This window comes from Sturnus vulgaris, chromosome 7 (genome assembly GCF_052056855.1).
Source record: "Sturnus vulgaris isolate bStuVul1 chromosome 7, bStuVul1.hap1, whole genome shotgun sequence".
NCBI lineage: Eukaryota > Metazoa > Chordata > Aves > Passeriformes > Sturnidae > Sturnus > Sturnus vulgaris.
Window position 1 is genome coordinate 2352350 of NC_142249.1, and position 144179 is coordinate 2496528.

The window sequence follows — 144179 nt, forward strand, 5'->3', positions numbered from 1 at the left end:
TGAGCATCCTCCACTTCCCCTTCGAATTTCCCATGGAATCATGACATTCTGGCTGTTGGCACTTTAGAATCTCCCATGCACCCTCCCAAATACCCAAAAATTCACAAGGAATAACAGAATTCCAGATATCAGGAATGTATTATCCGCCAGCTCTCCACGCAATTTCCCTTGGAATCATGGCATTCCTGGTTCAGGGAATCTTGACTCCTCCAGTTATCCTCCCAAATCGCCATAGAAAAATGGCATTCTGCGTGTTGGGAATTAACAATCCCCCAGAAACCCACCCCAAATCCCACCACATTCCCAAAGAAAAGCAACTTTCCAGATGTCTGCAATTTGAAATATTCCAGTTCCCCACTCAAATTCCGATGGAACAACAGCATCCCAAGTGTCAGGAATTGGGAATCCTCCAGCTCCCTGAAAAAAATTCCCATGGAATCATGGGATTCCAGGTGTGAGCAATTGAGAATGCCCCGTACAGCCTCCCAGATTCCCACCACATTCCCATGGAATAACAACATTCCAGATTTCACGAACTGAGAATCATCCTCTTCCCCTCCCAAATTCCCATGGAAACATTGCATTCGGTTTTTCCACAATTTGGAACCCCCCAGAAGCTGTCCCAAAATCCCACCAAATTCCCATGCAATAGCGGCATTCCAAGTGTCAGGAATTTAGGATACCCCATTTCCGCATCCAAATTCCCATAGAATAACGGCCTTCCGGCTATCAGGAATTTTGAATCGTCCATACGGTCTCCCATATTCCCATGGAATAACGCATACCCAAGCATGGGGAATTGAGTTTCATCTAGTTCCATACCCCAATTCCCATGGAATAACAGCATTCTGGGAGCTGAGGACTTGGAATCTGCCTATTTCCCTCGAAAATGTTTACGGAATAATGGCATTCTGGGCATTGGGAACGTTGAATCCTCATGTTCCCCTTGCAAATTCCCATGAAATAACCAATTTAATGTGTTGGGAATTTCGAATGCTCCAGTTCCTCGCCCAAATTCCAATCAACCTGTAACGAAATCATGACACTATGTGTGTGCGAAATTTAGAATCCTCCACTTCCCCTTCCAAATTCCCAACAAAACCATGGAATAAGAGCAGTTCACTCATTGCTAATTTCAACTCCTCCTCTTCCTCTCCCAAATTTCCACCAAACTCGAATGGAAGAACGGCATTTTGTGTGTGCAAAATTTAGAATCCTCCACTTCCCCTTCCAAATTCCCATAGAATAGCTGCATTCCGGGTATGGGGATTTCCAAAACATCCATATGCCCACTTAAATTCCCATGACAACCTCGGAAAAACAGCATTCATGGTGTTGGGAATATGGTATCCGCCATTTGCACTATCCAATTCCCAGCAAAACCATGCAATTACAGCACTCTGGGCATTGGGAATTTGGAATCCTCCGGTTCCACTCCCAAATTCCAATAGAATAACAGCCTTGCAGGCATGGGGATATTGGAATCCTCGAGTTCCCTTCCAAAAAGCCCATGGAATAACGACATTCTGGGTATTGAGAATTGAGAAGTTGCCCATTTCCCTCCCAGATCCCTAGGGAATAAGACAATTCCGGGTGTCAGGCATTTGGAATACTTCAGCTCCGCAGCATAACTGGCATGGAATAACAGAATTCCAGGTGTCAGGAATTGAGCATCCTCCACTTCCCCTTCGAATTTCCCATGGAATCATGGCATTCTGGCTGTTGGCACTTTAGAATCTCCCATACACCCTCCCAAATAACCACGAAATTCACAAGGAATAACAGAATTCCAGATATCAGGAATGTATTATCCGCCAGCTCTCCACGCAATTTCCCTTGGAATCATGGCATTCCTGGTGCAGGGAATCTTGACTCCTCCAGTTATCCTCCCAAATCGCCATAGAAAAATGGCATTCTGCGTGTTGGGAATTAACAATCCCCCAGAAACCCACCCCAAATCCCACCACATTCCCAAAGAAAAGCAACTTTCCAGATGTCTGCAATTTGAAATATTCCAGTTCCCCACTCAAATTCCGATGGAACAACAGCATCCCAAGTGTCAGGAATTGGGAATCCTCCAGCTCCCTGAAAAAAATTCCCATGGAATCATGGGATTCCAGGTGTGAGCAATTGAGAATGCCCCGTACAGCCTCCCAGATTCCCACCACATTCCCATGGAATAACAACATTCCAGATTTCAGGAACTGAGAATCATCCTCTTCCCCTCCCAAATTCCCATGGAAACATTGCATTCGGTTTTTCCACAATTTGGAACCCCCCAGAAGCTGTCCCAAAATCCCACCAAATTCCCATGCAATAGCGGCATTCCAAGTGTCAGGAATTTAGGATACCCCATTTCCGCATCCAAATTCCCATAGAATAACGGCCTTCCGGCTATCAGGAATTTCAAATCGTCCGTACGGTCTCCCATATTCCCATGGAATAACGCATACCCAAGCATGGGGAATTGAGTTTCATCTAGTTCCATACCCCAATTCCCATGGAATAACAGCATTCTGGGAGCTGTGTACTTGGAATCTGCCTATTTCCCTCCCAAATGTTTACGGAATAATGGCATTCTGGGCATTGGGAACGTTGAATCCTCATGTTCCCCTTGCAAATTCCCATGAAATAACCAATTTAATGTGTTGGGAATTTCGAATGCTCCAGTTCCTCGCCCAAATTCCAATCAACCTGTAACGAAATCATGACACTATGTGTGTGCGAAATTTAGAATCCTCCACTTCCCCTTCCAAATTCCCAACAAAACCATGGAATAAGAGCAGTTCACTCATTGCTAATTTCAACTCCTCCTCTTCCTCTCCCAAATTTCCACCAAACTCGAATGGAAGAACGGCATTTTGTGTGTGCAAAATTTAGAATCCTCCACTTCCCCTTCCAAATTCCCATAGAATAGCTGCATTCCCGGTATGGGGATTTTCAAAACATCCATATGCTCACTTAAATTCCCACGACAACCTTGGAAAAACAGCATTCATGGTGTTGGGAATATGGTATCCGCCATTTGCACTATCCAATTCCCAGCAAAACCATGCAATTACAGCACTCTGGGCATTGGGAATTTGGAATCCTCCGGTTCCACTCCCAAATTCCAATAGAATAACAGCCTTGCAGGCATGGGGATATTGGAATCCTCGAGTTCCCTTCCAAAAAGCCCATGGAATAACGACATTCTGGGTATTGAGAATTGAGAATTTGCCCATTTCCCTCCCAGATCCCTAGGGAATAAGACAATTCCGGGTGTCAGGCATTTGGAATACTTCAGCTCTGCACCATAACTGGCATGGAATAACAGAATTCCAGGTGTCAGGAATTGAGCATCCTCCACTTCCCCTTCGAATTTCCCATGGAATCATGGCATTCTGGGTGTTGGCACTTTAGAATCTCCCATACACCCTCCCAAATACCCAAAAATTCACAAGGAATAACAGAATTCCAGATATCAGGAATGTATTATCCGCCAGCTCTCCACGCAATTTCCCTTGGAATCATGGCATTCCTGGTGCAGGGAATCTTGACTCCTCCAGTTATCCTCCCAAATCGCCATAGAAAAATGGCATTCTGCGTGTTGGGAATTAACAATCCCCCAGAAACCCACCCCAAATTCCACCACATTCCCAAAGAAAAGCAACTTTCCAGATGTCTGCAATTTGAAATATTCCAGTTCCCCACTCAAATTCCGATGGAACAACAGCATCCCAAGTGTCAGGAATTGGGAATCCTCCAGCTCCCTGAAAAAAATTCCCATGGAATCATGGGATTCCAGGTGTGAGCAATTGAGAATGCCCCGTACAGCCTCCCAGATTCCCACCACATTCCCATGGAATAACAACATTCCAGATTTCACGAACTGAGAATCATCCTCTTCCCCTCCCAAATTCCCATGGAAACATTGCATTCGGTTTTTCCGCAATTTGGAACCCCCCAGAAGCTGTCCCAAAATCCCACCAAATTCCCATGCAATAGCGGCATTCCAAGTGTCAGGAATTTAGGATACCCCATTTCCGCATCCAAATTCCCATAGAATAACGGCCTTCCGGCTATCAGGAATTTCAAATCGTCCGTACGGTCTCCCATATTCCCATGGAATAAAGCATACCCAAGCATGGGGAATTGAGTTTCATCTAGTTCCATACCCCAATTCCCATGGAATAACAGCATTCTGGGAGCTGAGGACTTGGAAGCTGCCTGTTTCCCTCCCAAAAGCTTAGGGAATAATGGCATTCTGGGTATTGGGAACGTTGAATCCTCATGTTCCCCTTGCAAATTCCCATGAAATAACCAATTTAATGTGTCGGGAATTTCGAATGCTCCAGTTCCTCGCCCAAATTCCAATCAACCTGTAACGAAATCATGACACTATGTGTGTTGAGAATTTAGAATCCTCCACTACCCCTTCCAAATTCCCAACAAAACCATGGAATAAGAGCAGTTCACTCATTGCTAATTTCAACTCCTCCTCTTCCTCTCCCAAATTTCCACCAAACTCGAATGGAAGAACGGCATTTTGTGTGTGCAAAATTTAGAATCCTCCACTTCCCCTTCCAAATTCCCATAGAATAGCTGCATTCCCGGTATGGGGATTTTCAAAACATCCATATGCTCACTTAAATTCCCACGACAACCTCGGAAAAACAGCATTCATGGTGTTGGGAATATGGTATCCGCCATTTGTACTATCCAATTCCCAGCAAAACCATGCAATTACAGCACTCTGGGCATTGGGAATTTGGAATCCTCCGGTTCCACTCCCAAATTCCAATAGAATAACAGCCTTGCAGGCATGGGGATATTGGAATCCTCGAGTTCCCTTCCAAAAAGCCCATGGAATAACGACATTCTGGGTATTGAGAATTGAGAATTTGCCCATTTCCCTCCCAGATCCCTAGGGAATAAGACAATTCCGGGTGTCAGGCATTTGGAATATTTTAGCTCCGCACCATAACTGGCATGGAATAACAGAATTCAAGGTGTCAGGAATTGAGCATCCTCCACTTCCCCTTCGAATTTCCCATGGAATCATGACATTCTGGCTGTTGGCACTTTAGAATCTCCCATGCACCCTCCCAAATACCCAAAAATTCACAAGGAATAACAGAATTCCAGATATCAGGAATGTATTATCCGCCAGCTCTCCACGCAATTTCCCTTGGAATCATGGCATTCCTGGTGCAGGGAATCTTGACTCCTCCACTTATCCTCCCAAATCGCCATAGAAAAATGGCATTCTGCGTGTTGGGAATTAACAATCCCCCAGAAACCCACCCCAAATCCCACCACATTCCCAAAGAAAAGCAACTTTCCAGATGTCTGCAATTTGAAATATTCCAGTTCCCCACTCAAATTCCGATGGAACAACAGCATCCCAAGTGTCAGGAATTGGGAATCCTCCAGCTCCCTGAAAAAAATTCCCATGGAATCATGGGATTCCAGGTGTGAGCAATTGAGAATGCCCCGTACAGCCTCCCAGATTCCCACCACATTCCCATGGAATAACAACATTCCAGATTTCAGGAACTGAGAATCATCCTCTTCCCCTCCCAAATTCCCATGGAAACATTGCATTCGGTTTTTCCACAATTTGGAACCCCCCAGAAGCTGTCCCAAAATCCCACCAAATTCCCATGCAATAGCGGCATTCCAAGTGTCAGGAATTTAGGATACCCCATTTCCGCATCCAAATTCCCATAGAATAACGGCCTTCCGGCTATCAGGAATTTCAAATCGTCCGTACGGTCTCCCATATTCCCATGGAATAAAGCATACCCAAGCATGGGGAATTGAGTTTCATCTAGTTCCATACCCCAATTCCCATGGAATAACAGCATTCTGGGAGCTGAGGACTTGGAAGCTGCCTGTTTCCCTCCCAAAAGCTTAGGGAATAATGGCATTCTGGGCATTGGGAACGTTGAATCCTCATGTTCCCCTTGCAAATTCCTTGAAATAACCAATTTAATGTGTCGGGAATTTCGAATGCTCCAGTTCCTCGCCCAAATTCCAATCAACCTGTAACGAAATCATGACACTATGTGTGTTGAGAATTTAGAATCCTCCACTACCCCTTCCAAATTCCCAACAAAACCATGGAATAAGAGCAGTTCACTCATTGCTAATTTCAACTCCTCCTCTTCCTCTCCCAAATTTCCACCAAACTCGAATGGAAGAACGGCATTTTGTGTGTGCAAAATTTAGAATCCTCCACTTCCCCTTCCAAATTCCCATAGAATAGCTGCATTCCCGGTATGGGGATTTTCAAAACATCCATATGCTCACTTAAATTCCCACGACAACCTCGGAAAAACAGCATTCATGGTGTTGGGAATATGGTATCCGCCATTTGTACTATCCAATTCCCAGCAAAACCATGCAATTACAGCACTCTGGGCATTGGGAATTTGGAATCCTCCGGTTCCACTCCCAAATTCCAATAGAATAACAGCCTTGCAGGCATGGGGATATTGGAATCCTCGAGTTCCCTTCCAAAAAGCCCATGGAATAACGACATTCTGGGTATTGAGAATTGAGAAGTTGCCCATTTCCCTCCCAGATCCCTAGGGAATAAGACAATTCCGGGTGTCAGGCATTTGGAATATTTTAGCTCCGCACCATAACTGGCATGGAATAACAGAATTCAAGGTGTCAGGAATTGAGCATCCTCCACTTCCCCTTCGAATTTCCCATGGAATCATGACATTCTGGCTGTTGGCACTTTAGAATCTCCCATGCACCCTCCCAAATACCCAAAAATTCACAAGGAATAACAGAATTCCAGATATCAGGAATGTATTATCCGCCAGCTCTCCACGCAATTTCCCTTGGAATCATGGCATTCCTGGTTCAGGGAATCTTGACTCCTCCAGTTATCCTCCCAAATCGCCATAGAAAAATGGCATTCTGCGTGTTGGGAATTAACAATCCCCCAGAAACCCACCCCAAATCCCACCACATTCCCAAAGAAAAGCAACTTTCCAGATGTCTGCAATTTGAAATATTCCAGTTCCCCACTCAAATTCCGATGGAACAACAGCATCCCAAGTGTCAGGAATTGGGAATCCTCCAGCTCCCTGAAAAAAATTCCCATGGAATCATGGGATTCCAGGTGTGAGCAATTGAGAATGCCCCGTACAGCCTCCCAGATTCCCACCACATTCCCATGGAATAACAACATTCCAGATTTCAGGAACTGAGAATCATCCTCTTCCCCTCCCAAATTCCCATGGAAACATTGCATTCGGTTTTTCCACAATTTGGAACCCCCCAGAAGCTGTCCCAAAATCCCACCAAATTCCCATGCAATAGCGGCATTCCAAGTGTCAGGAATTTAGGATACCCCATTTCCGCATCCAAATTCCCATAGAATAACGGCCTTCCGGCTATCAGGAATTTCAAATCGTCCGTACGGTCTCCCATATTCCCATGGAATAAAGCATACCCAAGCATGGGGAATTGAGTTTCATCTAGTTCCATACCCCAATTCCCATGGAATAACAGCATTCTGGGAGCTGAGGACTTGGAAGCTGCCTGTTTCCCTCCCAAAAGCTTAGGGAATAATGGCATTCTGGGCATTGGGAACGTTGAATCCTCATGTTCCCCTTGCAAATTCCTTGAAATAACCAATTTAATGTGTCGGGAATTTCGAATGCTCCAGTTCCTCGCCCAAATTCCAATCAACCTGTAACGAAATCATGACACTATGTGTGTTGAGAATTTAGAATCCTCCACTACCCCTTCCAAATTCCCAACAAAACCATGGAATAAGAGCAGTTCACTCATTGCTAATTTCAACTCCTCCTCTTCCTCTCCCAAATTTCCACCAAACTCGAATGGAAGAACGGCATTTTGTGTGTGCAAAATTTAGAATCCTCCACTTCCCCTTCCAAATTCCCATAGAATAGCTGCATTCCCGGTATGGGGATTTTCAAAACATCCATATGCTCACTTAAATTCCCACGACAACCTCGGAAAAACAGCATTCATGGTGTTGGGAATATGGTATCCGCCATTTGTACTATCCAATTCCCAGCAAAACCATGCAATTACAGCACTCTGGGCATTGGGAATTTGGAATCCTCCGGTTCCACTCCCAAATTCCAATAGAATAACAGCCTTGCAGGCATGGGGATATTGGAATCCTCGAGTTCCCTTCCAAAAAGCCCATGGAATAACGACATTCTGGGTATTGAGAATTGAGAATTTGCCCATTTCCCTCCCAGATCCCTAGGGAATAAGACAATTCCGGGTGTCAGGCATTTGGAATATTTTAGCTCCGCACCATAACTGGCATGGAATAACAGAATTCAAGGTGTCAGGAATTGAGCATCCTCCACTTCCCCTTCGAATTTCCCATGGAATCATGACATTCTGGCTGTTGGCACTTTAGAATCTCCCATGCACCCTCCCAAATACCCAAAAATTCACAAGGAATAACAGAATTCCAGATATCAGGAATGTATTATCCGCCAGCTCTCCACGCAATTTCCCTTGGAATCATGGCATTCCTGGTTCAGGGAATCTTGACTCCTCCAGTTATCCTCCCAAATCGCCATAGAAAAATGGCATTCTGCGTGTTGGGAATTAACAATCCCCCAGAAACCCACCCCAAATCCCACCACATTCCCAAAGAAAAGCAACTTTCCAGATGTCTGCAATTTGAAATATTCCAGTTCCCCACTCAAATTCCGATGGAACAACAGCATCCCAAGTGTCAGGAATTGGGAATCCTCCAGCTCCCTGAAAAAAATTCCCATGGAATCATGGGATTCCAGGTGTGAGGAATTGAGAATGCCCCGTACAGCCTCCCAGATTCCCACCACATTCCCATGGAATAACAACATTCCAGATTTCAGGAACTGAGAATCATCCTCTTCCCCTCCCAAATTCCCATGGAAACATTGCATTCGGTTTTTCCACAATTTGGAACCCCCCAGAAGCTGTCCCAAAATCCCACCAAATTCCCATGCAATAGCGGCATTCCAAGTGTCAGGAATTTAGGATACCCCATTTCCGCATCCAAATTCCCATAGAATAACGGCCTTCCGGCTATCAGGAATTTTGAATCATCCATACGGTCTCCCATATTCCCATGGAATAAAGCATACCCAAGCATGGGGAATTGAGTTTCATCTAGTTCCATACCCCAATTCCCATGGAATAACAGCATTCTGGGAGCTGAGTATTTGGAATCTGCCTGTTTCCCTCCCAAAAGCTTAGGGAATAATGGCATTCTGGGCATTGGGAACGTTGAATCCTCATGTTCCCCTTGCAAATTCCCATGAAATAACCAATTTAATGTGTTGGGAATTTCGAATGCTCCAGTTCCTCGCCCAAATTCCAATCAACCTGTAACGAAATCATGACAGTATGTGTGTTGAGAATTTAGAATCCTCCACTACCCCTTCCAAATTCCCAACAAAACCATGGAATAAGAGCAGTTCACTCATTGCTAATTTCAACTCCTCCTCTTCCTCTCCCAAATTTCCACCAAACTCGAATGGAAGAACGGCATTTTGTGTGTGCAAAATTTAGAATCCTCCACTTCCCCTTCCAAATTCCCATAGAATAGCTGCATTCCCGGTATGGGGATTTTCAAAACATCCATATGCTCACTTAAATTCCCACGACAACCTCGGAAAAACAGCATTCATGGTGTTGGGAATATGGTATCCGCCATTTGCACTATCCAATTCCCAGCAAAACCATGCAATTACAGCACTCTGGGCATTGGGAATTTGGAATCCTCCAGTTCCACTCCCAAATTCCAATAGAATAACAGCCTTGCAGGCATGGGGATATTGGAATCCTCGAGTTCCCTTCCAAAAAGCCCATGGAATAACGACATTCTGGGTATTGAGAATTGAGAAGTTGCCCATTTCCCTCCCAGATCCCTAGGGAATAAGACAATTCCGGGTGTCAGGCATTTGGAATACTTCAGCTCTGCACCATAACTGGCATGGAATAACAGAATTCCAGGTGTCAGGAATTGAGCATCCTCCACTTCCCCTTCGAATTTCCCATGGAATCATGGCATTCTGGCTGTTGGCACTTTAGAATCTCCCATGCACCCTCCCAAATACCCAAAAATTCACAAGGAATAACAGAATTCCAGATATCAGGAATGTATTATCCGCCAGCTCTCCACGCAATTTCCCTTGGAATCATGGCATTCCTGGTTCAGGGAATCTTGACTCCTCCAGTTATCCTCCCAAATCGCCATAGAAAAATGGCATTCTGCGTGTTGGGAATTAACAATCCCCCAGAAACCCACCCCAAATCCCACCACATTCCCAAAGAAAAGCAACTTTCCAGATGTCTGCAATTTGAAATATTCCAGTTCCCCACTCAAATTCCGATGGAACAACAGCATCCCAAGTGTCAGGAATTGGGAATCCTCCAGCTCCCTGAAAAAAATTCCCATGGAATCATGGGATTCCAGGTGTGAGCAATTGAGAATGCCCCGTACAGCCTCCCAGATTCCCACCACATTCCCATGGAATAACAACATTCCAGATTTCAGGAACTGAGAATCATCCTCTTCCCCTCCCAAATTCCCATGGAAACATTGCATTCGGTTTTTCCACAATTTGGAACCCCCCAGAAGCTGTCCCAAAATCCCACCAAATTCCCATGCAATAGCGGCATTCCAAGTGTCAGGAATTTAGGATACCCCATTTCCGCATCCAAATTCCCATAGAATAACGGCCTTCCGGCTATCAGGAATTTCAAATCGTCCGTACGGTCTCCCATATTCCCATGGAATAAAGCATACCCAAGCATGGGGAATTGAGTTTCATCTAGTTCCATACCCCAATTCCCATGGAATAACAGCATTCTGGGAGCTGAGGACTTGGAAGCTGCCTGTTTCCCTCCCAAAAGCTTAGGGAATAATGGCATTCTGGGCATTGGGAACGTTGAATCCTCATGTTCCCCTTGCAAATTCCCATGAAATAACCAATTTAATGTGTCGGGAATTTCGAATGCTCCAGTTCCTCGCCCAAATTCCAATCAACCTGTAACGAAATCATGACACTATGTGTGTTGAGAATTTAGAATCCTCCACTACCCCTTCCAAATTCCCAACAAAACCATGGAATAAGAGCAGTTCACTCATTGCTAATTTCAACTCCTCCTCTTCCTCTCCCAAATTTCCACCAAACTCGAATGGAAGAACGGCATTTTGTGTGTGCAAAATTTAGAATCCTCCACTTCCCCTTCCAAATTCCCATAGAATAGCTGCATTCCCGGTATGGGGATTTTCAAAACATCCATATGCTCACTTAAATTCCCACAACAACCTCGGAAAAACAGCATTCATGGTGTTGGGAATATGGTATCCGCCATTTGTACTATCCAATTCCCAGCAAAACCATGCAATTACAGCACTCTGGGCATTGGGAATTTGGAATCCTCCGGTTCCACTCCCAAATTCCAATAGAATAACAGCCTTGCAGGCATGGGGATATTGGAATCCTCGAGTTCCCTTCCAAAAAGCCCATGGAATAACGACATTCTGGGTATTGAGAATTGAGAATTTGCCCATTTCCCTCCCAGATCCCTAGGGAATAAGACAATTCCGGGTGTCCGGCATTTGGAATACTTCAGCTCTGCACCATAACTGGCATTGAATAACAGAATTCCAGGTGTCAGGAATTGAGCATCCTCCACTTCCCCTTCGAATTTCCCATGGAATCATGGCATTCTGGCTGTTGGCACTTTAGAATCTCCCATACACCCTCCCAAATACCCAAAAATTCACAAGGAATAACAGAATTCCAGATATCAGGAATGTATTATCCGCCAGCTCTCCACGCAATTTCCCTTGGAATCATGGCATTCCTGGTGCAGGGAATCTTGACTCCTCCAGTTATCCTCCCAAATCGCCATAGAAAAATGGCATTCTGCGTGTTGGGAATTAACAATCCCCCAGAAACCCACCCCAAATCCCACCACATTCCCAAAGAAAAGCAACTTTCCAGATGTCTGCAATTTGAAATATTCCAGTTCCCCACTCAAATTCCGATGGAACAACAGCATCCCAAGTGTCAGGAATTGGGAATCCTCCAGCTCCCTGAAAAAAATTCCCATGGAATCATGGGATTCCAGGTGTGAGCAATTGAGAATGCCCCGTACAGCCTCCCAGATTCCCACCACATTCCCATGGAATAACAACATTCCAGATTTCAGGAACTGAGAATCATCCTCTTCCCCTCCCAAATTCCCATGGAAACATTGCATTCGGTTTTTCCACAATTTGGAACCCCCCAGAAGCTGTCCCAAAATCCCACCAAATTCCCATGCAATAGCGGCATTCCAAGTGTCAGGAATTTAGGATACCCCATTTCCGCATCCAAATTCCCATAGAATAACGGCCTTCCGGCTATCAGGAATTTCGAATCATCCATACGGTCTCCCATATTCCCATGGAATAAAGCATACCCAAGCATGGGGAATTGAGTTTCATCTAGTTCCATACCCCAATTCCCATGGAATAACAGCATTCTGGGAGCTGAGTATTTGGAATCTGCCTGTTTCCCTCCCAAAAGCTTAGGGAATAATGGCATTCTGGGCATTGGGAACGTTGAATCCTCATGTTCCCCTTGCAAATTCCCATGAAATAACCAATTTAATGTGTTGGGAATTTCGAATGCTCCAGTTCCTCGCCCAAATTCCAATCAACCTGTAACGAAATCATGACACTATGTGTGTTGAGAATTTGGAATCCTCCACTACCCCTTTCAAATTCCCAACAAAACCATGGAATAAGAGCAGTTCACTCATTGCTAATTTCAACTCCTCCTCTTCCTCTCCCAAATTTCCACCAAACTCGAATGGAAGAACGGCATTTTGTGTGTGCAAAATTTAGAATCCTCCACTTCCCCTTCCAAATTCCCATAGAATAGCTGCATTCCGGGTATGGGGATTTTCAAAACATCCATATGCTCACTTAAATTCCCACGACAACCTTGGAAAAACAGCATTCATGGTGTTGGGAATATGGTATCCGCCATTTGCACTATCCAATTCCCAGCAAAACCATGCAATTACAGCACTCTGGGCATTGGGAATTTGGAATCCTCCGGTTCCACTCCCAAATTCCAATAGAATAACAGCCTTGCAGGCATGGGGATATTGGAATCCTCGAGTTCCCTTCCAAAAAGCCCATGGAATAACGACATTCTGGGTATTGAGAATTGAGAATTTGCCCATTTCCCTCCCAGATCCCTAGGGAATAAGACAATTCCGGGTGTCAGGCATTTGGAATACTTCAGCTCTGCACCATAACTGGCATGGAATAACAGAATTCCAGGTGTCAGGAATTGAGCATCCTCCACTTCCCCTTCGAATTTCCCATGGAATCATGGCATTCTGGGTGTTGGCACTTTAGAATCTCCCATACACCCTCCCAAATACCCAAAAATTCACAAGGAATAACAGAATTCCAGATATCAGGAATGTATTATCCGCCAGCTCTCCACGCAATTTCCCTTGGAATCATGGCATTCCTGGTTCAGGGAATCTTGACTCCTCCAGTTATCCTCCCAAATCGCCATAGAAAAATGGCATTCTGCGTGTTGGGAATTAACAATCCCCCAGAAACCCACCCCAAATCCCACCACATTCCCAAAGAAAAGCAACTTTCCAGATGTCTGCAATTTGAAATATTTCAGTTCCCCACTCAAATTCCGATGGAACAACAGCATCCCAAGTGTCAGGAATTGGGAATCCTCCAGCTCCCTGAAAAAAATTCCCATGGAATCATGGGATTCCAGGTGTGAGGAATTGAGAATGCCCCGTACAGCCTCCCAGATTCCCACCACATTCCCATGGAATAACAACATTCCAGATTTCAGGAACTGAGAATCATCCTCTTCCCCTCCCAAATTCCCATGGAAACATTGCATTCGGTTTTTCCGCAATTTGGAACCCCCCAGAAGCTGTCCCAAAATCCCACCAAATTCCCATGCAATAGCGGCATTCCAAGTGTCAGGAATTTAGGATACCCCATTTCCGCATCCAAATTCCCATAGAATAACGGCCTTCCGGCTATCAGGAATTTCAAATCGTCCGTACGGTCTCCCATATTCCCATGGAATAAAGCATACCCAAGCATGGGGAATTGAGTTTCATCTAGTTCCATACCCCAATTCCCATGGAATAACAGCATTCTGGGAGCTGAGTACTTGGAAGCTGCCTGTTTCCCTCCCAAAAGCTTAGGGAATAATGGCATTCTGGGCATTGGGAACGTTGAATCCTCATGTTCCCCTTGCAAATTCCCATGAAATAACCAATTTAATGTGTCGGGAATTTCGAATGCTCCAGTTCCTCGCCCAAATTCCAATCAACCTGTAACGAAATCATGACAGTATGTGTGTTGAGAATTTAGAATCCTCCACTACCCCTTCCAAATTCCCAACAAAACCATGGAATAAGAGCAGTTCACTCATTGCTAATTTCAACTCCTCCTCTTCCTCTCCCAAATTTCCACCAAACTCGAATGGAAGAACGGCATTTTGTGTGTGCAAAATTTAGAATCCTCCACTTCCCCTTCCAAATTCCCATAGAATAGCTGCATTCCCGGTATGGGGATTTTCAAAACATCCATATGCTCACTTAAATTCCCACGACAACCTCGGAAAAACAGCATTCATGGTGTTGGGAATATGGTATCCGCCATTTGTACTATCCAATTCCCAGCAAAACCATGCAATTACAGCACTCTGGGCATTGGGAATTTGGAATCCTCCGGTTCCACTCCCAAATTCCAATAGAATAACAGCCTTGCAGGCATGGGGATATTGGAATCCTCGAGTTCCCTTCCAAAAAGCCCATGGAATAACGACATTCTGGGTATTGAGAATTGAGAAGTTGCCCATTTCCCTCCCAGATCCCTAGGGAATAAGACAATTCCGGGTGTCAGGCATTTGGAATATTTTAGCTCCGCACCATAACTGGCATGGAATAACAGAATTCAAGGTGTCAGGAATTGAGCATCCTCCACTTCCCCTTCGAATTTCCCATGGAATCATGACATTCTGGCTGTTGGCACTTTAGAATCTCCCATGCACCCTCCCAAATACCCAAAAATTCACAAGGAATAACAGAATTCCAGATATCAGGAATGTATTATCCGCCAGCTCTCCACGCAATTTCCCTTGGAATCATGGCATTCCTGGTTCAGGGAATCTTGACTCCTCCAGTTATCCTCCCAAATCGCCATAGAAAAATGGCATTCTGCGTGTTGGGAATTAACAATCCCCCAGAAACCCACCCCAAATCCCACCACATTCCCAAAGAAAAGCAACTTTCCAGATGTCTGCAATTTGAAATATTCCAGTTCCCCACTCAAATTCCGATGGAACAACAGCATCCCAAGTGTCAGGAATTGGGAATCCTCCAGCTCCCTGAAAAAAATTCCCATGGAATCATGGGATTCCAGGTGTGAGCAATTGAGAATGCCCCGTACAGCCTCCCAGATTCCCACCACATTCCCATGGAATAACAACATTCCAGATTTCAGGAACTGAGAATCATCCTCTTCCCCTCCCAAATTCCCATGGAAACATTGCATTCGGTTTTTCCACAATTTGGAACCCCCCAGAAGCTGTCCCAAAATCCCACCAAATTCCCATGCAATAGCGGCATTCCAAGTGTCAGGAATTTAGGATACCCCATTTCCGCATCCAAATTCCCATAGAATAACGGCCTTCCGGCTATCAGGAATTTCAAATCGTCCGTACGGTCTCCCATATTCCCATGGAATAAAGCATACCCAAGCATGGGGAATTGAGTTTCATCTAGTTCCATACCCCAATTCCCATGGAATAACAGCATTCTGGGAGCTGAGTATTTGGAAGCTGCCTGTTTCCCTCCCAAAAGCTTAGGGAATAATGGCATTCTGGGCATTGGGAACGTTGAATCCTCATGTTCCCCTTGCAAATTCCCATGAAATAACCAATTTAATGTGTCGGGAATTTCGAATGCTCCAGTTCCTCGCCCAAATTCCAATCAACCTGTAACGAAATCATGACACTATGTGTGTTGAGAATTTAGAATCCTCCACTACCCCTTCCAAATTCCCAACAAAACCATGGAATAAGAGCAGTTCACTCATTGCTAATTTCAACTCCTCCTCTTCCTCTCCCAAATTTCCACCAAACTCGAATGGAAGAACGGCATTTTGTGTGTGCAAAATTTAGAATCCTCCACTTCCCCTTCCAAATTCCCATAGAATAGCTGCATTCCCGGTATGGGGATTTTCAAAACATCCATATGCTCACTTAAATTCCCACAACAACCTCGGAAAAACAGCATTCATGGTGTTGGGAATATGGTATCCGCCATTTGCACTATCCAATTCCCAGCAAAACCATGCAATTACAGCACTCTGGGCATTGGGAATTTGGAATCCTCCGGTTCCACTCCCAAATTCCAATAGAATAACAGCCTTGCAGGCATGGGGATATTGGAATCCTCGAGTTCCCTTCCAAAAAGCCCATGGAATAACGACATTCTGGGTATTGAGAATTGAGAAGTTGCCCATTTCCCTCCCAGATCCCTAGGGAATAAGACAATTCCGGGTGTCAGGCATTTGGAATATTTTAGCTCCGCACCATAACTGGCATGGAATAACAGAATTCAAGGTGTCAGGAATTGAGCATCCTCCACTTCCCCTTCGAATTTCCCATGGAATCATGACATTCTGGCTGTTGGCACTTTAGAATCTCCCATGCACCCTCCCAAATACCCAAAAATTCACAAGGAATAACAGAATTCCAGATATCAGGAATGTATTATCCGCCAGCTCTCCACGCAATTTCCCTTGGAATCATGGCATTCCTGGTGCAGGGAATCTTGACTCCTCCAGTTATCCTCCCAAATCGCCATAGAAAAATGGCATTCTGCGTGTTGGGAATTAACAATCCCCCAGAAACCCACCCCAAATCCCACCACATTCCCAAAGAAAAGCAACTTTCCAGATGTCTGCAATTTGAAATATTCCAGTTCCCCACTCAAATTCAGATGGAACAACAGCATCCCAAGTGTCAGGAATTGGGAATCCTCCAGCTCCCTGAAAAAAATTCCCATGGAATCATGGGATTCCAGGTGTGAGGAATTGAGAATGCCCCGTACAGCCTCCCAGATTCCCACCACATTCCCATGGAATAACAACATTCCAGATTTCAGGAACTGAGAATCATCCTCTTCCCCTCCCAAATTCCCATGGAAACATTGCATTCGGTTTTTCCACAATTTGGAACCCCCCAGAAGCTGTCCCAAAATCCCACCAAATTCCCATGCAATAGCGGCATTCCAAGTGTCAGGAATTTAGGATACCCCATTTCCGCATCCAAATTCCCATAGAATAACGGCCTTCCGGCTATCAGGAATTTCAAATCGTCCGTACGGTCTCCCATATTCCCATGGAATAAAGCATACCCAAGCATGGGGAATTGAGTTTCATCTAGTTCCATACCCCAATTCCCATGGAATAACAGCATTCTGGGAGCTGAGGACTTGGAAGCTGCCTGTTTCCCTCCCAAAAGCTTAGGGAATAATGGCATTCTGGGCATTGGGAACGTTGAATCCTCATGTTCCCCTTGCAAATTCCCATGAAATAACCAATTTAATGTGTCGGGAATTTCGAATGCTCCAGTTCCTCGCCCAAATTCCAATCAACCTGTAACGAAATCATGACACTATGTGTGTTGAGAATTTAGAATCCTCCACTACCCCTTCCAAATTCCCAACAAAACCATGGAATAAGAGCAGTTCACTCATTGCTAATTTCAACTCCTCCTCTTCCTCTCCCAAATTTCCACCAAACTCGAATGGAAGAACGGCATTTTGTGTGTGCAAAATTTAGAATCCTCCACTTCCCCTTCCAAATTCCCATAGAATAGCTGCATTCCCGGTATGGGGATTTTCAAAACATCCATATGCTCACTTAAATTCCCACAACAACCTCGGAAAAACAGCATTCATGGTGTTGGGAATATGGTATCCGCCATTTGCACTATCCAATTCCCAGCAAAACCATGCAATTACAGCACTCTGGGCATTGGGAATTTGGAATCCTCCGGTTCCACTCCCAAATTCCAATAGAATAACAGCCTTGCAGGCATGGGGATATTGGAATCCTCGAGTTCCCTTCCAAAAAGCCCATGGAATAACGACATTCTGGGTATTGAGAATTGAGAAGTTGCCCATTTCCCTCCCAGATCCCTAGGGAATAAGACAATTCCGGGTGTCAGGCATTTGGAATATTTTAGCTCCGCACCATAACTGGCATGGAATAACAGAATTCAAGGTGTCAGGAATTGAGCATCCTCCACTTCCCCTTCGAATTTCCCATGGAATCATGACATTCTGGCTGTTGGCACTTTAGAATCTCCCATGCACCCTCCCAAATACCCAAAAATTCACAAGGAATAACAGAATTCCAGATATCAGGAATGTATTATCCGCCAGCTCTCCACGCAATTTCCCTTGGAATCATGGCATTCCTGGTGCAGGGAATCTTGACTCCTCCAGTTATCCTCCCAAATCGCCATAGAAAAATGGCATTCTGCGTGTTGGGAATTAACAATCCCCCAGAAACCCACCCCAAATCCCACCACATTCCCAAAGAAAAGCAACTTTCCAGATGTCTGCAATTTGAAATATTCCAGTTCCCCACTCAAATTCAGATGGAACAACAGCATCCCAAGTGTCAGGAATTGGGAATCCTCCAGCTCCCTGAAAAAAATTCCCATGGAATCATGGGATTCCAGGTGTGAGGAATTGAGAATGCCCCGTACAGCCTCCCAGATTCCCACCACATTCCCATGGAATAACAACATTCCAGATTTCAGGAACTGAGAATCATCCTCTTCCCCTCCCAAATTCCCATGGAAACATTGCATTCGGTTTTTCCACAATTTGGAACCCCCCAGAAGCTGTCCCAAAATCCCACCAAATTCCCATGCAATAGCGGCATTCCAAGTGTCAGGAATTTAGGATACCCCATTTCCGCATCCAAATTCCCATAGAATAACGGCCTTCCGGCTATCAGGAATTTCAAATCGTCCGTACGGTCTCCCATATTCCCATGGAATAAAGCATACCCAAGCATGGGGAATTGAGTTTCATCTAGTTCCATACCCCAATTCCCATGGAATAACAGCATTCTGGGAGCTGAGGACTTGGAAGCTGCCTGTTTCCCTCCCAAAAGCTTAGGGAATAATGGCATTCTGGGCATTGGGAACGTTGAATCCTCATGTTCCCCTTGCAAATTCCCATGAAATAACCAATTTAATGTGTCGGGAATTTCGAATGCTCCAGTTCCTCGCCCAAATTCCAATCAACCTGTAACGAAATCATGACACTATGTGTGTTGAGAATTTAGAATCCTCCACTACCCCTTCCAAATTCCCAACAAAACCATGGAATAAGAGCAGTTCACTCATTGCTAATTTCAACTCCTCCTCTTCCTCTCCCAAATTTCCACCAAACTCGAATGGAAGAACGGCATTTTGTGTGTGCAAAATTTAGAATCCTCCACTTCCCCTTCCAAATTCCCATAGAATAGCTGCATTCCCGGTATGGGGATTTTCAAAACATCCATATGCTCACTTAAATTCCCACAACAACCTCGGAAAAACAGCATTCATGGTGTTGGGAATATGGTATCCGCCATTTGCACTATCCAATTCCCAGCAAAACCATGCAATTACAGCACTCTGGGCATTGGGAATTTGGAATCCTCCGGTTCCACTCCCAAATTCCAATAGAATAACAGCCTTGCAGGCATGGGGATATTGGAATCCTCGAGTTCCCTTCCAAAAAGCCCATGGAATAACGACATTCTGGGTATTGAGAATTGAGAAGTTGCCCATTTCCCTCCCAGATCCCTAGGGAATAAGACAATTCCGGGTGTCAGGCATTTGGAATATTTTAGCTCCGCACCATAACTGGCATGGAATAACAGAATTCAAGGTGTCAGGAATTGAGCATCCTCCACTTCCCCTTCGAATTTCCCATGGAATCATGACATTCTGGCTGTTGGCACTTTAGAATCTCCCATGCACCCTCCCAAATACCCAAAAATTCACAAGGAATAACAGAATTCCAGATATCAGGAATGTATTATCCGCCAGCTCTCCACGCAATTTCCCTTGGAATCATGGCATTCCTGGTTCAGGGAATCTTGACTCCTCCAGTTATCCTCCCAAATCGCCATAGAAAAATGGCATTCTGCGTGTTGGGAATTAACAATCCCCCAGAAACCCACCCCAAATCCCACCACATTCCCAAAGAAAAGCAACTTTCCAGATGTCTGCAATTTGAAATATTCCAGTTCCCCACTCAAATTCCGATGGAACAACAGCATCCCAAGTGTCAGGAATTGGGAATCCTCCAGCTCCCTGAAAAAAATTCCCATGGAATCATGGGATTCCAGGTGTGAGCAATTGAGAATGCCCCGTACAGCCTCCCAGATTCCCACCACATTCCCATGGAATAACAACATTCCAGATTTCAGGAACTGAGAATCATCCTCTTCCCCTCCCAAATTCCCATGGAAACATTGCATTCGGTTTTTCCACAATTTGGAACCCCCCAGAAGCTGTCCCAAAATCCCACCAAATTCCCATGCAATAGCGGCATTCCAAGTGTCAGGAATTTAGGATACCCCATTTCCGCATCCAAATTCCCATAGAATAACGGCCTTCCGGCTATCAGGAATTTCAAATCGTCCGTACGGTCTCCCATATTCCCATGGAATAAAGCATACCCAAGCATGGGGAATTGAGTTTCATCTAGTTCCATACCCCAATTCCCATGGAATAACAGCATTCTGGGAGCTGAGGACTTGGAAGCTGCCTGTTTCCCTCCCAAAAGCTTAGGGAATAATGGCATTCTGGGCATTGGGAACGTTGAATCCTCATGTTCCCCTTGCAAATTCCCATGAAATAACCAATTTAATGTGTTGGGAATTTCGAATGCTCCAGTTCCTCGCCCAAATTCCAATCAACCTGTAACGAAATCATGACAGTATGTGTGTTGAGAATTTAGAATCCTCCACTACCCCTTCCAAATTCCCAACAAAACCATGGAATAAGAGCAGTTCACTCATTGCTAATTTCAACTCCTCCTCTTCCTCTCCCAAATTTCCACCAAACTCGAATGGAAGAACGGCATTTTGTGTGTGCAAAATTTAGAATCCTCCACTTCCCCTTCCAAATTCCCATAGAATAGCTGCATTCCCGGTATGGGGATTTTCAAAACATCCATATGCTCACTTAAATTCCCACGACAACCTCGGAAAAACAGCATTCATGGTGTTGGGAATATGGTATCCGCCATTTGCACTATCCAATTCCCAGCAAAACCATGCAATTACAGCACTCTGGGCATTGGGAATTTGGAATCCTCCGGTTCCACTCCCAAATTCCAATAGAATAACAGCCTTGCAGGCATGGGGATATTGGAATCCTCGAGTTCCCTTCCAAAAAGCCCATGGAATAACGACATTCTGGGTATTGAGAATTGAGAAGTTGCCCATTTCCCTCCCAGATCCCTAGGGAATAAGACAATTCCGGGTGTCAGGCATTTGGAATACTTCAGCTCTGCACCATAACTGGCATGGAATAACAGAATTCCAGGTGTCAGGAATTGAGCATCCTCCACTTCCCCTTCGAATTTCCCATGGAATCATGGCATTCTGGCTGTTGGCACTTTAGAATCTCCCATGCACCCTCCCAAATACCCAAAAATTCACAAGGAATAACAGAATTCCAGATATCAGGAATGTATTATCCGCCAGCTCTCCACGCAATTTCCCTTGGAATCATGGCATTCCTGGTTCAGGGAATCTTGACTCCTCCAGTTATCCTCCCAAATCGCCATAGAAAAATGGCATTCTGCGTGTTGGGAATTAACAATCCCCCAGAAACCCACCCCAAATCCCACCACATTCCCAAAGAAAAGCAACTTTCCAGATGTCTGCAATTTGAAATATTCCAGTTCCCCACTCAAATTCCGATGGAACAACAGCATCCCAAGTGTCAGGAATTGGGAATCCTCCAGCTCCCTGAAAAAAATTCCCATGGAATCATGGGATTCCAGGTGTGAGCAATTGAGAATGCCCCGTACAGCCTCCCAGATTCCCACCACATTCCCATGGAATAACAACATTCCAGATTTCAGGAACTGAGAATCATCCTCTTCCCCTCCCAAATTCCCATGGAAACATTGCATTCGGTTTTTCCACAATTTGGAACCCCCCAGAAGCTGTCCCAAAATCCCACCAAATTCCCATGCAATAGCGGCATTCCAAGTGTCAGGAATTTAGGATACCCCATTTCCGCATCCAAATTCCCATAGAATAACGGCCTTCCGGCTATCAGGAATTTCAAATCGTCCGTACGGTCTCCCATATTCCCATGGAATAAAGCATACCCAAGCATGGGGAATTGAGTTTCATCTAGTTCCATACCCCAATTCCCATGGAATAACAGCATTCTGGGAGCTGAGGACTTGGAAGCTGCCTGTTTCCCTCCCAAAAGCTTAGGGAATAATGGCATTCTGGGCATTGGGAACGTTGAATCCTCATGTTCCCCTTGCAAATTCCCATGAAATAACCAATTTAATGTGTCGGGAATTTCGAATGCTCCAGTTCCTCGCCCAAATTCCAATCAACCTGTAACGAAATCATGACACTATGTGTGTTGAGAATTTAGAATCCTCCACTACCCCTTCCAAATTCCCAACAAAACCATGGAATAAGAGCAGTTCACTCATTGCTAATTTCAACTCCTCCTCTTCCTCTCCCAAATTTCCACCAAACTCGAATGGAAGAACGGCATTTTGTGTGTGCAAAATTTAGAATCCTCCACTTCCCCTTCCAAATTCCCATAGAATAGCTGCATTCCCGGTATGGGGATTTTCAAAACATCCATATGCTCACTTAAATTCCCACAACAACCTCGGAAAAACAGCATTCATGGTGTTGGGAATATGGTATCCGCCATTTGTACTATCCAATTCCCAGCAAAACCATGCAATTACAGCACTCTGGGCATTGGGAATTTGGAATCCTCCGGTTCCACTCCCAAATTCCAATAGAATAACAGCCTTGCAGGCATGGGGATATTGGAATCCTCGAGTTCCCTTCCAAAAAGCCCATGGAATAACGACATTCTGGGTATTGAGAATTGAGAATTTGCCCATTTCCCTCCCAGATCCCTAGGGAATAAGACAATTCCGGGTGTCCGGCATTTGGAATACTTCAGCTCTGCACCATAACTGGCATTGAATAACAGAATTCCAGGTGTCAGGAATTGAGCATCCTCCACTTCCCCTTCGAATTTCCCATGGAATCATGGCATTCTGGCTGTTGGCACTTTAGAATCTCCCATACACCCTCCCAAATACCCAAAAATTCACAAGGAATAACAGAATTCCAGATATCAGGAATGTATTATCCGCCAGCTCTCCACGCAATTTCCCTTGGAATCATGGCATTCCTGGTGCAGGGAATCTTGACTCCTCCAGTTATCCTCCCAAATCGCCATAGAAAAATGGCATTCTGCGTGTTGGGAATTAACAATCCCCCAGAAACCCACCCCAAATCCCACCACATTCCCAAAGAAAAGCAACTTTCCAGATGTCTGCAATTTGAAATATTCCAGTTCCCCACTCAAATTCCGATGGAACAACAGCATCCCAAGTGTCAGGAATTGGGAATCCTCCAGCTCCCTGAAAAAAATTCCCATGGAATCATGGGATTCCAGGTGTGAGCAATTGAGAATGCCCCGTACAGCCTCCCAGATTCCCACCACATTCCCATGGAATAACAACATTCCAGATTTCAGGAACTGAGAATCATCCTCTTCCCCTCCCAAATTCCCATGGAAACATTGCATTCGGTTTTTCCACAATTTGGAACCCCCCAGAAGCTGTCCCAAAATCCCACCAAATTCCCATGCAATAGCGGCATTCCAAGTGTCAGGAATTTAGGATACCCCATTTCCGCATCCAAATTCCCATAGAATAACGGCCTTCCGGCTATCAGGAATTTCGAATCATCCATACGGTCTCCCATATTCCCATGGAATAAAGCATACCCAAGCATGGGGAATTGAGTTTCATCTAGTTCCATACCCCAATTCCCATGGAATAACAGCATTCTGGGAGCTGAGTATTTGGAATCTGCCTGTTTCCCTCCCAAAAGCTTAGGGAATAATGGCATTCTGGGCATTGGGAACGTTGAATCCTCATGTTCCCCTTGCAAATTCCCATGAAATAACCAATTTAATGTGTTGGGAATTTCGAATGCTCCAGTTCCTCGCCCAAATTCCAATCAACCTGTAACGAAATCATGACACTATGTGTGTTGAGAATTTGGAATCCTCCACTACCCCTTTCAAATTCCCAACAAAACCATGGAATAAGAGCAGTTCACTCATTGCTAATTTCAACTCCTCCTCTTCCTCTCCCAAATTTCCACCAAACTCGAATGGAAGAACGGCATTTTGTGTGTGCAAAATTTAGAATCCTCCACTTCCCCTTCCAAATTCCCATAGAATAGCTGCATTCCGGGTATGGGGATTTTCAAAACATCCATATGCTCACTTAAATTCCCACGACAACCTTGGAAAAACAGCATTCATGGTGTTGGGAATATGGTATCCGCCATTTGCACTATCCAATTCCCAGCAAAACCATGCAATTACAGCACTCTGGGCATTGGGAATTTGGAATCCTCCGGTTCCACTCCCAAATTCCAATAGAATAACAGCCTTGCAGGCATGGGGATATTGGAATCCTCGAGTTCCCTTCCAAAAAGCCCATGGAATAACGACATTCTGGGTATTGAGAATTGAGAATTTGCCCATTTCCCTCCCAGATCCCTAGGGAATAAGACAATTCCGGGTGTCAGGCATTTGGAATACTTCAGCTCTGCACCATAACTGGCATGGAATAACAGAATTCCAGGTGTCAGGAATTGAGCATCCTCCACTTCCCCTTCGAATTTCCCATGGAATCATGGCATTCTGGGTGTTGGCACTTTAGAATCTCCCATACACCCTCCCAAATACCCAAAAATTCACAAGGAATAACAGAATTCCAGATATCAGGAATGTATTATCCGCCAGCTCTCCACGCAATTTCCCTTGGAATCATGGCATTCCTGGTTCAGGGAATCTTGACTCCTCCAGTTATCCTCCCAAATCGCCATAGAAAAATGGCATTCTGCGTGTTGGGAATTAACAATCCCCCAGAAACCCACCCCAAATCCCACCACATTCCCAAAGAAAAGCAACTTTCCAGATGTCTGCAATTTGAAATATTTCAGTTCCCCACTCAAATTCCGATGGAACAACAGCATCCCAAGTGTCAGGAATTGGGAATCCTCCAGCTCCCTGAAAAAAATTCCCATGGAATCATGGGATTCCAGGTGTGAGCAATTGAGAATGCCCCGTACAGCCTCCCAGATTCCCACCACATTCCCATGGAATAACAACATTCCAGATTTCAGGAACTGAGAATCATCCTCTTCCCCTCCCAAATTCCCATGGAAACATTGCATTCGGTTTTTCCACAATTTGGAACCCCCCAGAAGCTGTCCCAAAATCCCACCAAATTCCCATGCAATAGCGGCATTCCAAGTGTCAGGAATTTAGGATACCCCATTTCCGCATCCAAATTCCCATAGAATAACGGCCTTCCGGCTATCAGGAATTTCAAATCGTCCGTACGGTCTCCCATATTCCCATGGAATAAAGCATACCCAAGCATGGGGAATTGAGTTTCATCTAGTTCCATACCCCAATTCCCATGGAATAACAGCATTCTGGGAGCTGAGGACTTGGAAGCTGCCTGTTTCCCTCCCAAAAGCTTAGGGAATAATGGCATTCTGGGCATTGGGAACGTTGAATCCTCATGTTCCCCTTGCAAATTCCCATGAAATAACCAATTTAATGTGTCGGGAATTTCGAATGCTCCAGTTCCTCGCCCAAATTCCAATCAACCTGTAACGAAATCATGACACTATGTGTGTTGAGAATTTAGAATCCTCCACTACCCCTTCCAAATTCCCAACAAAACCATGGAATAAGAGCAGTTCACTCATTGCTAATTTCAACTCCTCCTCTTCCTCTCCCAAATTTCCACCAAACTCGAATGGAAGAACGGCATTTTGTGTGTGCAAAATTTAGAATCCTCCACTTCCCCTTCCAAATTCCCATAGAATAGCTGCATTCCCGGTATGGGGATTTTCAAAACATCCATATGCTCACTTAAATTCCCACAACAACCTCGGAAAAACAGCATTCATGGTGTTGGGAATATGGTATCCGCCATTTGCACTATCCAATTCCCAGCAAAACCATGCAATTACAGCACTCTGGGCATTGGGAATTTGGAATCCTCCGGTTCCACTCCCAAATTCCAATAGAATAACAGCCTTGCAGGCATGGGGATATTGGAATCCTCGAGTTCCCTTCCAAAAAGCCCATGGAATAACGACATTCTGGGTATTGAGAATTGAGAAGTTGCCCATTTCCCTCCCAGATCCCTAGGGAATAAGACAATTCCGGGTGTCAGGCATTTGGAATATTTTAGCTCCGCACCATAACTGGCATGGAATAACAGAATTCAAGGTGTCAGGAATTGAGCATCCTCCACTTCCCCTTCGAATTTCCCATGGAATCATGACATTCTGGCTGTTGGCACTTTAGAATCTCCCATGCACCCTCCCAAATACCCAAAAATTCACAAGGAATAACAGAATTCCAGATATCAGGAATGTATTATCCGCCAGCTCTCCACGCAATTTCCCTTGGAATCATGGCATTCCTGGTGCAGGGAATCTTGACTCCTCCAGTTATCCTCCCAAATCGCCATAGAAAAATGGCATTCTGCGTGTTGGGAATTAACAATCCCCCAGAAACCCACCCCAAATCCCACCACATTCCCAAAGAAAAGCAACTTTCCAGATGTCTGCAATTTGAAATATTCCAGTTCCCCACTCAAATTCAGATGGAACAACAGCATCCCAAGTGTCAGGAATTGGGAATCCTCCAGCTCCCTGAAAAAAATTCCCATGGAATCATGGGATTCCAGGTGTGAGGAATTGAGAATGCCCCGTACAGCCTCCCAGATTCCCACCACATTCCCATGGAATAACAACATTCCAGATTTCAGGAACTGAGAATCATCCTCTTCCCCTCCCAAATTCCCATGGAAACATTGCATTCGGTTTTTCCACAATTTGGAACCCCCCAGAAGCTGTCCCAAAATCCCACCAAATTCCCATGCAATAGCGGCATTCCAAGTGTCAGGAATTTAGGATACCCCATTTCCGCATCCAAATTCCCATAGAATAACGGCCTTCCGGCTATCAGGAATTTCAAATCGTCCGTACGGTCTCCCATATTCCCATGGAATAAAGCATACCCAAGCATGGGGAATTGAGTTTCATCTAGTTCCATACCCCAATTCCCATGGAATAACAGCATTCTGGGAGCTGAGGACTTGGAAGCTGCCTGTTTCCCTCCCAAAAGCTTAGGGAATAATGGCATTCTGGGCATTGGGAACGTTGAATCCTCATGTTCCCCTTGCAAATTCCCATGAAATAACCAATTTAATGTGTCGGGAATTTCGAATGCTCCAGTTCCTCGCCCAAATTCCAATCAACCTGTAACGAAATCATGACACTATGTGTGTTGAGAATTTAGAATCCTCCAGTACCCCTTCCAAATTCCCAACAAAACCATGGAATAAGAGCAGTTCACTCATTGCTAATTTCAACTCCTCCTCTTCCTCTCCCAAATTTCCACCAAACTCGAATGGAAGAACGGCATTTTGTGTGTGCAAAATTTAGAATCCTCCACTTCCCCTTCCAAATTCCCATAGAATAGCTGCATTCCCGGTATGGGGATTTTCAAAACATCCATATGCTCACTTAAATTCCCACGACAACCTCGGAAAAACAGCATTCATGGTGTTGGGAATATGGTATCCGCCATTTGCACTATCCAATTCCCAGCAAAACCATGCAATTACAGCACTCTGGGCATTGGGAATTTGGAATCCTCCGGTTCCACTCCCAAATTCCAATAGAATAACAGCCTTGCAGGCATGGGGATATTGGAATCCTCGAGTTCCCTTCCAAAAAGCCCATGGAATAACGACATTCTGGGTATTGAGAATTGAGAAGTTGCCCATTTCCCTCCCAGATCCCTAGGGAATAAGACAATTCCGGGTGTCAGGCATTTGGAATATTTTAGCTCCGCACCATAACTGGCATGGAATAACAGAATTCAAGGTGTCAGGAATTGAGCATCCTCCACTTCCCCTTCGAATTTCCCATGGAATCATGACATTCTGGCTGTTGGCACTTTAGAATCTCCCATGCACCCTCCCAAATACCCAAAAATTCACAAGGAATAACAGAATTCCAGATATCAGGAATGTATTATCCGCCAGCTCTCCACGCAATTTCCCTTGGAATCATGGCATTCCTGGTGCAGGGAATCTTGACTCCTCCAGTTATCCTCCCAAATCGCCATAGAAAAATGGCATTCTGCGTGTTGGGAATTAACAATCCCCCAGAAACCCACCCCAAATCCCACCACATTCCCAAAGAAAAGCAACTTTCCAGATGTCTGCAATTTGAAATATTCCAGTTCCCCACTCAAATTCAGATGGAACAACAGCATCCCAAGTGTCAGGAATTGGGAATCCTCCAGCTCCCTGAAAAAAATTCCCATGGAATCATGGGATTCCAGGTGTGAGCAATTGAGAATGCCCCGTACAGCCTCCCAGATTCCCACCACATTCCCATGGAATAACAACATTCCAGATTTCAGGAACTGAGAATCATCCTCTTCCCCTCCCAAATTCCCATGGAAACATTGCATTCGGTTTTTCCACAATTTGGAACCCCCCAGAAGCTGTCCCAAAATCCCACCAAATTCCCATGCAATAGCGGCATTCCAAGTGTCAGGAATTTAGGATACCCCATTTCCGCATCCAAATTCCCATAGAATAACGGCCTTCCGGCTATCAGGAATTTTGAATCATCCATACGGTCTCCCATATTCCCATGGAATAAAGCATACCCAAGCATGGGGAATTGAGTTTCATCTAGTTCCATACCCCAATTCCCATGGAATAACAGCATTCTGGGAGCTGAGTATTTGGAATCTGCCTGTTTCCCTCCCAAAAGCTTAGGGAATAATGGCATTCTGGGCATTGGGAACGTTGAATCCTCATGTTCCCCTTGCAAATTCCCATGAAATAACCAATTTAATGTGTTGGGAATTTCGAATGCTCCAGTTCCTCGCCCAAATTCCAATCAACCTGTAACGAAATCATGACAGTATGTGTGTTGAGAATTTAGAATCCTCCACTACCCCTTCCAAATTCCCAACAAAACCATGGAATAAGAGCAGTTCACTCATTGCTAATTTCAACTCCTCCTCTTCCTCTCCCAAATTTCCACCAAACTCGAATGGAAGAACGGCATTTTGTGTGTGCAAAATTTAGAATCCTCCACTTCCCCTTCCAAATTCCCATAGAATAGCTGCATTCCCGGTATGGGGATTTTCAAAACATCCATATGCTCACTTAAATTCCCACGACAACCTCGGAAAAACAGCATTCATGGTGTTGGGAATATGGTATCCGCCATTTGCACTATCCAATTCCCAGCAAAACCATGCAATTACAGCACTCTGGGCATTGGGAATTTGGAATCCTCCGGTTCCACTCCCAAATTCCAATAGAATAACAGCCTTGCAGGCATGGGGATATTGGAATCCTCGAGTTCCCTTCCAAAAAGCCCATGGAATAACGACATTCTGGGTATTGAGAATTGAGAAGTTGCCCATTTCCCTCCCAGATCCCTAGGGAATAAGACAATTCCGGGTGTCAGGCATTTGGAATACTTCAGCTCTGCACCATAACTGGCATGGAATAACAGAATTCCAGGTGTCAGGAATTGAGCATCCTCCACTTCCCCTTCGAATTTCCCATGGAATCATGGCATTCTGGCTGTTGGCACTTTAGAATCTCCCATGCACCCTCCCAAATACCCAAAAATTCACAAGGAATAACAGAATTCCAGATATCAGGAATGTATTATCCGCCAGCTCTCCACGCAATTTCCCTTGGAATCATGGCATTCCTGGTTCAGGGAATCTTGACTCCTCCAGTTATCCTCCCAAATCGCCATAGAAAAATGGCATTCTGCGTGTTGGGAATTAACAATCCCCCAGAAACCCACCCCAAATCCCACCACATTCCCAAAGAAAAGCAACTTTCCAGATGTCTGCAATTTGAAATATTCCAGTTCCCCACTCAAATTCCGATGGAACAACAGCATCCCAAGTGTCAGGAATTGGGAATCCTCCAGCTCCCTGAAAAAAATTCCCATGGAATCATGGGATTCCAGGTGTGAGCAATTGAGAATGCCCCGTACAGCCTCCCAGATTCCCACCACATTCCCATGGAATAACAACATTCCAGATTTCAGGAACTGAGAATCATCCTCTTCCCCTCCCAAATTCCCATGGAAACATTGCATTCGGTTTTTCCACAATTTGGAACCCCCCAGAAGCTGTCCCAAAATCCCACCAAATTCCCATGCAATAGCGGCATTCCAAGTGTCAGGAATTTAGGATACCCCATTTCCGCATCCAAATTCCCATAGAATAACGGCCTTCCGGCTATCAGGAATTTCAAATCGTCCGTACGGTCTCCCATATTCCCATGGAATAAAGCATACCCAAGCATGGGGAATTGAGTTTCATCTAGTTCCATACCCCAATTCCCATGGAATAACAGCATTCTGGGAGCTGAGGACTTGGAAGCTGCCTGTTTCCCTCCCAAAAGCTTAGGGAATAATGGCATTCTGGGCATTGGGAACGTTGAATCCTCATGTTCCCCTTGCAAATTCCCATGAAATAACCAATTTAATGTGTCGGGAATTTCGAATGCTCCAGTTCCTCGCCCAAATTCCAATCAACCTGTAACGAAATCATGACACTATGTGTGTTGAGAATTTAGAATCCTCCACTACCCCTTCCAAATTCCCAACAAAACCATGGAATAAGAGCAGTTCACTCATTGCTAATTTCAACTCCTCCTCTTCCTCTCCCAAATTTCCACCAAACTCGAATGGAAGAACGGCATTTTGTGTGTGCAAAATTTAGAATCCTCCACTTCCCCTTCCAAATTCCCATAGAATAGCTGCATTCCCGGTATGGGGATTTTCAAAACATCCATATGCTCACTTAAATTCCCACGACAACCTCGGAAAAACAGCATTCATGGTGTTGGGAATATGGTATCCGCCATTTGCACTATCCAATTCGCAGCAAAACCATGCAATTACAGCACGCTGGGCATTGGGAATTTGGAATCCTCCGGTTCCACTCCCAAATTCCAATAGAATAACAGCCTTGCAGGCATGGGGATATTGGAATCCTCGAGTTCCCTTCCAAAAAGCCCATGGAATAACGACATTCTGGGTATTGAGAATTGAGAATTTGCCCATTTCCCTCCCAGATCCCTAGGGAATAAGACAATTCCGGGTGTCAGGCATTTGGAATATTTTAGCTCCGCACCATAACTGGCATGGAATAACAGAATTCAAGGTGTCAGGAATTGAGCATCCTCCACTTCCCCTTCGAATTTCCCATGGAATCATGACATTCTGGCTGTTGGCACTTTAGAATCTCCCATGCACCCTCCCAAATACCCAAAAATTCACAAGGAATAACAGAATTCCAGATATCAGGAATGTATTATCCGCCAGCTCTCCACGCAATTTCCCTTGGAATCATGGCATTCCTGGTTCAGGGAATCTTGACTCCTCCAGTTATCCTCCCAAATCGCCATAGAAAAATGGCATTCTGCGTGTTGGGAATTAACAATCCCCCAGAAACCCACCCCAAATCCCACCACATTCCCAAAGAAAAGCAACTTTCCAGATGTCTGCAATTTGAAATATTCCAGTTCCCCACTCAAATTCCGATGGAACAACAGCATCCCAAGTGTCAGGAATTGGGAATCCTCCAGCTCCCTGAAAAAAATTCCCATGGAATCATGGGATTCCAGGTGTGAGCAATTGAGAATGCCCCGTACAGCCTCCCAGATTCCCACCACATTCCCATGGAATAACAACATTCCAGATTTCACGAACTGAGAATCATCCTCTTCCCCTCCCAAATTCCCATGGAAACATTGCATTCGGTTTTTCCACAATTTGGAACCCCCCAGAAGCTGTCCCAAAATCCCACCAAATTCCCATGCAATAGCGGCATTCCAAGTGTCAGGAATTTAGGATACCCCATTTCCGCATCCAAATTCCCATAGAATAACGGCCTTCCGGCTATCAGGAATTTCGAATCATCCATACGGTCTCCCATATTCCCATGGAATAAAGCATACCCAAGCATGGGGAATTGAGTTTCATCTAGTTCCATACCCCAATTCCCATGGAATAACAGCATTCTGGGAGCTGAGTATTTGGAATCTGCCTGTTTCCCTCCCAAAAGCTTAGGGAATAATGGCATTCTGGGCATTGGGAACGTTGAATCCTCATGTTCCCCTTGCAAATTCCCATGAAATAACCAATTTAATGTGTCGGGAATTTCGAATGCTCCAGTTCCTCGCCCAAATTCCAATCAACCTGTAACGAAATCATGACAGTATGTGTGTTGAGAATTTAGAATCCTCCACTTCCCCTTCCAAATTCCCAACAAAACCATGGAATAAGAGCAGTTCACTCATTGCTAATTTCAACTCCTCCTCTTCCTCTCCCAAATTTCCACCAAACTCGAATGGAAGAACGGCATTTTGTGTGTGCAAAATTTAGAATCCTCCACTTCCCCTTCCAAATTCCCATAGAATAGCTGCATTCCCGGTATGGGGATTTTCAAAACATCCATATGCTCACTTAAATTCCCACGACAACCTTGGAAAAACAGCATTCATGGTGTTGGGAATATGGTATCCGCCATTTGCACTATCCAATTCCCAGCAAAACCATGCAATTACAGCACTCTGGGCATTGGGAATTTGGAATCCTCCGGTTCCACTCCCAAATTCCAATAGAATAACAGCCTTGCAGGCATGGGGATATTGGAATCCTCGAGTTCCCTTCCAAAAAGCCCATGGAATAACGACATTCTGGGTATTGAGAATTGAGAAGTTGCCCATTTCCCTCCCAGATCCCTAGGGAATAAGACAATTCCGGGTGTCAGGCATTTGGAATACTTCAGCTCTGCACCATAACTGGCATGGAATAACAGAATTCCAGGTGTCAGGAATTGAGCATCCTCCACTTCCCCTTCGAATTTCCCATGGAATCATGGCATTCTGGCTGTTGGCACTTTAGAATCTCCCATACACCCTCCCAAATAACCACGAAATTCACAAGGAATAACAGAATTCCAGATATCAGGAATGTATTATCCGCCAGCTCTCCACGCAATTTCCCTTGGAATCATGGCATTCCTGGTGCAGGGAATCTTGACTCCTCCAGTTATCCTCCCAAATCGCCATAGAAAAATGGCATTCTGCGTGTTGGGAATTAACAATCCCCCAGAAACCCACCCCAAATCCCACCACATTCCCAAAGAAAAGCAACTTTCCAGATGTCTGCAATTTGAAATATTCCAGTTCCCCACTCAAATTCCGATGGAACAACAGCATCCCAAGTGTCAGGAATTGGGAATCCTCCAGCTCCCTGAAAAAAATTCCCATGGAATCATGGGATTCCAGGTGTGAGCAATTGAGAATGCCCCGTACAGCCTCCCAGATTCCCACCACATTCCCATGGAATAACAACATTCCAGATTTCACGAACTGAGAATCATCCTCTTCCCCTCCCAAATTCCCATGGAAACATTGCATTCGGTTTTTCCACAATTTGGAACCCCCCAGAAGCTGTCCCAAAATCCCACCAAATTCCCATGCAATAGCGGCATTCCAAGTGTCAGGAATTTAGGATACCCCATTTCCGCATCCAAATTCCCATAGAATAACGGCCTTCCGGCTATCAGGAATTTCGAATCATCCATACGGTCTCCCATATTCCCATGGAATAAAGCATACCCAAGCATGGGGAATTGAGTTTCATCTAGTTCCATACCCCAATTCCCATGGAATAACAGCATTCTGGGAGCTGAGTATTTGGAATCTGCCTGTTTCCCTCCCAAAAGCTTAGGGAATAATGGCATTCTGGGCATTGGGAATGTTGAATCCTCATGTTCCCCTTGCAAATTCCTTGAAATAACCAATTTAATGTGTCGGGAATTTCGAATGCTCCAGTTCCTCGCCCAAATTCCAATCAACCTGTAACAAAATCATGACAGTATGTGTGTTGAGAATTTAGAATCCTCCACTTCCCCTTCCAAATTCCCAACAAAACCATGGAATAAGAGCAGTTCACTCATTGCTAATTTCAACTCCTCCTCTTCCTCTCCCAAATTTCCACCAAACTCGAATGGAAGAACGGCATTTTGTGTGTGCAAAATTTAGAATCCTCCACTTCCCCTTCCAAATTCCCATAGAATAGCTGCATTCCCGGTATGGGGATTTTCAAAACATCCATATGCTCACTTAAATTCCCACGACAACCTCGGAAAAACAGCATTCATGGTGTTGGGAATATGGTATCCGCCATTTGCACTATCCAATTCCCAGCAAAACCATGCAATTACAGCACTCTGGGCATTGGGAATTTGGAATCCTCCGGTTCCACTCCCAAATTCCAATAGAATAACAGCCTTGCAGGCATGGGGATATTGGAATCCTCGAGTTCCCTTCCAAAAAGCCCATGGAATAACGACATTCTGGGTATTGAGAATTGAGAAGTTGCCCATTTCCCTCCCAGATCCCTAGGGAATAAGACAATTCCGGGTGTCAGGCATTTGGAATACTTCAGCTCTGCACCATAACTGGCATGGAATAACAGAATTCCAGGTGTCAGGAATTGAGCACCCTCCACTTCCCCTTCGAATTTCCCATGGAATCATGGCATTCTGGCTGTTGGCACTTTAGAATCTCCCATACACCCTCCCAAATACCCAAAAATTCACAAGGAATAACAGAATTCCAGATATCAGGAATGTATTATCCGCCAGCTCTCCACGCAATTTCCCTTGGAATCATGGCATTCCTGGTGCAGGGAATCTTGACTCCTCCAGTTATCTTCCCAAATCGCCATAGAAAAATGGCATTCTGCGTGTTGGGAATTAACAATCCCCCAGAAACCCACCCCAAATCCCACCACATTCCCAAAGAAAAGCAACTTTCCAGATGTCTGCAATTTGAAATATTCCAGTTCCCCACTCAAATTCCGATGGAACAACAGCATCCCAAGTGTCAGGAATTGGGAATCCTCCAGCTCCCTGAAAAAAATTCCCATGGAATCATGGGATTCCAGGTGTGAGCAATTGAGAATGCCCCGTACAGCCTCCCAGATTCCCACCACATTCCCATGGAATAACAACATTCCAGATTTCAGGAACTGAGAATCATCCTCTTCCCCTCCCAAATTCCCATGGAAACATTGCATTCGGTTTTTCCGCAATTTGGAACCCCCCAGAAGCTGTCCCAAAATCCCACCAATTTCCCATGCAATAGCGGCATTCCAAGTGTCAGGAATTTAGGATACCCCATTTCCGCATCCAAATTCCCATAGAATAACGGCCTTCCGGCTATCAGGAATTTCGAATCATCCATACGGTCTCCCATATTCCCATGGAATAAAGCATACCCAAGCATGGGGAATTGAGTTTCATCTAGTTCCATACCGCAATTCCCATGGAATAACAGCATTCTGGGAGCTGAGTATTTGGAAGCTGCCTGTTTCCCTCCCAAATGCTTAGGGAATAATGGCATTCTGGGCATTGGGAACGTTGAATCCTCATGTTCCCCTTGCAAATTCCCATGAAATAACCAATTTAATGTGTCGGGAATTTCGAATGCTCCAGTTCCTCGCCCAAATTCCAATCAACCTGTAACGAAATCATGACAGTATGTGTGTTGAGAATTTAGAATCCTCCACTACCCCTTCCAAATTCCCAACAAAACCATGGAATAAGAGCAGTTCACTCATTGCTAATTTCAACTCCTCCTCTTCCTCTCCCAAATTTCCACCAAACTCGAATGGAAGAACGGCATTTTGTGTGTGCAAAATTTAGAATCCTCCACTTCCCCTTCCAAATTCCCATAGAATAGCTGCATTCCGGGTATGGGGATTTTCAAAACATCCATATGCTCACTTAAATTCCCACAACAACCTCGGAAAAACAGCATTCATGGTGTTGGGAATATGGTATCCGCCATTTGCACTATCCAATTCCCAGCAAAACCATGCAATTACAGCACTCTGGGCATTGGGAATTTGGAATCCTCCGGTTCCACTCCCAAATTCCAATAGAATAACAGCCTTGCAGGCATGGGGATATTGGAATCCTCGAGTTCCCTTCCAAAAAGCCCATGGAATAACGACATTCTGGGTATTGAGAATTGAGAAGTTGCCCATTTCCCTCCCAGATCCCTAGGGAATAAGACAATTCCGGGTGTCAGGCATTTGGAATACTTCAGCTCTGCACCATAACTGGCATGGAATAACAGAATTCCAGGTGTCAGGAATTGAGCATCCTCCACTTCCCCTTCGAATTTCCCATGGAATCATGGCATTCTGGCTGTTGGCACTTTAGAATCTCCCATACACCCTCCCAAATAACCACGAAATTCACAAGGAATAACAGAATTCCAGATATCAGGAATGTATTATCCGCCAGCTCTCCACGCAATTTCCCTTGGAATCATGGCATTCCTGGTGCAGGGAATCTTGACTCCTCCACTTATCCTCCCAAATCGCCATAGAAAAATGGCATTCTGCGTGTTGGGAATTAACAATCCCCCAGAAACCCACCCCAAATCCCACCACATTCCCAAAGAAAAGCAACTTTCCAGATGTCTGCAATTTGAAATATTCCAGTTCCCCACTCAAATTCCGATGGAACAACAGCATCCCAAGTGTCAGGAATTGGGAATGCTCCAGCTCCCTGAAAAAAATTCCCATGGAATCATGGGATTCCAGGTGTGAGCAATTGAGAATGCCCCGTACAGCCTCCCAGATTCCCACCACATTCCCATGGAATAACAACATTCCAGATTTCAGGAACTGAGAATCATCCTCTTCCCCTCCCAAATTCCCATGGAAACATTGCATTCGGTTTTTCCACAATTTGGAACCCCCCAGAAGCTGTCCCAAAATCCCACCAAATTCCCATGCAATAGCGGCATTCCAAGTGTCAGGAATTTAGGATACCCCATTTCCGCATCCAAATTCCCATAGAATAACGGCCTTCCGGCTATCAGGAATTTTGAATCGTCCATACGGTCTCCCATATTCCCATGGAATAACGCATACCCAAGCATGGGGAATTGAGTTTCATCTAGTTCCATACCCCAATTCCCATGGAATAACAGCATTCTGGGAGCTGAGTATTTGGAATCTGCCTATTTCCCTCCCAAATGCTTAGGGAATAATGGCATTCTGGGCATTGGGAACGTTGAATCCTCATGTTCCCCTTGCAAATTCCCATGAAATAACCAATTTAATGTGTTGGGAATTTCGAATGCTCCAGTTCCTCGCCCAAATTCCAATCGACCTGTAACGAAATCATGACAGTATGTGTGTTGAGAATTTAGAATCCTCCACTACCCCTTCCAAATTCCCAACAAAACCATGGAATAAGAGCAGTTCACTCATTGCTAATTTCAACTCCTCCTCTTCCTCTCCCAAATTTCCACCAAACTCGAATGGAAGAACGGCATTTTGTGTGTGCGAAATTTAGAATCCTCCACTTCCCCTTCCAAATTCCCATAGAATAGCTGCATTCCGGGTATGGGGATTTTCAAAACATCCATATGCCCACTTAAATTCCCACGACAACCTCGGAAAAACAGCATTCATGGTGTTGGGAATATGGTATCCGCCATTTGCACTATCCAATTCCCAGCAAAACCATGCAATGACAGCACTCTGGGCATTGGGAATTTGGAATCCTCCGGTTCCACTCCCAAAATTCCAATAGAATAACAGCCTTGCAGGCATGGGGATATTGGAATCCTCGAGTTCCCTTCCAAAAAGCCCATGGAATAACGACATTCTGGGTATTGAGAATTGAGAATTTGCCCATTTCCCTCCCAGATCCCTAGGGAATAAGACACTTCCGGGTGTCACGTATTTCGAATCCTTCAAATCCGCACCATAACTGGCATGGAATAACAGAATTCCAGGTGTCAGGAATTGAGCATCCTCCACTTCCCCTTCGAATTTCCCATGGAATCATGGCATTCTGGCTGTTGGCACTTTACAATCTCCCATACAGCCTCCCAAATAACCACGAAATTCACAAGGAATAACAGAATTCCAGATATCAGGAATCTATTATCCGCCAGCTCTCCACGCAATTTCCCATGGAATCATGGCATTCCTGGTGCAGGGAATCTTGACTCCTCCACTTATCCTCCCAAATCGCCATAGAAAAATGGCATTCTGCGTGTTGGGAATTAACAATCCCCCAGAAACCCACCCCAAATCCCACCACATTCCCAAAGAAAAGCAACTTTCCAGATGTCTGCAATTTGAAATATTCCAGTTCCCCACTCAAATTCCGATGGAACAACAGCATCCCAAGTGTCAGGAATTGGGAATGCTCCAGCTCCCTGAAAAAAATTCCCATGGAATCATGGGATTCCAGGTGTGAGCAATTGAGAATGCCCCGTACAGCCTCCCAGATTCCCACCACATTCCCATGGAATAACAACATTCCAGATTTCACGAACTGAGAATCATCCTCTTCCCCTCCCAAATTCCCATGGAAACATTGCATTCGGTTTTTCTGCAATTTGGAACCCCCCAGAAGCTGTCCCAAAATCCCACCAAATTCCCATGCAATAGCGGCATTCCAAGTGTCAGGAATTTAGGATACCCCATTTCCGCATCCAAATTCCCATAGAATAACGGCCTTCCGACTATCAGGAATTTCGAATCGTCCATACGGTCTCCCATATTCCCATGGAATAACGCATACCCAAGCATGGGGAATTGAGTTTCATCTAGTTCCATACCCCAATTCCCATGGAATAACAGCATTCTGGGAGCTGTGTACTTGGAATCTGCCTGTTTCCCTCCCAAATGCTTAGGGAATAATGGCATTCTGGGTATTGGGAACGTTGAATCCTCATGTTCCCCTTGCAAATTCCCATGAAATAACCAATTTAATGTGTTGGGAATTTCGAATGCTCCAGTTCCTCGCCCAAATTCCAATCAACCTGTAACGAAATCATGACACTATGTGTGTGCCAAATTTAGAATCCTCCACTTCCCCTTCCAAATTCCCAACAAAACCATGGAATAAGAGCAGTTCACTCATTGCTAATTTCAACACCTCCTCTTCCTCTCCCAAATTTCCACCAAACTCGAATGGAAGAACGGCATTTTGTGTGTGCGAAATTTAGAATCCTCCACTTCCCCTTCCAAATTCCCATAGAATAGCTGCATTCCGGGTATGGGGATTTCCAAAACATCCATATGCCCACTTAAATTCCCACGACAACCTTGGAAAAACAGCATTCATGGTGTTGGGAATATGGTATCCGCCATTTGCACTATCCAATTCCCAGCAAAACCATGCAATTACAGCACTCTGGGCATTGGGAATTTGGAATCCTCCGGTTCCACTCCCAAATTCCAATAGAATAACAGCCTTGCAGGCATGGGGATATTGGAATCCTCGAGTTCCCTTCCAAAAAGCCCATGGAATAATGACATTCTGGGTATTGAGAATTGAGAATTTGCCCATTTCCCTCCCAGATCCCTAGGGAATAAGACAATTCCGGGTGTCAGGCATTTGGAATCCTTCAGCTCCGCACCATAACAACCATGGAATAACAGAATTCCAGGTGTCAGGAATTGAGCATCCTCCACTTCCCCTTCGAATTTCCCATGGAATCATGACATTCTGGCTGTTGGCACTTTAGAATCTCCCATGCACCCTCCCAAATACCCAAAAATTCACAAGGAATAACAGAATTCCAGATATCAGGAATGTATTATCCGCCAGCTCTCCACGCAATTTCCCTTGGAATCATGGCATTCCTGGTTCAGGGAATCTTGACTCCTCCAGTTATCCTCCCAAATCGCCATAGAAAAATGGCATTCTGCGTGTTGGGAATTAACAATCCCCCAGAAACCCACCCCAAATCCCACCACATTCCCAAAGAAAAGCAACTTTCCAGATGTCTGCAATTTGAAATATTCCAGTTCCCCACTCAAATTCCGATGGAACAACAGCATCCCAAGTGTCAGGAATTGGGAATCCTCCAGCTCCCTGAAAAAAATTCCCATGGAATCATGGGATTCCAGGTGTGAGCAATTGAGAATGCCCCGTACAGCCTCCCAGATTCCCACCACATTCCCATGGAATAACAACATTCCAGATTTCACGAACTGAGAATCATCCTCTTCCCCTCCCAAATTCCCATGGAAACATTGCATTCGGTTTTTCCACAATTTGGAACCCCCCAGAAGCTGTCCCAAAATCCCACCAAATTCCCATGCAATAGCGGCATTCCAAGTGTCAGGAATTTAGGATACCCCATTTCCGCATCCAAATTCCCATAGAATAACGGCCTTCCGGCTATCAGGAATTTTGAATCATCCATACAGTCTCCCATATTCCCATGGAATAACGCATACCCAAGCATGGGGAATTGAGTTTCATCTAGTTCCATACCCCAATTCCCATGGAATAACAGCATTCTGGGAGCTGAGTATTTGGAATCTGCCTATTTCCCTCCCAAATGCTTAGGGAATAATGGCATTCTGGGCATTGGGAACGTTGAATCCTCATGTTCCCCTTGCAAATTCCCATGAAATAACCAATTTAATGTGTTGGGAATTTCGAATGCTCCAGTTCCTCGCCCAAATTCCAATCGACCTGTAACGAAATCATGACAGTATGTGTGTTGAGAATTTAGAATCCTCCACTACCCCTTCCAAATTCCCAACAAAACCATGGAATAAGAGCAGTTCACTCATTGCTAATTTCAACTCCTCCTCTTCCTCTCCCAAATTTCCACCAAACTCGAATGGAAGAACGGCATTTTGTGTGTGCGAAATTTAGAATCCTCCACTTCCCCTTCCAAATTCCCATAGAATAGCTGCATTCCGGGTATGGGGATTTTCAAAACATCCATATGCCCACTTAAATTCCCACGACAACCTCGGAAAAACAGCATTCATGGTGTTGGGAATATGGTATCCGCCATTTGCACTATCCAATTCCCAGCAAAACCATGCAATGACAGCACTCTGGGCATTGGGAATTTGGAATCCTCCGGTTCCACTCCCAAAATTCCAATAGAATAACAGCCTTGCAGGCATGGGGATATTGGAATCCTCGAGTTCCCTTCCAAAAAGCCCATGGAATAACGACATTCTGGGTATTGAGAATTGAGAATTTGCCCATTTCCCTCCCAGATCCCTAGGGAATAAGACACTTCCGGGTGTCACGTATTTCGAATCCTTCAAATCCGCACCATAACTGGCATGGAATAACAGAATTCCAGGTGTCAGGAATTGAGCATCCTCCACTTCCCCTTCGAATTTCCCATGGAATCATGGCATTCTGGCTGTTGGCACTTTACAATCTCCCATACAGCCTCCCAAATAACCACGAAATTCACAAGGAATAACAGAATTCCAGATATCAGGAATCTATTATCCGCCAGCTCTCCACGCAATTTCCCATGGAATCATGGCATTCCTGGTGCAGGGAATCTTGACTCCTCCACTTATCCTCCCAAATCGCCATAGAAAAATGGCATTCTGCGTGTTGGGAATTAACAATCCCCCAGAAACCCACCCCAAATCCCACCACATTCCCAAAGAAAAGCAACTTTCCAGATGTCTGCAATTTGAAATATTCCAGTTCCCCACTCAAATTCCGATGGAACAACAGCATCCCAAGTGTCAGGAATTGGGAATGCTCCAGCTCCCTGAAAAAAATTCCCATGGAATCATGGGATTCCAGGTGTGAGCAATTGAGAATGCCCCGTACAGCCTCCCAGATTCCCACCACATTCCCATGGAATAACAACATTCCAGATTTCACGAACTGAGAATCATCCTCTTCCCCTCCCAAATTCCCATGGAAACATTGCATTCGGTTTTTCTGCAATTTGGAACCCCCCAGAAGCTGTCCCAAAATCCCACCAAATTCCCATGCAATAGCGGCATTCCAAGTGTCAGGAATTTAGGATACCCCATTTCCGCATCCAAATTCCCATAGAATAACGGCCTTCCGACTATCAGGAATTTCGAATCGTCCATACGGTCTCCCATATTCCCATGGAATAACGCATACCCAAGCATGGGGAATTGAGTTTCATCTAGTTCCATACCCCAATTCCCATGGAATAACAGCATTCTGGGAGCTGTGTACTTGGAATCTGCCTGTTTCCCTCCCAAATGCTTAGGGAATAATGGCATTCTGGGTATTGGGAACGTTGAATCCTCATGTTCCCCTTGCAAATTCCCATGAAATAACCAATTTAATGTGTTGGGAATTTCGAATGCTCCAGTTCCTCGCCCAAATTCCAATCAACCTGTAACGAAATCATGACACTATGTGTGTGCCAAATTTAGAATCCTCCACTTCCCCTTCCAAATTCCCAACAAAACCATGGAATAAGAGCAGTTCACTCATTGCTAATTTCAACACCTCCTCTTCCTCTCCCAAATTTCCACCAAACTCGAATGGAAGAACGGCATTTTGTGTGTGCGAAATTTAGAATCCTCCACTTCCCCTTCCAAATTCCCATAGAATAGCTGCATTCCGGGTATGGGGATTTCCAAAACATCCATATGCCCACTTAAATTCCCACGACAACCTTGGAAAAACAGCATTCATGGTGTTGGGAATATGGTATCCGCCATTTGCACTATCCAATTCCCAGCAAAACCATGCAATTACAGCACTCTGGGCATTGGGAATTTGGAATCCTCCGGTTCCACTCCCAAATTCCAATAGAATAACAGCCTTGCAGGCATGGGGATATTGGAATCCTCGAGTTCCCTTCCAAAAAGCCCATGGAATAATGACATTCTGGGTATTGAGAATTGAGAATTTGCCCATTTCCCTCCCAGATCCCTAGGGAATAAGACAATTCCGGGTGTCAGGCATTTGGAATCCTTCAGCTCCGCACCATAACAACCATGGAATAACAGAATTCCAGGTGTCAGGAATTGAGCATCCTCCACTTCCCCTTCGAATTTCCCATGGAATCATGACATTCTGGCTGTTGGCACTTTAGAATCTCCCATGCACCCTCCCAAATACCCAAAAATTCACAAGGAATAACAGAATTCCAGATATCAGGAATGTATTATCCGCCAGCTCTCCACGCAATTTCCCTTGGAATCATGGCATTCCTGGTTCAGGGAATCTTGACTCCTCCAGTTATCCTCCCAAATCGCCATAGAAAAATGGCATTCTGCGTGTTGGGAATTAACAATCCCCCAGAAACCCACCCCAAATCCCACCACATTCCCAAAGAAAAGCAACTTTCCAGATGTCTGCAATTTGAAATATTCCAGTTCCCCACTCAAATTCCGATGGAACAACAGCATCCCAAGTGTCAGGAATTGGGAATCCTCCAGCTCCCTGAAAAAAATTCCCATGGAATCATGGGATTCCAGGTGTGAGCAATTGAGAATGCCCCGTACAGCCTCCCAGATTCCCACCACATTCCCATGGAATAACAACATTCCAGATTTCACGAACTGAGAATCATCCTCTTCCCCTCCCAAATTCCCATGGAAACATTGCATTCGGTTTTTCCACAATTTGGAACCCCCCAGAAGCTGTCCCAAAATCCCACCAAATTCCCATGCAATAGCGGCATTCCAAGTGTCAGGAATTTAGGATACCCCATTTCCGCATCCAAATTCCCATAGAATAACGGCCTTCCGGCTATCAGGAATTTTGAATCATCCATACAGTCTCCCATATTCCCATGGAATAAAGCATACCCAAGCATGGGGAATTGAGTTTCATCTAGTTCCATACCCCAATTCCCATGGAATAACAGCATTCTGGGAGCTGAGTATTTGGAATCTGCCTGTTTCCCTCCCAAAAGCTTAGGGAATAATGGCATTCTGGGCATTGGGAAGGTTGAATCCTCATGTTCCCCTTGCAAATTCCCATGAAATAACCAATTTAATGTGTTGGGAATTTCGAATGCTCCAGTTCCTCGCCCAAATTCCAATCAACCTGTAACGAAATCATGACAGTATGTGTGTTGAGAATTTAGAATCCTCCACTACCCCTTCCAAATTCCCAACAAAACCATGGAATAAGAGCAGTTCACTCATTGCTAATTTCAACTCCTCCTCTTCCTCTCCCAAATTTCCACCAAACTCGAATGGAAGAACGGCATTTTGTGTGTGCAAAATTTAGAATCCTCCACTTCCCCTTCCAAATTCCCATAGAATAGCTGCATTCCCGGTATGGGGATTTTCAAAACATCCATATGCTCACTTAAATTCCCACGACAACCTTGGAAAAACAGCATTCATGGTGTTGGGAATATGGTATCCGCCATTTGCACTATCCAATTCCCAGCAAAACCATGCAATTACAGCACTCTGGGCATTGGGAATTTGGAATCCTCCGGTTCCACTCCCAAATTCCAATAGAATAACAGCCTTGCAGGCATGGGGATATTGGAATCCTCGAGTTCCCTTCCAAAAAGCCCATGGAATAACGACATTCTGGGTATTGAGAATTGAGAATTTGCCCATTTCCCTCCCAGATCCCTAGGGAATAAGACAATTCCGGGTGTCAGGCATTTGGAATACTTCAGCTCTGCACCATAACTGGCATGGAATAACAGAATTCCAGGTGTCAGGAATTGAGCATCCTCCACTTCCCCTTCGAATTTCCCATGGAATCATGGCATTCTGGGTGTTGGCACTTTAGAATCTCCCATACACCCTCCCAAATACCCAAAAATTCACAAGGAATAACAGAATTCCAGATATCAGGAATGTATTATCCGCCAGCTCTCCACGCAATTTCCCTTGGAATCATGGCATTCCTGGTTCAGGGAATCTTGACTCCTCCAGTTATCCTCCCAAATCGCCATAGAAAAATGGCATTCTGCGTGTTGGGAATTAACAATCCCCCAGAAACCCACCCCAAATCCCACCACATTCCCAAAGAAAAGCAACTTTCCAGATGTCTGCAATTTGAAATATTCCAGTTCCCCACTCAAATTCCGATGGAACAACAGCATCCCAAGTGTCAGGAATTGGGAATCCTCCAGCTCCCTGAAAAAAATTCCCATGGAATCATGGGATTCCAGGTGTGAGCAATTGAGAATGCCCCGTACAGCCTCCCAGATTCCCACCACATTCCCATGGAATAACAACATTCCAGATTTCACGAACTGAGAATCATCCTCTTCCCCTCCCAAATTCCCATGGAAACATTGCATTCGGTTTTTCCACAATTTGGAACCCCCCAGAAGCTGTCCCAAAATCCCACCAAATTCCCATGCAATAGCGGCATTCCAAGTGTCAGGAATTTAGGATACCCCATTTCCGCATCCAAATTCCCATAGAATAACGGCCTTCCGGCTATCAGGAATTTCGAATCATCCATACGGTCTCCCATATTCCCATGGAATAAAGCATACCCAAGCATGGGGAATTGAGTTTCATCTAGTTCCATACCGCAATTCCCATGGAATAACAGCATTCTGGGAGCTGAGTATTTGGAAGCTGCCTGTTTCCCTCCCAAATGCTTAGGGAATAATGGCATTCTGGGCATTGGGAACGTTGAATCCTCATGTTCCCCTTGCAAATTCCCATGAAATAACCAATTTAATGTGTCGGGAATTTCGAATGCTCCAGTTCCTCGCCCAAATTCCAATCAACCTGTAACGAAATCATGACAGTATGTGTGTTGAGAATTTAGAATCCTCCAGTACCCCTTCCAAATTCCCAACAAAACCATGGAATAAGAGCAGTTCACTCATTGCTAATTTCAACTCCTCCTCTTCCTCTCCCAAATTTCCACCAAACTCGAATGGAAGAACGGCATTTTGTGTGTGCAAAATTTAGAATCCTCCACTTCCCCTTCCAAATTCCCATAGAATAGCTGCATTCCGGGTATGGGGATTTTCAAAACATCCATATGCTCACTTAAATTCCCACAACAACCTCGGAAAAACAGCATTCATGGTGTTGGGAATATGGTATCCGCCATTTGCACTATCCAATTCCCAGCAAAACCATGCAATTACAGCACTCTGGGCATTGGGAATTTGGAATCCTCCGGTTCCACTCCCAAATTCCAATAGAATAACAGCCTTGCAGGCATGGGGATATTGGAATCCTCGAGTTCCCTTCCAAAAAGCCCATGGAATAACGACATTCTGGGTATTGAGAATTGAGAAGTTGCCCATTTCCCTCCCAGATCCCTAGGGAATAAGACAATTCCGGGTGTCAGGCATTTGGAATACTTCAGCTCTGCACCATAACTGGCATGGAATAACAGAATTCCAGGTGTCAGGAATTGAGCATCCTCCACTTCCCCTTCGAATTTCCCATGGAATCATGGCATTCTGGCTGTTGGCACTTTAGAATCTCCCATACACCCTCCCAAATAACCACGAAATTCACAAGGAATAACAGAATTCCAGATATCAGGAATGTATTATCCGCCAGCTCTCCACGCAATTTCCCTTGGAATCATGGCATTCCTGGTGCAGGGAATCTTGACTCCTCCACTTATCCTCCCAAATCGCCATAGAAAAATGGCATTCTGCGTGTTGGGAATTAACAATCCCCCAGAAACCCACCCCAAATCCCACCACATTCCCAAAGAAAAGCAACTTTCCAGATGTCTGCAATTTGAAATATTCCAGTTCCCCACTCAAATTCCGATGGAACAACAGCATCCCAAGTGTCAGGAATTGGGAATGCTCCAGCTCCCTGAAAAAAATTCCCATGGAATCATGGGATTCCAGGTGTGAGCAATTGAGAATGCCCCGTACAGCCTCCCAGATTCCCACCACATTCCCATGGAATAACAACATTCCAGATTTCAGGAACTGAGAATCATCCTCTTCCCCTCCCAAATTCCCATGGAAACATTGCATTCGGTTTTTCCACAATTTGGAACCCCCCAGAAGCTGTCCCAAAATCCCACCAAATTCCCATGCAATAGCGGCATTCCAAGTGTCAGGAATTTAGGATACCCCATTTCCGCATCCAAATTCCCATAGAATAACGGCCTTCCGGCTATCAGGAATTTTGAATCGTCCATACGGTCTCCCATATTCCCATGGAATAACGCATACCCAAGCATGGGGAATTGAGTTTCATCTAGTTCCATACCCCAATTCCCATGGAATAACAGCATTCTGGGAGCTGAGTATTTGGAATCTGCCTATTTCCCTCCCAAATGCTTAGGGAATAATGGCATTCTGGGCATTGGGAACGTTGAATCCTCATGTTCCCCTTGCAAATTCCCATGAAATAACCAATTTAATGTGTTGGGAATTTCGAATGCTCCAGTTCCTCGCCCAAATTCCAATCAACCTGTAACGAAATCATGACAGTATGTGTGTTGAGAATTTAGAATCCTCCACTACCCCTTCCAAATTCCCAACAAAACCATGGAATAAGAGCAGTTCACTCATTGCTAATTTCAACTCCTCCTCTTCCTCTCCCAAATTTCCACCAAACTCGAATGGAAGAACGGCATTTTGTGTGTGCGAAATTTAGAATCCTCCACTTCCCCTTCCAAATTCCCATAGAATAGCTGCATTCCGGGTATGGGGATTTTCAAAACATCCATATGCCCACTTAAATTCCCACGACAACCTCGGAAAAACAGCATTCATGGTGTTGGGAATATGGTATCCGCCATTTGCACTATCCAATTCCCAGCAAAACCATGCAATGACAGCACTCTGGGCATTGGGAATTTGGAATCCTCCGGTTCCACTCCCAAAATTCCAATAGAATAACAGCCTTGCAGGCATGGGGATATTGGAATCCTCGAGTTCCCTTCCAAAAAGCCCATGGAATAACGACATTCTGGGTATTGAGAATTGAGAATTTGCCCATTTCCCTCCCAGATCCCTAGGGAATAAGACACTTCCGGGTGTCACGTATTTCGAATCCTTCAAATCCGCACCATAACTGGCATGGAATAACAGAATTCCAGGTGTCAGGAATTGAGCATCCTCCACTTCCCCTTCGAATTTCCCATGGAATCATGGCATTCTGGCTGTTGGCACTTTACAATCTCCCATACAGCCTCCCAAATAACCACGAAATTCACAAGGAATAACAGAATTCCAGATATCAGGAATCTATTATCCGCCAGCTCTCCACGCAATTTCCCATGGAATCATGGCATTCCTGGTGCAGGGAATCTTGACTCCTCCACTTATCCTCCCAAATCGCCATAGAAAAATGGCATTCTGCGTGTTGGGAATTAACAATCCCCCAGAAACCCACCCCAAATCCCACCACATTCCCAAAGAAAAGCAACTTTCCAGATGTCTGCAATTTGAAATATTCCAGTTCCCCACTCAAATTCCGATGGAACAACAGCATCCCAAGTGTCAGGAATTGGGAATGCTCCAGCTCCCTGAAAAAAATTCCCATGGAATCATGGGATTCCAGGTGTGAGCAATTGAGAATGCCCCGTACAGCCTCCCAGATTCCCACCACATTCCCATGGAATAACAACATTCCAGATTTCACGAACTGAGAATCATCCTCTTCCCCTCCCAAATTCCCATGGAAACATTGCATTCGGTTTTTCTGCAATTTGGAACCCCCCAGAAGCTGTCCCAAAATCCCACCAAATTCCCATGCAATAGCGGCATTCCAAGTGTCAGGAATTTAGGATACCCCATTTCCGCATCCAAATTCCCATAGAATAACGGCCTTCCGACTATCAGGAATTTCGAATCGTCCATACGGTCTCCCATATTCCCATGGAATAACGCATACCCAAGCATGGGGAATTGAGTTTCATCTAGTTCCATACCCCAATTCCCATGGAATAACAGCATTCTGGGAGCTGTGTACTTGGAATCTGCCTGTTTCCCTCCCAAATGCTTAGGGAATAATGGCATTCTGGGTATTGGGAACGTTGAATCCTCATGTTCCCCTTGCAAATTCCCATGAAATAACCAATTTAATGTGTTGGGAATTTCGAATGCTCCAGTTCCTCGCCCAAATTCCAATCAACCTGTAACGAAATCATGACACTATGTGTGTGCCAAATTTAGAATCCTCCACTTCCCCTTCCAAATTCCCAACAAAACCATGGAATAAGAGCAGTTCACTCATTGCTAATTTCAACACCTCCTCTTCCTCTCCCAAATTTCCACCAAACTCGAATGGAAGAACGGCATTTTGTGTGTGCGAAATTTAGAATCCTCCACTTCCCCTTCCAAATTCCCATAGAATAGCTGCATTCCGGGTATGGGGATTTCCAAAACATCCATATGCCCACTTAAATTCCCACGACAACCTTGGAAAAACAGCATTCATGGTGTTGGGAATATGGTATCCGCCATTTGCACTATCCAATTCCCAGCAAAACCATGCAATTACAGCACTCTGGGCATTGGGAATTTGGAATCCTCCGGTTCCACTCCCAAATTCCAATAGAATAACAGCCTTGCAGGCATGGGGATATTGGAATCCTCGAGTTCCCTTCCAAAAAGCCCATGGAATAACGACATTCTGGGTATTGAGAATTGAGAATTTGCCCATTTCCCTCCCAGATCCCTAGGGAATAAGACAATTCCGGGTGTCAGGCATTTGGAATCCTTCAGCTCCGCACCATAACAACCATGGAATAACAGAATTCCAGGTGTCAGGAATTGAGCATCCTCCACTTCCCCTTCGAATTTCCCATGGAATCATGACATTCTGGCTGTTGGCACTTTAGAATCTCCCATGCACCCTCCCAAATACCCAAAAATTCACAAGGAATAACAGAATTCCAGATATCAGGAATGTATTATCCGCCAGCTCTCCACGCAATTTCCCTTGGAATCATGGCATTCCTGGTTCAGGGAATCTTGACTCCTCCAGTTATCCTCCCAAATCGCCATAGAAAAATGGCATTCTGCGTGTTGGGAATTAACAATCCCCCAGAAACCCACCCCAAATCCCACCACATTCCCAAAGAAAAGCAACTTTCCAGATGTCTGCAATTTGAAATATTCCAGTTCCCCACTCAAATTCCGATGGAACAACAGCATCCCAAGTGTCAGGAATTGGGAATCCTCCAGCTCCCTGAAAAAAATTCCCATGGAATCATGGGATTCCAGGTGTGAGCAATTGAGAATGCCCCGTACAGCCTCCCAGATTCCCACCACATTCCCATGGAATAACAACATTCCAGATTTCACGAACTGAGAATCATCCTCTTCCCCTCCCAAATTCCCATGGAAACATTGCATTCGGTTTTTCCACAATTTGGAACCCCCCAGAAGCTGTCCCAAAATCCCACCAAATTCCCATGCAATAGCGGCATTCCAAGTGTCAGGAATTTAGGATACCCCATTTCCGCATCCAAATTCCCATAGAATAACGGCCTTCCGGCTATCAGGAATTTTGAATCATCCATACAGTCTCCCATATTCCCATGGAATAAAGCATACCCAAGCATGGGGAATTGAGTTTCATCTAGTTCCATACCCCAATTCCCATGGAATAACAGCATTCTGGGAGCTGAGTATTTGGAATCTGCCTGTTTCCCTCCCAAAAGCTTAGGGAATAATGGCATTCTGGGCATTGGGAAGGTTGAATCCTCATGTTCCCCTTGCAAATTCCCATGAAATAACCAATTTAATGTGTTGGGAATTTCGAATGCTCCAGTTCCTCGCCCAAATTCCAATCAACCTGTAACGAAATCATGACAGTATGTGTGTTGAGAATTTAGAATCCTCCACTACCCCTTCCAAATTCCCAACAAAACCATGGAATAAGAGCAGTTCACTCATTGCTAATTTCAACTCCTCCTCTTCCTCTCCCAAATTTCCACCAAACTCGAATGGAAGAACGGCATTTTGTGTGTGCAAAATTTAGAATCCTCCACTTCCCCTTCCAAATTCCCATAGAATAGCTGCATTCCCGGTATGGGGATTTTCAAAACATCCATATGCTCACTTAAATTCCCACGACAACCTTGGAAAAACAGCATTCATGGTGTTGGGAATATGGTATCCGCCATTTGCACTATCCAATTCCCAGCAAAACCATGCAATTACAGCACTCTGGGCATTGGGAATTTGGAATCCTCCGGTTCCACTCCCAAATTCCAATAGAATAACAGCCTTGCAGGCATGGGGATATTGGAATCCTCGAGTTCCCTTCCAAAAAGCCCATGGAATAACGACATTCTGGGTATTGAGAATTGAGAATTTGCCCATTTCCCTCCCAGATCCCTAGGGAATAAGACAATTCCGGGTGTCAGGCATTTGGAATACTTCAGCTCTGCACCATAACTGGCATGGAATAACAGAATTCCAGGTGTCAGGAATTGAGCATCCTCCACTTCCCCTTCGAATTTCCCATGGAATCATGGCATTCTGGGTGTTGGCACTTTAGAATCTCCCATACACCCTCCCAAATACCCAAAAATTCACAAGGAATAACAGAATTCCAGATATCAGGAATGTATTATCCGCCAGCTCTCCACGCAATTTCCCTTGGAATCATGGCATTCCTGGTTCAGGGAATCTTGACTCCTCCAGTTATCCTCCCAAATCGCCATAGAAAAATGGCATTCTGCGTGTTGGGAATTAACAATCCCCCAGAAACCCACCCCAAATCCCACCACATTCCCAAAGAAAAGCAACTTTCCAGATGTCTGCAATTTGAAATATTCCAGTTCCCCACTCAAATTCCGATGGAACAACAGCATCCCAAGTGTCAGGAATTGGGAATCCTCCAGCTCCCTGAAAAAAATTCCCATGGAATCATGGGATTCCAGGTGTGAGCAATTGAGAATGCCCCGTACAGCCTCCCAGATTCCCACCACATTCCCATGGAATAACAACATTCCAGATTTCACGAACTGAGAATCATCCTCTTCCCCTCCCAAATTCCCATGGAAACATTGCATTCGGTTTTTCCACAATTTGGAACCCCCCAGAAGCTGTCCCAAAATCCCACCAAATTCCCATGCAATAGCGGCATTCCAAGTGTCAGGAATTTAGGATACCCCATTTCCGCATCCAAATTCCCATAGAATAACGGCCTTCCGGCTATCAGGAATTTTGAATCATCCATACGGTCTCCCATATTCCCATGGAATAAAGCATACCCAAGCATGGGGAATTGAGTTTCATCTAGTTCCATACCCCAATTCCCATGGAATAACAGCATTCTGGGAGCTGAGTATTTGGAATCTGCCTGTTTCCCTCCCAAAAGCTTAGGGAATAATGGCATTCTGGGCATTGGGAACGTTGAATCCTCATGTTCCCCTTGCAAATTCCCATGAAATAACCAATTTAATGTGTTGGGAATTTCGAATGCTCCAGTTCCTCGCCCAAATTCCAATCAACCTGTAACGAAATCATGACAGTATGTGTGTTGAGAATTTAGAATCCTCCACTACCCCTTCCAAATTCCCAACAAAACCATGGAATAAGAGCAGTTCACTCATTGCTAATTTCAACTCCTCCTCTTCCTCTCCCAAATTTCCACCAAACTCGAATGGAAGAACGGCATTTTGTGTGTGCAAAATTTAGAATCCTCCACTTCCCCTTCCAAATTCCCATAGAATAGCTGCATTCCCGGTATGGGGATTTTCAAAACATCCATATGCTCACTTAAATTCCCACGACAACCTTGGAAAAACAGCATTCATGGTGTTGGGAATATGGTATCCGCCATTTGCACTATCCAATTCCCAGCAAAACCATGCAATTACAGCACTCTGGGCATTGGGAATTTGGAATCCTCCGGTTCCACTCCCAAATTCCAATAGAATAACAGCCTTGCAGGCATGGGGATATTGGAATCCTCGAGTTCCCTTCCAAAAAGCCCATGGAATAACGACATTCTGGGTATTGAGAATTGAGAATTTGCCCATTTCCCTCCCAGATCCCTAGGGAATAAGACAATTCCGGGTGTCAGGCATTTGGAATACTTCAGCTCTGCACCATAACTGGCATGGAATAACAGAATTCCAGGTGTCAGGAATTGAGCATCCTCCACTTCCCCTTCGAATTTCCCATGGAATCATGGCATTCTGGGTGTTGGCACTTTAGAATCTCCCATACACCCTCCCAAATACCCAAAAATTCACAAGGAATAACAGAATTCCAGATATCAGGAATGTATTATCCGCCAGCTCTCCACGCAATTTCCCTTGGAATCATGGCATTCCTGGTTCAGGGAATCTTGACTCCTCCAGTTATCCTCCCAAATCGCCATAGAAAAATGGCATTCTGCGTGTTGGGAATTAACAATCCCCCAGAAACCCACCCCAAATCCCACCACATTCCCAAAGAAAAGCAACTTTCCAGATGTCTGCAATTTGAAATATTCCAGTTCCCCACTCAAATTCCGATGGAACAACAGCATCCCAAGTGTCAGGAATTGGGAATCCTCCAGCTCCCTGAAAAAAATTCCCATGGAATCATGGGATTCCAGGTGTGAGGAATTGAGAATGCCCCGTACAGCCTCCCAGATTCCCACCACATTCCCATGGAATAACAACATTCCAGATTTCACGAACTGAGAATCATCCTCTTCCCCTCCCAAATTCCCATGGAAACATTGCATTCGGTTTTTCCACAATTTGGAACCCCCCAGAAGCTGTCCCAAAATCCCACCAAATTCCCATGCAATAGCGGCATTCCAAGTGTCAGGAATTTAGGATACCCCATTTCCGCATCCAAATTCCCATAGAATAACGGCCTTCCGGCTATCAGGAATTTTGAATCATCCATACGGTCTCCCATATTCCCATGGAATAAAGCATACCCAAGCATGGGGAATTGAGTTTCATCTAGTTCCATACCCCAATTCCCATGGAATAACAGCATTCTGGGAGCTGAGTATTTGGAATCTGCCTGTTTCCCTCCCAAAAGCTTAGGGAATAATGGCATTCTGGGCATTGGGAACGTTGAATCCTCATGTTCCCCTTGCAAATTCCCATGAAATAACCAATTTAATGTGTTGGGAATTTCGAATGCTCCAGTTCCTCGCCCAAATTCCAATCAACCTGTAACGAAATCATGACAGTATGTGTGTTGAGAATTTAGAATCCTCCACTACCCCTTCCAAATTCCCAACAAAACCATGGAATAAGAGCAGTTCACTCATTGCTAATTTCAACTCCTCCTCTTCCTCTCCCAAATTTCCACCAAACTCGAATGGAAGAACGGCATTTTGTGTGTGCAAAATTTAGAATCCTCCACTTCCCCTTCCAAATTCCCATAGAATAGCTGCATTCCCGGTATGGGGATTTTCAAAACATCCATATGCTCACTTAAATTCCCACGACAACCTTGGAAAAACAGCATTCATGGTGTTGGGAATATGGTATCCGCCATTTGCACTATCCAATTCCCAGCAAAACCATGCAATTACAGCACTCTGGGCATTGGGAATTTGGAATCCTCCGGTTCCACTCCCAAATTCCAATAGAATAACAGCCTTGCAGGCATGGGGATATTGGAATCCTCGAGTTCCCTTCCAAAAAGCCCATGGAATAACGACATTCTGGGTATTGAGAATTGAGAAGTTGCCCATTTCCCTCCCAGATCCCTAGGGAATAAGACAATTCCGGGTGTCAGGCATTTGGAATACTTCAGCTCTGCACCATAACTGGCATGGAATAACAGAATTCCAGGTGTCAGGAATTGAGCATCCTCCACTTCCCCTTCGAATTTCCCATGGAATCATGGCATTCTGGGTGTTGGCACTTTAGAATCTCCCATACACCCTCCCAAATACCCAAAAATTCACAAGGAATAACAGAATTCCAGATATCAGGAATGTATTATCCGCCAGCTCTCCACGCAATTTCCCTTGGAATCATGGCATTCCTGGTTCAGGGAATCTTGACTCCTCCAGTTATCCTCCCAAATCGCCATAGAAAAATGGCATTCTGCGTGTTGGGAATTAACAATCCCCCAGAAACCCACCCCAAATTCCACCACATTCCCAAAGAAAAGCAACTTTCCAGATGTCTGCAATTTGAAATATTCCAGTTCCCCACTCAAATTCCGATGGAACAACAGCATCCCAAGTGTCAGGAATTGGGAATCCTCCAGCTCCCTGAAAAAAATTCCCATGGAATCATGGGATTCCAGGTGTGAGCAATTGAGAATGCCCCGTACAGCCTCCCAGATTCCCACCACATTCCCATGGAATAACAACATTCCAGATTTCACGAACTGAGAATCATCCTCTTCCCCTCCCAAATTCCCATGGAAACATTGCATTCGGTTTTTCCACAATTTGGAACCCCCCAGAAGCTGTCCCAAAATCCCACCAAATTCCCATGCAATAGCGGCATTCCAAGTGTCAGGAATTTAGGATACCCCATTTCCGCATCCAAATTCCCATAGAATAACGGCCTTCCGGCTATCAGGAATTTCAAATCGTCCGTACGGTCTCCCATATTCCCATGGAATAAAGCATACCCAAGCATGGGGAATTGAGTTTCATCTAGTTCCATACCCCAATTCCCATGGAATAACAGCATTCTGGGAGCTGAGGACTTGGAAGCTGCCTGTTTCCCTCCCAAAAGCTTAGGGAATAATGGCATTCTGGGCATTGGGAACGTTGAATCCTCATGTTCCCCTTGCAAATTCCCATGAAATAACCAATTTAATGTGTCGGGAATTTCGAATGCTCCAGTTCCTCGCCCAAATTCCAATCAACCTGTAACGAAATCATGACACTATGTGTGTTGAGAATTTAGAATCCTCCACTACCCCTTCCAAATTCCCAACAAAACCATGGAATAAGAGCAGTTCACTCATTGCTAATTTCAACTCCTCCTCTTCCTCTCCCAAATTTCCACCAAACTCGAATGGAAGAACGGCATTTTGTGTGTGCAAAATTTAGAATCCTCCACTTCCCCTTCCAAATTCCCATAGAATAGCTGCATTCCCGGTATGGGGATTTTCAAAACATCCATATGCTCACTTAAATTCCCACGACAACCTCGGAAAAACAGCATTCATGGTGTTGGGAATATGGTATCCGCCATTTGTACTATCCAATTCCCAGCAAAACCATGCAATTACAGCACTCTGGGCATTGGGAATTTGGAATCCTCCGGTTCCACTCCCAAATTCCAATAGAATAACAGCCTTGCAGGCATGGGGATATTGGAATCCTCGAGTTCCCTTCCAAAAAGCCCATGGAATAACGACATTCTGGGTATTGAGAATTGAGAATTTGCCCATTTCCCTCCCAGATCCCTAGGGAATAAGACAATTCCGGGTGTCAGGCATTTGGAATATTTTAGCTCCGCACCATAACTGGCATGGAATAACAGAATTCAAGGTGTCAGGAATTGAGCATCCTCCACTTCCCCTTCGAATTTCCCATGGAATCATGACATTCTGGCTGTTGGCACTTTAGAATCTCCCATGCACCCTCCCAAATACCCAAAAATTCACAAGGAATAACAGAATTCCAGATATCAGGAATGTATTATCCGCCAGCTCTCCACGCAATTTCCCTTGGAATCATGGCATTCCTGGTTCAGGGAATCTTGACTCCTCCAGTTATCCTCCCAAATCGCCATAGAAAAATGGCATTCTGCGTGTTGGGAATTAACAATCCCCCAGAAACCCACCCCAAATCCCACCACATTCCCAAAGAAAAGCAACTTTCCAGATGTCTGCAATTTGAAATATTCCAGTTCCCCACTCAAATTCCGATGGAACAACAGCATCCCAAGTGTCAGGAATTGGGAATCCTCCAGCTCCCTGAAAAAAATTCCCATGGAATCATGGGATTCCAGGTGTGAGCAATTGAGAATGCCCCGTACAGCCTCCCAGATTCCCACCACATTCCCATGGAATAACAACATTCCAGATTTCAGGAACTGAGAATCATCCTCTTCCCCTCCCAAATTCCCATGGAAACATTGCATTCGGTTTTTCCACAATTTGGAACCCCCCAGAAGCTGTCCCAAAATCCCACCAAATTCCCATGCAATAGCGGCATTCCAAGTGTCAGGAATTTAGGATACCCCATTTCCGCATCCAAATTCCCATAGAATAACGGCCTTCCGGCTATCAGGAATTTCAAATCGTCCGTACGGTCTCCCATATTCCCATGGAATAAAGCATACCCAAGCATGGGGAATTGAGTTTCATCTAGTTCCATACCCCAATTCCCATGGAATAACAGCATTCTGGGAGCTGAGGACTTGGAAGCTGCCTGTTTCCCTCCCAAAAGCTTAGGGAATAATGGCATTCTGGGCATTGGGAACGTTGAATCCTCATGTTCCCCTTGCAAATTCCTTGAAATAACCAATTTAATGTGTCGGGAATTTCGAATGCTCCAGTTCCTCGCCCAAATTCCAATCAACCTGTAACGAAATCATGACACTATGTGTGTTGAGAATTTAGAATCCTCCACTACCCCTTCCAAATTCCCAACAAAACCATGGAATAAGAGCAGTTCACTCATTGCTAATTTCAACTCCTCCTCTTCCTCTCCCAAATTTCCACCAAACTCGAATGGAAGAACGGCATTTTGTGTGTGCAAAATTTAGAATCCTCCACTTCCCCTTCCAAATTCCCATAGAATAGCTGCATTCCCGGTATGGGGATTTTCAAAACATCCATATGCTCACTTAAATTCCCACGACAACCTCGGAAAAACAGCATTCATGGTGTTGGGAATATGGTATCCGCCATTTGTACTATCCAATTCCCAGCAAAACCATGCAATTACAGCACTCTGGGCATTGGGAATTTGGAATCCTCCGGTTCCACTCCCAAATTCCAATAGAATAACAGCCTTGCAGGCATGGGGATATTGGAATCCTCGAGTTCCCTTCCAAAAAGCCCATGGAATAACGACATTCTGGGTATTGAGAATTGAGAATTTGCCCATTTCCCTCCCAGATCCCTAGGGAATAAGACAATTCCGGGTGTCAGGCATTTGGAATATTTTAGCTCCGCACCATAACTGGCATGGAATAACAGAATTCAAGGTGTCAGGAATTGAGCATCCTCCACTTCCCCTTCGAATTTCCCATGGAATCATGACATTCTGGCTGTTGGCACTTTAGAATCTCCCATGCACCCTCCCAAATACCCAAAAATTCACAAGGAATAACAGAATTCCAGATATCAGGAATGTATTATCCGCCAGCTCTCCACGCAATTTCCCTTGGAATCATGGCATTCCTGGTTCAGGGAATCTTGACTCCTCCAGTTATCCTCCCAAATCGCCATAGAAAAATGGCATTCTGCGTGTTGGGAATTAACAATCCCCCAGAAACCCACCCCAAATCCCACCACATTCCCAAAGAAAAGCAACTTTCCAGATGTCTGCAATTTGAAATATTCCAGTTCCCCACTCAAATTCCGATGGAACAACAGCATCCCAAGTGTCAGGAATTGGGAATCCTCCAGCTCCCTGAAAAAAATTCCCATGGAATCATGGGATTCCAGGTGTGAGCAATTGAGAATGCCCCGTACAGCCTCCCAGATTCCCACCACATTCCCATGGAATAACAACATTCCAGATTTCAGGAACTGAGAATCATCCTCTTCCCCTCCCAAATTCCCATGGAAACATTGCATTCGGTTTTTCCACAATTTGGAACCCCCCAGAAGCTGTCCCAAAATCCCACCAAATTCCCATGCAATAGCGGCATTCCAAGTGTCAGGAATTTAGGATACCCCATTTCCGCATCCAAATTCCCATAGAATAACGGCCTTCCGGCTATCAGGAATTTTGAATCATCCATACGGTCTCCCATATTCCCATGGAATAAAGCATACCCAAGCATGGGGAATTGAGTTTCATCTAGTTCCATACCCCAATTCCCATGGAATAACAGCATTCTGGGAGCTGAGTATTTGGAATCTGCCTGTTTCCCTCCCAAAAGCTTAGGGAATAATGGCATTCTGGGCATTGGGAACGTTGAATCCTCATGTTCCCCTTGCAAATTCCCATGAAATAACCAATTTAATGTGTTGGGAATTTCGAATGCTCCAGTTCCTCGCCCAAATTCCAATCAACCTGTAACGAAATCATGACAGTATGTGTGTTGAGAATTTAGAATCCTCCACTACCCCTTCCAAATTCCCAACAAAACCATGGAATAAGAGCAGTTCACTCATTGCTAATTTCAACTCCTCCTCTTCCTCTCCCAAATTTCCACCAAACTCGAATGGAAGAACGGCATTTTGTGTGTGCAAAATTTAGAATCCTCCACTTCCCCTTCCAAATTCCCATAGAATAGCTGCATTCCCGGTATGGGGATTTTCAAAACATCCATATGCTCACTTAAATTCCCACGACAACCTCGGAAAAACAGCATTCATGGTGTTGGGAATATGGTATCCGCCATTTGCACTATCCAATTCCCAGCAAAACCATGCAATTACAGCACTCTGGGCATTGGGAATTTGGAATCCTCCGGTTCCACTCCCAAATTCCAATAGAATAACAGCCTTGCAGGCATGGGGATATTGGAATCCTCGAGTTCCCTTCCAAAAAGCCCATGGAATAACGACATTCTGGGTATTGAGAATTGAGAAGTTGCCCATTTCCCTCCCAGATCCCTAGGGAATAAGACAATTCCGGGTGTCAGGCATTTGGAATACTTCAGCTCTGCACCATAACTGGCATGGAATAACAGAATTCCAGGTGTCAGGAATTGAGCATCCTCCACTTCCCCTTCGAATTTCCCATGGAATCATGGCATTCTGGCTGTTGGCACTTTAGAATCTCCCATGCACCCTCCCAAATACCCAAAAATTCACAAGGAATAACAGAATTCCAGATATCAGGAATGTATTATCCGCCAGCTCTCCACGCAATTTCCCTTGGAATCATGGCATTCCTGGTTCAGGGAATCTTGACTCCTCCAGTTATCCTCCCAAATCGCCATAGAAAAATGGCATTCTGCGTGTTGGGAATTAACAATCCCCCAGAAACCCACCCCAAATCCCACCACATTCCCAAAGAAAAGCAACTTTCCAGATGTCTGCAATTTGAAATATTCCAGTTCCCCACTCAAATTCCGATGGAACAACAGCATCCCAAGTGTCAGGAATTGGGAATCCTCCAGCTCCCTGAAAAAAATTCCCATGGAATCATGGGATTCCAGGTGTGAGCAATTGAGAATGCCCCGTACAGCCTCCCAGATTCCCACCACATTCCCATGGAATAACAACATTCCAGATTTCACGAACTGAGAATCATCCTCTTCCCCTCCCAAATTCCCATGGAAACATTGCATTCGGTTTTTCCACAATTTGGAACCCCCCAGAAGCTGTCCCAAAATCCCACCAAATTCCCATGCAATAGCGGCATTCCAAGTGTCAGGAATTTAGGATACCCCATTTCCGCATCCAAATTCCCATAGAATAACGGCCTTCCGGCTATCAGGAATTTCAAATCGTCCGTACGGTCTCCCATATTCCCATGGAATAAAGCATACCCAAGCATGGGGAATTGAGTTTCATCTAGTTCCATACCCCAATTCCCATGGAATAACAGCATTCTGGGAGCTGAGGACTTGGAAGCTGCCTGTTTCCCTCCCAAAAGCTTAGGGAATAATGGCATTCTGGGCATTGGGAACGTTGAATCCTCATGTTCCCCTTGCAAATTCCCATGAAATAACCAATTTAATGTGTCGGGAATTTCGAATGCTCCAGTTCCTCGCCCAAATTCCAATCAACCTGTAACGAAATCATGACACTATGTGTGTTGAGAATTTAGAATCCTCCACTACCCCTTCCAAATTCCCAACAAAACCATGGAATAAGAGCAGTTCACTCATTGCTAATTTCAACTCCTCCTCTTCCTCTCCCAAATTTCCACCAAACTCGAATGGAAGAACGGCATTTTGTGTGTGCAAAATTTAGAATCCTCCACTTCCCCTTCCAAATTCCCATAGAATAGCTGCATTCCCGGTATGGGGATTTTCAAAACATCCATATGCTCACTTAAATTCCCACAACAACCTCGGAAAAACAGCATTCATGGTTTTGGGAATATGGTATCCGCCATTTGTACTATCCAATTCCCAGCAAAACCATGCAATTACAGCACTCTGGGCATTGGGAATTTGGAATCCTCCGGTTCCACTCCCAAATTCCAATAGAATAACAGCCTTGCAGGCATGGGGATATTGGAATCCTCGAGTTCCCTTCCAAAAAGCCCATGGAATAACGACATTCTGGGTATTGAGAATTGAGAATTTGCCAATTTCCCTCCCAGATCCCTAGGGAATAAGACAATTCCGGGTGTCCGGCATTTGGAATACTTCAGCTCTGCACCATAACTGGCATTGAATAACAGAATTCCAGGTGTCAGGAATTGAGCATCCTCCACTTCCCCTTCGAATTTCCCATGGAATCATGGCATTCTGGGTGTTGGCACTTTAGAATCTCCCATACACCCTCCCAAATACCCAAAAATTCACAAGGAATAACAGAATTCCAGATATCAGGAATGTATTATCCGCCAGCTCTCCACGCAATTTCCCTTGGAATCATGGCATTCCTGGTGCAGGGAATCTTGACTCCTCCAGTTATCCTCCCAAATCGCCATAGAAAAATGGCATTCTGCGTGTTGGGAATTAACAATCCCCCAGAAACCCACCCCAAATCCCACCACATTCCCAAAGAAAAGCAACTTTCCAGATGTCTGCAATTTGAAATATTCCAGTTCCCCACTCAAATTCCGATGGAACAACAGCATCCCAAGTGTCAGGAATTGGGAATCCTCCAGCTCCCTGAAAAAAATTCCCATGGAATCATGGGATTCCAGGTGTGAGCAATTGAGAATGCCCCGTACAGCCTCCCAGATTCCCACCACATTCCCATGGAATAACAACATTCCAGATTTCACGAACTGAGAATCATCCTCTTCCCCTCCCAAATTCCCATGGAAACATTGCATTCGGTTTTTCCACAATTTGGAACCCCCCAGAAGCTGTCCCAAAATCCCACCAAATTCCCATGCAATAGCGGCATTCCAAGTGTCAGGAATTTAGGATACCCCATTTCCGCATCCAAATTCCCATAGAATAACGGCCTTCCGGCTATCAGGAATTTCGAATCATCCATACGGTCTCCCATATTCCCATGGAATAAAGCATACCCAAGCATGGGGAATTGAGTTTCATCTAGTTCCATACCCCAATTCCCATGGAATAACAGCATTCTGGGAGCTGAGTATTTGGAATCTGCCTGTTTCCCTCCCAAATGCTTAGGGAATAATGGCATTCTGGGCATTGGGAACGTTGAATCCTCATGTTCCCCTTGCAAATTCCCATGAAATAACCAATTTAATGTGTTGGGAATTTCGAATGCTCCAGTTCCTCGCCCAAATTCCAATCAACCTGTAACGAAATCATGACACTATGTGTGTTGAGAATTTAGAATCCTCCACTACCCCTTCCAAATTCCCAACAAAACCATGGAATAAGAGCAGTTCACTCATTGCTAATTTCAACTCCTCCTCTTCCTCTCCCAAATTTCCACCAAACTCGAATGGAAGAACGGCATTTTGTGTGTGCAAAATTTAGAATCCTCCACTTCCCCTTCCAAATTCCCATAGAATAGCTGCATTCCCGGTATGGGGATTTTCAAAACATCCATATGCTCACTTAAATTCCCACGACAACCTTGGAAAAACAGCATTCATGGTGTTGGGAATATGGTATCCGCCATTTGCACTATCCAATTCCCAGCAAAACCATGCAATTACAGCACTCTGGGCATTGGGAATTTGGAATCCTCCGGTTCCACTCCCAAATTCCAATAGAATAACAGCCTTGCAGGCATGGGGATATTGGAATCCTCGAGTTCCCTTCCAAAAAGCCCATGGAATAACGACATTCTGGGTATTGAGAATTGAGAATTTGCCCATTTCCCTCCCAGATCCCTAGGGAATAAGACAATTCCGGGTGTCAGGCATTTGGAATACTTCAGCTCTGCACCATAACTGGCATGGAATAACAGAATTCCAGGTGTCAGGAATTGAGCATCCTCCACTTCCCCTTCGAATTTCCCATGGAATCATGGCATTCTGGGTGTTGGCACTTTAGAATCTCCCATACACCCTCCCAAATACCCAAAAATTCACAAGGAATAACAGAATTCCAGATATCAGGAATGTATTATCCGCCAGCTCTCCACGCAATTTCCCTTGGAATCATGGCATTCCTGGTTCAGGGAATCTTGACTCCTCCAGTTATCCTCCCAAATCGCCATAGAAAAATGGCATTCTGCGTGTTGGGAATTAACAATCCCCCAGAAACCCACCCCAAATCCCACCACATTCCCAAAGAAAAGCAACTTTCCAGATGTCTGCAATTTGAAATATTTCAGTTCCCCACTCAAATTCCGATGGAACAACAGCATCCCAAGTGTCAGGAATTGGGAATCCTCCAGCTCCCTGAAAAAAATTCCCATGGAATCATGGGATTCCAGGTGTGAGCAATTGAGAATGCCCCGTACAGCCTCCCAGATTCCCACCACATTCCCATGGAATAACAACATTCCAGATTTCAGGAACTGAGAATCATCCTCTTCCCCTCCCAAATTCCCATGGAAACATTGCATTCGGTTTTTCCACAATTTGGAACCCCCCAGAAGCTGTCCCAAAATCCCACCAAATTCCCATGCAATAGCGGCATTCCAAGTGTCAGGAATTTAGGATACCCCATTTCCGCATCCAAATTCCCATAGAATAACGGCCTTCCGGCTATCAGGAATTTCAAATCGTCCGTACGGTCTCCCATATTCCCATGGAATAAAGCATACCCAAGCATGGGGAATTGAGTTTCATCTAGTTCCATACCCCAATTCCCATGGAATAACAGCATTCTGGGAGCTGAGGACTTGGAAGCTGCCTGTTTCCCTCCCAAAAGCTTAGGGAATAATGGCATTCTGGGCATTGGGAACGTTGAATCCTCATGTTCCCCTTGCAAATTCCCATGAAATAACCAATTTAATGTGTCGGGAATTTCGAATGCTCCAGTTCCTCGCCCAAATTCCAATCAACCTGTAACGAAATCATGACACTATGTGTGTTGAGAATTTAGAATCCTCCACTACCCCTTCCAAATTCCCAACAAAACCATGGAATAAGAGCAGTTCACTCATTGCTAATTTCAACTCCTCCTCTTCCTCTCCCAAATTTCCACCAAACTCGAATGGAAGAACGGCATTTTGTGTGTGCAAAATTTAGAATCCTCCACTTCCCCTTCCAAATTCCCATAGAATAGCTGCATTCCCGGTATGGGGATTTTCAAAACATCCATATGCTCACTTAAATTCCCACAACAACCTCGGAAAAACAGCATTCATGGTGTTGGGAATATGGTATCCGCCATTTGCACTATCCAATTCCCAGCAAAACCATGCAATTACAGCACTCTGGGCATTGGGAATTTGGAATCCTCCGGTTCCACTCCCAAATTCCAATAGAATAACAGCCTTGCAGGCATGGGGATATTGGAATCCTCGAGTTCCCTTCCAAAAAGCCCATGGAATAACGACATTCTGGGTATTGAGAATTGAGAAGTTGCCCATTTCCCTCCCAGATCCCTAGGGAATAAGACAATTCCGGGTGTCAGGCATTTGGAATATTTTAGCTCCGCACCATAACTGGCATGGAATAACAGAATTCAAGGTGTCAGGAATTGAGCATCCTCCACTTCCCCTTCGAATTTCCCATGGAATCATGACATTCTGGCTGTTGGCACTTTAGAATCTCCCATGCACCCTCCCAAATACCCAAAAATTCACAAGGAATAACAGAATTCCAGATATCAGGAATGTATTATCCGCCAGCTCTCCACGCAATTTCCCTTGGAATCATGGCATTCCTGGTTCAGGGAATCTTGACTCCTCCAGTTATCCTCCCAAATCGCCATAGAAAAATGGCATTCTGCGTGTTGGGAATTAACAATCCCCCAGAAACCCACCCCAAATCCCACCACATTCCCAAAGAAAAGCAACTTTCCAGATGTCTGCAATTTGAAATATTCCAGTTCCCCACTCAAATTCCGATGGAACAACAGCATCCCAAGTGTCAGGAATTGGGAATCCTCCAGCTCCCTGAAAAAAATTCCCATGGAATCATGGGATTCCAGGTGTGAGCAATTGAGAATGCCCCGTACAGCCTCCCAGATTCCCACCACATTCCCATGGAATAACAACATTCCAGATTTCAGGAACTGAGAATCATCCTCTTCCCCTCCCAAATTCCCATGGAAACATTGCATTCGGTTTTTCCACAATTTGGAACCCCCCAGAAGCTGTCCCAAAATCCCACCAAATTCCCATGCAATAGCGGCATTCCAAGTGTCAGGAATTTAGGATACCCCATTTCCGCATCCAAATTCCCATAGAATAACGGCCTTCCGGCTATGAGGAATTTCAAATCGTCCGTACGGTCTCCCATATTCCCATGGAATAAAGCATACCCAAGCATGGGGAATTGAGTTTCATCTAGTTCCATACCCCAATTCCCATGGAATAACAGCATTCTGGGAGCTGAGTACTTGGAAGCTGCCTGTTTCCCTCCCAAAAGCTTAGGGAATAATGGCATTCTGGGCATTGGGAACGTTGAATCCTCATGTTCCCCTTGCAAATTCCCATGAAATAACCAATTTAATGTGTCGGGAATTTCGAATGCTCCAGTTCCTCGCCCAAATTCCAATCAACCTGTAACGAAATCATGACACTATGTGTGTTGAGAATTTAGAATCCTCCACTACCCCTTCCAAATTCCCAACAAAACCATGGAATAAGAGCAGTTCACTCATTGCTAATTTCAACTCCTCCTCTTCCTCTCCCAAATTTCCACCAAACTCGAATGGAAGAACGGCATTTTGTGTGTGCAAAATTTAGAATCCTCCACTTCCCCTTCCAAATTCCCATAGAATAGCTGCATTCCCGGTATGGGGATTTTCAAAACATCCATATGCTCACTTAAATTCCCACAACAACCTCGGAAAAACAGCATTCATGGTGTTGGGAATATGGTATCCGCCATTTGCACTATCCAATTCGCAGCAAAACCATGCAATTACAGCACGCTGGGCATTGGGAATTTGGAATCCTCCGGTTCCACTCCCAAATTCCAATAGAATAACAGCCTTGCAGGCATGGGGATATTGGAATCCTCGAGTTCCCTTCCAAAAAGCCCATGGAATAACGACATTCTGGGTATTGAGAATTGAGAAGTTGCCCATTTCCCTCCCAGATCCCTAGGGAATAAGACAATTCCGGGTGTCAGGCATTTGGAATATTTTAGCTCCGCACCATAACTGGCATGGAATAACAGAATTCAAGGTGTCAGGAATTGAGCATCCTCCACTTCCCCTTCGAATTTCCCATGGAATCATGACATTCTGGCTGTTGGCACTTTAGAATCTCCCATGCACCCTCCCAAATACCCAAAAATTCACAAGGAATAACAGAATTCCAGATATCAGGAATGTATTATCCGCCAGCTCTCCACGCAATTTCCCTTGGAATCATGGCATTCCTGGTTCAGGGAATCTTGACTCCTCCAGTTATCCTCCCAAATCGCCATAGAAAAATGGCATTCTGCGTGTTGGGAATTAACAATCCCCCAGAAACCCACCCCAAATCCCACCACATTCCCAAAGAAAAGCAACTTTCCAGATGTCTGCAATTTGAAATATTCCAGTTCCCCACTCAAATTCCGATGGAACAACAGCATCCCAAGTGTCAGGAATTGGGAATCCTCCAGCTCCCTGAAAAAAATTCCCATGGAATCATGGGATTCCAGGTGTGAGCAATTGAGAATGCCCCGTACAGCCTCCCAGATTCCCACCACATTCCCATGGAATAACAACATTCCAGATTTCAGGAACTGAGAATCATCCTCTTCCCCTCCCAAATTCCCATGGAAACATTGCATTCGGTTTTTCCACAATTTGGAACCCCCCAGAAGCTGTCCCAAAATCCCACCAAATTCCCATGCAATAGCGGCATTCCAAGTGTCAGGAATTTAGGATACCCCATTTCCGCATCCAAATTCCCATAGAATAACGGCCTTCCGGCTATCAGGAATTTCGAATCATCCATACGGTCTCCCATATTCCCATGGAATAAAGCATACCCAAGCATGGGGAATTGAGTTTCATCTAGTTCCATACCCCAATTCCCATGGAATAACAGCATTCTGGGAGCTGAGTATTTGGAATCTGCCTGTTTCCCTCCCAAAAGCTTAGGGAATAATGGCATTCTGGGCATTGGGAACGTTGAATCCTCATGTTCCCCTTGCAAATTCCCATGAAATAACCAATTTAATGTGTCGGGAATTTCGAATGCTCCAGTTCCTCGCCCAAATTCCAATCAACCTGTAACGAAATCATGACAGTATGTGTGTTGAGAATTTAGAATCCTCCACTTCCCCTTCCAAATTCCCAACAAAACCATGGAATAAGAGCAGTTCACTCATTGCTAATTTCAACTCCTCCTCTTCCTCTCCCAAATTTCCACCAAACTCGAATGGAAGAACGGCATTTTGTGTGTGCAAAATTTAGAATCCTCCACTTCCCCTTCCAAATTCCCATAGAATAGCTGCATTCCCGGTATGGGGATTTTCAAAACATCCATATGCTCACTTAAATTCCCACGACAACCTTGGAAAAACAGCATTCATGGTGTTGGGAATATGGTATCTGCCATTTGCACTATCCAATTCCCAGCAAAACCATGCAATTACAGCACTCTGGGCATTGGGAATTTGGAATCCTCCGGTTCCACTCCCAAATTCCAATAGAATAACAGCCTTGCAGGCATGGGGATATTGGAATCCTCGAGTTCCCTTCCAAAAAGCCCATGGAATAACGACATTCTGGGTATTGAGAATTGAGAATTTGCCCATTTCCCTCCCAGATCCCTAGGGAATAAGACAATTCCGGGTGTCAGGCATTTGGAATACTTCAGCTCTGCACCATAACTGGCATGGAATAACAGAATTCCAGGTGTCAGGAATTGAGCATCCTCCACTTCCCCTTCGAATTTCCCATGGAATCATGGCATTCTGGCTGTTGGCACTTTAGAATCTCCCATACACCCTCCCAAATACCCAAAAATTCACAAGGAATAACAGAATTCCAGATATCAGGAATGTATTATCCGCCAGCTCTCCACGCAATTTCCCTTGGAATCATGGCATTCCTGGTTCAGGGAATCTTGACTCCTCCAGTTATCCTCCCAAATCGCCATAGAAAAATGGCATTCTGCGTGTTGGGAATTAACAATCCCCCAGAAACCCACCCCAAATCCCACCACATTCCCAAAGAAAAGCAACTTTCCAGATGTCTGCAATTTGAAATATTTCAGTTCCCCACTCAAATTCCGATGGAACAACAGCATCCCAAGTGTCAGGAATTGGGAATCCTCCAGCTCCCTGAAAAAAATTCCCATGGAATCATGGGATTCCAGGTGTGAGGAATTGAGAATGCCCCGTACAGCCTCCCAGATTCCCACCACATTCCCATGGAATAACAACATTCCAGATTTCAGGAACTGAGAATCATCCTCTTCCCCTCCCAAATTCCCATGGAAACATTGCATTCGGTTTTTCCACAATTTGGAACCCCCCAGAAGCTGTCCCAAAATCCCACCAAATTCCCATGCAATAGCGGCATTCCAAGTGTCAGGAATTTAGGATACCCCATTTCCGCATCCAAATTCCCATAGAATAACGGCCTTCCGGCTATCAGGAATTTCAAATCGTCCGTACGGTCTCCCATATTCCCATGGAATAAAGCATACCCAAGCATGGGGAATTGAGTTTCATCTAGTTCCATACCCCAATTCCCATGGAATAACAGCATTCTGGGAGCTGAGGACTTGGAAGCTGCCTGTTTCCCTCCCAAAAGCTTAGGGAATAATGGCATTCTGGGCATTGGGAACGTTGAATCCTCATGTTCCCCTTGCAAATTCCCATGAAATAACCAATTTAATGTGTCGGGAATTTCGAATGCTCCAGTTCCTCGCCCAAATTCCAATCAACCTGTAACGAAATCATGACACTATGTGTGTTGAGAATTTAGAATCCTCCACTACCCCTTCCAAATTCCCAACAAAACCATGGAATAAGAGCAGTTCACTCATTGCTAATTTCAACTCCTCCTCTTCCTCTCCCAAATTTCCACCAAACTCGAATGGAAGAACGGCATTTTGTGTGTGCAAAATTTAGAATCCTCCACTTCCCCTTCCAAATTCCCATAGAATAGCTGCATTCCCGGTATGGGGATTTTCAAAACATCCATATGCTCACTTAAATTCCCACAACAACCTCGGAAAAACAGCATTCATGGTGTTGGGAATATGGTATCCGCCATTTGCACTATCCAATTCCCAGCAAAACCATGCAATTACAGCACTCTGGGCATTGGGAATTTGGAATCCTCCGGTTCCACTCCCAAATTCCAATAGAATAACAGCCTTGCAGGCATGGGGATATTGGAATCCTCGAGTTCCCTTCCAAAAAGCCCATGGAATAACGACATTCTGGGTATTGAGAATTGAGAAGTTGCCCATTTCCCTCCCAGATCCCTAGGGAATAAGACAATTCCGGGTGTCAGGCATTTGGAATATTTTAGCTCCGCACCATAACTGGCATGGAATAACAGAATTCAAGGTGTCAGGAATTGAGCATCCTCCACTTCCCCTTCGAATTTCCCATGGAATCATGACATTCTGGCTGTTGGCACTTTAGAATCTCCCATGCACCCTCCCAAATACCCAAAAATTCACAAGGAATAACAGAATTCCAGATATCAGGAATGTATTATCCGCCAGCTCTCCACGCAATTTCCCTTGGAATCATGGCATTCCTGGTTCAGGGAATCTTGACTCCTCCAGTTATCCTCCCAAATCGCCATAGAAAAATGGCATTCTGCGTGTTGGGAATTAACAATCCCCCAGAAACCCACCCCAAATCCCACCACATTCCCAAAGAAAAGCAACTTTCCAGATGTCTGCAATTTGAAATATTCCAGTTCCCCACTCAAATTCCGATGGAACAACAGCATCCCAAGTGTCAGGAATTGGGAATCCTCCAGCTCCCTGAAAAAAATTCCCATGGAATCATGGGATTCCAGGTGTGAGCAATTGAGAATGCCCCGTACAGCCTCCCAGATTCCCACCACATTCCCATGGAATAACAACATTCCAGATTTCAGGAACTGAGAATCATCCTCTTCCCCTCCCAAATTCCCATGGAAACATTGCATTCGGTTTTTCCACAATTTGGAACCCCCCAGAAGCTGTCCCAAAATCCCACCAAATTCCCATGCAATAGCGGCATTCCAAGTGTCAGGAATTTAGGATACCCCATTTCCGCATCCAAATTCCCATAGAATAACGGCCTTCCGGCTATGAGGAATTTCAAATCGTCCGTACGGTCTCCCATATTCCCATGGAATAAAGCATACCCAAGCATGGGGAATTGAGTTTCATCTAGTTCCATACCCCAATTCCCATGGAATAACAGCATTCTGGGAGCTGAGTACTTGGAAGCTGCCTGTTTCCCTCCCAAAAGCTTAGGGAATAATGGCATTCTGGGCATTGGGAACGTTGAATCCTCATGTTCCCCTTGCAAATTCCCATGAAATAACCAATTTAATGTGTCGGGAATTTCGAATGCTCCAGTTCCTCGCCCAAATTCCAATCAACCTGTAACGAAATCATGACACTATGTGTGTTGAGAATTTAGAATCCTCCACTACCCCTTCCAAATTCCCAACAAAACCATGGAATAAGAGCAGTTCACTCATTGCTAATTTCAACTCCTCCTCTTCCTCTCCCAAATTTCCACCAAACTCGAATGGAAGAACGGCATTTTGTGTGTGCAAAATTTAGAATCCTCCACTTCCCCTTCCAAATTCCCATAGAATAGCTGCATTCCCGGTATGGGGATTTTCAAAACATCCATATGCTCACTTAAATTCCCACAACAACCTCGGAAAAACAGCATTCATGGTGTTGGGAATATGGTATCCGCCATTTGCACTATCCAATTCGCAGCAAAACCATGCAATTACAGCACGCTGGGCATTGGGAATTTGGAATCCTCCGGTTCCACTCCCAAATTCCAATAGAATAACAGCCTTGCAGGCATGGGGATATTGGAATCCTCGAGTTCCCTTCCAAAAAGCCCATGGAATAACGACATTCTGGGTATTGAGAATTGAGAATTTGCCCATTTCCCTCCCAGATCCCTAGGGAATAAGACAATTCCGGGTGTCAGGCATTTGGAATATTTTAGCTCCGCACCATAACTGGCATGGAATAACAGAATTCAAGGTGTCAGGAATTGAGCATCCTCCACTTCCCCTTCGAATTTCCCATGGAATCATGACATTCTGGCTGTTGGCACTTTAGAATCTCCCATGCACCCTCCCAAATACCCAAAAATTCACAAGGAATAACAGAATTCCAGATATCAGGAATGTATTATCCGCCAGCTCTCCACGCAATTTCCCTTGGAATCATGGCATTCCTGGTTCAGGGAATCTTGACTCCTCCAGTTATCCTCCCAAATCGCCATAGAAAAATGGCATTCTGCGTGTTGGGAATTAACAATCCCCCAGAAACCCACCCCAAATCCCACCACATTCCCAAAGAAAAGCAACTTTCCAGATGTCTGCAATTTGAAATATTCCAGTTCCCCACTCAAATTCCGATGGAACAACAGCATCCCAAGTGTCAGGAATTGGGAATCCTCCAGCTCCCTGAAAAAAATTCCCATGGAATCATGGGATTCCAGGTGTGAGCAATTGAGAATGCCCCGTACAGCCTCCCAGATTCCCACCACATTCCCATGGAATAACAACATTCCAGATTTCAGGAACTGAGAATCATCCTCTTCCCCTCCCAAATTCCCATGGAAACATTGCATTCGGTTTTTCCACAATTTGGAACCCCCCAGAAGCTGTCCCAAAATCCCACCAAATTCCCATGCAATAGCGGCATTCCAAGTGTCAGGAATTTAGGATACCCCATTTCCGCATCCAAATTCCCATAGAATAACGGCCTTCCGGCTATCAGGAATTTCGAATCATCCATACGGTCTCCCATATTCCCATGGAATAAAGCATACCCAAGCATGGGGAATTGAGTTTCATCTAGTTCCATACCCCAATTCCCATGGAATAACAGCATTCTGGGAGCTGAGTATTTGGAATCTGCCTGTTTCCCTCCCAAAAGCTTAGGGAATAATGGCATTCTGGGCATTGGGAACGTTGAATCCTCATGTTCCCCTTGCAAATTCCCATGAAATAACCAATTTAATGTGTTGGGAATTTCGAATGCTCCAGTTCCTCGCCCAAATTCCAATCAACCTGTAACGAAATCATGACAGTATGTGTGTTGAGAATTTAGAATCCTCCACTTCCCCTTCCAAATTCCCAACAAAACCATGGAATAAGAGCAGTTCACTCATTGCTAATTTCAACTCCTCCTCTTCCTCTCCCAAATTTCCACCAAACTCGAATGGAAGAACGGCATTTTGTGTGTGCAAAATTTAGAATCCTCCACTTCCCCTTCCAAATTCCCATAGAATAGCTGCATTCCCGGTATGGGGATTTTCAAAACATCCATATGCTCACTTAAATTCCCACGACAACCTTGGAAAAACAGCATTCATGGTGTTGGGAATATGGTATCCGCCATTTGCACTATCCAATTCCCAGCAAAACCATGCAATTACAGCACTCTGGGCATTGGGAATTTGGAATCCTCCGGTTCCACTCCCAAATTCCAATAGAATAACAGCCTTGCAGGCATGGGGATATTGGAATCCTCGAGTTCCCTTCCAAAAAGCCCATGGAATAACGACATTCTGGGTATTGAGAATTGAGAAGTTGCCCATTTCCCTCCCAGATCCCTAGGGAATAAGACAATTCCGGGTGTCAGGCATTTGGAATACTTCAGCTCTGCACCATAACTGGCATGGAATAACAGAATTCCAGGTGTCAGGAATTGAGCATCCTCCACTTCCCCTTCGAATTTCCCATGGAATCATGGCATTCTGGCTGTTGGCACTTTAGAATCTCCCATACACCCTCCCAAATAACCACGAAATTCACAAGGAATAACAGAATTCCAGATATCAGGAATGTATTATCCGCCAGCTCTCCACGCAATTTCCCTTGGAATCATGGCATTCCTGGTGCAGGGAATCTTGACTCCTCCACTTATCCTCCCAAATCGCCATAGAAAAATGGCATTCTGCGTGTTGGGAATTAACAATCCCCCAGAAACCCACCCCAAATCCCACCACATTCCCAAAGAAAAGCAACTTTCCAGATGTCTGCAATTTGAAATATTCCAGTTCCCCACTCAAATTCCGATGGAACAACAGCATCCCAAGTGTCAGGAATTGGGAATCCTCCAGCTCCCTGAAAAAAATTCCCATGGAATCATGGGATTCCAGGTGTGAGCAATTGAGAATGCCCCGTACAGCCTCCCAGATTCCCACCACATTCCCATGGAATAACAACATTCCAGATTTCAGGAACTGAGAATCATCCTCTTCCCCTCCCAAATTCCCATGGAAACATTGCATTCGGTTTTTCCGCAATTTGGAACCCCCCAGAAGCTGTCCCAAAATCCCACCAATTTCCCATGCAATAGCGGCATTCCAAGTGTCAGGAATTTAGGATACCCCATTTCCGCATCCAAATTCCCATAGAATAACGGCCTTCCGGCTATCAGGAATTTCGAATCATCCATACGGTCTCCCATATTCCCATGGAATAAAGCATACCCAAGCATGGGGAATTGAGTTTCATCTAGTTCCATACCGCAATTCCCATGGAATAACAGCATTCTGGGAGCTGAGTATTTGGAAGCTGCCTGTTTCCCTCCCAAATGCTTAGGGAATAATGGCATTCTGGGCATTGGGAACGTTGAATCCTCATGTTCCCCTTGCAAATTCCCATGAAATAACCAATTTAATGTGTCGGGAATTTCGAATGCTCCAGTTCCTCGCCCAAATTCCAATCAACCTGTAACGAAATCATGACAGTATGTGTGTTGAGAATTTAGAATCCTCCAGTACCCCTTCCAAATTCCCAACAAAACCATGGAATAAGAGCAGTTCACTCATTGCTAATTTCAACTCCTCCTCTTCCTCTCCCAAATTTCCACCAAACTCGAATGGAAGAACGGCATTTTGTGTGTGCAAAATTTAGAATCCTCCACTTCCCCTTCCAAATTCCCATAGAATAGCTGCATTCCGGGTATGGGGATTTTCAAAACATCCATATGCTCACTTAAATTCCCACAACAACCTCGGAAAAACAGCATTCATGGTGTTGGGAATATGGTATCCGCCATTTGCACTATCCAATTCCCAGCAAAACCATGCAATTACAGCACTCTGGGCATTGGGAATTTGGAATCCTCCGGTTCCACTCCCAAATTCCAATAGAATAACAGCCTTGCAGGCATGGGGATATTGGAATCCTCGAGTTCCCTTCCAAAAAGCCCATGGAATAACGACATTCTGGGTATTGAGAATTGAGAAGTTGCCCATTTCCCTCCCAGATCCCTAGGGAATAAGACAATTCCGGGTGTCAGGCATTTGGAATACTTCAGCTCTGCACCATAACTGGCATGGAATAACAGAATTCCAGGTGTCAGGAATTGAGCATCCTCCACTTCCCCTTCGAATTTCCCATGGAATCATGGCATTCTGGCTGTTGGCACTTTAGAATCTCCCATACACCCTCCCAAATAACCACGAAATTCACAAGGAATAACAGAATTCCAGATATCAGGAATGTATTATCCGCCAGCTCTCCACGCAATTTCCCTTGGAATCATGGCATTCCTGGTGCAGGGAATCTTGACTCCTCCACTTATCCTCCCAAATCGCCATAGAAAAATGGCATTCTGCGTGTTGGGAATTAACAATCCCCCAGAAACCCACCCCAAATCCCACCACATTCCCAAAGAAAAGCAACTTTCCAGATGTCTGCAATTTGAAATATTCCAGTTCCCCACTCAAATTCCGATGGAACAACAGCATCCCAAGTGTCAGGAATTGGGAATGCTCCAGCTCCCTGAAAAAAATTCCCATGGAATCATGGGATTCCAGGTGTGAGCAATTGAGAATGCCCCGTACAGCCTCCCAGATTCCCACCACATTCCCATGGAATAACAACATTCCAGATTTCAGGAACTGAGAATCATCCTCTTCCCCTCCCAAATTCCCATGGAAACATTGCATTCGGTTTTTCCACAATTTGGAACCCCCCAGAAGCTGTCCCAAAATCCCACCAAATTCCCATGCAATAGCGGCATTCCAAGTGTCAGGAATTTAGGATACCCCATTTCCGCATCCAAATTCCCATAGAATAACGGCCTTCCGGCTATCAGGAATTTTGAATCGTCCATACGGTCTCCCATATTCCCATGGAATAACGCATACCCAAGCATGGGGAATTGAGTTTCATCTAGTTCCATACCCCAATTCCCATGGAATAACAGCATTCTGGGAGCTGAGTATTTGGAATCTGCCTATTTCCCTCCCAAATGCTTAGGGAATAATGGCATTCTGGGCATTGGGAACGTTGAATCCTCATGTTCCCCTTGCAAATTCCCATGAAATAACCAATTTAATGTGTTGGGAATTTCGAATGCTCCAGTTCCTCGCCCAAATTCCAATCGACCTGTAACGAAATCATGACAGTATGTGTGTTGAGAATTTAGAATCCTCCACTACCCCTTCCAAATTCCCAACAAAACCATGGAATAAGAGCAGTTCACTCATTGCTAATTTCAACTCCTCCTCTTCCTCTCCCAAATTTCCACCAAACTCGAATGGAAGAACGGCATTTTGTGTGTGCGAAATTTAGAATCCTCCACTTCCCCTTCCAAATTCCCATAGAATAGCTGCATTCCGGGTATGGGGATTTTCAAAACATCCATATGCCCACTTAAATTCCCACGACAACCTCGGAAAAACAGCATTCATGGTGTTGGGAATATGGTATCCGCCATTTGCACTATCCAATTCCCAGCAAAACCATGCAATGACAGCACTCTGGGCATTGGGAATTTGGAATCCTCCGGTTCCACTCCCAAAATTCCAATAGAATAACAGCCTTGCAGGCATGGGGATATTGGAATCCTCGAGTTCCCTTCCAAAAAGCCCATGGAATAACGACATTCTGGGTATTGAGAATTGAGAATTTGCCCATTTCCCTCCCAGATCCCTAGGGAATAAGACAATTCCGGGTGTCAGGCATTTGGAATACTTCAGCTCTGCACCATAACTGGCATGGAATAACAGAATTCCAGGTGTCAGGAATTGAGCATCCTCCACTTCCCCTTCGAATTTCCCATGGAATCATGGCATTCTGGGTGTTGGCACTTTAGAATCTCCCATACACCCTCCCAAATACCCAAAAATTCACAAGGAATAACAGAATTCCAGATATCAGGAATGTATTATCCGCCAGCTCTCCACGCAATTTCCCTTGGAATCATGGCATTCCTGGTGCAGGGAATCTTGACTCCTCCACTTATCCTCCCAAATCGCCATAGAAAAATGGCATTCTGCGTGTTGGGAATTAACAATCCCCCAGAAACCCACCCCAAATCCCACCACATTCCCAAAGAAAAGCAACTTTCCAGATGTCTGCAATTTGAAATATTCCAGTTCCCCACTCAAATTCCGATGGAACAACAGCATCCCAAGTGTCAGGAATTGGGAATGCTCCAGCTCCCTGAAAAAAATTCCCATGGAATCATGGGATTCCAGGTGTGAGCAATTGAGAATGCCCCGTACAGCCTCCCAGATTCCCACCACATTCCCATGGAATAACAACATTCCAGATTTCAGGAACTGAGAATCATCCTCTTCCCCTCCCAAATTCCCATGGAAACATTGCATTCGGTTTTTCTGCAATTTGGAACCCCCCAGAAGCTGTCCCAAAATCCCACCAAATTCCCATGCAATAGCGGCATTCCAAGTGTCAGGAATTTAGGATACCCCATTTCCGCATCCAAATTCCCATAGAATAACGGCCTTCCGACTATCAGGAATTTCGAATCGTCCATACGGTCTCCCATATTCCCATGGAATAACGCATACCCAAGCATGGGGAATTGAGTTTCATCTAGTTCCATACCCCAATTCCCATGGAATAACAGCATTCTGGGAGCTGTGTACTTGGAATCTGCCTGTTTCCCTCCCAAATGCTTAGGGAATAATGGCATTCTGGGTATTGGGAACGTTGAATCCTCATGTTCCCCTTGCAAATTCCCATGAAATAACCAATTTAATGTGTTGGGAATTTCGAATGCTCCAGTTCCTCGCCCAAATTCCAATCAACCTGTAACGAAATCATGACACTATGTGTGTGCGAAATTTAGAATCCTCCACTTCCCCTTCCAAATTCCCAACAAAACCATGGAATAAGAGCAGTTCACTCATTGCTAATTTCAACTCCTCCTCTTCCTCTCCCAAATTTCCACCAAACTCGAATGGAAGAACGGCATTTTGTGTGTGCGAAATTTAGAATCCTCCACTTCCCCTTCCAAATTCCCATAGAATAGCTGCATTCCGGGTATGGGGATTTTCAAAACATCCATATGCCCACTTAAATTCCCACGACAACCTTGGAAAAACAGCATTCATGGTGTTGGGAATATGGTATCCGCCATTTGCACTATCCAATTCCCAGCAAAACCATGCAATTACAGCACTCTGGGCATTGGGAATTTGGAATCCTCCGGTTCCACTCCCAAATTCCAATAGAATAACAGCCTTGCAGGCATGGGGATATTGGAATCCTCGAGTTCCCTTCCAAAAAGCCCATGGAATAACGACATTCTGGGTATTGAGAATTGAGAATTTGCCCATTTCCCTCCCAGATCCCTAGGGAATAAGACAATTCCGGGTGTCAGGCATTTGGAATACTTCAGCTCCGCACCATAACTGGCATGGAATAACAGAATTCCAGGTGTCAGGAATTGAGCATCCTCCACTTCCCCTTCGAATTTCCCATGGAATCATGGCATTCTGGCTGTTGGCACTTTACAATCTCCCATACACCCTCCCAAATACCCAGGAAATTCACAAGGAATAACAGAATTCCAGATATCAGGAATCTATTATCCGCCAGCTCTCCACGCAATTTCCCATGGAATCATGGCATTCCTGGTGCAGGGAATCTTGACTCCTCCACTTATCCTCCCAAATCGCCATAGAAAAATGGCATTCTGCGTGTTGGGAATTAACAATCCCCCAGAAACCCACCCCAAATCCCACCACATTCCCAAAGAAAAGCAACTTTCCAGATGTCTGCAATTTGAAATATTCCAGTTCCCCACTCAAATTCCGATGGAACAACAGCATCCCAAGTGTCAGGAATTGGAATCCTCCAGCTCCCTGAAAAAAATTCCCATGGAATCATGGGATTCCAGGTGTGAAGAATTGAGAATGCCCCATACAGCCTCCCAGATTCCCACCACATTCCCATGGAATAACAACATTCCAGATTTCACGAACTGAGAATCATCCTCTTCCCCTCCCAAATTCCCATGGAAACATTGCATACGGTTTTTCTGCAATTTGGAACCCCCCAGAAGCTGTCCCAAAATCCCACCAAATTCCCATGCAATAGCGGCATTCCAAGTATCAGGAATTTAGGGATACCCCATTTCCGCATCCAAATTCCCATAGAATAACGGCCTTCCGGCTATCAGGAATTTCGAATCGTCCATACGGTCTCCCATATTCCCATGGAATAACGCATACCCAAGCATGGGAACTTGAGTTTCATCTAGTTCCATACCCCAATTCCCATGGAATAACAGCATTCTGGGAGCTGAGTACTTGGAATCTGCCTGTTTCCCTCCCATATGTTCAGGGAATAATGACATTCCGGGCATTGCGAAAGTAGAATCCTCATGTTCCCATTGCAAATTCCCACGAAATATCCATTTTAGTGCGTTGGGAATTTCGAATGCTCCACTGCCTCTCCCAAATTCCAACCAACCTCTAACGAAATAATGACACTGTGTGTGTTGAGCATTTAGAATCCTCCACTTAACCCTACATAGTGCTATAGAATAGCTGTATTCTGGGTTTGGGGATTTTTAAAACATCTATATGCCTGCGTATGTTCCCACGAAAACCTCTGGAAAACAGCATTCATGGTGTTGGGAATATGGTATCCGTCACTTGCACTATCCAATTCCCAGCAAAACCATGCAATTACAGAACTCTGGGCATTGGGAATTTGAAATCCTCCAGTTCTGCTCCCAAATTCCAATGGAATAACAGCCTTGCAGGCATGGGGATATTGGAAACCTCTAGTTCCCTTCCAAAAATCACATGGAAGAACAACAGTCTGGGCATGGAGAATTGAGGATTTTCCCATTCCCTTCCCAAATTTCTAGGGAATAAGACAATTCCGGCTGTCAGGCATTTGGAATCCTTCAAATCATCACCATAACCACCATGGAATAACTGAATTCCAGGTGTCAGGAATTGAGCATCCTCCAGTTCCCCTCGAATTTCCATTGGAATCATGGCATACCGGGTGGTGGGAATCTTGACTCCTCTACTTACCTTCCCAAATCCCCATGGAATAATGGCATTCTGGGTGTTCGGAATTTACAATTCTCCATTAAACGACCCAAAATCCCACCAAAATCTCAAGGAACAGATGCTTTCCAGATATCAGGAATTTGTAATATTCCAGTTTCCCAACCTTTTGCCCACACAATTTCGCCTTCCAGTTATCAGAAATTTCAAATTGTCCATGTTCCCTCTCATATTCCCATGGAATAACCCATTACCAGGCTTCGGGTATTTAAAATCTTCTCGTTCCCCACCAAATTCTCATGGAATAACAGGATTCTGGGCACTGGGAATTTGGTATTTGCCAATTTCCCTCCATAATTCCCAAGGAATAGCAGCATTCCAGGTATTGGGAATCTAGAATCATCATGTTCCCCTTCCAAACTCCCTTGGAATAAGCATTTCAGAGTATTGTGAATTTCAAATACTCCAATTCACCTCCCAAATTCCCAAGGAATAACAGCCTTCCAGGCATGGGGTATTTCGAGCTGTCCATATGCCCTCCCAAATTCCCATGGAGTAAAACAGTCCCATGCATGGGGAATTTATAATCGTCTACTTCCTTACCCAAATTCCCCATGGAACAATGATATTCTGGGCATTGGATATTTAGAATTTGGCAGTTCTCCTCCCAAATTCCCATGTAATAATGGCATTCTGGGTTTCAGGAATTTAGAATCCCCTGTACAACCTCCCAAATTCCCACCAAATTCCCATGAAATAGCACCATTCCCAGTGACAGGAAATTCGAATTCTCCACCAATTTCCCCACCGAATTTGCTTTGGTATCATGGCAATACTGGAGTAGGGAACTTTGCAACCTCCAATTCCCCTTACTAATACCCATGGAATAACAGCATTCCAGGCATTGAGAATTTAGAATCGTCCTGCTTCCCTCCAACATTCCCACTAAACCGATTGAATTACAGCATTCCAGGCAATGGGAATTTAGAATCCTCCGGCTCTCCTCCCAAATGACCATGGAATAACCACATTTGGTGTGTTGGGAATTTGGGATCCTCTACTTCCTCTTCCAAATTCCTACAAAAAACATGGAATAATGGCATTCCAGGTGTCAGGAATTTCTATATGCCCTGTCAAATTACCATGGAAGAACAGCTTTCCAACCATGGTGAATCTTGAATCCTCCACTTCCCCCCACCAAATTCCCATGGAATAATGGCTTTCCGGGTTTTTGGAATTCAGAATCCCCAATACATCCTCCAAAATGTGCACCAAATTTCTATGCAGTAGCAGCATTCCAGGTGTGAGGAATTTTGAAGACTCCAGTTCCTCACCAATTTGCTGAGAAATAATGGCATTCTCGGTGTTGGGAATTTTGAACCTTCCAATTCCCCTCACTAATTCCCATGGAATTACAGCATTCCTGGCATTGGGGATTTAGAATCTTCTAGCTATCCTCCTCAATTCCCACGAAAAACATGGAATTACACCATTCCTCTCAATGGGAATTTAGAATCCTCAAGTTCCAGTTCCAAATTCCCATGGAATAGCCACATTTCTGGAGTTGGGAGTTTCAAATACTCCGTTTCCTGTCCCAAATTCCCACCAGAGTGCCACGAAATAATGATATTTTGTGTGTTGAGAATTTAGAATCCTCCACTTCCTCCTGCAAATTGCCAACAAAACCATGGAATAAGAGCAGTGCAGGCATTCAGAATTTTGAATCCTCCAGCGCCCCTCCCAAACTGTCACAGAATAGCTGCATTCCAGGTTTGGGGATTTTCGAGTTCTCCATATGACCTATTACACTCCCACAAAAATACTTGAAAAACCGTATTTGGGTGTTGGGAATACGGAATCCCCCCTTTTCACTCCCAAATTCCCACCAAAAGTATGGAATTACAGCATTCTGGGCACTGGGAATTTAGAACCCTGCAGTTCATCTCCCAAATTTCCATGGAATAATGGCATTTCAGGAGTCAGGAATTAGGAATAATCCATATGCCCCATAATTCCAATGGAAAACAGCCTACTGGGAATGGAGAACTTGGAATCCTCTAGTTCCCTTCCAAAAAGCCCATGGAATAACGACATTCTGGGCATTGAGAATTGAGAATTTGCCAATTCCTTTCTCAAATTCCTAGGGAATAAGAGAATTCTGGGAGTCAAGAATTTGGAATCCTCCAGCTCTGCACCAAAATCTCCATGGAATAACAGTATTCCAGGTGTCAGGAATTGAGAATCTTCCAGTTCCCCTTTGAATTTCCCCTGGAATAATGGCATTCCGGGTTTGAAGAATTTACAGTCCCTCAAATGCCCTCTCAAATTGTTACCAAATTCCAACGGAAAAACAGCATTCCAGGTGTCGGGAATTTTGAATACTCCAGTTCCCCACGGAAATTCCCATGGAATAAAGATATTCTAAGCATTGGGAATCTTGAATCCTCCAGTTCACCTCCCAATTTCTCATAGAATAATGGCATTCTGGCTGGTGGGAATTTACAATCTCCCATATGCCCTCAGAAATCTCCACCAAATTCCCATGGAATAAGTGAATTCCGGGTGTCAGGAATTTAGGATACTCCACTTTCCCACACAAATTCCCATGAAGGACATGCATTCTGGGTATCAGGATTTTCGAATCACCCATATGCCCTCTCAAATTCCCATGGAATAACACACTCCCAGGCATGGGGAATTTTAAATTGTCCATATGACCTCCCATAATTCCAATGCAATAACAGCCTTCCAGGAATGGGGAATTTGGAATCCTCTACTTCCCTTCCAAAAATCCCATGGAGTAGCAACATTCTGGACATTGGGAATTGAGAATTTGCCAGTTCCCTTCCCAAATTCCTAGGGAATAAGAGAATTCTGGGAGTCAAGAATTTGGAATCTTCCAGTTGCGCACCATAATCCCCATGGAACAACAGAATTCCAAGTGTTAGGAATTGAGAATCCTCCATTTCTCCTCCCAATTTGCCATGGAATTATAGCATTCCGGGTTTGAAGAATTTACAAGTCCCCCATATGCCCCCTCAAATTCCTACCAAATTCCTATGGAATAACAGCATTCCTGGTGAAACAAAATTCAAATACTCCAGTTCCCCACCAAAATTCCCATGGGATAATGGCATTCTGGGTGTTAGGAATTTAGAATGTGCCAGATGCAGTCGCAAAATCACAGCAAATTCCCATGGAATAACTACATTCCTGTTTTCAGGAATTTAGACTATTCCATTTCCCCACACAAATTCCCATGGAATTATGGCATTTCTGCTGTTGGGAATTTTGAATCCTCCTGTTTCACTTCCAAATTCCCACCAAAACCAAATAAAGCACTAAACATTTACTCCCCAAAAAATCTACAAAGAAAAAATATTTAGAATCTTGTCAATTTTTTTTTTCAAATTTCAGTTGTTTGTTTGTTTTTTTAACATACTCAGAGTCTCCTACGATTTTATTTTATCATAAAGAGCACTAGACAAACAAAGCTTTATAACAAAAAGCCAGGCACTGATACATGGTAAAATTCTCATTTTTAATCTTTTTTTGGCGTTTCTTATCGTTTTTTTCTCTTCTTTTCACTGCAATTGCATCACAAGTAACAAGAATGAAAAAAGGCCACAATCCATCATCATTTTCACCATTTTCTAGAAGTTTCTAAAAATATTGCAGAAGGAGGATGGGCAAAAGCAGCACTACACGAAAAGGAGACAACTTCCAGTCACATCAGAAAGGAAAAGTGGGATTTTCATGGAAAAAAAAAATAAAAATTTTAAACTCCAAAAAATTCCCAAATAAAACCAAAACTTTGGGCCCTTTCAGGCCCTGGTGCCCTGTTATACTGGAATTTCTGCTATTCCTCTCAGGAAAAATCCCAGGAATGATGCAGACGGTTGGTATCTCCTGGAAAAGAGGGTTTTATGGTTTCTTCCTTGGAATCCCGAGTGCTCTGATGCTGGCATATCCTGGCATTCTCACACCCCTCAGATAAACTTGCTCCAATTCCAGCTGTTTTCCTACCAAGTTTCAAATCCTCCAGCTGAATCCACCACCACATATGAGGAATTTCCTGCCAACTTCAAATGTGGGAAATTTGCTCATTCCCAGTTTCCAATTCTTGGCTCATCCAGGTAGAAATGGGCAATATTTTGGGGGTAAAATCTCAGTTCACCTGACTGCCCACGACCTTGTCATGTGCCCCAGCAGAGGAGCCTTGTGCTCCTTGTCCCCAGCCAGCCCAGCCTGGGCACCTTGGGGATGTCCCCACCATCCTGCTGGGGGTGTCTCAGCCTCGAGGGATTTAGCTGCAGGGCTGGAAGAGGCTTTGGGGAAGCACCAGAGCAGCCGGGTGACAGGAAAAAGGCATCTGCCCGGGGGCTGCTTATGGAGCTGGATCAAGAGGCACCTCAGAGCCCTCAGCAATCCAGCCAGCAACACCCGGGCAGGAGGACACCGATGGTGGTTCCTGGTTGGGAAAGGAGTCGTGGCCATCTCCAGGCACCGGTCTCGCAGGGATCCCCGCAGCTCCAGCCCTGGCCCACCCGCTCTGTCACCAGCACAAAGGCTTCAGCACAACCACCAAAGGCCAAGGGGCTTCTGGCCATTTTCCCTGTAACACTGCATGCCTGGGCATCTTGCAGAGCACAAGCACCCTTTCCCCCTCTTCCCCGATGCCATGCAGACCCTGATCAGCAAAAGAAGGATCCCGGCAGTCTGTGTATTATAACACATCCTATATTTCTAGACCAAAGTAAAACTAAAAGAAGAAAAGAACAGTCTTAAAGAAAAAGAAAATCCAACTGGCCCAGGTGGCCTCGGCAGACAGAGCCTCCCAGATCAGTTCTCTGCAGATGTCCAGCAGCACAGCCAGCCGAGATCTGACAGATGAGGCCGTGTCCTCCTGCCCGGCGGAACTGATCTTGCAGATTCTCGAAAATGAAATATTGAGTTCTCCGTATCTGCCTTGAGGATGTACCATGTTTGAATTGCCACGCTGCTGACGGCAGTGCTGCTGTCATCTGCCACGACCTCCAGAGCTGGAAGAAGAGAGTCACAGTCAGATCCCAGATCTGTGGGGACATGACGAGACCCGCATGTTAGGGGCATCTGAGACCGCTCTTGCCATGGCCAGGAGGGAACAGGGACCACCGGGATCAGCCCGAAGCTGCTGGCCACAAATCCCCCACGAGCCCCTGAAATCTCGGTGTGCTCTGCCCACGCCGACCCCCGTCCGCACAGGGAGCAGAGCCCTCCGCAGCCGGGCCAGGGCTTGCAGCTCCTCCTGCCAGCCCCCGCTGACAGCCCGCTGCCCTCACTCACCCTCACAGATGAGCTGCAGCTTGTCCTGCTGCCCCATCAAGCTCCGTCCGGCGATCCCTGGGAACACAGAGCCTGTCACAGCTCTGCCCAGCGGCACAGATCCCTGCCAGCGGCGCTGCCAGCCCTGTGGCCACACGCCCTCGTGGCCCGGCAGGGCTCAGCCCGGGCCCTTGCCGCATCCTGACGCCCAAGGGCACGGGTGCGACAGGGCGGCAGCAGCGCCGAGGGCAGCCGGGGCTCCACGGCGCCGGGCCCGGATGCCGCTGCCGGGGCAGCAGGCGGGGCTGGGGCCGAGCTGCGGCGGGACGGGGCGGGGAGGGAGCCCGGGCTCACCCATGAACCTGATGGCCGCCTCTCGCAGGGGCTCCTGTGGGCTCTGCACGTACGGCAGGGCCTGGCGCAGGTGCTCGGCCGCTCGGCTCCTGTCGTCTGCCAGCTGGAGAGAGCGGCGGGAGGGAAGGGTCCGGCCGGGCTTTGTGCCCCTTTGCCAGGCGCTCCCCGCTTTGGCCGGCCCCGGCCTCCCCTGCCCGCACAGCCCTGAGGCGCGGCCAGCAGCCGCTGGGCCGGGGCTCCGTGGGCACCCGGCTCGGGCCCACAGGAGCCTGGAGAAGAGCCCGTGCGGCTCCTGCGTGCAGCCCTGGGCAGGGCCACAGCTGCCAAGTGCACACAGTGAGCACCGCGCTCAGGGGGCTTCTCCAGGCTGAGCCTGGTGCTTCCAGGCCCTCCTTACGACCCACTCTGCAAACATCCACAGCTTCTTCTTTTTCACCAATTTTTCAAGGTCTCTTCTCCATAGGAACTTGGCCACACAAACCAGTGTTTTCCGAGAGGCCTGGAGAGCAGCAGAGATGCAGAGATGGCTCCACAGCCCAGAGCACAGGACTCGTGTCCCTGTGCCAAGGCTGGGAGGAGGCTGCAGCCCGCCAGGCACCAGAGCAGGAGGCAGCCAAGCCCCCTCCCAGGGGGACACCAGCAGCCCACCAGTCCTCACCTCTGCCACATGTCGATTCTTATCCTGGCAGTGGAAGAAGAGTGGAAGCAGGCTCTTCTGCACCTGTGGCTTCAGGGCCTTTTTTTCTTTTTCCATTAGAAGAGTCACCATTGTCCAGAACAGCATATGGACACCAGCTGCACCTGGCTATTCTCCTGTATGAAAGGAAGAAAGAGAACATTTCAGCATTGGCTGCACGGGGCTCAGCTGGCTGCTAGCCTGCAAATTCACAGGGCACAAAGTGTCCCAGCCGCTGCCAGTGGCTGTGGCTGGGGGCGCAGAGCCTTACGTGGTCAAAGAGTGGCAGGAGGGACTCAGCCAGCTGCAGGGCGATGGGGCTGGGTATCAGCATGTCCTTCTCCAACACGATAAAGCTGAGTACCATGACTGTCATTGTAACTATTTCTCCATCTCTGTCCTGCAGGAGCTCCACAAATCTTTCAATGAGGCTGCACATTTTTTTGGTCTGTGCAGAACACAAGTCTGTTAAATGCACAGCAATGGACGGCCACAAAAAAGGGAATTTCCTCAGTGAACATCAAAGCAGACACGTGGGGAAGTGCAGAGGATAGGGATAAGTTGTGTGTCAGGCAGGAATGGGTTGGGGCTTCCTTCCTCCTTGAGTGGCTGCTTCTAAGAGGCCTCTGGGGAGCGTGGGGAACAGGAGCTGGCAGACAGGAGCATGGCACATCTCTGGGGGCATGGCATGGCAGTGTGCACAGCAGGGCCAGCAGGCAGGGAGCAAATTTTCTTGCTAGTAAGATTTCCTGTGTGTTGTCTGCTGTGTTTCTGTTGGCTGGCTGGTGTTAGGGTTTCTGTTACAAGATCAAAACCTGCAGTTAGTACAAGTGTATGTAACCAAGTGGAACCCTCAAAAAAGGATGTGCTTGTTGTAAGGGTCGGTCCGAAGTTCCCCTCGATTTTGCCTCCCGACCGTCGCAAGGAGACCTCGAGGACCCCCACCCAGGCTGACTCCCAACAATGGTTTCCTGGCCGGGCCAGGTGGATGCTCGTGACTGTGTGCTGGTGTATTGTGTTCACTTGGACTGTGCTGTTGTGACACCAACCAGAGGTTGTGTTGTATCAGCTGAGGACTGCTTGTCCTTACCTGTCTCCTGCAGCACCACACAATGGTCCATAAATCTTCCCAGCTCTTGGCCAGAGGCCACTCGCTTTGGAGTAGGACTATAAAAGAGCGACCCTATGGGAAAGACCCTTTGAGATCTCTCCACTGATGAAGACCCCCTGGAGAAGACCCCTGAGATCTCCCCACGGACGAAGACTCGTTTATCGGATGACCCGTGAGGACGCCCGTCTCGTCTGTTGGTAGCTATTTTCCCATCCCTTCCTTTCCTTCCCCTTTCCCAAACTTTGTTTCCTATACCTCTCCCCTTTACCGTAACTGAGTTGTTGGCATTTGATGAAATGCATTGCTGCTGTTGAATAAACTGATTTTGTCCCCTGCATTTTGCCTGTTTGCACCTTTAAGATCAAAAGAACCATCACGACCCCCGCTCTGCATTAATAGCGGATCGTGACACCTGTACAGACCCATTTCTTTGTGGAATGTTTGAGCTTATCAGTGGTTTCAGGGGGCGTTCTGGAGGAATCCTGCCTGTGATGTGAACGGGTGAACGATCTACTTTCACTGGTGGCCGAGCTTCGGGAGGAAGTTGAAAGAACAAGAAGTATCAGGGAAAGTGAAAGGGAAATAGACTGGTGGAGTTCAGCCCTTCCATCTTTGAGAGGGGTCCAACAAGAGTCAGAGGACTCCTATGCCTCCCACTGTTAGGCAATAGAAGGGCACCTGGTAGATGAAGGGGACTGGAAATGGTTCCCTGCTCAGGGAGGTAATAATAAAAATTCCTCCTGGCCCCCATCACCTAGCCAGGTGCCACTCCAGAATAAGTATGAAGGCCTGGATTTAGAGAGTCAGCCAGATGATTCAGATGATTTAGAAGAAAATGATCTGCACAGTGAGCCTCCCCATTACAATTCATCTGTCAAAGGGATCACCACCTCTGACATGAAAAGGAAAAGAAGGGTAGTTGTAGTGGGTGACTCCCTTCTGAGGGGAACTGAGGGCCCCATATGTCGACCGGACCTATCCCACAGGGAGGTCTGCTGGCTCCCTGGGGCCTGGGATATCACTGAGAGACTTCGTGGGCTGATTCAGCCCTCTGGTTGTTACCTGTAGAGAGCCTGGTGCAGGAATGGCTGGAAGAAAAAGGCCATAGTCAGATCAACTTGGTGAAGCTAGCAAAGTGGGCCTCAGTCTCAGGGATACAGTGTCCTTGAGATAAGGAAGGCACGTAGAATTGAGAAAAACATGAATGCCGAAGTGCTTAGCTAAGCAGCACATCTAGACCAATGAGGAGCTAAGATTTTGCACTATGCATGAGCTAATTAAGCATTGTATTTAATCGCCACTCTGCGTATCAATAAACGAGACTTTGCTGATGACCATATGGTGTCCGCGTCTCCCTTCTCCGACAAATGGTGAACCCCGACGTGCCCCCCGTCGCTGAAAAGAAAACGGGGGAGAACGCGCCACGGTCGGTGAAGTAGAGTTGGGGCCTGCTGCAACCGGGTCGGTGTCAAACGACGTAGGGAAGACACCCCCAGGAGCTACAAAGGTGGTCCTGGGCCATACGTGCTGCCGAAGCCGGAGAGTTGCAACAGCGCTGACGACAAAAAATGGACAGGCAAGCAGCATATGATTTATTTATAGTACATATAGATAAGCTAGGGTTAAAAGAGATTAATCCCAGGAAGGACATACCGGGGTTGTTAGCCTGGGGTTATGCTAAAGGTTTATTCTCTAATCCTCACACCGTGCATGATTTGAATGAGTGGCGTAAGTTAGGGGATGCACTGTGGGAGGCGGTATTAGAGGATGATAAAACAGCAAAAAAGCTGGGAAAGATCTGGCGGGTAGTTCACAACGCACTACTGAAGCAGCAGGCGGAGAGAAGGGCGGCTCGGGAGGCAGTAGAGGCATATAAAAGAAATGCTCAGTATGGCGATAATGAGCCCCGAGCACCCAGCACGACCAGAGTTGAAATACCTATCTCTGGGGAGGCGGCAGGAATGACGGACATGGCCAGCTGCGCTTGGCCCCCGGCACCCCCCTTAAAAGAGCTTGAAGAAGATTCCGCCGCGGCGGCGGAGACAATTGCAGAAGGCGGAGTAACCCCGCCTTCCGAGGGCGAAGGGCCCCAGACCAGCGGCGAAAAATCCCCTTGCCGGTCTGAACCTAGCGTCCCTAAGCCCGCCGTGGAGCCAGCTCCGGTCCCTGGGGCGGAAAGCGACCTGTGGGAGGAGATGGCAAGACGGCGGGGGGAGGCGTGGAGTATGCTAGCCAGACACGGCTTGGAGACTGGGGACGAGGGCGCTGTTGACGCAGCGAAAGCCTGGGCTTTTCCCGTCACGTATACACAGGGAATAAATCAACAGGGACAAGCCGTCCAAGTGGGAGCGTATTCGCCTCCCGACTGGAAGCTGCTAGCCCAGCTGAGACAGACAGTGAGTCAGTTTGGTTTCCGGAGCGAGCCAGCTAAGCAGATGCTAGATTTCTTGTTTGATACATACCTGCTGTTGCCAAATGATATGAGAAGTATAGTGAAACTAATTTTCACGCAACATCAGCAGTTGCTATTTAACGCCCACTGGCAAGCTCTTGTTCAGGAGTCAGTTGCAGCACAGAGGGGCCCGGGAGATCCGTTAGCTGGAATTACCATAAACGAACTAATGGGATTGGGTCAATACCGCAGGACAGAGGCTCAAATGATTTCGGGACCCGACAAGGTTAGGGAAGCCATGCGTCTAGTAAGGAGTGCCATTGGTCAGGTCAAAGATAGCTCAGGCATACCCATGTATATGGGGATAAAACAGGGAAGAAATGAATCCTTTGGGGACTTTGTAGATAAGGCTGCTGCTGCTATTGAAAAGGCAGGAGTCCCAGAGTATATGAGAGGGGCGATGCTAAAGCAATGTGCGTTGCAGAATAGCAATGAGGCAACAAAAAGGGTATTATCAACTTTGGGGGCCAATTGGACGATAGAAGAGGCATTGGAAAGGATGGCTCTACAGCCGACAGGGGCGCAGGTTTTCTTAGTTAATGCACTAAAAGAATTAGGCTTAGGGCTACAAAAGCAAGCCGAGTCCACACAGTCACAGGTACTAGCCGCTCTTGCTCCGCTCCGTGCTTCTACAGCAGCCCCGGCCACATCGAGCGACCACCGGCCTCCTTCGGCGCGATGCTATAGATGCGGAAGCGGAGGCCACGTCCGACGGGACTGCCGAGCCTCAGAAGTGTGGTGCCAAAACTGCCAGAGCAACACGCATAACACGTCAGCTTGTCGCCGCAAGTCGGGAAACTCCCGGCGGAGCGCGCCCGGCAGCCGCGCCCGGACACAAGTAGCCGCCGTGACATCAGCGCCATCTCCTGTCTACAACCAGCCATAACAGGGAGCCTGGGACTCGACCTGGCAGCCGCAGTAAAAACATCTTTGATAACAGCTCGCCCCGTCAAAGTCCCAACTGGAGTTTATGGCCCGATAAATATCAAAGGACAAGCTCATGGAGGACTAATAGTGGGACACTCGTCGAGCTCCATTGTAGGGCTGTTTGTGCTTCCAGGCGTCATTGATGCAGACTACACCGGGGAAATACAAATAATGGTATATACTCCTTTCCCTCCTATTACAATTGAAAAAGGCCAGCGTGTTGCTCAATTTATTCCACTTCCACAGTTGAGCCGGGGTGTTCAACCACAAAGACAAACCCCACGCGGAGACCAAGGATTCGGATCATCAGGTATTGCTATGCTTACAATGGATCTCCATACCAGACCCAAAAAGAAGGTGAAACTAACCTATGCAGGTCAGACAATAGAAATGATGGGACTCCTAGACACTGGGGCAGATACCAGCATTGTCTCTCCAGAAAAATGGCCCCACAACTGGCCATCACTGCAGACCACGGATACCGTGACAGGCGTCGGAGGGTTCACCCTCGCCAGAAAAACGCCCCCAGTAAGGGTCACTATAGATGGGCAAGATTTGGTGACTGTGTTGTCCGTAGTTGCGTTACCGCCATCGGTACATTGCTTGATTGGAAGGGACATCTTGGCTCAGATGGGGGTCGTTTTATCCAACGAGCACCCTTTGGAGTAATTGCCATTGCTTGGACTTTCCCGATCCCAATCATCTGGACTACCAATGAACCGGTAATGGTTAAGCAATGGCCTCTAAAAAGGGAAAGTCTAATACAAGCACATCAACTCGTAAAGGAACAATTCCAACAAGGACATTTGAAACTCTCGACAAGCCCATGGAACACGCCAATTTTTGTAATCAAAAAGAAGTCAGGAAAATATCGTCTTCTGCACGATTTAAGAGCAGTAAATGATCAGATGGAGGCAATGGGGGCATTACAGCCAGGCCTCCCCAACCCAGCAATGCTCCCACAGCATTGGCCTCTTCTAATCATTGATCTAAAGGACTGCTTCTTCACTATAGCCTTACACCCTCAAGATACTAAAAGATTTGCATTCACCCTACCAGCAATAAACAGAAAAGAATCTGATAAACGGTATGAATGGACTGTTCTTCCACAAGGAATGAAGAACTCGCCTACCCTGTGCCAACTGTATGTTGATGCCGCATTACAACCATTGAGGGTACAGTGGCCCAACACAATTATTTATCATTATATGGATGATATCCTCTTTGCTCAAGAATCAGCATTTACAAACACTCAGATGCAGGAGATTCAAAGCGCCCTAGCAAAGGCATCCCTCATAATAGCTCAAGAAAAAATACAGCGATCCACACCATGGAGGTACTTGGGGTGGTCTATCACAGGCCAGATCGTACGGCCGCAGAAGCTCCAGCTTGCAACAAAGATCACCACTTTAAATGAGGCACAGCGACTACTAGGAGATCTGCAATGGCTCAAGCCGATTGTTGGGATACCCAACTCCTTGCTAGACTCCCTCAGGCCACTACTTAAAGGAACTGACCCAACCGCACCCGTAACCGTAACCCCGCAACAACATGAAGCCCTCAAGGGTATTATACGCTGCATCGATGAGGGGTTTGTCTCCCGCCGAGATATCTCCTCGCCCATCGATCTTACCATCTGGAGTACTGCCAACCACCTACTCGGTGCACTCACACAGCTACAAAAGAAAACACGGGAGACACGGGTACTAGAATGGATAACCCCACCTTTACAAGCAAAAAGGACAGTCAGCACAAAAATTGAACAGGTAGCTACCCTGATTCGGAAGGGTCGCGTAAGGATCATGGAAATCACCGGAACGAGCCCAACAACAATTTATCTGCCCATGAAAAAGGAGGACTTAGATTGGTACCTCCTCAATTCAGGAGATCTACAAACGGCCTTGCTGGAAGTCGGAGCAGCCATCCACACCGGACCGCTGATGCCACGTCACCTTCAGTGGCTAGGAAATTGGGACTGGATAGCCAAGCCACTACGATCGGAGCAGCCGATAGCGGGCGCCACCACAGCCTTCACAGATGCCAGGAAAAAGACGAGAAGAGCAGCGATCACCTGGAAAGAAGGCCCTCGGTGGAGGAATAAAACAATAGATGCAGCCCCAGAGGACAGCTTACAAACATTGGAATTGCTTGCCGTTGTGTGGGCACTAAGTGAACTGCAAGGGCCTTTGAATGTGGTCACTGACTCATTTTATGTAGCAGGAGTAGCACAGAGAATTGAGGACGCCTCTGTGAAAGAGGTGCAGAACAAGAGACTCTATGAACTCTTGCTGCAGCTAAAGCGAGCAGTAGGAGCAAGGTTCAAGCCTTATTGTATAATACACGTCAAGAGTCATAAGTGGGACGTAGGCTTGGGAGAAGGCAACGCCAGGGCGGATAGACTGGTTATGAATGTAGCTGATGACAGGGGGATTGAAGCAAGGGAGTCACACACACGATTTCACCAAAATGCTAAAGGATTGGTGCGTGAGTTCAAAATAGGCATGCAAGAGGCTAAGGCAATAGTGAGAGCCTGCCCCACCTGCAGTCATCACAATAATGGGGTAGGCCTTGGGTGTGGGGTAAATCCTCGGGGTCTAGAGAGTAATGAAATTTGGCAAATGGACATCACACATGTGGCAGAGTTTGGTAGACTCAAGTATGTGCACGTTACCGTAGACACTTATAGTAAGTATATCTGGGCCACAGCACAGACAGGGGAAAAAGCAATCCATGTAATTAGACACCTGACAAGTTGCTTTGCAGTTATGGGAACGCCTAAGGAGGTAAAGACCGACAACGGACCTGCATATGTCAGTGAGAAAGTAAGTCAGTTTATGAGACTCTGGGGAATCAGACATATTACAGGAGTACCACACTCACCCACGGGACAGGCCATAGTAGAAAGGGCCAATGGTACACTCAAGCTATATCTACTCAAACACAAATCCATAGACGATCCGCAAGAAAGACTAGCTAAAGCTCTTTATGTAATGAATTACTTGTGTGTGTTTGGGAATGAATCTGAGCCGCCTGCAATCAGGCATAGAGGGAAAAGGGAAGGTAACAGAGGAGAGCGCATGAAGGCATGGGTAAAGTACCGGGATCCAAAGACAGGAATATGGAATGGCCCAGCGGAAGTGGTATATTGGGGGAGAGGCTATGTTTGTGTTTCTACCCCCACAGGAACACTTTGGGTCCCTGCTAGGTGGGTGAAGCCCGTTCTAGATGACCGAACTGGTGGAAAGATTCCTGAGGAGGCGGCTGGCTCCAGTCGACCAAGAGCGGATCCAGCAGAGGTTGACAGTGACCTTACGGCCCTATTTACAGAAGTTGGGACGCTATAACAGCGCTGCCCGTGAGGCGCTAAGGCAGCCACCACCAAATTGGGCTGATTGGATTGAGAGCCACGTCCACCAAGAAGAACAGCCTCTCAGCAGCCGTCCTTGTTGTGCGTGTGGGGGGTCATGGTGTGAAGCCTGGGTAGCCCTAAAGTGCGGGGGCTGTGGGGACTGCTCGTGGGTGGAACAGAGAGCAGTGTTTAGTTTGTGGTGCTGGAGGTGTCAAAGTGACGACCTAAGAAATTCAAATTGGGGTCGGGCCCTAGAAAAAGAAGCAGGAGTGCCATATGCCCAGGTACGAAACCTATACGAGACACCAGAACAGCTCCTGTTAGCTTGGGCCCGGTGGGAACTTACCAACTGGATTAAGAGGCAGCACATCTATGCAAATTCGCACATTATCGCTGCAAGATGCAGACATAAAGTCCCACACCTACCTTGGCCTCGGGTAGGACCAATTAAGCCCGGTACAGACCCAGAAGAGGTATTAAATCAGAGTATAGAAAAGGTGAAACAACTGCAGATAACAGGGAGCAATACAGGGCGTAAAAAGAATAGGCCGCCAAAGAAATCAAAATGATGATCATTACACTGCTTATGCTTGCTAACTTTGCTCGCACAAAATCTTTTCCAATGCAACATGCGCCTCGGGAGAACGTATGGGTAACATTCGCTAATATAACAAAGCAAGAATCAATCTGCTTAAGTCTAGGGGGAGTACAAAATCCTTTTAGAACCTGCCTATGGTGTTAGGTATATTCTTGTGCTTAACTTTATTGCTACCTTGCTTGATAACTTGCTTACAAAATTTTATTCAAAAGACTGTTAGCAAAGCTTGGCATGCCACTCTTTTAGCTCAAAAAGAAAACGGGGGAAGTGTAGAGAGCCTGGTGCAGGAATGGCTGGAAGAAAAAGGCCATAGTCAGATCAACTTGGTGAAGCTAGCAAAGTGGGCCTCAGTCTCAGGGATACAGTGTCCTTGAGATAAGGAAGGCACGTAGAATTGAGAAAAACATGAATGCCGAAGTGCTTAGCTAAGCAGCACATCTAGACCAATGAGGAGCTAAGATTTTGCACTATGCATGAGCTAATTAAGCATTGTATTTAATCGCCACTCTGCGTATCAATAAACGAGACTTTGCTGATGACCATATGGTGTCCGCGTCTCCCTTCTCCGACAGTTACCCACTGCCAATAGTCCAGGCTGGCAGTGATGAGACTGAAAAGAGGAGTGTCAGGGCAATTAAAAGGGACTTTAGGGCATTGGGTCAAGTGGTTGGTAGGAGTGGGGCACAGGTAGTCTTTTCCTCAGTCCCCGTGGTGGCTGAGATAAACAGTGAAAGGAATAGGAGAATTCCCATCATTAACAAGTGGCTCAATCAAGGGTTGGTGTCATCGGCAAAATTTTGGATTTTTTGATCATGGGGCAACTTTTACAGGACCTCCCTGCTGGAATCAGATGGGATCCATCTCTCAGTTAAAGGCAAAAGGCATTTAGCTCATGAACTTGCAGACCTTGTTGAGAGGGCTTTTAACTAGGTTTGAAGGAGGAAGGGGATGCAGCTGGGCTGTCTGAAAGCAGGCCCAAGGGTGGTAAGCCTGAGTTAGGGGTGAAATCAGTAGCCCAGCTGAGGTGCATGTACCCCAATGCACGCTGCATGGGTAATAAACAAGAAGAGCTGGAAGCCATGGTGCAAGAGCAGAGCTATGATGTAGCTGCCATCGCTGAAACATGGTGGGATGAATCACAGAGCTGGAGCACTGCACTAGATGGCTACAAGCTCTTCAGAAGAGACAGGAAAGGCAGAAGTGGAGGGGTGGCCCTTTATATTAGGGAGGCTTTTGACACCATGGGTATTGAAATGAATGATGATCAAGTCGAGTGCCTATGGGTAAGAATTCAGGGCAAGGCTACTAAGGCTGACATCCTACTAGGAATCTGTTTTCGTCCACCCAACCAGGGAGGAGAGGTGGACAACTTATTCTATAAACAGCTGGAGAATGTTTCAGCATCATCAGACCTTGTTCTTGTAGGTGACTTTAAGCTGCCAGACAGCTGCTGGAAACTCAATACAGCAGAAAAGAGGAAGTTCTTAGAGTGTGTGGAGGAACATTTCTTGTTATCCTGGTGAGTCAGCCCACCAGGGAAGGGACTATATTAGATCCGTAGTTTGTAAATAGAGATGGGCTGGTGGGAGATGGGGTGGTTGGAGGCCGCTTGGGGCACAGTGATCATGAAGTTACAGAGTTCTCGATATTTGGTGAAATCAGGAGGAACATCAATAAGACTTTTACATGAGACTTCCGGAGGGCAGACTTTGGCATATTTAGGAAACTTATTCAGAGAGTTCCTTGGGAAGCAGCCCTTAAAAATAATGGAGTTCAGGAAAGGTGGGCGTGCTTCCAAACAGAGATCTTGAGGGCACAGGAGCAGACTGTCTCTGTGTGCTGAAAGGTGAGTCAACGAGGGAAACATCCAGCCTGGATGGGCAAGGAAGTTTTGAAGGAACTTCGAAATAAAAAGAGGATGTATCATCTTTGGAAGGGGGGTCAGGTCTCTCAAGAAGTATTTAAGGGGGCAACTAGAGAGTGTAGGAAAAAAATTAGGGAGGCCAAAGCTGTGTTTGAACTACAAATGGCAACTTCTGTAGAAGAGAATAAAAAATGTTTTTACAAATATATTAATGGTAAAAGGAAGGGTAAGTCCAGCCCTTGTTCTCTATTGGATGAGAGAGGGAATTTAGTAACTGCAGATGCGGAGAAGGCAGAAGTCCTTAACACCTTCTTTGCCTCAGTCTTTAGTGGGAAGATGGCTTGTCCTCTGGACAAGTGTACTCCTGGATTGTAGATGCTATCAAGGAGCAGAATGGTCCCCCTGCTATCCAGGAGGAGGCAGTGAGGGAACCGCTGAGCAGCTTAGATGTTCATAAATGTATGGGACCAGATGGGATCCACGCCAGGCCGATGAGGGAGCTGGCAGATGTGCTGGCAAAGCCCCTCTGCATCATTTACCAGCAGTCCTGGCTCACTGGTGAGGTTCCAAATGACTGGAAGCTGGCCAATGTGACACTCACTCACAAAACGGGTGGGAAGGAGGATGCTGGCCAGTTATTATAGGCCAGTTAGCCTGACCTCAGTACCAGGTAAGGTAATGACACAGTTTCTACTGAGTGTTCTCATGCAGCACTTACAGGATGGTCAGGGTATCAGGCCCAGCCAGCATAGGTTCAGGAGAGGTAGGTCGTGTTTGAGCAACCTGATCTCCTTTTATGACCAAGTGACCCACCTGGTGGGTGTGGGAAGGGCTGTGGATGTTGTGTATTTGGAGTCCAGCAAGGCCTTTGACACTGTCTCACGCAGCATTCCCTGGAAAAGCTGCAGCCCACGGCTTGGACAGGAGCACTCTGGATGGCTGGCCCAGAGAGTGGTGGTGAATGGTGCTGCATCCAGCTGGGGATCAGTCACCAGTGGTGTCCCTCAGGGCTCTGTGCTGGGGCCAGTCCTGTTCAATATTTTTATTGACGACATGGATGAGGGTATTGAGTCTTTCATTAGTAAAGTTACAGAAAACACAAAGCTGGGAGCATGTGTAGATCTGCTGGAAAGTAGGAGGGCTCTGCAGAGAGACCTGGAATGGTTGGATGGACAGGCAGAGTCCAAGAAAATGAAGCTTAATACATCCAAGTGCTGAGTCCTGCATTTCGGCCTCCATAACCCCCTGCAACGTTATAGGCTGGGAATGCTGTGACTGGACAGTGCCCAGGCCAGAAGGGCCTGGGGGTGCTGGTCAACAGCCGACTGAACATGAGCCAGCAGTGTGCCCTGGTGGCCAAGAAGGCCAATGGCCCCTGGCCTGGATCAGGAAGAGTGTGGCCAGCAGGAGCAGGAGGGTCATTCGTCCCCTGTACTCAGCACTGGTGAGGCCACGTCTTCAGTGCTGTGTCCAGTTCTGGGCCCCTCTGTTTTGGAAGGTCCTTGAGACACTTGAGCATGTCCAGAGGAGAGCAACAAGGCTGGGGAGGGGCTTGGAACACAAAGCCTGTGAGGAATGACTGAGGAAGCTGGGGTTGTTTAGCCTGGAGAAAAGGAGACTCAGGGGTGACCTTATCTCTCTCTACAACTCCCTGAAAGGTGGCTGTAGTCAGGTGGGGTTGGTCTCTTTCTCCAAGCAGCACTGACAGAATGAGAAGACAGAGTCTTAAGCTGCGCCAAGGGAAATACAGGTTGGATATTAGGAAAAAGTGATCAAGTACCGGATTGTCTGCCCAGGGAGGTGGTAGAGTCTCCGTCCCTGGATGCACATAAGAAAAGACTGGATGTGGCACTCAGTGCCATGGCTTAGTTGAAGTGTTAGGGCGTAGATTGGACTCAATGATTTGAAGGTCTCTTCTAACCCAGTGATTCTTTCATTCTGTGAAAAGACCAGCAATAATTCTGCCTTGCCAGCGTTTCTTAAGAGTGTGTTGGTGTTCTTGAGGAAAGCTACACATTTGGGGAAACACCTTTGGAGGAAAGGGGCTTACTTCTTCAGGGAAGTGCTTCCCAAGGAGATCCCAGTGCCGTAGGTGCCAGTGTCCCCCTTTGGCTCCCTGTGGTCCTTTCAGTCCTTGAGGCCCGCTGCCCTTGGCACAGGGGCAGGGGAAGGGCGAAGGCTGTGAAGAGCAGGTTTGGCATCTGCCTGGAGCTGTGGAGACCAACTCAGGCAACTGCAGCAGGGTGTGTTACCCCCCTTTGAACGGAGGTGTGAGCAGGAGCATCTCTGTGCAGCTGCGAGCCCCAAAGCTCTCTTTGAGAGCTGTGAATTAAAAGGCCTTTACGCACACACTGTTCACATCTCACCTGCCTGCTGTGTTTCAGCTCTTGGCAATATGCAATTGCCTCTCGCTTGGAGGAAGCTGCTGTGGGCTAGGGCCAGCAAAGAGCTGGGTTGTGTGGGCTAGGCTACGTGCAGAGTCTTGGCTGATCCTGGTGTGTCCCCGGCCTCACCAAAGGCTGGGAAGGTTTTCCTCCTAAGGCATCCTGCTGATTGGCTCTTCCTGTGCACCTTGGAGAGGAGAAGGTCGGCATTTCTGGCATCTTGGCATTAGCAGGCCTTAAAATGAGGGCGTGTTGTGGAGCAAGCCCAGCTGAAATAGCCTGAGAGGAGCCAGCCCAGTTCTCCTTGCTCCTCTCTGCTGACACCAGATCTTTTGTCTGCTTTAGGGATGACCCTGGCTCTGTCAGGGGGTGCTGGGTGGACACGAGACAGCCGCTCCTGGCCCGCTGGGTCCCAGCAGTGCCCCTCAGCAGTCCTGCGTGCACACCAGGATGCTGGCCAAGAGAGGTCCTGGAAGCTGAGGCAGCTGATTTTAAGCTTTTGCAGGTGCCTACAGGTCAAGGCCAACGGTGTTCCCTCAGGATATAGCTGTCCTGAGGATTCCCCCCACAGCTGTCTGATGTCATCCACTCCTTGTGGTACCAGGTGCTTTCCTGTGGAATGTTCTGCCTCCTTCAAGAGTCAAGAGGGAGCTGGAAAAAGAGCTTGCCAGGCCACTCTCCATCCTTTCCCAGCACTGCTGCTCAAGTGCAGAAATCCAAGGTGAGTACCAATGTGTAAATGTAACAACTGTGCACAGGGAGGGGTGGTGGGAAAGACGATCCAGGGACCATAGACCTGGCAGCCTGAGCTTGCTACCGGGGAATGCCTTGGAGCAGATCCTCCTGAGTGCCATCCCACGGCACGTGCAGGGAACCAGGGAGTCTGCTGGAGGCTGGGAAAGCTCTGCGGAGGGATGGGGATAGCTGGGGATCTTGGCAGGCTGTTGGGGGCTCGTGTGTGGCTGTTTAGGGGGGTTGGTGTTGGTGGGTGTTTTGGGGAAGGAGTTGTCTGGAAGGTTAGAGGTGAAATTGGAGTCAGCTTGAAGGCAGCATCTGTGCTTTGGCACAGCTTAGGTTATGGAGGGCAGAAGGAATAGCTGTGATTTTTTCTGTTAGTGGCCCTGATTCTCCTGCAGGGAGGAAGAGAGGACAGCTGGACTTCATGAGCCACTTAGCTATCTGTACCAGGAGGAGGATTAGCCATTTTGCAATCTACTCATTTGTTTGGGCTAATTTTGTGACACTGAGTGGACTTCGATTCCTTGCGAGCTTTTATTCTTTCATAGAATTAGGATGTTCTCATCTCCTCACTGAAAACCATTTGCAAAGTAAAGAATGGCCTTTTTTTGCCTCTGTGTAGTGTTCTTTTGTAAAGTGACTCTCAATGGATGATGTTAAGGGAAACGAGTTGCCGTTTTGAGATGGGAAGCAAACTTCCAAATCTATCACACTCTCAGGCCATGCCAATGAATTTAGGAAGTTTGCAACTTTTTGGAATTACTTGAGTTGAGCAATTGGGAAGGAAAGCTTTCCTGATTTGAGGATTTTTTAAATGCCTTGTGCCCGTGGAGCCGGACATCGCCGGATATGATTTGAGCCATTCCTAACATTCCTGTCGGGCTGTCTTAGACATTTGGGCCAAGGGATTCCTGGGCCACTTTGCGTGGTCTCAGGGTGTCCCCAGGCCAGGTGGCAGCGTGTGCAAGGGCCCTTTGTGACACGGTGCAGCATGGTCACTGTGGCTTGGAACGCTGTCAAAGGACCCTTTGTGACATGTGGTGACATAGGAGCTGGTAGTGACACGGCCACACCACAGTGCTCGGAGCACGCGACGGGACAGGACGCGCCAGAGCTGTGCTGTGAGGAGTCCCTGCACAGCACACTCCTTCGTGCCTGACCCGGAGCTTTTCCGAGTCATTATTCCTGCAGGTGACCTCGAGGCCAGACCACAGGACTTGGTGACCTGCGGCCTTCCCAAGTCTGGTATTCTCCAGGTGCCCTGCAGAGGGATAGATCGTGGGACTTGGTGCCGAGGTTTCCGAGTCATCTCCCATTCCCGCAGCAGTTGCCCTCAAGACCACACTGAGGGATTTTCTGACCACAGTCGTTGACGAGGAGTGTCCCATCCTTGTGGAAGGAGCCCTCGAGACCAGAGTGCAGGACCTGCTGTCCTGTACTCTTACCAGGAGAGCAGTCTTGTCTTCCAGGCACGACTACAAGACTTGCTAACTCAGAGGTTTTCCAAGGCATCTCTCCTGCCAGTAGCCATCAATCCAGGCACTGACATGGAGCAGAGACCCCCGAGAGTGCCCAAGCTGGCCTGGGTGATAGAAGAGGAAGAAAACCCTGGATCTTCCCCAGCACAGGAGACTGAAGAGGTGGTACCGTTCCAGCCAGAACAGCAGGGTGAGCTGGGCTTCAGGGCTGCTGCCAGCATCCAGCTTGGCCCCATCCCATCCCATCCCATCCCATCCCATCCCATCCCATCCCATCCCATCCCATCCCATCCCATCCCCTGTGGACACACCCATGGACAGGACAGAAGAGGGGCCGGGCAGACAGCTCACAGTGGCCGTGCTCCATCCCCTGGGGCATGCCGGGGCTGTCCCTGCCTGGGGAATGCAGGCCTGGCTGTGTTCTCCCGCCTCTCCCGCAGCCCCTCAGGTCCGGCTGCGCTCGCTCTTTGCCAGGTGCAGCCACGGAGCCGACACAAAAGCAGGAACCCACTGGTGGCCTCTTCCGCAGGACAGCACAGGTACCTGCAGCCATCCCCAGCTGGGCTGGGCCTGCTGTCACTGCTCAGCCAAGCGCCATGCTTGGAGCACTCCATGGAAAAGCCCTGGCTTCTTGCCCTTTGTTATCCTGCCAGACGTGCAAATTCACCACATGCATTTGGCAGGAAGAGACCAGTGTCATGGGCCTTGAGATTATTGAAAACGGTGACGTCTACACCACTGACACCAGTGCTGCCATGATGGATTTGCTTGTGGAGAAGGGTGTTTTCATTCCAGAGCAGGTAAGCAGCCTGTGGCCAGGGTTTAATTCCTCCATGAGTCATATGGCCTCTCAAGCCACTGGGGCCTGCTGGTCCCTGTAAGCCTTTGAGGCCATTCCAGTGTGGTGGGAAGGGAAACACTTCTCTGGGGACATTACTCCCTCTAGCAGGTTTCCAAGTCTCCCCACGCCTCCTTCAGGTGCCTGGCATGGTGAGGTACATCTACCAGTGGCTCATGACCAATGAGTCTGCTGACCACACGATGGAGAACACTCTGCTGGATCTCACTGAGGCACAGCCCGCTGATGTGGTGATGACACTCCTGCGTGTGGCCCCATCGTGTGACAGGTATGGGGCCCACCAGCCCAGAGGGCTCAGGGCTCACCAGCCCATCACCCTGTACAACCTGTTCCAGGTGTCTGAGCAACAGAGAGTTCCAGGGCCCTCTGGCTGCTCCCTTTCCCAGCCCTGGCATGTCAGCCCCTGGGGCTGCTGCCATGCTCCCTCCCTGCCCCTCAGGGGCCTGTCCCCATAGGGCTGGGCTGCCTGGGCGCCACCAGCGAGGGGCAGTGGGCAGAGGCAGAGCTGACAGCCAGCTCAGCTCCCTGCTGCTGCCCAGGCCACATTTCTGTGTCTGAGACTGCCCTGAGACAGAGCTCTGACCCCACAGAGCTGCTATGGCCATGTGGAAGACGATCGTGTCCTCGAGCAGGACTGTGGAGCCAGTGCTGGAGATACTCCTCGATGTGCTGGGGGACTGGCCAGAGCACAGCACATGCACCTCTGATGGGGACAGAACGTGTGTCTTTGCCCTGGCTGTGAGTTTCTGGAACTGGCCTTTGCTCACCCCAAGGCCGCCTCTCCAGCAGCTCTCCACCCTCCTTACCCCACTGCATCTCCCTGCCTCAGGCACTGCGCTGAATCCTGGCCTAGGGGCACCTTCAGGGGCATCAGGCCTGGTGCTCCCCCTGCATCTCCCCTGGCCTCTCCGTGCCACGCTCGGGCCCTGCCGCACCGACACCTGGGCACTGAGCGCTGTCTCGGGGTGTTTTGTCCTTTGCAGGCAACCCTGGTGATGTGGAAGATCCTCCAGGTGCCCTGCCGGCCAGATATACTGGTGATGTATTTCCCCTGTCTGTTTGTCCACCTGCTCTTCCAAGTGTTCTTCAGCACTCTGGATACACCAGAGGAGGTCGATAACTTCTGGAAGGGATGCCAGGAAGAACATGGCCTTGCCACCAGCCCCAACAGGTTCTCCATGCCAGTCCACCTGTCCCTGACACATCCCCTGTCAAGGAGCCAGTGCTCCCAGTGTGACCTGAGCTTTGCTCTGCACACAGGTTTGCAGTGCAGACCCTGAAGTCTCTGCTCTGCTTTCTCCAGTGTGAGGATGTGGTGATGGCAATGGAGCGCAAGCGTGGCTGGGACACGCTGCTCTGTGTTGACACCCACCACTATGCCGTGGGTCTGTTGGCCAGGTGAGATTCCCTGCTCTCCACTGCCCCCAGCATTTGTGTTCTGTGCCCGGGGTGTGCCACACAGTCCCTGTGGTCATGGGCCAGAGGGCCTTGTCACTGAGAGATGGCCAATCAGACTGCAAATGGCTAGGAGAGGAGGTGCTCAGGAGCAGCCACCTTCCAATGGCCCTGCTCCCCTTGTATCATGGTGGGGAAAGACCAGAGAGATTTACCCCCCAACTCAGGAACCTGGTTTCTTTTTCGGCCTGCTAGGGAGATGCGTCATGCTTCTATGTGGTTGTGTTCCAGTATTGCACTCCACCTACTCCAGGTGCTCACCATACAGGAAACATGCTGGGATCTGCCTGCCATGGCATTTCTTGTGGAGGTGAGCCTGATGGCCAGCGCTGCCTCACTGAGCTGCCTCCCAGCTCTCTGCCCTCTCATCACCACAGCTGCCTGGGACGGTGCCCGTGCCCCGTGCTGCTGTCTGGGCCCAGCCCTGTGCAGTTCTGGGCTCTTGCTGGCCGGGTCCCCTGTCATTGCCCTCTGCCTTTCAGGTCCTCAGGTGCCTGGACCCCCGTGAATGTGGTGGCAGTGTTGTAAAGGTCTCATCAAGGTACCTGCAGAGCGAGTGCAGGGAGAAGCGTTGCCTGGCACTCAGGGCCCTTCTTGAGCTCATTGATGATCCCTCCATGGTGAGAAGGGGGCAGTGGCTGAAGCTGCACTGGGGAAAGCAGCCCCTTGGGCTTCGGGTGCTGGAGCAGCTGCTCCCAGCTCTCCTGCCTCCCTGTTCAGCTGCTCGAGTGCTTCAGGACAGGCCTTTGGCCTCTGCGGCCTGAGGCAGCAGGGTGGCGTTTCACAGACTTGTGTTCTGCATAGGCCGAAAAAATGTTCAGCCTGACTGAAGGCCTCATGGACCTACTGTGGGACAAGGATGCAGAGATAGTTGGGATGACACTCATCACCATCAACTTTATATTCATGCACAAATATTTCCTGATACCAAGCTCCATTGCACTGCAGTTGGCTGAGGCGCTCTTGCCTTTCCTTGACGCGGTAAGGCTTTGTGTCCCAGGCCATGGCCCCTGGGTGCTTCTCAGAAGCTTGGTGCCCTATGGATTTTAAGGTGGGTGCTGGAATGGGCCTGGATCAGCCAAAGTTGAGGATTTTTTTTCCTTCCTTTCATACAGGATGATAGCCAGGTGCAGCTGCTCTCCATAAGGCTCTTCCAAGATATGCTGGAACATTTCATGGAAGAGAGAGAAAAGCTTTTGGAGAATCCAGTGCAGCAGAGTCTCCTCCCTCTCTTCTTCCACTGCCATGATGAGAATCTGCATGTGGCACAGGTGAGGACTGGTGGGCTGCTGGTGTCTCCCTGGGAGGGGGCTCGGCTGCCTCCTGCCCTGGCACCTCCCAGGCTACAGCTTCCTCCCAGCCTTGGCACAGGGACACGGCTCCTGTGCCCTGAGCTGCGGTGCCATCTGCACATCTCTGCTGCTCTCCAGGCCTCTCGGGAAACCCTGCTTTGTGTGGTCAAATTCCTGAAGAACAGGGATCTCAAAAAGCTGGTGAAGGAGGAGAAACTCTGGAAGTTCGCCGAGTGCCTGGTAAGGAGGACCTGGAAGCGCCAGGCTCAGCCTGGAGAAGCCCCTGAGCGCGGTGCTCACTGTGTGCGCTTGGCAGCTGTGGCCCTGCCCAGGGCTGCACGCAGGAGCCGCACGGGCTCTTCTCCAGGCTCCTGTGGGCCCGAGCCGGGTGCCCACGGAGCCCCGGCCCAGCGGCTGCTGGCCGCGCCTCAGGGCTGTGCGGGCAGGGGAGGCCGGGGCCGGCCAAAGCGGGGAGCGCCTGGCAAAGGGGCACAAAGCCCGGCCCGACCCTTCCCTCCCGCCGCTCTCTCCAGCTGGCAGACGACAGGAGCCGAGCGGCCGAGCACCTGCGCCAGGCCCTGCCGTACGTGCAGAGCCCACAGGAGCCCCTGCGAGAGGCGGCCATCAGGTTCATGGGTGAGCCCGGGCTCCCTCCCCGCCCCGCCCCGTCCCGCCGCAGCTCGGCCCCAGCCCCGCCTGCTGCCCCGGCAGCGGCATCCGGGCCCGGCGCCGTGGAGCCCCGGCTGCCCTCGGCGCTGCTGCCGCCCTGTGTCGCAGCCGTGCCCTTGGGCGTCAGGATGCGGCAAGGGCCCGGGCTGAGCCCTGCCGGGCCACGAGGGCGTGTGGCCACAGGGCTGGCAGCGCCGCTGGCAGGGAGCTGTGCCGCTGGGCAGATGCATGACAGGCTATATGTACGCAGGGATCGCCGGACGGAGCTTTCGGAGGCAGCAGGAAGAGCTGCAGCTCATCTACAGAGGTGAGTGAGGGCAGCGGGCTGTCAGCGGGGGCTGGCAGGAGGAGCTGCAAGCCCTGGCCCGGCTGCGGAGGGCTCTGCTCCCTGTGCGGACGGGGGTCGGCGTGGGCAGAGCACACCGAGATTTCAGGGGCACGTGGGGGATTTGTGGCCAGCAGCTTCGGGCTGATCCCGGTGGTCCCTGCTCCCTCCTGGCCATGGCTGGAGCGGTCTCAGATGCCCCTGGCACGGGGGTCTCGTCCTGTCCCCGCAGATCAAGGATCTGGCCATGGCTCTGTTCCTTTCTCTTCCAGCCCTGGATGACATGGCAGATGACACCAGCCTTGCCGTCGGAAGCCTGGCACTTCAAACTTCGTACATTCTTAGGGCAGTAGAGCAGCCTCGGATCTCCATGTTCCAGAGGCTGCAAACTCAGCTCCGCCGGGCATGGAAGACGCGGCCTCGTCTGTCGAGCCTCGGCCGTCTGCGCTGCTGGAGCTCTGCAGAGAACTGATCTGGGAAGCTCTGTCTGCTGGGACCACCTGAGCCAGCGAGAATTTTCTTTTTTGTCGAAATTGTTTTTTTTTTCTTTTTTATTGTTTTACTTTAGAAATATAGGATATGTTAGAATAGACAGACTCCCAGGAGCTTTCTTTTCCTGCCCAGGGTCTGCATGGCTACAGGGAAGAGGGGAAATAGGTGCTTGTGCTCAGCAAGCTGCGCAGCCATGTAGCGTTGAAGGGAGAATGGCCAGAAGCCCCTTGGCCTTTGGTGGTTGTGCTGAAGCCTTTGTGCTGGTGACAGAGCGGGTGGGCAGGGACCAGAGCTTCAGGGATCCCTGCGAGACCGGTGCCTGGAGATGGCCACGACCCCTGTCCCAGCCAGGAACCGCCATCGGTGTCCTCCTGCCCAGGTGTTGTTGGCTGGATTACTGAGAGTTCCTGTGGTGTCTCTTGATCGGGTTCCTCTGGAGCTAGCTCCTGTGGGGCTGCAGTGCTGCTGCTGGGCAGGTTGTCCAGGCTGGGGGAGACCCTGAGGGGACAGGGCACTGGGAGGCCATGAAGGGATGAGGGACAGAGGAGACCCTGATGGGACAAGGCTGTTGGGAAGGCACGAGGTGTACATGTGAGGGAGTGGGTGGCAGGAGGCTACAAGGTGACAGGAGGCACCTGAGGGACTGTGGTGGGGAGCCCTAAGGAAATGGGTGTCAGAGGCCATATGTAGCCCCTGGGCAGCTGCCTTGTTCCTGTAACCTGTCTGCTCTGGTGCTTTCCCAAGGTATTTCACTCAGCAGGCTCTTTAAGGGGCTCCCTATAACCGGGAGTGTCACCCTGATGCTGGCCTTCCTGAGCTGTGGGCCCAGTCTGAGTTGTGGCACCGGGCGTGTGCCCACCCTGTCCTGGGCACTGGAGTCCCCTCCACCTCAGGCCATGAGCTCGACTGCCTTGGTGCTGAGTCTTGTTCCTGTTGTCATGACGGAGGCCAAGATCCTTGGCTTTAGGCACGACTGAGTGAGACAAGCAGAGCCTTCGAGCCCAAGGGAGAGCCCTGCAGAAAGGCCCTGTGGGCAAAGGGCTTTGCTGGCATTGCCAGGGCAGGCACACAGAGAGTGTGGTGAGCACCTTCAGGGTGCCACGGCTGGCTTGGGGCTGGGTGACCTCCCTGTGCGCAGGGCTGTCTCTCTGCTGTGCTGTCGTTGGCCTTTTGCTGTCGTGCTCCTCTGGCTGCCAGGAGACAAGGGCAGCCCTATAAGGAGAGTGCAAGCCCCTGTCTCCAAATCCTGAAGGGGGAAATGGAGCTGTCCCGGCCCGTGGCCGAGGCTGTAAGCAGAGCAGAGCCTTTTCCCCACCCCTGACGGCTTTCTGCCTGCTGCTGGCCTTGGGCCAGCATGACCCACTCTACTGGGGCTGTGTCACTGCGGGGGTGGCTGCTGCCCTGGGTTTGCTGATGGGACGTGAGGGTCACTGAGGAAAAGGTGGGTGTCCCAGGTGATGCTGAGGGGACATTTGGTCGCTGAGAGGATATTAGGGTCCCAGAGGAGGCTGCAGGTGAAAGGAATGAGAGAGATTTGTCTTTACAAACAAACTGTGGGTAAAGCTAGAGAATGAGAGATGAAAGAAGCAATGGATGGAACCATCAATTCCATAGGAAAAGAAAAGGTGCGGGTCTACATTAGAAGGGGTCTGTATTAGTACCTGTATTAGCCAATGGGGTTAGAGAGAGGGAAATGCGGCCAGGAAATGAGGATAAAAAGGAGGCTGCATCCTCTAAAAATGTGAAACTCCCCAGGGGACTGTCCCATGGCCTGTCCCTTTATTCAGAGAAAGTAACAGGACTCCTCTGTCTCTGATTTGGACATAAACCTCTGGTGTTTGTGGATTAATTTTCCTGACACAAGTGCCTCATGCATCACTCAAGGGAGGCGGATTTTCCGTGTGTCACTGACGTGTCATGATGGTCTCTGAATGCCAGGCACCTGCATGCCACTGAGGTGACAGGGGGGTCACTGAGGGGGAAGTGGGTGGCGGGTGCCCTACATGCCACTGAGGTGACATGAGTGTCGTAAGTACATCTTATATTATTGGTTTTCACAAATATTAAAATGAATGCTCTATGTAGAATGTTGGAAAGCTTTGCTGAATGAATATAGTTTCTTTTAGTTCTGCTATTAGCAAAACTTAGACATAATAGTGTGATAAATATATTTCTTGGACTGTAACATGGTGATATGAAAAGCTTCTTTTCATGTAACTAACTCAGAGATTGGTAAAAAGATAATCAGGAAATTCTTCACATTTTTGGATTATCCTTTCTGGATGAAGGCGGGGTGAGGAACAGCAGAACTCTAAGGAAAGGATCCTTTGATCTCCAATATCAGAGAGTGCACTGACAAGAAGGATCCACAAGGGGAAAAAAAAAAAAGAAGTAAATTTGTTGGTTTAGAGGTTGGGGGTGATTTTGATTTCTGCATGAAGGTTCATGAATATGCAACAGGTGGATGCATTTAAGAAAATGTTCTCTGAGTTAAGGTGTGCTCTTGGCAGAATGCCAAGCACTGGGCCCTTGTAACCTTTGGCTTTATTGTCTCTTATTGTCTTTTATTAAACTTGTTAAAATCTACCAGGAAACTGGACCTCGTTTTTCACAATCAGGAGCCAGCCCAGAGCTTCCCAGGCCCCTCTGCAGGTTTGGTCACATCCATTCTGATCTGGCTCCCACAGCTTTACCCGAGCCCCTTGCAGTGCCCAGTTCCCTAAGGCAGAAGGGGATCCCAGGATACCATGGAAATAGTTCTGATCTGTGCTTCCTTCTAGATTGGGAACCTGACTTAGATTATTTGGAATTGCTGGTGAATGGTGCTTTGAAGATCGTCTGAGATGCTGGAGGCAAGTTCTCAATGTGCCTTTCCTGATAGAATATGCAGTGTCACTGAGGCAAGAGCTCCCTCATGTGCCATTTCCCTTAAGATCACCTCAAGGTTGAAGCATAGTGGAATCGTTGCCCTGCTCGCTTTTTGAGCCCTGATGATCCCACAGGATTGCTGTCAGTGGGAGGAAGGAGCATTTAGCTGTCAATCCTCTTCCCATGTGCAATGCCAGTGTCTCCTTCCATGTGCTCTGTGCAGCCAGGGAGAAGAGCAGAGAGGGAAGGGAAGGGCCCAGGGCTGTGCCCCGGGGCTGTGCCTTGCTGGGCTCCTTTGCTGGCCCCAGTCTTGGGGGCTGAATTTTCCCCTTTTCTTTCTGTGGAATTTTTCCCGTTGTTATGCTAAGTATTTGGAGCTACACGCAGAAGGTCGGATAGCTAAGTTAACAGTTTCTCTCGAAGGGGGGACGAGAAGGGGCAGCAGCGGAAAAGGAGAGGTGGGGTAGGGGCTGTTCTCTGCTTCTCTCGCGGGTCTGGCTCGGAGAAGGACGGTCGCTAGAAACTCAGCTCTGCCACTGTTGCCTGATACCCCAAATTAAAACACAAACGAACGGAGTGTCAGTTTATGCGGTGCTTTATTCGGGGCCCGGGGACCTGCGGACTCATGTCCAAAGTCAGAATCCCACTGGTTCCCTTTTTTAGAGGGTTTTTATACCCTTTTTTACAAATGGTCTACGTGCAGAAGTACACATTCTTCTAAATAATATAGATACATTCATCTTGTAGATAACATTTTACATCATAGATCCTACATGGTTGCTTACCCTAGGACTATAGTGTTCTCCCCCTTAATCTCCCTCTTACGCCACTACCCACCACCAGTACTTTATTTATGATTATACTTTATCCTTATCACTAACAGTTCTGCATGCTCTGCTAAATCTTTTGAACATTGTTTCCTCAGCACAGCACATTCCTAAGTTAGTTTCCCAGGGCCTACTCTGGGAACTGCAGTCTCCAAGGCTTAGCATTACTACTACTATTATGGTTTATACACTTTATATTCCAATATTCAGGATTTCTAGTTCATACGGTAACAACTCCCCCCTTTTGAGCATTCTTCAGAGTCTTCTGTAAGGATGCTCAATTCTTCTAAGTGATAGTCTTTAGATATGATGGTGGAGGGTTGTTTCAGGAAGTTGGTTGAATCACTTCTTTCCAAGTCAGGGCCTTCATGATTTGTCGTGTGTGTGTTTCTTCTTTAGCAATCATTCCTAAAAGGCATCTATACATAATCACGATTACTACAATGATTATTACAATCATTATTCCATTTTGAATAATTGAGGATAACCAACCAGAGACCTGGATTCCCAAAGAACTGAATAAAGCTCCAACCCAATTATGTTCCGCATCCTTTTGTACTCCATGTATTTTTGATTCAATTTGTTCCAATTGACCTATATCCTTTTCTACTTCCTCCGTGACATTTGGGATATGTACACAACAGTGATCATCCCTTCCTTGTAAATATCCACAAACTCCGTGTTCCTTTAATAAGAGCAGATCTAATGCCATTCTATTTTGGATTGTCATCCTGGTTGTAGCTTGTAATTGTAGATTAAGATCTTTAAATCCCTTCTTTGTCACTGCCGCCAATCTTTCCGTCTGCCCTAGCAATTTATATAACATTTCCCGGTTCTTATATGTAGATACAGGTGCAAATAAAGATTCAAGCATCCAACCGAATTTTACACTTCCCCCTGGCTCGTGCCATTCATTCTCCAGATTTACTGCCTTGTCTGTCTTAGGGCTTAATCCCCTTTTCATCCTTTTCTCTTGGTCTTCCTTGGTTAATTTGAACTGTTTCCAAAATGGACATAAGGTTGGTATCCTTAATGTTATTTGAGTAATCGGACCACCTATCGGTAAATGTGTAGTCCATTGGCCATGTCCCATTACCCAGACTGAATTTCCGGGGCTTTGTACTGTGGTTGATTGACAATCTTTCCAAGCTCCTTTTAATTCTCCCGTTATTGTATGGTTGTATCTCTGACATTCACATCCCCATTTTAACAACACCCGGACGGGTACTAATCCAATTTGGGATTCTGGGGTATCACAGGTTATGACTTTACTACAGTTCCAACCTGATGTTTGGGCTAGTTTGTCGTGGTGCACTGTTTCAGCTTCGAGGACCCCTGGGTGTTCCTGTTTTCTTGACCCAATCCATTCGATACACCAGTGTATTGATTCGATATAACTATAGGGTTCCAGTAGGCTAGGACCTCAAATTGTTTTCCATTGTTCCCACTCTTCTTTTCCTTCTTGACACACTATTTCATAATAATAATCTACTACAGGTTTTCTCCTTTTCTGATTTACTTCAAATGTGCACCACCCAACATTTTTGTATTGACCTATTTTAGTGAATACAGGATTTGGTAATTTTAAACATTCCGATCTTTGCTCTGGGGTTGACCACTGTTTTCGATAGGTATGAACCTCTTCTATTATTCTAGTGCGATTTCATAGCTCTTTGTTGCATTTCCTCGTTTCATTTGCTATTTTTGGGGGCATTTCTCCTAATGGGATGATTCCCCACGGTATAGGGTCACCTGCTGCCTTTGGCAAGGGCAAACACGCTGTTATCGCTGTTACATTTTGCATCTTCCCAAAATCCCTAACTAATCCCACTACCAAATTCTCTTGCCCCAATTCCTGTTGCACATTTTCCGTTTCTTTTGCTTGTCGGACCGTTCTAGTTTCTCTCATCCTGCAAAGATTCCCTAATTTGAGAGTGCAATTGATTCTCAATGAAGGACCATCCCACATGTCAACTCTCATACTTGTGGGTATTACTTGTATTGGATAAGAATGCCCTTCTATTTTAAAACCCTTCGCCAAAATTTTTACATCTAAGTTCCCATAATCGAAGCTTTCCTTGATCCATACTATGCATGAAAATTGACCAACCTGAGCTTTTTGCAAGTGTGAGATCATTAGGGTAGTATTACCTTTCTGTTGTTTCATATCCCAAATTGTCACAATCCCTTCTGAAAATACCTTATTTGTAGTGATCAATTTCCATCTCGCATTTACTTCATCGAATCCAGCTCCCTGGTCATCAGAAAACAAACAGGTTAGATTTACATTTGCCCTTTGTGGTACAATCACAGTTGGTTCAGGAACAGTAACTTTAACAAAAGCATCTCCGATACGAGCAATGCTTAACATTAGCATCGCAATCAAGGCCTTGCCCTGAACATCAGTTTTGTGTCGGTTAAAGGTTGGACTTCCCATCGTGACGGGACTTCCTTGATTCGGGTGTAGTGTATCCAATTGTCGATCCCCTGGACTTTTACGGCTGTGTATGTAGTCATAATCACTTGTCGGGGACTGTCCCATGTTTCTTTTAGCAGTTCCACATTCCAGTTCTTTATATAGACTTGGTCTCCAGGCTGTATATCGTGGACGGGATTCTCCAGAGGCAAAGGTCGATTCCACTGCAATGCCCTCCGTAGTGCTGTAAGAGTCTTATTAAGAGACAAAATGTAATTTAACAGTACCTGATTTTCCACCACATTAGGGTCCCCTTTGTAAGTTGCAGCATGATAGGGTTTGCCGTATAAAATTTCATACTGACTTACCCCTACTTTGTCTCTAGGTTTGATCTTGACCCTTAACAGAGCTAAAGGTAATGCTTGAGGCCATTGTATCTTTGCTTCTTGGCAGATTTTCTTAATCTGGCCTTTTAGTGTTTGATTCATCTTTTCTATTTGTCCACTAGACTGAGGTCTCCAACGTGTATGGAGATTCCATGTTATCCCAAGTACCTTAGCCAATTCTTGCACTATTCCTGCCACAAAATGAGGTCCCCTATTTGAGGACATCCCTAGTGGGATTCCAAACTTAGGGATGATCTCTCGAAGTAAAGTTTTAATCACTTTTTTTGCTTGGTTTGTTCTACATGGGAATGCCTCTGGCCAGCCTGAGAAGGTACATACATAGACTAAAACATACTTATACCCCTGTGCTTTTGGTAATTCTGAAAAATCTATCTGCCAATAATATCCTGGCTGTGGGCTTATTTGCAATTTTCCCATTTGCACTTGCCTACGTGTCACTGGGTTGTTCTTAATACAAACTGGACACATTGCATTGATCCTTTTGGCCATTGTTAACATCTGATTGGAGATTATTTCTCGTTTTAGAAATTGCACTAAAGCTTCTGCTCCCCAATGGCATTTGTTATGTTCAATTTCTAATATAATTTTCATAATTTTTGTCTGCAATGTCACTTGTCCTACGGCAGTTACATACCATCCGACCGCATTCTTCTTAGCTTGTACTAGCCGTGCTAATTTTTCGTCTTCTGGTAGGTATACTGGTACTTTGTCCATAAAAGCTCCTGCAGGGTTGGTATGTGCTGGTAGCAACGCCATTTGGGTCCATACCTCGCGAGCAGCCTGTCTGGTTGCTCTGTCAGCCAGACGATTTCCCTGGAATGCTCTTTCTTCTCCCTGCTGGTGTCCTTTTACATGCATTACTGCCACCGCCTGGGGCTTATGTACTGCTTCCAGTAGTTGCACAATTTGTTCTTGGTGTTTAATTGACGAACTTTGTGAATTTAATAGTCCTCTCTCCTTCCATAATGCCCCACGTACATGTATTACTCCAAATGCATATTTAGAATCAGTCCAAATATTTACTCTTTTCTCTTGACTCAATTCCAAGGCTCGGATGAGGGCTTGGATTTCAGCTTTTTGTGCTGATGTTCCGGGAGCCAAGGCTCTGGCTTCTATAACCTGTCTTAGAGTTACCACTGCATACCCGGCGTACCTGGTTCCATTTTCCACGAAACTAGATCCATCGGTATACAGCTCCCATTCAGGTTCGTCTAAGGGCTCATCCTTTAGATCCTTGCGGGTAGCGTATACCTGTTCGATGGTCTCCACACAGTCGTGTACCAGGTTGCCTTCTTCTTGGGTGGCTCTAAGAAATTCGGCTGGATTGAGATGGTTAGTTACCTTCATTTCAACATCATCATGTTCCCTAAGGATTGCCTGGTATTGCAGCAAACGGCTGGAGGAGAGCCAATGCCCCCCTTTTTGTTCCAAAACTGCTATTACCATATGTGGGACAAACACTTCCATTTTCTGCCCCATAGTTAGTTTTTTAGCTTCTTGTATCAGAAGCACTGTTGCAGCAACAGCTCTAAGGCAGCCAGGCCATCCAGCGCTTACTGGATCCAGTTGTTTCGAGAGGTATCCCACCGGGCGCTTCCATGTTCCCAATTTTTGTGTCAACACCCCAATCCCCAGTCTTTGCCTCTCATTTACATATAGTTGAAAAGGTTTTGTGAGATCTGGCAACCCTAATGCAGGTGCCTCTTTTAGAGCTTGCTTCAAGTTCTGAAATGCCTTTTCTTGTATTTTATTCCATTTAAATTCAGGATTTTTTACTGCCTCATACAGAGGTTTTGCTTTTAGTCCAAATTCTGGAATCCACAACCGACACCACTCTGCCATTCCTAAAAAGGACCTTAACTCTTGTGGATTTCGAGGTGTCGGTATAGCACATATTGCCTGAATCCGGTTCAACCCTAATTTCCGAACTCCTTGTGATATCTCGCATCCCAAATAAATGACTTGTGTTCTTACCAGCTGGGCCTTTTCTTTTGACACTTGGTATCCAGCTTGTCCGAGCATGTTGAGGAGTTCAATGTTGAGTCTTCGACAGATGTCTTCTTCTGTTGAGGCTAGAAAAATATCATCTACGTACTGTAGAAGAATAAATGAGAAAAGTGACTCCTTTACCTGGGTTAGTTTCCATTCTTCCAGTTCCCGGGCTAGTTGGTTTCCAAAGATGGTTGGAGAATTCTTGAATCCTTGTGGTAAACGTGTCCAGGTGAGCTGTCTTTTTCGTCCTGTAGCAGGGTTTTCCCATTCGAAAGCAAAAATTTTCCTACTTTCAAATGCCAAAGGGATACAGAAGAATGCATCTTTCAAGTCAATTACTGTGAACCATTTAAATTTCTCCGAGACAGCTGTTAGCAATGTATATGGATTTGCTACTACTGGATGAATATCCTTTGTTATACTATTGATTGCCCTCAGATCTTGAACTAACCTGTACTTACCATTGGACTTCTTTACCGGAAATATGGGGGTATTAAATTCTGATTCACATTCCTGTAATACCCCTAAACTAACAAACTGATCTATTAAGGGTGCTACTCCTTTCCGAGCCTCTAGTTTCAGAGGATACTGCCTTATCCGTACGGGTTGTGCTCCTTCCTTCAATTCCACAACTACCGGTTGTGCTGCTTTTGATTTTCCAGGGATTCTTGTTTCCCATACCCATGGTACCACAGCCTGTTCTATTTCTGTGGGGATTTCTGTTGCCTCTACTTCTTTCACCGTAAATAATTTGGCTATATTATCTTCTGGAATTTCTAATTTTACTCTTCCTTTTTCAAAGATTATTTTTGCCTCTAACATTGATAACAAATCCCTCCCCATTAATGATTCTGGGCTATTTGGCATGTATAAAAATTGATGATCAAATTCTTTCCCCCCAAACCTTATATCCAACGGACGTAAAAATGCCCTTTCTTCAACCTGTCCTGTAACCCCTACCACCCGAATGGTAGAATCACTTAGAGGTCCTAATTTGGTGTTAATTGCAGAATATGTAGCCCCCGTATCTACTCTAAATTCCAATGGTTCCCCGTCTACTTCTAAAACTACCTTCAGATCCTGATCTAGTCAGCTTTGATTCTGGTAGCTTCCCATCATAAAGGCTGGGGCGACACCCTGTGGCCCTCCCTGAACTGCACTTGAATTATTTATCAACCCCTCCCTGCTATTCAGCCCGAATCCCATACCTTGATTAAGTGGACATTCGTTTTTCCAGTGTCCTCTGTTCTTGCACAAGGCACACCGATCCAATCCCAATCTCATGTTTCCTTGTCCCATTTGTAATTGGTTTGGGAATCCCCTTCCACCCATTGAAATTCCTCCCCTAGCCATTCCTCGTCCCCGTCCGTGCCCCCGGCCACCTCCCCGCATACCATTCCCCGTTATCTGCTGTAGTACTGCCAACATACTAGCTTGTTGCTTCTTAGCAGTCTCTTTTTCCCTATTATTATACACCTTCCATGCAACTTCTAAAAGTTTATCCAAATTCCGTGTATCTTCCCCTTCTAATTTCTGCAATTTTTCCGAATATCCTCTTGGGATTGTCCCATAAAAATTAAAGCTAGCTGCAATTTCCCTGATTCCCCTTCAATTTCTAAACTGGTATATTTTCGAACAGTTTCCTTAAGCCTTTCTAAGAAAGCTGACGGGGACTCATTTTTCTCCTGCCTTACTGAATACAACTTGGACCAGTTCAACGTCTTAGGTATCCTGCTCCGTATTCCTTCTATCAACAATTCTTGATAAGCCTTAAGTCTATGGTAACCCCCTGTTGAATTAACATTCCACTCTGGATCCTCCCGCAGTACTAAATCATTTAATGTACCGTCCGCTATTTGCAACCTAATCATTTCTCGTGCCTTTTCCCTCATAGCTTTAATCACCATCTCTTTCTCAGTAGAGTCCATTATTGTATCCAGTAAGACCTGTAAATCATTCCAGTCTGGATTCTGTGTTTTAATCACCATTTTCACTACCCTTGCCGCCCGTTCAGGATCCTCCCGATAAGCCCCCGCAGACTGCTTCCAAATTAACAAATCATTAGGAGAAAAAGGAACTTTCACTATTACTCATTCCCCGTGGGGTCCAACCGCTTCCCGCAACGGAGCCATCAATTGTGCACCCCTTTTTCCTTTCTTCTCCCGCCCGCTACGGGTCCTTTCACATAGAGGAGTACGCGGCTTATCAACGACTTTTCCTTTCTCTAAATCCCCTCCCTTTTCTTCCCCATTCACCTCTTCATCCGACTCACTTGATTCACTCTCCTCCAGGGGAGGGGCACTAGGTGCTACCAACAGAGAAACATTCTCCTCAGGGTCTGAAAATTTAACAGAATACTCCTTCCCTTTTTGCCACCCTTTGCAGCCCACACAACCATCTGTTGCTGTTTTTAAGACCATAATGCCACACTCCTTCTGCCATTCTGGCTTATTTTTCAAACAATAAAACAAATCAAGATACGGAATTTCTTCCCATTTCTCATTATTTTGTAAGAAGTGCATAAGAGGAATTATAATATCAGGATTTAGAGTACCATTTCGGGGCCATTGCATACCCTCAGGTTCGTATTGGGGCCACACATGATTACAAAAATCAATCAATTTCTTTTTACTCAGTTCTTGACCAAAATTCCCCACCTTCCAATGTTGCAACAGACAGCCCAAGGGTGAATCATTCGGAATTTCCATCCCCGAACTAGCCAGAGCTTTAAAGGTTTTAAAAGGCATCATAACACTCACACCCACACACTTTACTATTATTTCCACACTCACACACCCTTTACCACAATTCTTGCCTTTCTCGTCGCCGCGAGTGGCAAGTGCTGGATCTGCGCAATCACTGTTGCGTCTGACGACCAGCGCCTAGGCTTCCTTTTCCACAACCTTTAAGACGTCCCTTGCCCCCGGTGCGGGATCACCGTCCCATCTTAATCGGCGGGCTTTCCCTTTCAATAAAGAATAAAGCACCTTGCGGGCTTACCTTACAGTCGTCCGTCAGGCGCGGGGTCGGGCACGGGTTGATGTCTCCCCAGAAATCACCTGGTGCCAGCGTGGAGTAGATCAGCTCGCGAACCGCCCCTGCCGCCCTCGGAGTCCTTCCGCGGTCGCCAAAACTGCTGCCCGAAACCCCAAGTAAAACACAAACTAACAGAGTGTCAGTTTATGCGGTGCTTTATTCAGGGCCCGGGGACCTGGGGACTCGTGTCCCAAGTCAGGATCCCACCGGTTCCCTTTTTAGAGGGTTTTTTATACCCTTTTTACAAATGGTTTATGTGCAGAAGTACACATTCTTCTATAGATACATTCACCTTGTAGATAGCATTTTGCGTCATAAATCTTACACGGCTGCTTATCTTAGGACTATAGTGTACTCCCCCTCAATCTCTCTCTTACGCCACTGCCCACCACCAGTACTTTATTTATGATTATACTTTAACCTTATCACTAACGGTTCTGCATGCTCTCAGCACAGCACATTCCTAAGTTAGTTTCCCAGGGCCTACTCTTGGAACTGCAGTCTCTAAGCCTTAGCATTACTACTACTATTATGGTTTATACACTTTATATTCTAATATTCAGGATTTCTAGTCCATACGGTAACAGCACTGTTCACACACCCAGGAGGTCTTTCCTACCTGCTCGATCAGAGGCACATTAGAAGAGCAGTATGGACCTGAGGGGCAGATGCACATACCTTCACACACCTCGCAGTGGGACTGTGGTTAGAGCTGGAGGTTTGATACTCTTCCTAATAATTTGAGCCGTTAAAACAAGGCCAGAGGTAACAGACCAAGTGAAAATACAATGCCAGGTTGCGGAAAGAGAATGTTACCTATCTGAACACCTACATAAATTCCCCATCATTCTCTTTGTTTAGGAGACCAAGCCAATGTCCGTGTAAATGAAAACAAATGTGAATATTGATTTTTCTTGAATCAAGACTCAGCTTTATGTCCAAGTCAAAGGCAAATAAACCAGAAAGGCTCCACTGAGCACAGTGCAGAACTAACATGGAAGACAGTCATTTGACCTCTTATGTAAGCAGTGTTGGAATGGTTCCCCATCCAAAAGGAAGGATGTCAAATGCTTCTTTGGAAATATTTTAACTTCTGTGCATTTCTTTCTTTGTAATGAACTAATCTCTAACAAGCTAGGACGTGATTGTGTTCAGTAGAAACAGATCAATGGCAACATTTAGCCTAAAGGTTTTATGAGATTGATCAGGAAGTTCGATTTAGATTTAAAGGCACTGTAATCATATTTAATTTTATTTCTCTCCGTACTTGAGTCTCTTAAACAGGGACCTTCAATTGGACAGGAACGGGACACTGAAGCAAATTGTAATGGATGACGTAATGGCTTACCCAGAAGCATTTTGTGGGAATTGATTTCTTCTAGGTATCCATCAGCCAGCATTTTAGTGTGAAGGGAATCTTCAAACAGGTAAAACAAAAATTCCCGTTGGTTTCAAACCTGACTGCTAGATTAATTTTTCACTTTGGAGAAAATTTTCATGACCTTTAAAATTCAGACTATATCAAGTATTGTTTCAGCCATTGAAGAAAGTGCTTTTGATAGAGATAGGAGAGGGAAACCAAAACATTTCTCAGAGCCACACTTTGAGCTCTGTCCTTGTTACAAACGGCACTTGAGCAAATTCATTTGCCTTTGGAACAGAAAACGACAAGGTAACAGGCTTATCATTACGGATTTGAGTGTTCCAGGTTCTTTAGATAGTAAGTGATCTATTCAAGATGATCTCTTACTGAAATAGATCCATTTTGAGAAAGGATATGGATTTCTTAGAAGAAAGCAAATCCCTATGTTAAAACGGTGTGGTGGGTGTTTTTTGTTGTTGTTTTGCTTTTAGAACTTGCAAGGCACAATCGACTTCATAGTTCGAGATGCAGATAAGACCACGACATTCCAAACAGGTGTTTCTTTTTGGTTGTTTTTCAATCTGTCTATCTTTGGATTGTAACCAGTAGAACTGTGCTTGAACTGGAAAGAAGTAGCGGAGGTTTCAGAAGTGGAACATACGGTGGAACAGTAAGCTGAGAGCATTGTGCAAGGAGAGGAAAGAGGGGAAAATGGTAAGAGTTTCCTGAATCGGAAGGGACCCCTAGGGATCGTCGAAGTCCAACTCCTGGCCCTGCACAGACACTCCAACAGTCCCACCCTCTGCATCCCTGAGAGCATTGGCCAAACGCTCCTGGATCTCTGGCAGCCTTGGGGCTGTGCCCATTGCCTGGAGAACCTATTCAGTGCCCGACCAGCCTCTGAGGAAAAAAACCTTTCCCTGATAGCCAGCCTAATCGTCCCCTGACACAGCTCCTGGCATTCCCTTGGCTCCTGTCCCTGGTCGCAGAGAGCAGAGAGCAAAGCTGTCCCTGTGCTGCTCTTGGGAGGAGCTGAGAGGTCCCAAGTGAGGTGTGAGCTCAGTGTCCTCTCTGCAGCTGAACCAAATGCCCTCAGCCACTCTTTGTATGGCTTCCCCTCCAGCCTCTTCACTATCTCTGTGTCCCTCCTTTGGACATTTCTCCAATAGCCTGAGGTCTTTCTGACGTTGTGGCATCCAAAATTGCCCCCAGGGCTTGAAGAGAGTGCAGTCCCAGCCCAGAGCAGAGCGGGACAATCGCCTCTCTCGAGCGAGCGGTGCCAGAAGATAGGGACAGTTGTCAAAAAATCAGCTGGAGAAAGAAATCTAACAGAGAAACGGGTGATCTTGGCACAGGAAATGGAAGAAGCAGAGGAAGAAGAAGATGAGGAGAGGATTCCTTGTAAAAGTGAAGAAAATGAGCATGCAGAACAGGGACTAAGCATTATGCAGGTAAGTGAGCAAGAGAATAAGTTTGAAAGTGAAGGCAGTTTTGTCCAAAAGAAGGAGGAATAGGAAGTCTTTTTGCTGAGAATGAATAGAAAGGTTGTTTCCATTTAGTTTGTATACGAAGCGCACAGGGCTCTAGATCCTTTTGTGGGAAAATGGAGTGTGTAAAGTTGCCAATCATTTTGGAGCGAATTTGGAGGTTTTGGGGGTCCCAGGTGAATTGGGGGGGGGGGGGCGGGGATTTGGGGATATCCAGGTGAGTTTTGAGGGGTCCCAGGTTGATTTTGGGGGAGAATTTGTGGAATTTTGGGAGATCCCGGGTAGTGAGGTTTGGGATGAATTTGTGGAATGTGGGGAGTCCCAGTTAAATTTTAGGGGGAATTTGTGGAATTCTAGGGATCTTAGGGGAATTTTGGGGTGAATTTGGTGAATTTTAGGGTATACATGTGAATTTTAGGGTTCTCAGGTGAGTTTTGGGGATGCCAGGCGTGTTTTGGGGATGCCAGGTGTATTTTGGGGTGAATTCTGTCGATTTTGGGGTATCCAGGTGAGCATTTGGGAGTCGTGGGAGAATTTTGGGATGACTTTGGGGGGATGCAGGTGGATTTTCCGGGGAATTTTAGTGATTTTTGGGAGTCCCAGATGGGTCTTGGAGTGAATTTGGTGGATTTGGGGGTATCTGGGCGGGTTTTGAGGGGGATTGGAGACATTTTGGGGTGAATTTGGGAGGTGTTGGGGGAACTGGGTCTTGGGGGTGATTTGAGGGATTTTGGGGGTTGCAGGTGGGATTTTGGGGTGAAGCCCTGGGATTTGGGGGTCCCCCGTGAATTTTGGGGTGAATTTGTGGAATTTTGGGAGTTGCCAGGTGAGTGCTGAGCATCCCAGGGGGGACTTCGGGGTGAATTTTGGGGATTTGGGGTTTCCCAGGTGAATTTCTGAGGTGAAAAGGTTCAAAAAGGTTTTTTTTGAAAACAAGTTAAAGCCAGAAGGTTATTGAACATCAATAGATGTGATGCAAGTAGGTAATATGCAGACAATACACAGCGAGACAAATCATGGGAAAAATACAGTGGTAACACATGAGTGTGTGAGGATGGGATCAGTATAGCTAAGGCTCAGTTGAAGCTGAATTTGGAAAAGCATGCCAAAACTAAGAATAATAAAGGCACCTACGGGTATTTCAGCAGGAAAAGGAAGATGGAAAGAAACCTATCACACCTTCCCTATTCCCCCCCACCCCCACCCCCATAAGCCAGACAGGACTAGTGACAACAGACAAGGAGAAGGCTGAGGTACTCAACAAGTGTTGGTCTCAATTTTTACTGCCAGTCACTATTTCCACATCTCTCAGGTTATTGGACTGGTGGACTTGATTCTAACCCATAGTAGCAGGTCAGCTTTCAGACCACTTGAGGAACCTGAGCATGCAAGACCATGGGACCCACCCAGAGGCATGTCAGGGCCCTGAGAGAACTGGCAGCTGTAGTTGCTAAGGTGCTTTCTCCATCATATTTGAGAAATCAAGGCAACCAGCTGAAGTCTCCAGACACTGTGTTGTATTGACTCCAGTCCTCTTGGTCTTTTTTGTAAATCTTAGAGCTCTGAGTCAATTACTGCAGAGGATTCCCAATGCAGTTTCAAAAATGGAATCTTTGTTACTGGTCCTCATGTTGATCTTGGATATTTCCATTTTCTGCACTCCTTTATTTTCGAAACATTTGTAATGACTGAAAAGAAAGCTGAGACGAGGCATTATGCTCTTTCCAGTGATAGAAATGGACCAGTATTCTTTTCAGACAAATATATTTTTGCTGTGTCTAAGCACATGTGCATACCTGTGTTTGATTTATGTGTCCAGGTTTTGGCAATGGGGCAGCCACAGGGCCGTCCTGTGACAATGGCCCAGGTGCTGCCCTGTCCCACTTTCTTCCAACTGGCTCCACTTCAGGATGTCCTCCCTGCTGAGAGAAGAGGCTGGGACAGCACCTTTAGAAATGTGACTTTCTGGGTTCTTTTTGTTTTGTTTTGTTATTTTTAAAGTTACTAAAATCCTTCACCCTGATTTTTTGATGTGTTGGGTTTGGGGTTTTTTTTCAGTTTTGGGTGGGGTTTTTTGTGGGCTTTTTTTGTCTCTTTGGGGATTATTGGTTGGGGTTTTTTGTGTGTTTGTTTGGTCTGCTTTTTTTGTTTGTTTGGTTTTTTATTACGGTTTTGTAGAGTTTTTTAAGCAAATTGATTGGAAAACTGAATAGTCCTCCATTATAGTCTCCTGGATTCACCTGAGACTCTTCCTAGGCATCTCCCTGATCCTTTTTGCAATGAGTCTCACATCATTCTCCTGAAGAAACTGTCTGCTCATGGTTTGCATGGGTGGGCTGTTTGCTGGGTGACAAACTGGGTGACGGCCAGGCCCACAGAGTGGTGGGAAATAGAGTTCATCCAGCTGGTCCCCAAGGCTCAGTCTTGGGCCCAGTCCTGTTTAATATCTTGCTCAGTGATCTGGACAAGGGGACAGAGTACACGCCCAGGAAGTTCACAGATGATGCAAAGTTGGCTGGTAGTGTTTTTTTCTTCTGGAGGACAGCAGGCTCTGCTTCTTCTTCCTCCTGTTCTGAGGTCGCTGCTCCCTCTTCATCCCTCATTAAGTGTGCTGATTTTGTCACTTGGATGAGAAAACAAACAATTTTAGCAACAATACTAGTGGCAGGGTACAAGAAAGGAAGAGTTCACACGAATCCCCCCCCCCAACAACAGACAATACCTGATGGCTCCTCTGCCCAGCTTACTGACTACACCGGAACCCATTGTCCCCCAAAGATACTCCCTTCTCCCTGCCCCCAGCCATGATGTGAGATGGAATAGAATAACTAAGATTAAGATTCTCCCTACGGAACTCCATCATACTTCGATTCTGGGAAAAAAAATTTCTTGAAGTTCTATCATTTCAGATAATTTGAATTTGCATACTAAAAAGTCTAGCCAGAAACTCATGACAATATTAATAGCCCATTCTAGAATGTCCGAGATGATAGACACTTCTTTCAAGAGAATGTGATACCTCATGTGACTTCTCCAGAATTTAAATGAACAGCAGGAGTAGTCTACAAGATTCTTGCTGCCATCTGGATTTCCTGGTATTTGGCTGGTCTATGTAGGCCAACCAGCTATTCAGCAGAGGGAATATTAGTGTGATACTTGATGGTATGTGAGATGGAACACAGTAATTTATGGCTTTTTGCATAGTGATGAAGCTGTAAAGAAAGCTCCATAATGCTCAGACAAGGAGGCTGCTGGACTTCAAGTAGCAAAGGCCCAAAACGAACCAGTGAAAAGGTGTCATTGAAAAAAAAAAAAAAGCCAGGTGGGGAGCAAAGTGATACTTAAGGGCAGTTTACTGAAAGAGGGAATCTAGTGAAAAAAAAAGTCCAAGAGTGAAGGAATAACAAGGAAAATGAAACTAAGGAAGGAACTCAATCTCAGCTAATCATTTCAGAAGCTAACAAGTTGTCATTGCAATGATGCATAAAGTGAGAAATAATAAATATGTCTGCACCAAAATCTGAAATATGAACTTTATTGCATTCTGTCTTTCACAGAATCATACAACAGTCTGTGATTAAAGATCATCTAGTCCAACTTCCTTGCCAGGTAGATCTTACAGTAGATCAAATTGCTCAAGACTAGCCAAACTGATAAGGAGCACTCTCAATGATGGGGCATCCACAACTTCTCTGGAACACCCCTTTGAGTGTCTCACCAGCTTCATTGTAGAAAAGTTTTTCCTTTTAGCCAATCTAAACCTAGTCTCAGTTTGAAAGCATGGCCCCTTGTCCTGTCTCTGCAAACTTTCCTAAAAAGTCTTTCTCCATTTGTCTTATACCCTCTTTACATATTCAAAGGCCACAATACTGTCTCTCCAGAAACCTCTCTTCTCCAGGCTAAAAGATCCTACTTTTCACAAGAACTAGGTCATAAACTGAGATGGAAGACATCTCAGGAGATCAGATCATCCAACAGCTCAGTGTAAGAATAGCTCTGAAGTCAGATCAACTAGCTTAGGGCTGTGTCTGTTTGAATTTTGAAAATTAGCAGGACTTGAAATGCTTCAAGGAAGAGAACTCTGGGTGGCTCCAGAAACAGCCTGAGAAACTCGAGCAAACTCGAAACCTCAGAAACTACCACTGCTTTCTCTCCCTCAGCCCAAGCAGTCCCAAAGAAGAAGTGTTCCCAGCAGGCTGGGATAGCACACATATACACTACATATACGTGACAGGCATCGCCAGCAGCCACATCCTGCTCCTTTCTGTGGCTGGCAAGAGTGAGACTGGACGTTTACATGTGGGCAACCTGGGTCCCTCCAGCAGCTCACACACTCAGCCTGCCCAGTGACCCCACTGAATTCCAGTATTCGCAGTGTGCCAAGGCCACAGCACTACTCCGCTTGCTGGCACAGACCATCACACGCCTCCTAAATCAGTCAGGACTCCCCTGGTCCCACAGCCAGCACCCCACTTGCCCTCCGCCAGGCCACTGCCATTGTTCACCAACTTCTCCACTTTGATCTTTGCTGGTGCTCTCAACACTGGCACACCCAGATGTTCTGCAGCTGTTGTCTCCTGGTGGAAAGGACTTGTAAAGCCATGTTTCCTAACAGGACTTCCACAACCTTTCAAAGCAACCTTTACTGGAGTATGAACAATCTCATTCAAATGTCAACCTTTCTTTTCCCATATGTGAAATCAGAATTTCCTTCTTCCGGGCATGCCCAAAACAAGGCACAAACTACATTGTGCCTTCTGTTTCACATGCTGACTCGTTTGTAAACAATGCTAGGAGAATACCTGTTTTGATCCAAGCTAATCTCTGGCCCTTATAGTGCTTTCGGTAGTTAGTTTTGCTTTGCTATTTACTTGATGTCCCACTGAATTGTTGAATCATAAACAGACTACCTGCCTGTATAGCAGCATAGCAGTGATGAATAAATGCAAGAGAAGGAGCAAGGTGATTGTTTGCTAGACTCTTCCTAGAAACTGAGAAATCTGTTACTTAATGCTGACCACAGCAGATGGAGGAAGCATCCTACATGATGTCAAAGCAATGAAGCTGTAATCACTTTTATGATTACAGTCAAGGCACTGCTTTTGCCACCATAAGTGGAGTGCAGGGAATCTTAAAAGACGACACTCTAACTGTTGTCCATGCTCACTGAGAAAATAATGCTTTTACAGCAGAGCAGGTCTCACCGCAGCTAAATCATGGCTTCAACTGTACACCGCCTTCAAAAAAGCCCACAAAAACACAAATGAAAGGGAATCTCGGATTGTGACATCAGCTCACTTTGGATTCTTTCCAAATTCTCAATTCCATTTTCTTCCGAGCCAATTATCCCACCTAACCTGAGATATAATTTATGGATTTCCAACACATCTAGTTACCTTAGAATTAGATTGCCACTAGGCAAAAAGACAGAAACAAGCAGTTAATTTCAGACTGAAACCAAGGGTGTTTAGAACAGCAATACTTGGACGTAACTATTCTTAATAAAACCAAAACTTTTAGGACTTACCCATGTATTTTTGGAGGTGGAAAAAGTTTTACATCCAAAAGTCCCTAGGGAGCTCTCACTCAGTGCCTGGAGAGCCGCTGTCACTCGTCTTTCAAGGAATGATTCGTCACAGCAGAGGCAGCAGAGCACAAGATGGCCGACGAGAAGGGGCAGTGTAGAACTCTCTGTCGGTCTCTGTCTCTACTCAGTGTAGAACGTCTCTGTCCTGGCACATTTTCGTGTGCGATACTTCCCTCCGGGTCTTCGGTCCTTGCGAAGCTCTATGTACTGCGAGCTCTGCTACTTGCAGCTGAGAAGGACCATGGAGCTAGCGGCGAATTCGGAGAGCGCTGAGCACGAAGTCAAGAAGCGAGACGTGCCCCTGCAATGCGGTGCTAAGAGCAGCTTCCTCGCGGCGGGGGCGAGCTCCTGCCACAAGACATTCTCGTCCTGGCAACGGATCTCTGTGAAGGGCGTAGGCGAAAAGCTTTCGTTTTCCATTCGAACTGCGAGAGAGGCAGACTGTTGCACGGAGCTCTGAGAACAAAGGTGCACGCCCTAGGCGGGCTTGGGCAGAAGCAGCGTTCTCTAGCTCTTGGCTGCCGGCGCACTTGTGGTTGTGTGGCGCCCTTGCAGCGTCTTCTGGCCGCCGGCAAGTGAAAGCGGCGTCAGGCGTGGGCGAGGGCGGTGAACGAAGCAGAACTAGTCCCGTGCCTGTGTGCACCACGTTACAGGCTACTAGGAGAGGAAGGTGGTTGACTCTCGCTTGCCTTCCCAAGTGCCCTCAGCAGTCGGAAGGAGCAAGCTGAAGCACTGCTGCTTGTGCTGCTCCTTGGTTCCCTTGCAGCCCGCTGTGGAAGCATTGGCGGTCGCTTCTAGGCGCCGAGTTGCACACAGCACCACGGTAAGTGCCGCGGAGAAGGGAAATACAGAGTGCAGCGAGGAGCCGGATGTGGCTTACATGCAGTCAGTAGAAGGTGAACCTAGGCACTGCCTCTTCAATCTGGCCGCCTCTGCTCTGGTAGCAACTTCTGGAAGTCGGCAAAGGGAGCTGCGAGTATGTAGAATGGAGGGCAGTGAGACGCCGTGTGTTATGCACCCTTTCAAGGGCTGCTGACAGGGGGCTACTTTAAGAACGCCTTCTTCTTCCTCCTGTCCCTCTCGCTTTGCTCTAGCTGCATGGAGTACAGCACAGCGAAGGTGTGAGGAAGGGCACTGCCCCAGCTTTTGCCGTGGCGTGCAACGGCTGTGTGCTGCTTTTCCAAGCAGCAAGAGCACTGAGAAGTGAAAGAAATTATGAAAGAGCTATTTGGCTGCTCCTGTCCTATTCGCTGTACTGCGCTTGAAAGCGGCTTCGTTCCTCGCCTTCTGCCGTGTATGTGTGTTGAGAATTTAGAATCCTCCACTTCCCCTTCCATAACCCCATAGAATAGCTGCATTCCGGGTATGGGGATTTTCGAAACATTCATATGCCCAATTAAATTCCCACGACAACCTCGGAAAAACAGCATTCATGGTGTTGGGAATATGGTATCCACCATTTGCACTATCCAATTCCCAGCAAAACCATGCAATTACAGCACTCTGGGCATTGGGAATTTGGAATCCTCCGGTTCCACTCCCAAATTCCAATAGAATAACAGCCTTGCAGGCATGGGGATATTGGAATCCTCTAGTTCCCTTCCAAAAAGCCCATGGAATAACGACATTCTGGGTATTGAGAATTGACAATTTGCCCATTTCCCTCCCAGATCCCTAGGGAGTAAGACACTTCCGGGTGTCACGTATTTCGAATCCTTCAGCTCCGCACCTTAACAGCCATGGAATAACAGAATTCCAGGTGTCAGGAATTGAGCATCCTCCACTTCCCCTTCGAATTTCCCATGGAATCATGGCATTCTGGCTGTTGGCACTTTAGAATCTCCCATACACCCTCCCAAATACCCAGGAAATTCACAAGGAATAACAGAATTCCAGATATCAGGAATCTATTATCCGCCAGCTCTCCACACAGTTTCCCATGGAATCATGGCATTCCTGGTGCAGGGAATCTTGACTCCTCCAGTTACCATCCCAAATCCCCATGGAATAATGGCATTCTGGGTGTCGGGAATTTAACATGCCCATGAACCCACCCCAAATCCAACCACATTCCCAAAGAAAAGCAACTTTCCAGATGTCTGCAATTTGGAATATTCCAGTTTGCCACCCAAATTCCGATGGAACAACAGCATTCCAAGTGTCAGAAATCCAGAATCCTCCATCTCCCGGAAAAAGTTCTTGTGGAATCATGGGATTCCAGGTGTGAGGAATTGAGAATGCCCCGTACAGCGTCCCAGATTCCCACCACATTCCCATGGAATAACAACATTCCAGATTTCAGGAACTGAGAATCATCCTCTTCCCCTCCCAAACTCCCATGGAAACATGGCATTCGGTTATCCGGCATTTGGAACCCGCCATAACCTTTTGCAAAATCCCACCAAATTCCCATGCAAAAGCGGCATTCCGAGTGTCAGGAATTTAGGATAGCCCATGTCCGCATCCAAATTCCCACAGAATAACGGCCTTCCAGCTATCAGGAATTTCAAATCATCCATACGTTCTCCCATATTCCCATGGAATAACACATTCCCAAGCATGGGGAATTGAGTTTCATCGAGTTCTCCAAGAAACTTCCCATGGAATAACAGCATTCTGGGAGCTGTGTACTTGGAATCTGCCTGTTTCCCTCGCAAATGTTTAAGGAATAACGGCATTCCGGGCATTGGGAATGTAGAATCCTCATGTTCCCCTTGCAAATTCCCATTAAATAACCATTTTAGTGTGTTGGGAATTTCAAATGCTCCACTTCCTCTCCCAAATTAAAATCAACCTGTAACGAAATAATGACACTATGGGTGTTGAGAATTTAGAATCCTCCACTTCCCCTTCCAAATTCCCAACAAAACCATGGAATAAGAGCAGTTCACTCATTGCTAATTTCAACTCCTCCTCTTCCTCTCCCAAATTTCCACCAAACTCGAATGGAAGAACGGCATTATAAGTGTGGGAAATTTAGAATCCTCCACTTCCCCTTCCATAATCCCATAGAATAGCTGCAGGCTGGTTTTGGGGATTTTTAAAACATTCATATGCCCACATAAATTCCCACGACAACCTAGGAAAAACAGCATTCATGGTGTTGGGAATATGGTATCCACCATTTGCACTATCCAATTCCCAGCAAAACCATGCAATTACAGCACTCTGGGAATTAGGGGTTTGGAATCCTCCGGTTCCACTCCCAAATTCCAATAGAATAACAGCCTTGCAGGCATGGGGATATTGGAATCCTCAAGTTCCCTTCCAAAAACCCCATGAAATAAAGGCATTCTGGGTATTGAGAATTTGCGAATTCCATTCCCAGATCCCTAGGGAATAAGACAATTCCGGGTGTCAGGCATTTGGAATACCTCAGCTCCGCACCATAACCACCGTGGAAAAACAAAATTCCAGGTGTCAGGAATTGAGCATCCTCCAGTCCCCCTACGAATTTCCCATGGAATCATGGCATTCTGGGTGTCGCACTTTAGAATCTCCCATACACCCTCCAAATATCCACCAAATTCACAAGGAATAACAGAATTCCAGGTATAAGGTATGGATTATCCTCCAGCTCTCCACGCAATTTCCCATGGAATCATGGCATTCCTGGTGCAGGGAATCTTGACTCCTCCAGTTATCCTCCCAAATCGCCATAGAAAAATGGCATTCTGCATGTTGGGAATTAACAATCCCCCAGAAACCCACCCCAAATCCCACCACATTCCCAAAGAAAAGCAACTTTCCAGATGTCTGCAATTTGAAATATTCCAGTTCCCCACTCAAATTCCGATGGAACAACAGCATCCCAAGTGTCAGGAATTGGGAATCCTCCAGCTCCCTGAAAAAAATTCCCATGGAATCATGGGATTCCAGGTGTGAGCAATTGAGAATGCCCCGTACAGCCTCCCAGATTCCCACCACATTCCCATGGAATAACAACATTCCAGATTTCACGAACTGAGAATCATCCTCTTCCCCTCCCAAATTCCCATGGAAACATTGCATTCGGTTTTTCTGCAATTTGGAACCCCCCAGAAGCTGTCCCAAAATCCCACCAAATTCCCATGCAATAGCGGCATTCCGAGTATCAGGAATTTAGGATACCCCATTTCCGCATCCAAATTCCCATAGAATAACGGCCTTCCGGCTATCAGGAATTTCGAATCCTCCATACGGTCTCCCATATTCCCATGGAATAACGCATACCCAAGCATGGGGAATTGAGTTTCATCTAGTTCCATACCCCAATTCCCATGGAATAACAGCATTCTGGGAGCTGAGGACTTGGAAGCTGCCTATTTCCCTCCCAAATGTTTAGGGAATAACGGCATTCTGGGCATTGGGAACGTTGAATCCTCATGTTCCCCTTGCAAATTCCCATGAAATAACCAATTTAATGTGTTGGGAATTTCGAATGCTCCAGTTCCTCGCCCAAATTCCAATCGACCTGTAACGAAATCATGACACTATGTGTGTTGAGAATTTAAAATCCTCCACTACCTCTTCCAAATTCCCAACAAAACCATGGAATAAGAGCAGTTCACTCATTGCTAATTTCAACTCCTCCTCTTCCTCTCCCAAATTTCCACCAAACTCGAATGGAAGAACGGCATTTTCTGTGTGCGAAATTTAGAATCCTCCACTCCCCCTTCCAAATTCCCATAGAATAGCTGCATTCCGGGCATGGGGATTTCCAAAACATCCATATGCCCACTTAAATTCCCACGACAACCTCGGAAAATCAGCATTCATGATGTTGGGAATATGGTATCCACCAGTTGCACTATCCAATTCCCAGCAAATCCATGCAATTACAGCTCTCTGGGCATTGGGAATTTGGAATCCTCCAGTTCCACTCCCAAATTCCAATGGAGTAACAGCCTTGCAGGCATGGGGATATTGGAATCCTCTAGTTCCCTTCCAAAAAGCCCATGGAATAACGACATTCTGGGTATTGAGAATTGAGAATTTGCCCATTTCCCTCCCAGATCCCTAGGGAATAAGACAATTCCGGGTGTCAGGCATTTGGAATACTTCAGCTCCGCACCATAACTGCCATGGAATAACAGAATTCCAGGTGTTAGGAATTGAGCATCCTCCACTTCCCCTTCGAATTTCCCATGGAATCATGGCATTCTGGGTGTTGGCACTTTAGAATCTCCCATACACCCTCCCAAATAACCACGAAATTCACAAGGAATAACAGAATTCCAGATATCAGGAATGTATTATCCGCCAGCTCTCCACGCAATTTCCCTTGGAATCATGGCATTCCTGGTGCAGGGAATCTTGACTCCTCCAGTTATCCTCCCAAATCGCCATAGAAAAATGGCATTCTGCGTGTTGGGAATTAACAATCCCCCAGAAACCCACCCCAAATCCCACCACATTCCCAACGAAAAGCAACTTTCCAGATGTCTGCAATTTGAAATATTCCAGTTCCCCACTCAAATTCCGATGGAACAACAGCATCCCAAGTGTCAGGAATTGGGAATCCTCCAGCTCCCTGAAAAAAATTCCCATGGAATCATGGGATTCCAGGTGTGAGCAATTGAGAATGCCCCGTACAGCCTCCCAGATTCCCACCACATTCCCATGGAATAACAACATTCCAGATTTCACGAACTGAGAATCATCCTCTTCCCCTCCCAAATTCCCATGGAAACATTGCATTCGGTTTTTCTGCAATTTGGAACCCCCCAGAAGCTGTCCCAAAATCCCACCAAATTCCCATGCAATAGCGGCATTCCAAGTGTCAGGAATTTAGGATACCCCATTTCCGCATCCAAATTCCCATAGAATAACGGCCTTCCGGCTATCAGGAATTTCGAATCATCCATACGGTCTCCCATATTCCCATGGAATAACGCATATCCAAGCATGGGGAATTGAGTTTCATCTAGTTCCATACCCCAATTCCCATGGAATAACAGCATTCTGGGAGCTGTGTACTTGGAATCTGCCTGTTTCCCTCCCAAATGCTTAGGGAATAACGGCATTCTGGGCATTGGGAACATTGAATCCTCATGTTCCCCTTGCAAATTCCCATGAAATAACCAATTTAATGTGTTGGGAATTTCGAATGCTCCAGTTCCTCGCCCAAATTCCAATCAACCTGTAACGAAATCATGACACTATGTGTGTTGAGAATTTAGAATCCTCCACTTCCCCTTCCAAATTCCCAACAAAACCATGGAATAAGAGCAGTTCACTCATTGCTAATTTCAACTCCTCCTCTTCCTCTCCCAAATTTCCACCAAACTCGAATGGAAGAACGGCATTTTGTGTGTGCGAAATTTAGAATCCTCCACTTCCCCTTCCAAATTCCCATAGAATAGCTGCATTCCGGGTATGGGGATTTTCAAAACATTCATATGCCCACATAAATTCCCACGACAACCTCGGAAAAACAGCATTCATGGTGTTGGGAATATGGTATCCGCCATTTGCACTATCCAATTCCCAGCAAAACCATGCAATGACAGCACTCTGGGCATTGGGAATTTGGAATCCTCCGGTTCCACTCCCAAATTCCAATGGAGTAACAGCCTTGCAGGCATGGGGATATTGGAATCCTCGAGTTCCCTTCCAAAAAGCCCAATGAATAACGACATTCTGGGTATTGAGAATTGACAATTTGCCCATTTCCCTCCCAGATCCCTAGGGAATAAGACAATTCCGGGTGTCAGGCATTTGGAATACTTCAGCTCCGCACCATAACTGCCATGGAATAACAGAATTCCAGGTGTTAGGAATTGAGCATCCTCCACTTCCCCTTCGAATTTCCCATGGAATCATGGCATTCTGGGTGTTGGCACTTTAGAATCTCCCATACAGCCTCCCAAATACCCAGGAAATTCACAAGGAATAACAGAATTCCAGATATCAGGAATGTATTATCCGCCAGCTCTCCACGCAATTTCCCATGGAATCATGGCATTCCTGGTGCAGGGAATCTTGACTCCTCCAGTTATCCTCCCAAATCCCCATAGAAATATGGCATTCTGGGTGTTCGGAATTAAAAATCCACTATAAACACACCCCATATCCCACGAGATTCCCCAAAAAAAGCAACTGTCCAGATGTCTGCAATTTGGAATATTCAAGTTCCCACTCAAATTCCCATGGAATAACATCATCCCAAGTGTCAGGAATTGGGAATCCTCCAGCTCCCTGAAAAAAAATCCCATGGAATCATGGGATTCCAGGTGTGAGGAATTGAGAATGCCCCGTACAGCCTCCCAGATTCCCACCACATTCCCATGGAATAACAACATTCCAGATTTCAGGAACTGAGAATCATCCTCTTCCCCTCCCAAATTCCCATGGAAACATTGCATTCAGTTTTTCCGCAATTTGGAACCCTCCATAACCTTTCCCAAAATCCCACCAAATTCCCATGCAATAGCGGCATTCCAAGTGTCAGGAATTTAGGATACCCCATTTCCGCATCCAAATTCCCATAGAATAGCAGCCTTCCGGCTATCAGGAATTTCAAATCGTCCATACGGTCTCCCATATTCCCATGGAATAATGCATACCCAAGCATGGGGAATTGAGTTTCATCTAGTTCCATACCCCAATTCCCATGGAATAACAGCATTCTGGGAGCTGTGTACTTGGAATCTGCCTGTTTCCCTCCCAAATGCCTAGGGAATAACGGCATTCTGGGCATTGGGAACGTTGAATCCTCATGTTCCCCTTGCAAATTCCCATGAAATAACCATTTTAGTGTGTTCGGAATTTCGAATGCTCCAGTTCCTCTCCCAAATTCCAATCAACCTCTAACGAAATAATGACACTATGTGTGTGCGAAATTTAAAATCCTCCACTTCCCCTTCCAAATTCCCAACAAAACCATGGAATAAGAGCAGTTCACTCATTGCTAATTTCAACTCCTCCTCTTCCTCTCCCAAATTTCCACCAAACTCGAATGGAAGAACGGCATTTTGTGTGTGCGAAATTTAGAATCCTCCACTTCCCCTTCCAAATTCCCATAGAATAGCTGCATTCCGGGCATGGGGATTTCCAAAACATCCATATGCTCACTTAAATTCCCACGACAACCTCGGAAAAACAGCATTCATGGTGTTGGGAATATGGTATCCGCCATTTGCACTATCCAATTCCCAGCAAATCCATGCAATTACAGCTCTCTGGGCATTGCGAATTTGGAATACTCCAGTTCCACTCCCAAATTCCAATGGAGTAACAGCCTTGCAGGCATGGGGATATTGGAATCCTCGAGTTCCCTTCCAAAAAGCCCATGGAATAACGACATTCTGGGTATTGAGAATTGAGAATTTGCTCATTCCCTTCCCAGATCCCTAGGGAATAAGACACTTCTGGGTGTCACGTATTTCGAATCCTTCAGCTCTGCACCATAACTGCCATGGAATAACAGAATTCCAGGTGTCAGGAATTGAGCATCCTCCACTTCCCCTTCGAATTTCCCATGGAATCATGGCATTCTGGCTGTTGGCACTTTAGAATCTCCCATACAGCCTCCCAAATAACCACGAAATTCACAAGGAATAACAGAATTCCAGGTATAAGGTATGGATTATCTGCCAGCTCCCCATGCAATTTCCCTTGGAATCATGGCATTCCTGGTGCAGGGAATCTTGACTCCTCCAGTTATCCTCCCAAATCGCCATAGAAAAATGGCATTCTGCGTGTTGGGAATTAACAATCCCCCAGAAACCCACCCCAAATCCCACCACATTCCCAAAGAAAAGCAACTTTCCAGATGTCTGCAATTTGAAATATTCCAGTTCCCCACTCAAATTCCGATGGAACAACAGCATCCCAAGTGTCAGGAATTGGGAATCCTCCAGCTCCCTGAAAAAAATTCCCATGGAATCATGGGATTCCAGGTGTGAGCAATTGAGAATGCCCCGTACAGCCTCCCAGATTCCCACTACATTCCCATGGAATAACAACATTCCATATTTCACGAACTGAGAATCATCCTCTTCCCCTCCCAAATTCCCATGGAAACATTGCATTCGGTTTTTCTGCAATTTGGAACCCCCCAGAAGCTGTCCCAAAATCCCACCAAATTCCCATGCAATAGCGGCATTCCAAGTGTCAGGAATTTAGGATACCCCATTTCCGCATCCAAATTCCCATAGAATAACGGCCTTCCGGCTATCAGGAATTTCGAATCGTCCATACGGTCTCCCATATTCCCATGGAATAACGCATACCCAAGCATGGGGAATTGAGTTTCATCTAGTTCCATACCCCAATTCCCATGGAATAACAGCATTCTGGGAGCTGTGTACTTGGAATCTGCCTATTTCCCTCCCAAATGTTTAGGGAATAATGGCATTCTGGGCATTGGGAACGTTGAATCCTCATGTTCCCCTTGCAAATTCCCATGAAATAACCAATTTAATGTGTTGGGAATTTCGAATGCTCCAGTTCCTCGCCCAAATTCCAATCAACCTGTAACAAAATCATGACACTATGTGTGTGCGAAATTTAGAATCCTCCTCTTCCCCTTCCAAATTCCCAACAAAACCATGGAATAAGAGCAGTTCACTCATTGCTAATTTCAACTCCTCCTCTTCCTCTCCCAAATTTCCACCAAACTCGAATGGAAGAACGGCATTTTGTGTGTGCGAAATTTAGAATCCTCCACTTCCCCTTCCAAATTCCCATAGAATAGCTGCATTCCGGGTATGGGGATTTTCAAAACATCCATATGCTCACTTAAATTCCCACGACAACCTCGGAAAAACAGCATTCATGGTCTTGGGAATATGGTATCCGCCATTTGCACTATCCAATTCCCAGCAAAACCATGCAATTACAGCACTCTGGGCATTGGGAATTTGGAATCCTCCAGTTCCACTCCCAAATTCCAATAGAATAACAGCCTTGCAGGCATGGGGATATTGGAATCCTCTAGTTCCCTTCCAAAAAGCCCATGGAATAACGACATTCTGGGTATTGAGAATTGAGAATTTGCCCATTTCCCTCCCAGATCCCTAGGGAATAAGACAATTCCGGGTGTCAGGCATTTGGAATACTTCAGCTCCGCACCATAACTGCCATGGAATAACAGAATTCCAGGTGTTAGGAATTGAGCATCCTCCACTTCCCCTTCGAATTTCCCATGGAATCATGGCATTCTGGGTGTTGGCACTTTAGAATCTCCCATACACCCTCCCAAATAACCACGAAATTCACAAGGAATAACAGAATTCCAGATATCAGGAATGTATTATCCACCAGCTCTCCACGCAATTTCCCTTGGAATCATGGCATTCCTGGTGCAGGGAATCTTGACTCCTCCAGTTATCCTCCCAAATCGCCATAGAAAAATGGCATTCTGCGTGTTGGGAATTAACAATCCCCCAGAAACCCACCCCAAATCCCACCACATTCCCAACGAAAAGCAACTTTCCAGATGTCTGCAATTTGAAATATTCCAGTTCCCCACTCAAATTCCGATGGAACAACAGCATCCCAAGTGTCAGGAATTGGGAATCCTCCAGCTCCCTGAAAAAAATTCCCATGGAATCATGGGATTCCAGGTGTGAGCAATTGAGAATGCCCCGTACAGCCTCCCAGATTCCCACCACATTCCCATGGAATAACAACATTCCAGATTTCAGGAACTGAGAATCATCCTCTTCCCCTCCCAAATTCCCATGGAAACATTGCATTCGGTTTTTCTGCAATTTGGAACCCCCCAGAAGCTGTCCCAAAATCCCACCAAATTCCCATGCAATAGCGGCATTCCAAGTGTCAGGAATTTAGGATACCCCATTTCCGCATCCAAATTCCCATAGAATAACGGCCTTCCGGCTATCAGGAATTTCGAATCATCCATACGGTCTCCCATATTCCCATGGAATAACGCATACCCAAGCATGGGGAATTGAGTTTCATCTAGTTCCATACCCCAATTCCCATGGAATAACAGCATTCTGGGAGCTGTGTACTTGGAATCTGCCTGTTTCCCTCCCAAATGCTTAGGGAATAACGGCATTCTGGGCATTGGGAACGTTGAATCCTCATGTTCCCCTTGCAAATTCCCATGAAATAACCAATTTAATGTGTTGGGAATTTCGAATGCTCCAGTTCCTCGCCCAAATTCCAATCAACCTGTAACGAAATCATGACACTATGTGTGTTGAGAATTTAGAATCCTCCACTTCCCCTTCCAAATTCCCAACAAAACCATGGAATAAGAGCAGTTCACTCATTGCTAATTTCAACTCCTCCTCTTCCTCTCCCAAATTTCCACCAAACTCGAATGGAAGAACGGCATTTTGTGTGTGCGAAATTTAGAATCCTCCACTTCCCCTTCCAAATTCCCATAGAATAGCTGCATTCCGGGTATGGGGATTTTCAAAACATTCATATGCCCACATAAATTCCCACGACAACCTCGGAAAAACAGCATTCATGGTGTTGGGAATATGGTATCCGCCATTTGCACTATCCAATTCCCAGCAAAACCATGCAATGACAGCACTCTGGGCATTGGGAATTTGGAATCCTCCGGTTCCACTCCCAAATTCCAATGGAGTAACAGCCTTGCAGGCATGGGGATATTGGAATCCTCGAGTTCCCTTCCAAAAAGCCCAATGAATAACGACATTCTGGGTATTGAGAATTGACAATTTGCCCATTTCCCTCCCAGATCCCTAGGGAATAAGACAATTCCGGGTGTCAGGCATTTGGAATACTTCAGCTCCGCACCATAACTGCCATGGAATAACAGAATTCCAGGTGTTAGGAATTGAGCATCCTCCACTTCCCCTTCGAATTTCCCATGGAATCATGGCATTCTGGGTGTTGGCACTTTAGAATCTCCCATACAGCCTCCCAAATACCCAGGAAATTCACAAGGAATAACAGAATTCCAGATATCAGGAATGTATTATCCGCCAGCTCTCCACGCAATTTCCCATGGAATCATGGCATTCCTGGTGCAGGGAATCTTGACTCCTCCAGTTATCCTCCCAAATCCCCATAGAAATATGGCATTCTGGGTGTTCGGAATTAAAAATCCACTATAAACACACCCCATATCCCACGAGATTCCCCAAAAAAAGCAACTGTCCAGATGTCTGCAATTTGGAATATTCAAGTTCCCACTCAAATTCCCATGGAATAACATCATCCCAAGTGTCAGGAATTGGGAATCCTCCAGCTCCCTGAAAAAAAATCCCATGGAATCATGGGATTCCAGGTGTGAGGAATTGAGAATGCCCCGTACAGCCTCCCAGATTCCCACCACATTCCCATGGAATAACAACATTCCAGATTTCAGGAACTGAGAATCATCCTCTTCCCCTCCCAAATTCCCATGGAAACATTGCATTCAGTTTTTCCGCAATTTGGAACCCTCCATAACCTTTCCCAAAATCCCACCAAATTCCCATGCAATAGCGGCATTCCAAGTGTCAGGAATTTAGGATACCCCATTTCCGCATCCAAATTCCCATAGAATAGCAGCCTTCCGGCTATCAGGAATTTCAAATCGTCCATACGGTCTCCCATATTCCCATGGAATAATGCATACCCAAGCATGGGGAATTGAGTTTCATCTAGTTCCATACCCCAATTCCCATGGAATAACAGCATTCTGGGAGCTGTGTACTTGGAATCTGCCTATTTCCCTCCCAAATGCCTAGGGAATAACGGCATTCTGGGCATTGGGAACGTTGAATCCTCATGTTCCCCTTGCAAATTCCCATGAAATAACCATTTTAGTGTGTTGGGAATTTCGAATGCTCCAGTTCCTCTCCCAAATTCCAATCAACCTCTAACGAAATAATGACACTATGTGTGTTGAGAATTTAAAATCCTCCACTTCCCCTTCCAAATTCCCAACAAAACCATGGAATAAGAGCAGTTCACTCATTGCTAATTTCAACTCCTCCTCTTCCTCTCCCAAATTTCCACCAAACTCGAATGGAAGAACGGCATTTTGTGTGTGCGAAATTTAGAATCCTCCACTTCCCCTTCCAAATTCCCATAGAATAGCTGCATTCCGGGTATGGGGATTTTCAAAACATCCATATGCTCACTTAAATTCCCACGACAACCTCGGAAAAACAGCATTCATGGTGTTGGGAATATGGTATCCGCCATTTGCACTATCCAATTCCCAGCAAATCCATGCAATTACAGCTCTCTGGGCATTGCGAATTTGGAATACTCCAGTTCCACTCCCAAATTCCAATGGAGTAACAGCCTTGCAGGCATGGGGATATTGGAATCCTCGAGTTCCCTTCCAAAAAGCCCATGGAATAACGACATTCTGGGTATTGAGAATTGAGAATTTGCTCATTCCCTTCCCAGATCCCTAGGGAATAAGACACTTCTGGGTGTCACGTATTTCGAATCCTTCAGCTCTGCACCATAACTGCCATGGAATAACAGAATTCCAGGTGTCAGGAATTGAGCATCCTCCACTTCCCCTTCGAATTTCCCATGGAATCATGGCATTCTGGCTGTTGGCACTTTAGAATCTCCCATACAGCCTCCCAAATAACCACGAAATTCACAAGGAATAACAGAATTCCAGGTATAAGGTATGGATTATCCGCCAGCTCCCCATGCAATTTCCCTTGGAATCATGGCATTCCTGGTGCAGGGAATCTTGACTCCTCCAGTTATCCTCCCAAATCGCCATAGAAAAATGGCATTCTGCGTGTTGGGAATTAACAATCCCCCAGAAACCCACCCCAAATCCCACCACATTCCCAAAGAAAAGCAACTTTCCAGATGTCTGCAATTTGAAATATTCCAGTTCCCCACTCAAATTCCGATGGAACAACAGCATCCCAAGTGTCAGGAATTGGGAATCCTCCAGCTCCCTGAAAAAAATTCCCATGGAATCATGGGATTCCAGGTGTGAGGAATTGAGAATGCCCCATACAGCCTCCCAGATTCCCACCACATTCCCATGGAATAACAACATTCCAGATTTCACGAACTGAGAATCATCCTCTTCCCCTCCCAAATTCCCATGGAAACATTGCATTCGGTTTTTCTGCAATTTGGAACCCCCCAGAAGCTGTCCCAAAATCCCACCAAATTCCCATGCAATAGCGGCATTCCAAGTGTCAGGAATTTAGGATACCCCATTTCCGCATCCAAATTCCCATAAAATAACGGCCTTCCGGCTATCAGGAATTTCGAATCGTCCATACGGTCTCCCATATTCCCATGGAATAACGCATACCCAAGCATGGGGAATTGAGTTTCATCTAGTTCCATACCCCAATTCCCATGGAATAACAGCATTCTGGGAGCTGTGTACTTGGAATCTGCCTATTTCCCTCCCAAATGTTTAGGGAATAACGGCATTCTGGGCATTGGGAACGTTGAATCCTCATGTTCCCCTTGCAAATTCCCATGAAATAACCAATTTAATGAGTTGGGAATTTCGAATGCTCCAGTTCCTCTCCCAAATTCCAATCAACCTCTAACGAAATCATGACACTATGTGTGTGCGAAATTTAGAATCCTCCACTTCCCCTTCCAAATTCCCAACAAAACCATGGAATAAGAGCAGTTCACTCATTGCTAATTTCAACTCCTCCTCTTCCTCTCCCAAATTTCCACCAAACTCGAATGGAAGAACGGCATTTTGTGTGTGCGAAATTTAGAATCCTCCACTTCCCCTTCCAAATTCCCATAGAATAGCTGCATTCCGGGTATGGGGATTTTCAAAACATCCATATGCTCACTTAAATTCCCACGACAACCTCGGAAAAACAGCATTCATGGTCTTGGGAATATGGTATCCGCCATTTGCACTATCCAATTCCCAGCAAATCCATGCAATTACAGCTCTCTGGGCATTGCGAATTTGGAATACTCCAGTTCCACTCCCAAATTCCAATGGAGTAACAGCCTTGCAGGCATGGGGATATTGGAATCCTCGAGTTCCCTTCCAAAAAGCCCATGGAATAACGACATTCTGGGTATTGAGAATTGAGAATTTGCTCATTCCCTTCCCAGATCCCTAGGGAATAAGACACTTCTGGGTGTCACGTATTTCGAATCCTTCAGCTCTGCACCATAACTGCCATGGAATAACAGAATTCCAGGTGTCAGGAATTGAGCATCCTCCACTTCCCCTTCGAATTTCCCATGGAATCATGGCATTCTGGGTGTTGGCACTTTAGAATCTCCCATACAGCCTCCCAAATAACCACGAAATTCACAAGGAAGAACAGAATTCCAGGTATAAGGTATGGATTATCTGCCAGCTCCCCACGCAATTTCCCATGGAATCATGGCATTCCTGGTGCAGGGAATCTTGACTCCTCCACTTATCCTCCCAAATCGCCATAGAAAAATGGCATTCTGCGTGTTGGGAATTAACAATCCCCCAGAAACCCACCCCAAATCCCACCACATTCCCAAAGAAAAGCAACTTTCCAGATGTCTGCAATTTGAAATATTCCAGTTCCCCACTCAAATTCCGATGGAACAACAGCATCCCAAGTGTCAGGAATTGGGAATCCTCCAGCTCCCTGAAAAAAATTCCCATGGAATCATGGGATTCCAGGTGTGAGCAATTGAGAATGCCCCGTACAGCCTCCCAGATTCCCACCACATTCCCATGGAATAACAACATTCCAGATTTCACGAACTGAGAATCATCCTCTTCCCCTCCCAAATTCCCATGGAAACATTGCATTCGGTTTTTCTGCAATTTGGAACCCCCCAGAAGCTGTCCCAAAATCCCACCAAATTCCCATGCAATAGCGGCATTCCAAGTGTCAGGAATTTAGGATACCCCATTTCCGCATCCAAATTCCCATAGAATAACGGCCTTCCGGCTATCAGGAATTTTGAATCGTCCATACGGTCTCCCATATTCCCATGGAATAACGCATATCCAAGCATGGGGAATTGAGTTTCATCTAGTTCCATACCCCAATTCCCATGGAATAACAGCATTCTGGGAGCTGTGTACTTGGAATCTGCCTATTTCCCTCCCAAATGTTTAGGGAATAATGGCATTCTGGGCATTGGGAACGTTGAATCCTCATGTTCCCCTTGCAAATTCCCATGAAATAACCAATTTAATGTGTTGGGAATTTCGAATGCTCCAGTTCCTCGCCCAAATTCCAATCAACCTGTAACAAAATAATGACACTATGTGTGTGCGAAATTTAGAATCCTCCACTTCCCCTTCCAAATTCCCAACAAAACCATGGAATAAGAGCAGTTCACTCATTGCTAATTTCAACTCCTCCTCTTCCTCTCCCAAATTTCCACCAAACTCGAATGGAAGAACGGCATTTTGTGTGTGCGAAATTTAGAATCCTCCACTTCCCCTTCCAAATTCCCATAGAATAGCTGCATTCCGGGTATGGGGATTTTCAAAACATCCATATGCTCACTTAAATTCCCACGACAACCTCGGAAAAACAGCATTCATGGTCTTGGGAATATGGTATCCGCCATTTGCACTATCCAATTCCCAGCAAAACCATGCAATTACAGCGCTCTGGGCATTGGGAATTTGGAATCCTCCAGTTCCACTCCCAAATTCCAATAGAATAACAGCCTTGCACGCATGGGGATATTGGAATCCTCGAGTTCCCTTCCAAAAAGCCCATGGAATAACGACATTCTGGGTATTGAGAATTGACAATTTGCCAATTTCCCTCCCAGATCCCTAGGGAATAAGACAATTCCGGGTGTCAGGCATTTGGAATATTTTAGCTCCGCACCATAACTGGCATGGAATAACAGAATTCAAGGTGTCAGGAATTGAGCATCCTCCACTTCCCCTTCGAATTTCCCATGGAATCATGGCATTCTGGGTGTTGGCACTTTAGAATCTCCCATGCACCCTCCCAAATACCCAAAAATTCACAAGGAATAACAGAATTCCAGATATCAGGAATGTATTATCTGCCAGCTCTCCACGCAATTTCCCATGGAAAAATGGCATTCCTGGTGCAGGGAATCTTGATTCCTCCAGTTATCCTCCCAAATCCCCATAGAAATATGGCATTCTGCGTGTTGGGAATTAAAAATCCCCCAGAAACCCACCCCAAATCCCACCACATTCCCAAAGAAAAGCAACATTCCAGATGTCCGCAATTTGAAATATTTCAGTTCCCCACTCAAATTCCGATGGAACAACAGCATCCCAAGTGTCAGGAATTGGGAATCCTCCAGCTCCCTGAAAAAAATTCCCATGGAATCATGGGATTCCAGGTGTGAGGAATTGAGAATGCCCCGTACAGCCTCCCAGATTCCCACCACATTCCCATGGAATAACAACATTCCAGATTTCACGAACTGAGAATCATCCTCTTCCCCTCCCAAATTCCCATGGGAACATTGCATTCGGTTTTTCCGCAATTTGGAACCCCCCAGAAGCTGTCCCAAAATCCCACCAAATTCCCATGCAATAGCGGCATTCCAAGTGTCAGGAATTTAGGATACCCCATTTCCACATCCAAATTCCCATAGAATAACGGCCTTCCGGCTATCAGGAATTTTGAATCATCCATACGGTCTCCCATATTCCCATGGAATAACGCATACCCAAGCATGGGGAATTGAGTTTCATCTAGTTCCATACCCCAATTCCCATGGAATAACAGCATTCTGGGAGCTGTGTACTTGGAATCTGCCTGTTTCCCTCCCAAATGTTTAGGGAATAACGGCATTCTGGGCATTGGGAACGTTGAATCCTCATGTTCCCCTTGCAAATTCCCATGAAATAACCAATTTAATGTGTTGGGAATTTCGAATGCTCCAGTTCCTCTCCCAAATTCCAATCAACCTCTAACGAAATCATGACACTATGTGTGTGCGAAATTTAGAATCCTCCACTTCCCCTTCCAAATTCCCAACAAAACCATGGAATAAGAGCAGTTCACTCATTGCTAATTTCAACTCCTCCTCTTCCTCTCCCAAATTTC